The 144,179-nt window shown below is 41.1% G+C and overlaps 1 protein-coding gene across 1 annotated transcript; it reads right to left on the bottom strand.

Annotated features, from left to right (window-relative positions):
* Nucleotides 1-23,626: 23,626 nt before the first annotated feature.
* Nucleotides 23,627-101,987, bottom strand: bcl11ba (BCL11 transcription factor B a). Its single transcript, XM_033641798.2, has 3 exons — nt 100,912-101,987; nt 86,045-86,524; nt 23,627-29,484 (listed from the first exon to the last, which is right to left on the bottom strand). Exons 1-3 carry the CDS (start codon nt 100,964-100,966, stop codon nt 27,488-27,490), a joined length of 2,532 nt encoding a protein of 843 aa, XP_033497689.1. The 5' UTR covers nt 100,967-101,987; the 3' UTR covers nt 23,627-27,487.
* Nucleotides 101,988-144,179: the final 42,192 nt, after the last annotated feature.

The following is a 144,179-nucleotide window of genomic DNA, read 5'->3' as shown; positions in this document are numbered from 1 at the left end:
ACGAAAGTATTACTCACTTTAATCGCCTCCTCTCCCGCGACATGAAGAAATGTTGCACACTGCACCTTCTTGGATTTTTCCGCGATGCCGCTCGCAGTACAGAAGAGCTCGAAGCGCTGTATCCAGCTTCTACAATTTTTGGCAAGATTGCCTTGCAGACTCAGTTGCAGTGGAGGTTGAAACTGCGCCATACTCTTCTTCCGCTTTACCTTCTGACACCATGTTATATTGATGAGGCTTGACACCCGAGCTTCATTGTGAGCATAACTTTTACTGGCTCAGTCATAAACATACAGCCGCACGGTGACATGCCAGAACAACAACCACACGTTTCTACTTCCGTATTACATATATCAGCAGCTACGGATACCTGTAAGGCACAAACACCTATTACATTACACCCTCCATCTCTTGAACACCTGACTGAGGTTTACTCTTGTTTTTCCTCTTCTTTTACCACTCTCCTTTTTGCTCTTCTTTGCCTCCTCAGACAGAGGAGCTTGTTTTCTTTTGCAAGGCCGTTTTTCACTTGTTTCCAGACTTTGTCTGTCTGCCATTGTGCTCGTGACTCAACTATCTCATGCCCAACTCCTCATAAGGACCAGCTCCAGTCCCTGATTGGCTGACCAACCAACTTCGCAATACATGACACGTTTCCTGCTGTAAAGCAGATTTTTTCCGCGAAATTTCGCCCCCGATGGCAGAAGCTTATTGCAAAGATTGCAGAGCTACTAAGTAACCTATGTAAACGCTGATAGTCTGATTTTACTGTGGCCACTACCCTGTGCAACCCACATTATTTTCATAATGATATGTTAAGGAAAATATGCTATATGTTGCCTCTTTAAATAAATATTGTTGTTATCTACTCATTACTGTCTGTCCTGCATCTCTCTCTGTTGCTGTCTCATTTTGTCACATGGATAAATGTAAATTTATAATGTTGATCTGTTCTGTATGACTATTGCACATCTGTCCATCCTGGAAGAGGGATCCCTCCTCAGTTGCTCTTCCTGAGGTTTCTGCCATTTTTTCCCCCATTAAAGGATTTTTTTTGGGGGGGGGGTTTTTCCTTATCGGCTGTGAGGGTCCAAAGGACAGAGGGATGTCGTATGCTGTGAAGCCCTCAGAGGCAAATTGTGATTTGTGATATTGGGCTTTATAAATAAAACACTAGCATTAGCCCCAGTTAGCACAACCGATGTAGCTTGCTTTCCGGCCGGCATACTTGTCTGATTTACTAGCACCTAAACAATTCATGTTTACGTGTGTTTCTTGTCAGAGGAGATATGCCGCCGCAAGTGGAAGGGGCCGAGAGATACTTATTTGAAAGAAAAGAAAAAGGAAAGAGAAAGAGTGGATCGGCAGGGACAGGAGGAAAGCCGTGGAAGTACTCTGCGGTCCTCTCCTTCCTCGACCCCTTTGTCACCCCGAAAGAGACCAGTGGAAACATGCAGGTGGGGGTCGAGGAAGAACACCGGACCGCAGAGTACACACAAGATGAGGGGCCAGTGGAGGAACAGGGCTCAAATGCTGCAGCAGCAGAAGCAGCAGCAGAGCCATCCGATGTTGACATGGGAGGTTGGTTGACAAGACACACACAGCAAGGGAAACTCATGCAGAGAATTGTTTTTGTATAGATGGATAACTACTTTTTTTTATCTCACTGCATTAAAAAGTTGTGGGAAATTCAAAGGCTACATATTATAATGGCTGGAACTGTATGCTGTATTAATATGGTTGCATTTGGAAAATGGTTTGTGTGCTGTATATGTATATGACACTGAAAGCTAGACAGTTCATATCTCTGCTAAACAAAAAAAACAATGTGTCTTTGTTTTATTGTCACTACAGACATGCCTGATCATTCATCTGACAGCAGTGAAGCAGAGTCAGCTCCTGCTGCTGCTGCTGCTGCTGCTGCTGTTGCTGCTCCTGCTGCTGCTGCTGCTGCATCCACAGCAATCCAACCACCCAGAGGTATGTACATGGCAAAAGTTGGATTGCATTTTTTGTGGTCTGAGTGTAATTTATGCATGTATGTCATTAAGTATGACAACTATTGTATTTATTGCCCTTCATGTTGGAGATTTGAGATTTATTTTTTTTATTTTTTGTAAACTGGACAGTATATATTAATGTACATTTACAGGACTTGACTAACCCTATATTTCAATTTCCATTTTCATACAACGAGGAAGAGGACCAACAAGCGGAGTGACAGGATGGAAAGTGACAGGCGGCCAGAAATTGAGGCGCTTCTTGTTGCTGCTCTGAGGAGGCCGCAAGAACCTGCTTCACCTCCCCCTTCAGATGATGAGCTTTTCCTGAGAAGCCTGGTTCCTGCGCTGCAAAGATTGTCACCCCGGCAGAAGGAATTTGTAAAATTTCAAATACATAAACTTATTTATGAGTCAAGTACTCTTATCTTAAATTTGGAACCTGTTGAATAGGCTGCTGGGGTGACAATCTGACAATCTGGTGACAATCAAAGCCTATCACAGTGATGTCTGCTTTTATTGCAGTGTAGACATGCCAAATTAAAGCTGTATTACCACACATTAATAAAATATCATGGATAAAAACAAAAGCAGACACAGTGTTCTCTATTATATAAATAGATGACACAGACACAGGTACATATTTATTTTGGTGCTAATATTCAAAGCAGGAATTGTGCTCTTTAGTAATGTGTGGGTGGCTCTTAAAAGAGCTGTTTTATGTGCTTGTGCACTACACGGTGTCTTGCCATGGCACAGCTCCCTCTGCAGAGAAGAAGGATGTGATGTGTCTCCCTAACCCTGATGGCCTCTCTTGCTGAGTTGTTGGCAGCAATTCTGCCCAGACCTGGCAGTGGCTCCACTTCTCCGATGACTGGGATGCTTGCCCTCACTGCAGGTGTCTGGGTTGTCCTCCGCAGGAAGTTATGGAGAACGCAGGTAGCCTTCACACACTTCTCTGCCACATCTGGACTTTCCATGATAATAATTTATTTGAGGAATTTCAGTCAGGATTTAGAGTGCATCATAGCACTGAGACAGCACTAGTTAAAATTACAAATGACCTTCTGATTGCTTCAGACAAAGGACTCGTCTCTGTACTTGTTTTATTAGATCTTAGTGCGGCGTTTGACACAATTGACCATCAAATTCTACTGCAGAGACTGGATCACTTAATTGGCCTAAAAGGTTCTGCACTAAGCTGGTTTAAATCTTACATATCTGATCATTTTCAGTTTGTTGACGTTCATAATGAATCATCCTTACGTACTAAAGTTTGTTTTGGAGTTCCGCAAGGTTCTGTGCTCGGACCAATCCTATTTACTCTATATATGCTTCCTTTAGGTAACATCATTAGAAATCACTCTATAAATTTCCATTGTTATGCGGATGATACTCAGTTGTATTTATCGATGAAGCCAGAAGAAAGTAATCAATTAACTAAACTCCATAACTGCCTTAAAGACATAAAAACCTGGATGAGCACCAATTTCCTGATGTTAAATTCAGACAAAACTGAAGTTATTGTTCTTGGCCCCAAACAACTCAGAGACTCTTTATCTGATGGCATAGTTTCTTTAGATGGCATTGCTCTGGCCTCTAGCACTACCGTAAGAAACCTCGGAGTAATATTTGATCAAGATTTGTCTTTTAATTCTCATTTAAAACAAACCTCACGGACTGCATTTTTTCATCTGCGTAATATTGCGAAAATTAGGCCTATCCTGACCCAAAAAGATGCAGAAAAATTGGTCCACGCTTTTGTTACCTCAAGGCTGGATAACTGTAACTCTCTATTATCAGGTAGCTCTAGTAAGTCCTTAAAAACTCTCCAGCTAATTCAGAATGCAGCAGCATGTGTACTAACAGGAACTAAGAAACGAGATCATATTTTTCCTGTTTTAGCTTCTCTGCACTGGCTCCCTGTAAAATCCAGAATTGAATTTAAAATCCTACTGTTAACTTATAAAGCTCTAAATGGTCAAGCTCCATCATATCTTAGAGAGCTCATAGTGCCATATTACCCCACCAGAACACTGCGCTCTGAGAACGCAGGGTTACTCGTGGTCCCTAAAGTCTCCAAAAGTAGATCAGGAGCCAGAGCCTTCAGCTATCAGGCTCCTCTCCTGTGGAATCATCTTCCTGTTACGGTCCGGGAGGCAGACACCGTCTCCACATTTAAGACTAGACTTAAGACTTTCCTCTTTGATAAAGCTTATAGTTAGGGCTGGCTCAGGCTTGCCCTGTACCAGCCCCTAGTTAGGCTGACTTAGGCCTAGTCTGCCGGAGGACCCCACTATAATACACCGGGCACCTTCTCTCCCTCTCTCTCTCTCTCTCTCTCTCGTATTCTATTACTGCATCTTGCTAACTCGGCCATTCTGGATGTCACTAACTCGGCTTCTTCTCCGGAGCCTTTGTGCTCCACTGTCTCTCAGATTAATTCATATCACAGCGGTGCCTGGACAGCGTGACGTGTGTGGTTGTGCTGCTGCCGTGGTCCTGCCAGATGCCTCCTGCTGCTGCTGCCATCATTAGTCATTAGTCTTACTTCTACTGTTATTATACACATATGACTATTGTCACACATGTATACTGCCAGATATTAATACATACTTTCAACATATTGTACCACAGTAGCCAGAGCTATAACTATAATATTATTACTTTCAATAATGTTGTTGTAAGCTACTGTCATTACCTGCATATCTCTCTCTCTCTCTCTCTCTCTCTCTCTCTCTCTGTCTCATTGTGGCATACGGATTACTGTTAATTTATTATACTGATCTGTTCTGTACGACATCTATTGCACGTCTGTCCGTCCTGGAAGAGGGATCCCTCCTCAGTTGCTCTTCCTGAGGTTTCTACCATTTTTTTTCCCCATTAAAGGGTTTTTTTTGGGGAGTTTTTCCTTATCTGCTGTGAGCGTCATAAGGACAGAGGGATGTCGTATGCTGTAAAGCCCTGTGAGGCAAATTGTGATTTGTGATATTGGGCTTTATAAATAAAATTGATTGATTGATTGATTGACCTCAATGGGACGCCTGTATATGAAGCTTTATCCCTATCTTTATTCAAGAGAGTGGTCTATCAGTTTGAGAGCATTATTTATCAATTGCTTGCACTTGGATCTACTCTGTTTCTGCTCAAACTGTGTGCTCGCACTCAGATACCATGTTGCTTGCACTCAGATACCATGTTGCACGCACTCAGATACCATTTGCTCGCACAGATTTCCTGCTCAAGCTTCAGCTTTTCTCCTCACGCTCAAACTGTTTCTGTGCGCTTGTGGAATTTCTGCTCTCAGATTTCTGCCCTGCGCTTGGATTTTTTTGTGGAACGACCCTGTCAAAATCCCCCAACCAATAGAATGCCAGATTTACTGTTGACCAATGAAATGATCCCTGCCTCCTTGTGGGCGCGCTCGCCTTAGTTTTACGGCCGGGCGGGTACTCTTTAACCGGGTTCATCCACTCCCACCCTCCAGGGAAAGCCCTGTAAATTAAATGTTCTTCTCTTGCTTTCTTTACCACTTTTGGAATAAAGGGACTGTTCATTTACACACGTGCGCCATATATATATGATATCTTTAAATTTAATACTCTTTAGTCCCAGCTCATCAAACGTCTCTGTTACGTTGGCTTTGGGTCGGCCCAGTGCCGTAGAATATACCCGCCCACATACGGAAGTCACCACAGAAGGCAGAATTTCATCTCCGCGGACCGCGGTGTTTGTTTGGAACTGAGCTCGCAGGACACAGCATCTCATTGCAGTTGGTTTCAGGTAAGCTAACTGGAATAAGAAAAATAGCTTTGTTGTTTATTCTGTGACCGTTAAAAGAGGTTCCTGGTGAGTGGTGAGGCACGACTGAGTGTATATAGCACGGGTCCCCACCAGCTAATGTTATCTTTCGTTAGCTGTTAGCTAGTTTAGCTCATGTTAGCTAACAGGCTACAACTATGGTGTTTTCATTTTATTTTCCCTAGCTGACGTTATCCGCTCATCTGGTTATCGTGAGCACTCATTTTGGGTTCAAGTGGAAGTGCCCGGAGCTGCCACCCATGGTCCCAGGCAGGGCTGAAGACTTGGGATCCACTCACCTATGGTTCCCCCCGGGCCTGACCTCCGCGCCCCCCGGCCTGACCTTCGCGGCCTGGACGGATGCTCAAGTGCGGCTTAGAGGAGCGGAGAGGAGCGCGGAGGTCAGGCCGGGCGGCCCGACACTTTGTATCCTAGAACGGGTGCTCAATTGTGGGTGAGAGGAACGGAGAGGACCACGGAGGTCAAATAGTGAAATTTAAGGATGCCTTCGGTATGTTGTTAATGTGATTTTATGGGCAGTTTATCAGTTGAGGTCTCCTACTCTGCAAAGCAAACTGACCCGGTGGCTACAGGTAATAGCGCAGTTTTGAAACCACTGTTTTTCCGAGATGAAGGACTGATTGTTGAGCTGCTGTTAACAGTTAATGGAGTTAAAGCCGGATCCCGTTATTTAACCGTTTCAACAATAAATTAAGGAGAGTGACGGACCCAAAGCCTTCAATCTGGCTAAAATACAGCTGAAATGCTAAAAAAAACAAAAAAAAAACAAACTACAGCAGTGAAGTTGGGATTTGTTTCTTGAAGTTATGTGCTCATCATCTTTTCTGTGTCTTGCAGGCTGCCAGGAGAAGCGGACTGGCCATCAGACATTGTTTGTGGAAATTTGAAAATAAAGTTTGTTAAATTGACTTTTGTCTCTTCATTGTGCACACTTACACACGAAATATGGTAACAGTCAAGCTAGTTTTGAATGTTAGCATTGATTTCTCACATTGAATGGTGAAATAGCCTATTTGTAGTTTCAAAAGTCTGACCTAAATGAATAATGGTCGTAGATAACGAAGCATATGAATAGGTTTGAACTTCGCGTGGTGGTCATTTTCGATTAAAGGCCGACGTCTCAGCAACGTCTTGGCAATGAGCAAACGTTCTCCCTGCTATGTGTTAACAATCTAAACTTGATACATCGGGCCAACATCGGCCAGGTGTGCTATCTGGGGTGAGTGCTGATATAGAGTATAACATCACTGGGACTTGTAACAGTAAAATCACTCCGCTCACAGGTGTTATAAATATAAATACAACCGTTAATTAACCAACTGTCACACTCGCTACATTGACGCAAACTGACACTAGCGTTACATCAAGAAGATGGATATTTTCCCCAAAATTACATTTGAATTAAATTACGAGTGGTCGTCAGGAGAGGACGAGGAAAAGGAAAGCCAGGACTATTCTGTGCAGACCTCCAGGTGTGTTTGAATCCGGCCGTGCCAACATCCAGGTTTGCCAACGTTTCATCAGCCAAACTGGACGAAGTTACACAGTTGCAGATCAATGTAAATACAAAGTAGCTTGTGAGTTCCTGGCGTGTGTGCTGTGTTGCCTGGCAACAGACTGGGGGAAACTGTTTTTGTTTTTTGCTTTTTTCGCAGAGCTACATAACATAATTACATCATTTATTCCATCACCTTTTGTTAACATTTCCTTACTCAGCATTGCTGTTTAAGCTGTTGTTGAACTAGTCTGCGGCCTCGTGCCACAGTGCCCATGACCGAATCACAGCCGTGATGATATACAGTATCACTCCCTCTCGTGAGATATTGCTTAATTAAATATATATGTATATATATATATATATAGGATCTATATGTATATGTAAGGGATAATGGTGAGCTGGTGACTGTTAAAAAATAACTCCCGACAGGGGAAGAGGGTGGGAGTGGATGAACCCGGTTAAAGAGTACCCGCCCGGCCAGGACGCTGTAAAACTAAGACGAGCACGCCCACAAGGAGGCAGGGATCATTTCATTGGTCAACAGTAAATCTGGCATTCTATTGGTTGGGGGATTTTGACAGGGTTGTTCCACAAAAAAATCCAAGCGCAGGGCAGAAATCTGAGAGCAGAAATTCCACAAGCGCACAGAAACAGTTTGAGCATGAGGAGAAAAGCCGAAGCTCGAGCAGGAAATCTGTGCGAGCAAATGGTATCTGAGTGCATGCAACATGGTATCTGAGTGCAAGCAACATGGTATCTGAGTGCGAGCACACAGTTTGAGCAGAAACAGAGTAGATCCAAGTGCAAGCAGAGGCTATTTGAGTGTGAGGGCAGGGTTTTTGAACGTGAAATCAATAAATAATGCTCTCAAACTGATAGACCACTCTCTTGAATAAAGATAGGGATAAAGCTCCATACCTGTACATCCTCCACTGTGAAGAAAGGATCCCAAAGGCACACTCAACAACCGGCCGAGCTCGAGACAGACGGTAGTTGAAGATCCGTCGTTCTTTTGGAAGCATGCGCCAAGGGAATGCCCTCATGAGGTTCTTCCGGAGTGGAAAGGCCTCATCCCCGACAAACACATGAGGCTGTGGTCCTCGGTGGTCAGCTCCTGGAAGTGGCAGGTCAGCAGGCAGTTGCAGGGTGCCAGAATGAAGCGATTGACCAGAATCCCTCCATTGCTGGTTCTGCCGTAGCCTCCAACATCGATCACACGAAAGCAATACTGGGCATCCACAACTGCAAGAAGAACCACAGATAAAGTTCCCTTGTAATTGAAGTATTGCGATCCAGTGTTTGCAGGGGCTTTCAGTGTGACATGTTTCCCATCCAGCACTCCACAGCAGAGAGGGAAATTCCATTGCTCCTAAAACTTCTCTGCAATCAATCTCCACTCCTCTGTGGTGGGCACAGGCATGTATTCCTCCATGAGGCAGTTCCAAATGGCGGTGACCACATCTGGAACTATAGTGGAGACAGTGGAGACCCCGACCCTGAAGCTGTTGGCGATCGTCCTGAAGGAATCACCAGTAGCTAGGTATCTGCAACACAGAAAATATTTAATATAGCTGAGTTGTGGAGATTATTATTGATATGGCCAGTGGTCGAATTGAGGGGGGATGAGAGGGGATGCCATCCCCTTTGTTAGAAAATTGACCAAAAAGCATCCCCCTTGTTAATCTATAATCTGTGTGTGTGTAGGTACGGACGTAATTTGAGGGTGGGACACATGTCCCCCCACTTCCTGTATCTGTGCCCTCTGTCCCCCACACTTTTTTACAGATGTTACAACCGTTCAATTCATTTTTATCATGTGTTAACATGTTTTTCCGAGCCGTCTTTAAATGCACCATGAGTAGACTGTGCCAGGCGCATACACACGCTGTCATGTTGTGATCAGAATCACTCGCACACAGACAAGAGGTGGGCTGCTGACTGAGCAGTGCTGCTGTATGTTCAGCAAACCAGCCAGCAAAAAGCATGTAGATAATGTTAGCTAAATGATGACTAATTAATAGATGCCAATGTCTTCACAGGGTCTTCACAGGTGAGGAGAGATTATAACTGTCTGAGTGAAAATATCTAGAGCACAAAAGTGACTGTGCCATTAATTTCCACAGCTATGTCACCACTACTATTCCTAATTCTATTTATGAATTTTGCTTTGCACATTTATTATCTATGTTATTGCAATAGATAGAAGAGGGACAGGGAGAAACCAGGCAGGTATCAGGACAAGGACCTGACAGCAGCACCAATTATCAGCCCAAGGCTTCACAGGTAAGGAGAAATTATAACTGGCTAAGGAAATGTCTATAGGATAAGAGTGACTCTAAGATTAATTTTCACAGCTATTTCAGAACTACTTTTATTTATACTCTAAAATGTTTTTTTGTCTGTATTGCAATAGCAATACTACTGCATTATTTGTGTTTTAAAGGCAGCAGGTATAGGTCATGCCATTTTTCTTTATCGTGATTAATTTTGCACATCTGTGCTGTCATATTTGATGATGTGTGCATGCAAAAAAATCAAAGCTACACTGTATCCCCCTTGTTAAAAATTAACAATTCGACCACTGGATATGGCTGTCCTAGTGCTCACTGAGTGTTTATATTCAGGGTGTGAAATTAAATTTTCAAAATGTGTACATCCACCAGTCACTAACATATGAATGTTCACCAGCTACTCAATAGTAAATTAGTTATTTATTTTGTGTCTGCAATCTACCAGCAGCCGTCATATTTTACCACCCTTTTGCATGTTATTATTACTTCATTGCGGTGAATAAAAGAAGAGATCATCATGCTTTGATAGGCTACTTTTACTTTATTCATTAATTTCAAACCAAACCAAATAATACCAACAAGCAGATGATTGTGAATCAGCCAACTATAACTGAATCAATAACTTAATTTGGGATTCATGCCATTGTAGTAAACAACATTCATTCAGGCGACATGTGACTTGCCGGATACAGTGAACATTTATTGATTTTCACACGCCAAAAACTGCCACTGTCTCACTGTAGTAAACAACATTCATTCAGGCAACATGTGACTTGCCGGATACAGTGAATATTTATTGATTTTCACACGCAAAAAACTCACCGGAGACAGATGGACAGGCGCTCTGCAGCTGTGACGGACCGCCTGTAGTTGGTGTCCTGGCGGGAGATCCTGGCACCGATCCTACCCAACAGGTCATCGAACTGGGCCGTGGTCAGCCTGAAATAGCGCTGGAAGCGGCCGTCGTCCAGGCGCAGCTCCTGGAGAAGATGATGATATTCTCCCAGCTGTGTGCGTCTCCGGAGGATGCCGTGGACCCAGACACGTTGGCGCTTGGATTTCCGACGAATCTCGGACTGCCACAGCAGGTACAATGCAGAAATGGTAGTCACCTCAGTCATGGTCGATGAGAGAAAGAAATAGCGGGAATAATAATAATAATTTCATTTTATATATGGCGGTAGCCCCTCCTACGGAAGCCCAAAGGGCCATCTTCCATACCCTCCTCTTCTCTTTGGGCGAATATTGGCAAGTTGTGTACTCTATTACTCACGCAAATGACTCACGTGAATGTCACGAGTAAAAACAAATATTCCAGCGGTCAAACATGCATATCATATGAAAGCGCAGGACCAGAGCTTTCCAGTGATATCAAGCACATCATTGTGCTGTCATCCCATCATGCTATGAATACAGATCAATTGTCTACAAAATAAAAACCTGACAAATTTCTTTACAATCCATCATACAGATCTTCACTCCAACTCCAACTCACTTCATATAGTGAGGAATATCGTATCTTACCACGTCTTAGGCTTGCTTGTGTTTCTCCCTGTCTATCCACATTTGTAGTCCAGCTTTCAAGATGCAAATATCTCCACATTGTCCAATCTATGGTTGACACTCCATCAAACTTTGTATGACAAAGTATTTCTGCAATTTGCCTTTTGTTCCAATGACTGAAGCATTCATAAGAAGACCAGCGGACTTCAGCTTTGCGCACCCAGACAACTGTAGCCTAATTATGCACGCGTGAAGTAACCTCAGGTCACGTTCGGGACAGGTCAATTCAGGTCAGGTCAGGTCAAAGAGCAGCACAGAGCACAGAGAAGTCAAGATCATGTTGAAAAGAAAACATCCAGAATTTTTTTACTGCAAACGAAGTGGCAAATATTATCTTGGAGGACATCATTGCACTTGCTTAACTATTTTTCTATTATCTTAGATGTAAATACTGTATGTTTCAAATAAAACACATTTTTGACTTGTGAATGAGTCAATGGAATTTCTTGCAATAATGAAAAAACACTGGCAATTATGTCCACCTGGCACAAACCACATGTTTTGGACTACTGTGAAGTGACAGAATTTCCCACCATCATGGTTCTTATATTGCCAGATTCCAGAGAGTGTCCCTCTTCATATATGGCAGAATATACTTCCAGCTTGCTATGGTGAGATACATAATTACACAAATAGAATTTTGTAACACAGATTTTTTTTCCATTGATATAAAAATTACGGTAATATAAAATACAGGCACATATAGGACATGTAATGATGGCAAATCTGGATAGCTCAGATTGTCCTGAAAAACAAAACAAAACAAGATATAGCCTTTATAATGACTTTGATATGAGCTTAAAAGTAAAGGCAGTAAAAATACCCCAAAAAAGGCCTAGGGTCCAAAGGGTTAAGCAGAAAACAGGCCCTTGTCTTAGGCTGCTACCTTAGAAATATGCCTGTACTTGAAGAAAAATATTTTCTATTTTCTAAAAAGTGCCATTAAACAAATAAAGTTTGTTATTATTATTATTAATTTTACTCACTTGGTATTGTCCAACACTTTTCACCACTCATTTACCATAAAAGTAGATTTATCATTTTTAAATTCAGTGGTTCATAGGATCAAATGTAAGGACTTGTAACATCAGGGTTTCATGGTCTTTCCTGGAAGGCTTCATCTCCAGAATAACAGCCAGTGTGTGAAATGCAGGCTGTGAAACAAGGCTAGGGCAGAGTGATACTGTCATCTCATGTGTTACCTCCTCCTTACTATCTTATTTGGCCTATAATTTATGTTTTTCCCCCAGTAACCTCCTGTCTGTGTCAAAGCAAAAAAAAGAAATGCTGTCAGTGGTCAGTTCTATCTGATCCTATCTTTTTTTCTCATTGGCTTTAATGTAAACAGATTCCCAATCAGCCAGGATGAATCCAATCAAGGCGAAGGGGGAGGCGCAACAATCTAGTGCACTTTTCAGGGGAGGTTTAGAAAGCCAGAGTTTCTACCATGAAGAGGATATATAGACATAGGAAAGCGAATGTCCCTCCTCCTCCCCTATTTACTTCTTTTTTTTATTATTATTATTATTATTATTTCTAGCTTATGGACACCAACGTAGATGGGTGGGGGTACAGTGATTCTTCAAATCAGCACTACTGGTTGATTTATGCTCAAACTTTTCTTCATCCCTCCCTCTCTCCCTTCCATCTCTTCATCCCTCCACCACCAACGCCTGGTGACGGCTCTCTTTCCTCTCTTCTTTCTCCTGTTTCCAAAGCTTAACTTCATTGTCTCAAGCCGCACTCCGCTTTCATCTTAAGACAAAGATTTATGTAAATCTTTGGGCCAGGCATTAATGCGGAGCGCCGTGTGAGAAATAGCATCCCTAAATCGTGGCATTGTTGTTGAAAATGACAAGGCAGGCCCGTTAATCCTACAATGCGATCATCCAAATGTGTCATAATGCTGTGTGTAGGCAGGCAAATCTGAATATCAAAAAGACACCACGCACCTCTTATACGGTGCCTTCAGTACTTCCACAGCTAACACACTACTTCTCTCTATCTCCCTCTCTCTTTCTCTCTCTCTTTTTAAAGGACTCACCCTGCTTGTCACTTTGCTTGCCTTAAAAAAGGGAATAAAACACATAAGATGCCACAATCTCAAGTTTGTTGCAGAGCAGAAATCACTGTCGCATTTAACTTTCTCTTTATTCTTTTGCTTGTTTTCTCCCACATATGAAAGCTTTGATTCAATCAGATGATAACAAACCACATCTGTGTAATTGTCTAAGAGGCTGCGATTGTGAGTTGAAATAAATCGATGGCTTTGCTTTGTCAAAAAGATGTATTTATTTCAGAAACAGCAATACAAGGCTTTGTGATGGAACATTATGCAGATTCAAAGGTAAACAAAGGCCTGAGTGACATCACTACATGTATGGAGCATTTAACTAACAATAAGTTACCTTGTATTCCTTTATTTATGATCTGAAGAGGAGGCAGTGTTGGTTCTTCCTCTTATCTGTGTACAACGCTGCACTCTGGGATCAAACTGAGCCTAGTAAAAGTCGGATGATGATTCATTTGCTGGGGGAAATTGACAGTGGAAGTGAGGCAGAGACCAAGGAGCATGATAGCTGCTTTTTTGGAGGGAACCATGAAACAGGCCTGTCAATCAGTTGGACAGGGACAAGGGTGGTGAATGATAATGTTAATAACCAGCCACACGGTGGGACTCCTTCCTGATTGGCCATGAAACCGCTGTATTAATGAAACACGCCGGCACTAGGCTTTCTATCCCATTCCTCCCAGCTATACCTCCTGACATTGTGACACCTCCTCTTCTGACCCCTTCTCTCTTACTCTTCCAAACCCCCTTCAACTCCCTACCTCATTCCTCTGCCATCCAGTCAGGGAGGAGCCCCGGTGGGGGATTTTGTCAGGGAGAATAGCGGTGTTGATCTTGAAGGCTTAAGACCCTACTGTACCTGTCAACAGTGTGGCTTTGGCACTGACGACCAGCGGCTTAAGTCATTTGAAGTTGCTTCTCTTTTTAATGAGGAGGGGAGGAGGCGCAGTGAGTGGTGACAACCAGTCAGAGTCTTGAAATAATTCCATACGTCTGAGTAACCAGAGGTGTCTGTCTGACTTAATCCCCCCCCCCCTTCTCTCTCTCTCTCTCACACACACACACACACACACACACACACACACACACACACACACACTTTTAAGGTAGTGAAAATAAAAGCAGGTTGCAGGGCTAATACTGTAATGAGGAAGTGGTGGCAAAGAGGGGGATGTGCTCATCCCATCACAGTGCAGACGTCAGTTGTGCTGTAGCAGTGTGGAGTGAACCTTTGAGTCAAACAAACAAATATGCATCCTTAAATACAAATAAAAATGATTGCTACTCTGTCACTAAAAATTGTCATCTTTTATGGTAACATAATACTGAACATGACTGGGATCCAAAAGGACATACACAAGGGCTGATACTAACAATTATTTTATTTATTAATCTATGGATTAATTATTATCTTGATTAATCTGTCCATTCCAATGGACGTAACTTTTTTTTAGGATATCTAGATCTTTGATTTCTGTCACCTGACTACACACAAGTGCACAGAATTATTTGATGGGATGTCTGTAAACCAATCAGTGTTCCACATCATCTGAAGTGACCTGCAGAGCCACACCCACTTTTTTGAACAAGCATGGCCGACCGTGACGCAAAGACAAAGCACAAGGCACATTTCAGTCTATTAATCATATTGTTAAAGAACATGATTTTGTTTAAACTGTGTTTGAAGTAATCATGAGATGTTATATTACTTACACATGTCAAAATATCATATGAAAGATTAATAGCTTTTACTCAGGATCTTTTCAAAAATATCTGTCCATTGGAATGGATGGGGGATCTGAGTGTCACCGGAAAATGAATAGGGGAAATACTGTTTAAACAGGGAAATATTGTTCCGATTTGATTTTCCAATGACACAATTAGCTAATGCATTTCATTGATTATGTCCACAAAATTTTCATCTTCGGAGGTTTTCAACATACTGATTTCTGGAGATACTTCAGAAGTTAAAGAAATATTGAGAGGTGATGATAAATGCAATGCATATATATATATGTATACATATATATATGTATCTTCGGAGGTTTTCAACATACTGATTTCTGGAGATACTTCAGAAGTTAAAGAAATATTGAGAGGTGATGATAAATGCAATGCATATATATATATATATATATATATATATATATATATATATATATATATATATATATATATATATATATATATATATATTTTCAAAGTGTTTTAAAGCATCACTGTATTCATTGATATGAGTTGACAATTCATGAAAAATAAATAAACTCATGGTTTTTTGTTGTTGTTTATTGTCCTATTAGGTGTTTTCTGCATTAAGAATCTTCATCCCAAAATATCAAAAAAAATCAAGTTAAAGTATCTTAATCACTTTTTTGCAAAATATATCTGCATTTAGAGTAGAAATTTACCATTGCAGTATTTCTGTGTGTGTGTGTGTGTGTGTGTGTGTGTGTGTGTGTGTGTGTATTGGACCGAAAGCGTGGGTCTGTTGTTCAGGGCTCTGAATTTATACATTGACACCATCCAAATCAGATCTGATTTCAAAAGAAAAAAAGTGCCACTCAAAAGGTGGGTAGGTCCTAATGACAACAGGGATTACGATATTAAGAGGGTTCCCGCATATTTTCAATTGACAAACTTTCCAGACTTTTCCATGACGTTTCAAGGACCAATAATGAAGTTTTGTTTTTGTTTTTTTTTTTACTTGCAGCACTTGTCTGGTGTTTGTCAAACATCTCAGATTCGAACCTTATTCAAACATAATGTTAGCAAACTGGCATAAGTGGAGGGAGAGAGGAACCCAGGGCAAAGATGATGAAATGTAGCCTACAAGATGGTAAACAAAACAAACTATGTTAAGTCGACAGCTAGAGAAAATTAATTTGCCTTAATGTTACATTGTGTGTAGGTAGTATGTCCACAGAAGATTATTGTAACATTTTCATTATACACAATGAAATTCCATATCTTTTCCAATGACAACTTTAATGCCTTTTTTGATGGCTGGAAAACATAATTGTGAAATTCCATGACTTTTCTAGGTTTTCCATAACCGTGGGAACCCTGGATTTAAAAGAAGGAAGTTGCATGGAGCGAACTGATGCTGTTTTTCTAACTATTAGTCGTACTACTTCAGCACACACTGATATATATATATTTCCTCTTCCACATAAAACTGTCCCACAACTGATGGTGAAACTTTGAGGGATTCCTATTCCTGTTGAGGTGACTTCAGGAATCAGATGATACAATTATAGAATCACTATAACAATACAGTTTAAATTTACTGTATCACTTTTGAACAAATTGTAAGATATTTTAGTCTGAAAAATGCATAGGGATGTTGATTATTATAAATCTCAACAATAAAATCTGAGAATTATAAATTTTCCTCAGAAATCTAGTTAAAGTAGGGGCATCTCCTATGTATGAATATACATTTAACCCTCTCTAAACTAACTGATGTGATCATTTTAATTCACGTGTGTGTGTGTGTGTGTGTGTGTGTGTGCGCATGCATGTGTGTGTGTGTTTGGAACATAATGGAGTTTTGAACAGGTTAATCATTTGGTCTGAAAAATAATAATTAACTTTATTTATAATAATAAACTTTATTTATAAAGCACCTTTTATGCAAGAATGCAGCCCAAAATGCTTGAACCAAGCAAGTTAAAACAACATCAATTTGGGGGCGTCGTTGGCTTAGTGGTAGAGCAGGTGCCCCATGTACAAGGCTGTTGCAGCAGCAGCCCGGGTTCGACTCCAGCCTGTGGCCCTTTGCTGCATCTCACTCCCCCTCCCTCCTCCTCCTCACACTTGTCTGTCCTATCCATTAAAGGCTGAAAATTAAATTAATTAAATTAAAAAGATAGGTCTTTAATTTATTTTTAAAAATAGCTAGGGAGTCTGCCATTCTCAAAATGTCCAAGATAATGTCTTCAAATATCTCCTTTTGTCTAACCAACAATCTGAACCCCAGAGGGATTAAGTTTCATTACTATGAACGTTTAATTTGGAACCAAACCTGAAGATGTGACCACAGAAGTTTTGCCATTGTTGGTTTAAAAAAAAATTTCAAAATTATTAATCATTTTCAATCTGATTAATTTCCTTTTAGTAAACTAATCAATTGATTCACCAGTATTAACATCAATGCTTTACTGTGTGTTTCAAATCTCTGAGATTTGTGTTGGGATGTTGTTTTACCTGCAACATGGATCTGTCCATAATTTATCATTTGAGCTATTTTAAAACAAATTATTTGTGTATTCTTTTGATTTTTTTTCATTTTGTTTTTTTTTAGCAAGGCTTCACTGCTTGCTTTCTCAGTTTCTCCTCCTCTTATTGATTCTCATTACTTCAATCTCAGTTTCTTTCTCTTGGCTGGGATAATCCCCCCTGTAGGGGACTTCAAAGTGCAGGCCAGCCAGGGAAAAGCCTTAATTACCCATTTGCCTTGAAACTCAAGCCAAACACAACTCACCCTAGTCCGTCCGATTCCGCACTCCTGCCTGCCTGAGACCAAGTCTGGGTGTCTTTTTCTTTTTTCGTCCGCTGCGAAAATGTAACGATGAAATTAAATCAACATAAGAGAGAAAAATCTGAAATGTTAAAGAAGGTGATGAGAGAGATATTGACCTTATCTTAGGGTGCTAATTTGACTCCATGTGTATTTTGTTTTACAGCATGCAACACCTACACATGTGATACTAACTTCACTTTTCTGAATTTTTTCTAAAAATATTTTCTCACTCAAACTCAACCATACACCAATGCTCTGTGTATTCACACTCCATTTGGCATGTTTTCATACTAATGTAAAAAACAATTCAATTTAAATCCAAAACCAAAGAAAACATAACACAACATCATTGATAATTAGACTGAAATTAGTTACATTATGCTACATTTACATCTACAATGTAATATTAATAATAATAAATGCTTAAACTGCAGCCCATCCCAGGATGGTGTCAGTTTTCCTTCCACCTTACTCTATATTCCTTCACAATCACCAACTTTCACCTGAGAGGCCGGTGTGTTGGCAAAATGTAACCATGTGCATTGGTTATTGAAGGAAAAAAAAAAGTCAATTTGCAGTGTTTTACTGATGGAGTGTGTGTGTGTGTGTGTGTGTGTTTTAAGAGACTGCATGCAAACTGTACATTTCAGAAGTGTATTTTAAAAATATACTATGCATGTAACAGGCTGAAGTTGACACACCGTCCCACAACGTCAACAACCAACACACCCAGGGTACCTTGCACATCATATCCTACGATGTGGAAAGTCCACGACCAAATGTCCATAAGTGACGAGGTGGGAGTGAGAATGTGTTGGACATCACAGTCAGCCCTTTACACTCACATTCACACATATGGGTAGTTTAAAGTCACCAGTGAACCTAACCTGCGTGTCTTTGGACTGTGGGAGTCAGCTGGAGAACCTGGAGAAAACCCATGCTGACATAATAAGAACATGCAAACTCCACACAGAAAGTTGAGAAGGCATTCATGCTTTTGTATTTCCTCTCTTAGATTCTAGTTGTATTCAAGGTTAAACGAGAAAAGCATCTTGCACCTTCAGCTGGAACAAAAGGCAGCTGTAGGCAAATACTAGAAGATAAGATTACATTACTCCAGTTTCAGGTTGTCTTGACTGGTCACCAATAATTTTAGAATGATTTAAACATTTTACTGGTTGAAGCACTTCATGGTTTAGCTCCCAGTTATGTTGCTGACAGTCTGCGACCCCATGACCCAATGCGCAGGCATTAGATCCTCAGGCAGACATCTGCTGGCTGTTCCCACATCCTGGCTCAAGACTAAAGCTGAAGTATAAGATGTAAGGGGAAGTGACACTATTCTGGGATGGGTTGTAAAACACTCTGACTGGAAGAGAATGGTGAAATGCCACATTGCCCCTTCCATTTACAGAATATTCTGGATTTTAGCTCACCTGCCTTCTTTCCTCACCTGGCTCAAGACTTTCATTGAAGTTATCAAGGATTTCATTTCTTTGTAGTTGTACATGTCACAGAATTAACAAGTCCTCCAACCCATACAATCACTTCATATGTACCTATTGACGACAACCCACAGCAGTGTGTCCTTATTTAGCACCCCTACCAGTGAACACCAGAATAGCTCATAAATGATCGTTAAAAGTTGGAGATTTAAACATGTGCGTAATGTTGTGAAATTGTGGCAGTTGCTCCAAAACAGTATGGTTACAGTAGGTTTAGGCAACAAACTCCTTGATTAGGTATAGAAAAAACATCATGTTTTGGCTCACAATAAGTGTTTGTTACTAATGTAATATAATGTGATATATCTCACTTAACATATATCACCTAGATCGCATTACTTACTATTTCATACTATTAAAATAACTCATCATTGACACTGATAATTTTTGCTTGGGGGTGGCTGTGGTTGAGGGTGGCTGAGGCTCAGGAGGTGCAGCAGGTTGTTCGATCCCTGGCTCCTCCAGCCCACCTGCTGAAGCATCCCTTGGCAAGATACTGAGCCACAAATTGCTAACAATGGCTGTTCCATGGAGTGTGAGTGCATTTAAACTGAGTAGCAGGTGGCAACAGTGTGTGAATGTGACATGTAGCCTAATGTTAAAGTGCTTTGAGTGGTCAGAAGACTATAGAAGGGTGCTGTCCAGGTCCATCCCTTTAAAAAAGAGCTATGTGGACATATTTTGCAGGACAGCCTCAGCAGAATGTAACAAACTTCAGTTACCAGTTTTGGTCTGGATGAGTTTGAGTGAGAAATCAGTTTAGTAATTTTGAAAAGTGGTCATTAAATGGATTCTGTGTCAAAGCAATGAAAAGTTAAGTCCACACTTACCTCTGTTGTGCTGACTGTTTGAGGATATTGAGAAAAGTGTGCTATGCTGTAAAAAAAAACTGCAGCCCCACTTCAGCTGACTGAGGACTTATTCTATTTCTTCTGAACCACACTTAATGTTCATAACTTGTCATTTAGTAACTGTGGCCACTGAAAAATATTAAGTCACGCTGATTGATAGCAAGGTTCAACATTTTAATAAGTAGCAGCCCCACTTCTCAATCAGTGCAACCAACAAGAGAAAAGACAGCTATTATGCTTGTTACGTGTGTTTGCAGTGATTTATATTAGCTGAATAACCAAAGGGTTAGAAATGTTTTCAATGAAGGCATCAGAAGTAGTTCTATACAACCCAGAAAAATATACTTACAGTAGACCTATACCCACATATATATTACCTATGTATATCCATGTATATTCACTCAGCGTACCCATTAACAAGATAACAATAAACTGTGATTTGTTGACGGTCACTGGTCCTAACAATGAAATAAATAAGCTGTGTTGTGACAGAATTTTTCAGGTATTGTTAATCCAAAATAAGATAGATATACTTACAATGTATATTAGTATCCTGATAGTGGTGTCATGTCATAAATTATCAGATAAACTAGAAGATGATTAAGATGTCTTCAGTGAGGGTTTTGGATTAAATTGTAATGGAAATTGAAATATACTGATATTTGAGATGTGTTGAGTAAACTTTGCCTGGTTTAAACAGGGCAAACCACAGGTGGACTGGCCATCTAGCACATCAGGCAGTTTCCCTTTTGTGCTGACACACCTGTCTGTTTTTTCATTTTTGTCTTACCAGCCACTAATACAGATAGTCTGACCCACTGGTATATTTTCTTAATTGACACTGGACTGGCCCAATCATGTCTTTAAACCTCTCCCCCTTTGGGCTTAGTGCCATCATTAAACAGCATCTACAACAAAAAGTGTGCCGAAAAGGAATAATATTAAATTGCAGGTCAGAAAAATACTTGTAACGCGAACTTTTTACACCCTTTTAGCACTTTGCTGGCTGCTCAGAGTAACTCAGTCTTGTCTCTCCCTCTCCTCTCTTGCTGTGAGCAGGCAGGCAGGAGAGAGTTACTATGGTTACGCAAATCGGCATTGCCAGGTCATTTTATCATGAGCCTATGAAAATGTAAGCCTATGTGAATTTCAACAAAAACATCTTTGTAACACAGATGTTGTCATGCCTCTTGAAATAAATGCAGATCTCTGTATGTCTGTGTATATATATATACGTATATATACATATATACCCCCTCAAATGTTTAAAGAAAGCTACACCTGTTATTGATTGTGGTGGGCTGGTCTGGGACAAAATGCCAGGGCCAACTTTTTGCTGCAGTCCACCCCTGGGGCAAACATATCCAACGAATAAACTGAAGAGCTGGGATTTGGGATTTTTTTTGGGGATTTTTCACTGAGGGTTTCATTGTTAAATAAGATAAATTGTATGTTTAAAAGGAATTATATCATACTTACAATAAAAACAAATTACCGTTTTAATTGTTAATAAAAGGATAACAATAATCTCTATTATGCAGTAGAGTCAGTAAAGGAATAACAGTGCATTATGTTGTGTCTAAGTGTACTATCTGATCAATAAAGTGGAGGTTTTAGATTTAATTATAGAAACACCCAAGGAAGTAAAATGTACTGACAGTATTGTGTTAGTATGTACCCTGCCAAGTGAATGTGATGTGCTGATTTGTACTATAAACACTGTAAATGGTCAAAACCATTTTCAAATAAATATTTCTGATTGAATTTTAGAGTGAACTACATATACTTACAGTGCATGTATATAGGTTTTCTGGTAATCACTGTACCATTCAGAAAATGCAGTGTAGTCAAACAGGGTAACAATAAACTGGGATGTATAAAGTGACTTAGACTGGTCAAAACTATCTGAAATATTCAATGGACTCTTTTGCTCTGGATTTAAGTGTTTATTTCAGTGCATTTATGTGCTTTCCACGTGCTGCTAAAGCACCAACATGTCATGGTGCGTTGCAATTAAAAAAAAAAGAAGTAGACAGTGGGAGGCTCAATGTCATGTTTACTATAACCAGCCAATGGTGTCCACTGGCCGCATCTCAGTGACATCATAGAGAACATAAGCCGCAGCCCATAAGAGTCAGTTCATGTATTTAAATAAAGTGACATCACAAACAGCATTACATCTCTACTCCAAAAGCCCCTCCCTTCAGCATTACTGAACAGTACATATCAAAAATGACTTTTTCTCAACTTTAACTAAACGTGGAATTTATTATTATTATTATTATTATTATTTTATTTTTTATACAAACATGAAAATCTAAAGTTAGCTGACAATATGGAAAGTAGACTCAATTTGATTTTGACTGGAGGACCTCGTGGGAAAGCCAATAAAATCAGGTTAAAATTAACTATCAGGAAGTGGCTGACAGTAGAGATGCAAACTTGCTTCTTTTAGAGAGGTGCTGCTGATGGGAACTTCAGTAGCTTTCAGGGTTTTGTTGAAGCACCACCCATCCTCTATGCATTTTTTTTTTAAAAAAAAGCACTAAAAGAATGGAATATGGTCAATATGGTCTTTGATTTGCAGCTGTTCATATGATAGTGGGGTTTGTGGTCAGTGTCAGCAGGAGTAAATGTGTTTGGAGTTAATATGTTTTCAGGATTCTACTAAAATATGCATAAACTTCAAGCAGAAATTCAAAGTTTGTGAACAATATTTCACATTAATGTCCATCAGTGTGTTTCCACGGTCCCTCTCTGTTCAGTTGTAACAGCTTGTATTTGTGCTCTGTTCTCATGCCGAGAATTATCAAGGGAGGAGGCATGTGCTTGAAAACTGACATGGAGGTCACAAAGGTCACCCCCCCCCCCCAGACACAGGAGGTCGCCACCAGTGCCAGTTAAAAATCACAAACAAACAAAAAGAAAAAAAAAAGAAACTGTCAACAAAATGAAAACAGTGTATTCATAGAAAACTATGTACAACCAATGGAGCGGCAAAAAAAAACACTGACTTGTGTTTTTGTCATTAAAAGGTCATCACACAACCTTTTGATCCCCTTCTGTACAATGTGACTCATTACAACAGTACAAATTCATCAGGTTATGTCTCCTGCCCAATGAGAGGACAAATAGCTTGTGACAGCCTGTGAGTTGTATCTTGTCACTGACATGAAGTCACCCTCCCCCCTGCACCTGATATAAGAGCAAGATGTCCCGAGGTACTCAGAGTACTCTATTCACAAAAGGATGCACATAGCCTAGAAGTTAAAAAAGACAAGCTCCTTAGGAAAGACAGTAAGTGCCTACACATGTATTTCAAACCATCCATAATCGATTCCAGAAGAAGAAAAATAGATAAAAGTCAGGATTCTCAGTGTGTTTTTCTTGAAAAGCAGAACTAATGTCCTGTCATTTCTACGGGAGAAAACTCATCCACCCACCCCTACCCCAACCCCAACAGCCATCCCACCACCAAATCCAAGTTTGTTACAGCTCAGTCATTTTTTAATTTGTTTATTTTTTATTTCATTACACCCAAGGCAGAATAAAAGTTACTAAAACTCAAGACTTTTACAGTTACAGTGACAAAAACAGTTTAAGAGACCCACAATTTAAATTGGACTGCAAAATAAAAAATAAAAAACAATCTTTTTTCTATTTTTGTAAAATGCCCAGGCATTCTCCAATATTACAAATACTGGTATACTTTTACAGTAAACAAGAAAAATGTAATATATATTCATGTATATTTATATATTTACTAAAACCCCGTCACCAAAAAAAGAAGAAAAAAAAAAACAAAAAAAAAACAACCCAATATACACATTGCCACTACGGCATTCAGAGAAACTTTAGAAGCAAACCTGGAAAAAAAAATACTCGTTTGTTTAAAACACACATACACACAAATATTACCCTTGTACTTGTTTCAATACTGTAAACTTATTTTAAGACAGAGTGCACTAAATTCTTTTTTAGTTTCTGCATTTCCTGATTTTTGTTGAGTCTCTTCCTTGACTATTTGTGTGGCTTTTGTCCACTCCTGAAATTTTCTGTTGTGGGACAGATTCTTGTCCTCATGAATGGAATTTGATATATATCTATATATAGGTTTGTGCCTTTATATGTACATATGCATACATATATACACACACAGACACACTGATATTGTGCTGGGTACTCCTAAACCTAAACTCAGCATTGTTTCATTTGTACTGATTTATATAGTTCTGTTGAAATGTCAAATTTCAAGTTTAAGATAACACAATTTTACATTTTTTTCTTGTTCAATTTGATCCTTCATAAAACGTGTTGCATTTGTCTGAGACATTAAATAGGAAGATCATTATTCAAGGCACACTCATATCAAATTGAATGGCAGTACAAAAACTGTCACAAATAAATATAATTTTTCTCAATATTTTTCAGTTTATAGTGCCAGCATTGGGAAAGCCTAGCCTAATAACCCTGGGCACTTCAGCGTCAGGAGATCCCAAGCTCTAGACCCTATAGTACCTTTTTTGTCCAGCTCTGTGTGTGTGTGTGTGTGTGTGTGTGTGTGTGTGTGTGTGTGTGTGTTGGACGGAAAAATCATAAAATGCGGGTCTGTTGTTCAGAGCTCTGAATTTATACATTGACAGCATCCAAATCTGATCTGATTTCAAAAGAAAAAAAGTGCCACTCTAAAGGTGGGTGGGGCCTAATGAAAACAGGGATTATGATATTTACAGGGTTCCCACATATTTTCAATTGACAACCTTTCCAGACTTTTCCATGATGTTTCAAGAACCCATAATAAAGTTGTTGTTTTTTTTACTTGCCTCACTTGTCTGGTGTTTTTCAAACATATCAGATTTGAACCTTATTCAAACATAATGTTAGCAAACTGGCATAAGTGGAGGGAGAGAGGAACCCAGGGCAAAGATGATGAAACGTACAAGATGGTAAACAAAACAAACTATGTTAAGTTAATGTTACATTGTGTGGAGGTAGTATATCCACAAAAGATTATTGTAACATTTTCATTATACACAATGAAATTCCATAACTTTTCCAATGACTACTTTAATGCCTTTTTCAATGACTGGAAAACATAATTGTGAAATTCCATGACTTTTCTAGGTTTTCCATAACCGTGGGAACCCTGGATTTAAAAGAAGGAAGGGGCATGGAATGAACTGATGCTGCTTTTCTAACTATTAGTCCTACTACTTCAGCACACACTGATATATATATATATATTTCCTCTTCCACATAAAACTGTCCCACAACTGATAGTGAAACTTTGAGGGATCCCTATTCCTGTTGAGGTGACTTCAGGAATCAGATGATACAATTATAGAATCACTATAACAATACAATTTAAATTTACTGTATCACTTTTGAACAAATTGTAAGATATTTTAGCCCGAAAAATGCATAGGGATGTTGATTATTATAAATCTCAACAATAAAATCTGAGAATTATAAATTTTCCTCAGAAATCTAGTTCTGCGTCTGCTATGTATGCATATACATTTAACCCTCTCTAAACTAAATGATGTGATCATTTTAATTCAAATATAAACAAGTCTTATCACTTTGAAATGAAGATAAAGTTTGGGCATGAGCTTGGTAGGGGGAACCAACACATTCTCATTCCAACCTTGTCACATATCGACATATGGTCACGGACTTTCCACATCGACATATGACATGCAAGGTACCGTGGGTGCATTGGTTGTTGACTTTCTGGGATGTCAGGTCAAATTCATGCCTGTTACATGCATTGTCTGTTTTTAAAATACACTTCCATTTTCACAGGAAATGAACAGTTTGCATACAGTCTCTTTCAAAATGAACGCACTACGTCGGTACAACACCTGAAATTAATGTTGTTGTTTTTTTTAAACAACAAATGCACATGGTTACATTAAGCCAACACACACGTGGTTGGGTTTAGGAAAAAGGAACATGGTTTGGCTTTTCAATCTTACAGGAAGTGAACACCGGCCTCCTGGGTGAAAGTCAGTGGTTGTTGGACCCATCTACCACACCTACCACCTGCCCTACTTGGACTTCTGCTGCCTTAACTTTCATTGCTGTCCTGCCACATTTTCCCCGACTCCACCAGGCACCATTTAACAATAACAGCGACCAGCCGCATATCATGCCAATGTGAAATGATGGCTTTTTTAGTCTGTGTCTGACACCAGAAGTCACTGACCAAGCGCCGGTATTTGACAACTTCAGAGTGAGACTGGGTTGGGGGGGACAGAGGGCAGCACAGGATGCTGTAGAGGACACAACTGTCCCTAATTATTTAAACCTGATAAAATGGAAAAGCTTCTGGAGGCAAAGGAATTAATGGGTAAATCAAAAAAGCAGTACAGTTTACCCTGAGATGCCCCTGTGCTAACTCTTTCTCATTCTTCTATTTATCTTTACGTATACTCATATTGCATGGCTTCATGCTCAGTTTACTCCAAATAAATAATATAGCCTAGATCATATGGCTGCATGCAAAAATATAATACATGGAAGTATGAATGTAGGTAAGATGGGGATGGGGGACAGTAAATGAGGGATGGTTGTCGTAGCGTAGTCAGGGCTTGGTACAAACCAGTCAGCAGCTGCCTTATCTAAAATCTGTTTCTTCTGACTGGAATGATGGATTCAGGAGGAGACAGGGTTTTTGAACCTTGGGATCCTCCTAGATTTTAGATTTACTGTCAAATATGACGCTCAGTGCTACATATTCAATTATATTGACATGTTTTAAACTTAGTTCATGCTACAATGCCAAAGGATTGTTGTCCGCGTATCATCATCACACAAAATAGACTAATTCTAGCATTCTCAGTTTCAAATTGAAGATTGAATTCAGCTTCTCTTCAAGAAATCACACATTTAGCTTAATATACAATTTCCTACAAGCAGCGGCCAAAAAAGATTACTTAAAATGGACTTTTGCCTTCTAAAAAAAACTCTCAGGATATCATGTGGGTTTTTTTAAAAAAAAAACAGCTTAAAAGTATGTAAAGTAAAACAAATTTTAAAAAAAAAAGCCTAAATAATAATGTACCTGCACATGCCAAAATACAAAATACAATAAATAGAGAAATTATTGCACAGTTAAAGGCTCCACATATGTCATAACTCAACTGGCTGATTGTTTAAAAAGGAACCCCAAATGAGGCAGTTGAGACAGCTTCAATTGGTGTTAGGATCAATGTTTTCACTTTTTTTCCTCAGTTGGCAGTTTCTTAAAAACACTAATATAACCCAAAATTAACATTTCAGAAAAAGAGTATCCAGCTACCCCGTTTTGTTTATTTTTTAAGTCAAAGTGTGTTGCAGAGTTTGGGAACAGAGAACCTGGTTTAGGTTCTCTCTGCTTGTTCAATTTTGACCTCACTGGTCATCAAATGTTCTCCATGCCACTTTTTCATGTGTTTCTCCAGAGTGCTGTACACGCTGAAGGGCATTTGGCAAATGTCACAGCGGTAGACCTCCTTACCAAGCTGGCCATGTGTCTTCATGTGGCGCGTGAGCTTGGAGCTCTGGGCGCAGGCATAGTTGCACAGCTCACACTTGTAGGGCCTCTCACCAGTGTGACTGCGCCGGTGCACTGTCAGGTTGCTACAGTTCTTGAACACCTTGCCGCAGTATTCACAGGTGTCACACCTTCTGCCATCCTTGGAGCTAGGCCGACCTGGGCCTCCACCCAGATGAGGCGTGCTGCCTCCACTCGCGGTGCCGCTGCGGCCTGACAGGCCTCCATCCAGCAGGTCACCCGGAGGTGTTGAGAACCTTAGGCTGCCATTCTCGGATGAGTGCTCAGAGGAGGTTGCGAAGGGAGATTGTCTGGAGTCAGTGAAGCCTAGGAAAGGGTCTTTGATGAAGTGGCGGGACGCAGCATAGCCCACCAACCACTGAGAGTATACATTCTCAGAGGGAATGTGGGGTGCTGGGGGAATGTCCAAGTCCTTTTCAATCTTGATGCGTTTATTTGAGGAGTTGGATAGGCTGGGGCTGGTGATAGGGGTTGGCTTACGGGGAAACAGGCCTGAGAAAGAGTCGCCGGAGCCACAGTTCCGGCCGTTAATGGTTGTCCTCTCTTCCTGCTGGTGGTGGTCCATCTCCCCAGCCACTGAATCCTCATCACCAGTGTCCCGCTGGCCATCCGAGCCCCTCTTGGAGAAGGGCATCCTTTTACGATTGTCAACTATCAAATTATTGTACTGCTGTATAGAGTTGAGCCCCCCACCTTCAACCATCTTCTCAAGAGTTATTGACGACTTCTCCTCTGAGGGTGGTTTAGAACCATTTTCCCTGTTACGGTAGAACTCAGACTCCATGCTGAAGTTGGATTCTGGTCGACTCTCATTCTCCAGTTCCTCTTCTTCCTCCTCTTCATCTTCCTCCTCATTGCCTTCCCCCTGGAAGTCCCCATCACGATTCTTCATGCCCTCACCTGTGCCATCACTGGTGCCTGGCTCTGGGGAGCTTGTGGTGGACAGTCCGTCATCTGAGCGCCCTGTCAGGGATCCAGCCTTGTGCATGTGGGTCTTCATGTGGCGCTTCAGCTTACTTGCCTGAGAGCAAGCATGGTCACACAGCTGGCACTTGTATGGTTTTTCTCCAGTATGGCTGCGCCGATGCACCACCAAGTTGCTCTGGAACTTAAAGGTTTTACCGCAGAACTCACAGGATTTGACCTTATTCTGTGTCTGAGGAGGGGTGGTGCTGTTTGGTGGCATCGGCGGTAAGGGAGGGGTACTCAGAAAGGGTGATTTTGGACCGGGCTGGAAGGGGTTGGGGTTAAGCAGTCGGTGCATAGGATTGGCCCTGCTGGGTGACAGTGGTGGTGTGGTGCTGTTGTTGTTCCCTGCCAACTCACGCAACCGCCTGGAGAAGTCCATTGACTGGGACTCCATGGCCATGGGCGTTAGCCGCATCACTCTCTCAAAGGCACTCGGGTGCTGTGAGATGAGGCCCATTTCCTCTGCGCTAAGACGTTCCAGCCGATGGGGGTCAAGGTGGTGACGGGGAGGCGGGCTGACAAATGGAGGTGTGTTGGGGAGGCGGTTTTCCATAAAGCCTGGGGGAGGCTCCCGGAGCAGGGGGCCCGCCATCCTCAGCAGGTGGAAGGGGTTGTTGTCCCCGAGAAAGTTGGTGAGGGGGGACTGTGGGATGGAGTCATTGCCCATAGGTGGAGGCATAGTGATGCGTGGGGTGAGGGCTGTGCTGGAGGGGTTGGACTCCAGGTATATGCGAATGCCGTGGGTGTTCTGGGCATGCTGCAGCAGGAACCAGGCGCTGGGGAAGGGCTGCTTACATGAGGTACATATATAACTGGAAGGCTCATCCCTGCCACCTGCAACACACAGAGAGGGAAATACATGATATATTTCAGCTGACAACCGACTCATTTTACTACTCTCTTAAAACTTTAGTCGGCAATGAAAAAGCTCATCTAAAAATGACAAGCATTCTCAAGTCCAAACTGACACATGAATTCCTTTTTAAAGATTATTAGGTCAAAGTAAAATCTACGTAATTCCTGAATCAAATGAATCATCAACAATGCTACTTTTAAAATAACAGCTTATTTGCAGTGTGTTAACTTTTCTTGGCCAAAAAGCAGTGAGATACGCATGTATGCTTTACAGTTGGATATTCTGTCTAATACTCCTTGGCCTATCATGTTGTCACATAAATACTACATACTTATCACACTTTTGACAAATGCAAAAGCTGGGAACCCCTCCAAGCAAAAAGTCTGAAATGTTTGCAGAGTTAGAGATGCCAAACACATATTGGTGAAGACCAGGGCCGGACTGGTTTTCCTGGTGGACTGGCCTGGCCTGGCCTGCTAAATGGCCCTCAGGCTGTAGAACAGGCCTGGACTGCACATAGGGAAAACCGGGACTATTCCCGAAGCACTGGCCTGTGATTGGTCTGCTTGTCATTTTTTTCCCAACAGGCAGGCCAGATCAGAGCAATCACAGCAGCGCAGTGATGCGAGGAGAGGGGTGAGGTGTGTGAGGTTGAGTCACTTGTCAGTTGTGAAAAGACAAGATGTGATTGGTTTGTTTCGGTTTACACCGCCCCAACAGTTCTACGTTGTAAACACAGCCAGCCAGATGCTTCTGCAAGTAAGTTACCTAAAAAACACTGGTTCTTCTCAGCATGAGATCCGGGGACCCCCAAGGGTCCTTAAGGCCAGATAAATGATTGATAAATGGACCCTATAGTACATTTGGTAAGGCTCCATTTGTACGTTCTCAGAGAGAGTTAAATTGACACTGAGGATTGGACTTTTACAATTACAGTATAGAAATGTAGGCCCTTGAAATTCAAAAGTTTGAAAACCACTGACCTACTAGCCACATTTTCACTACTTTTGAGATGATTTATTTGTGCAACAAATGGGATATGATCATTTCATTATCCTATATGAATACAAGGGCAAATCAAGTAAGAAATTCACTGTTATACTGTATAAAGTATAAACTATAGTCTATGCAAAACAACTATAATTCTATGTTTGCTATGTAAAGGTGGAGGTGATGTTGGTACCAGTCCTGCTGATGCGTCAGAAGGAGAGGCCAGTGCAGGGCAATTGGCAGAAGGTACAGAAAAATGTCTGCAGTAGGGCATGTCATTGGTGGTACATAAGAATGAGTTATTTGCATATTCCTTGGGATTACATTACAAGAATGCTATTTATTCGTTTTTAGCTAGAGCTAGAGCATTCATTCTTTTTGCAACAGAAAGCTAAGACTTCCATCTTTCCAACCATCACAAATGAATGCTCTAGCTCTTGTAGTTTTTTATTTTAGAAAAATTTTAAAAGGGATCATGAAAACAATAACCCCAAGCAGCAGCCCGCAGGACCTCTGTTTTCAGAGGGTTAACGACAGCAAATGCATTTTCACTCAATAATGAGGTGGAATTACAGAGAAAGACAGGTAACCCAATACTTAAAGTTGCTTTTGATAAGATATTGGGAGACCAAGCCTTGCTCTCTTTTTTTTTTACCTTTATTAACTAATAAATGAAATTACTTTTATGTATTACACACAGGTTTTCACTATTCAGAAGGGACTTGTTACCACCACAGCACAACCAAACAGGCTGAGGAGCACTCCTAGAGGAATTATATGCAGACACCCCCTCCACACACACACACTCACGCCCACAGATAACGGTAATTGTGCTCTTGTTCTTGCTCTCGTATTTATTAAATGAAAGCTTGTTGTCTTGACCTAGTACACTAATTTCAGATACTCAGTGAAACATATGCTAATTGTTTTACTTATTTGTGTGTGTATATGTGTACATGGTTGTGGCTATTTCTGGCAGCCACACACACACACACAAACGCATGCATGCACACATAAATACAGAAATGTATGCTGTAAACAAACACTGTTTTCATTGTGTTTGTAGATCTGTTTCTGACAGAATGCACTACTGTGGGAAAAAAATGTAATTCTGTTGAGGCACACATCTAAGTTGTCACTTTTCTTTCCTTAGGTGCCTGCCTGGAAATGCATGCTTGAAAAAATACACTGATATTTAGTGCATAATACAAAATACAAATCAAATCAATTAATCATGCAGTTATTCAGGATGTATGCACTTTAATTAAATCCCACATGTTTGAATTCTTAAACACCTTCCAACCATGTTTAACAAGATCATTTTGTTTAAATATACGTGAAAAGCCCAATAAATGATCTATTAAACAATAATAACCAATCAGTAATATTTCATCTATTTTTCAAAAATCTGCAGAAAAAAACCCAACCATTAATAATTCAAAGCGCAGTAATTCATTTTTTTTTCTGACTCTGACTCTGTGTGTGTGTGTGTGTGTGTGTGTGTGTGTGTGTGTGTGTGTGTGTTTGTTAAGAAGGACAGGCGAGAGGCAGAACAGCTGTTCACCTCCAAAGTCCTTTTGAGCCTTTTGACTTAATTATAGTGGACAACACATTCACACGTGCACCCTCACACACACACACACACACACACACACACACAGACAGTGTAAATAATAGCTCCCCATGCCTCAGCTTTGGTCTGCACCTTCCTCTCTCCATGCTTTCACACACACACACACACACACACACACACAAACAAGCTGTTTTAATGCTGAATCTTGAGTCCCTGAATACATCCACCCTCGTTCCCTCTCTGTTTGCTCCACCCATTGATCCATAAGTAAAAACTGGGGGGGGGGGCATTGGGGCCGAACAAATAAGAGCAGAGGGGTCTGTGTGAGTATGAGAGTAAGATTTAGATAATGTGTGTTTCTGCACTGAAAAGCCATTTCTCTCCAGCCACAGTGGAAGGAGCAGGTCGTGGTTTTGGTTTGGAGGGAAGTGTGTGTGTGTGTGTGTGTGTGTGTGTGTGTAGGCCTCTATGGGTGTGTATGTTTGTGTGTGTGTGCACCCTCCCAGGGGAAGGGAGTCCAACGCAGATGGCAAATAAAGTATGCAGCCCGAGGCGAGCACATTATGCTAATTCTAATGTCAGCTGTACTTTAATATACGACTCTATTTAATCACCCCATTATTTCCTATTTCCATATGAAAAAACGGGGGGGGGGGGGGGGGGCTGCTCATCACTTGATTTGGTAGAATGAACAGACCCATGTTTTATGGAGTGCTGCGTGTGTGTGTGTGTGTGTGTGTGTGTGTGTGTGTGTGTGTTGGGGGGTAACAAATGAGAAAACACACTCCCTCCTTAGCATCCACATTCTGCATAGTTATTTTCTTCCTCGCTCTCCTCTCTCTGTTTGTGTTTTACAAGCACACGTGCACAGTTTGAATCATGACCTATTGTATGTGTATTTATAGTAAGTCTGTAGCTTTGTGTGAGTGTGTGTCTGTGTGTGAGAGGGTTGAGGCCCTTCCTGTAAAGGTTATACCAGTTCACTATGTGTTCCTCACGTCTAGCTCTCTCTCTTCAGAGATATCAGTGATTTCCCTTACAGACATACAGTAATTCGGTAATTTGTGGGCGGCTGTGGCTCAGAAGTAGAGCGGGTCGTCCACCAATCGAAAGATCAGCGGTTCGATCCCGGGCTCCTCCAGGCTGCATGTCAAAGTATCCTTGAGCAAGATACTGAACCCCAAATTGCTCCCGATGGCTGTTCCATCGGTGTGTGAGTGTGTTAAAACTGAGTAGCAGGTGGCACCTTGTATGGTAGCCTCTGCCACCAGTGTATGAATGTGTGTGAATGGGTGAATGTGACTCGTAGTGTAAAAAGCGCTTTGAGTGGTCACTAGATGACTAGAAAGGCGCTATACAAATGCAGGTCCATTTACCATTTAATTCCAACGAGTGGAAACAAATTACTAGTAAACATTTTTACCTGCTAACAGGTAACATCTTTTGTGTTCTGTAAAAATCCTGTCCTCACTCAACTCTGCCAGTCAAAGTCGACTTGTCTGAAACTAATTTGTCAAATAAATTAAGTTTAGCGTGATGTGATGTACACTGTAAACCCCAATTCACTCACTTAACTAATAATGTTTTTGGAAACTACTTGCACTCACAGTCAGCATACACAATACTGTAACATAAAAGTTTTGAGTACACCAGGCACAAAATAAATGTGTCGCATGACCCTTGTCTGACAGAATTTTATGTCAGTTTACAGAATGTTTTGCTGTTGTTAACCTTTTAAATTCATTGTCATATCAACAGAAAAACAATGAGTACACATTTTATTTTTATATAATTGTACTTTGAATAGAACTACATGCGTGTCCACATGACCATAGCTGTCCATGAACATTTGATGCTGAAAGTATGTCAGAGCTTGACTAGTTTAATCTGACACATAATAGCAATGATGGCTTAATGAAAGAGGGAAAAGCATAAAAAAGAGAACCTGGAGCTGCACCCAAAAAGAAGGGAGGAAAAGGGAAACACCTCAGCATCCAGACCTCTGACGCTGACACCGGTAAGGAATATACCTAGTAAAGCCTAGTAAAATTAATATTTTATTCAAATCAGTTTTTCAGCATTGGTGAATGTTACATTTTCATGTTCAGACTGTAATTGGTCATCATTAGCTGTTACTTAAGCAGACTGATTATCTAACTTATAAATAATGACACACTGCACTCCCCTACCTACAAAACTTTACATTTTTAATAATTCAAAGTATTCTATCAGTATCGATATTGGTGATTCTGGCCCTGCATTACTTGGTATCATATTGAAACCAAATTTTGTGGTGTTGCCCAACCCAACTTGTCATAGCAGATAAAGCACAGGTGAAAATCATAACAGTAGTGATGGCTTGTTGCCCCAGAACACCATGCTGCTAAGACATCACAATAAAGGTTATGACTAAGGGTGCAACGGTATGAGATTTCCACAGTACAATAACCGTCTCAGAAAATATTGTGGTTTCACGGTATCACAGTATCACAGTATTACAAAATTATTACGTATTATCAGTCCGAATAACCCTTGAAGGAATGAAAACAGAAGGGTTATATTTGGCTGAACAAACATTTTATTACTATAATTGGAACTTGAAATCATTATTTTAAATGGATGTATGTGTAAAAAGTTTCCCTTTTGAAAATGACTAAAATATAGTTGAAATTCTCCTTCAAATTGTTGTTGTTTTTTTTTTTGTTTTTTTGCTTTTTTATATTGTAGATAAGCAAATGGACATGGTATGATGATCGTCAATTTTCATATCACAGCATACATTAAAACTGGTATACCGCTGCAACTCTATTCACGACTCCTAAGTTCTAGTAATAATTTGAATAGAAAGCAAGACGGATACAAAATGAAAATAAATATATCAGACAAAGAAGAAGTGGAACACAACAATGCTAACACAACACACAGCGGCCCGCAGCAAGCTAGCTAGCCAGCACAGCTAACATTACAGTTATGAGAAGCTATTACTGCTTAAATATTTCAAAACATTTTGCTAAAGTATAGATTATACACGTCATGTTAAATAAAGTTGGTTGTAAGCTTTTCTCTTTGAAGATGTTAAAATCAGCAACTATTTTACTAACAAGTCTTGGTGGTTGATTTCTATACAATCCCTTTTTTTTCCTTCTTTTGCAGTAACATATAGTATGTGTTTCAATTTTCAATTCAATTTTATTTATAAAGCCCAATATCACAAATCACAATTTGCCTCACAGGGCTTTACAGCATACGACATCCCTCTGTCCTTAAGACCCTCACAGCGGATAAGGAAAAACTCCCCAAAAAAAAACCCCTTTAACGGGGAAAAAAAACGGTAGAAACCTCAGGAAGAGCAACTGAGGAGGGATCCCTCTTCCAGGACGGACAGACGTGCAATAGATGTCGTACAGAACAGATCAGCATAATAAATTAACAGTAATCCATATGACACAATGAGACAGAGAGAGAGAGAGAGAGAGAGAGAGAGAGAGAGAGAGAGAGAGAGAGAGAGAGAGAGATGCAGGTAATGACAGTAGCTTACAACAACATTAATGAAAGTAAGTAAGTGTTCTGTGCCAATATAGTGAAATTGTATCTTATCATCTACTGAGTGTGAGATTACATGGAAATCTGATATCCAATCCTAATTTAGCCTGTGGATTCGGGGATTAGGGTGAAAGCACTAAATACACCTCTACTCATGGTAATTTCTACACTATTTGTTGTGTACAATTTGTGAAATGTGTTAATTTCAAACACAATATTGTATGCTCTGTCTGACTCTTTCCATCTAATATGAATAAAAGTACTGGAAATACAAGAACTTTTACTGTTCTAAAATTGGTTAATTGCACAAATCCATTATAAAATTGCAAGCTATTAGTTTTAAATTGCCAAATCAGTTATTTGACATGAGTGGTACAGTAAACTCACACACATTAATGCTCACACAAGTTTGAATTTTCAGTGAGGTAAGCAATGTCACAGAAATCAAACTCATCTCAACCCTCAAATTAAAAAAAAGAAGAAAAATATACAGGAGCTGACAAAATTAAGTAGCAAACATCAGTGTGTCAGTGGGAGACTCCATTCTCACTGACTCTGCTGCTTCAAGCCTGGCCCTTTGCCTGTGTTTTGTTTGGCTCATGTTCTTACACACACACACACACATACACACTTGGCAGCACAACCTGTATCAGAGAAGAAGAAAATGTGTGCTGTCTTGGATATTAAAAGTTGTTCTCCTTTATCGCAATTTTAAAAAACAGTTGATAATTTTATGGACACACACACGCGCGCACACACACACACACACACGGATATGCACACACACACACACCCACACACACACACATACACACACACACACACACACACTTTGCCAGCTGAAGTCATGTAACTGCTGGGAAGGAAATGTGACAACATGTAGTCAGGGTTTAGGGATCTGACATACTACACAATACTACCGTAGCATTCGGATTTGTGTGTGTGTGTGTGTCCTTCAGCAGCAGCCATATGGAGAACAAACATCCAAACAGAAACAATTACACTGCCTTCTTTCCCTCAGTCGCACTTGTTTCTCGCTATTCTGTCCTCTGTGTTGCTCCTTCCTGGTTTTGGTTTCATACTGTATAAAACTCTCATTATTGACTGATTCCAGTTTTCACTATGATTCAATTTGCCATAATTACTGTGGCTGCGGCTAATAAAAAAGGGAAGAGAGGGAATGGCTAGAAATTGGTGCGAAGGTCAACTGGCAGTTAGCGGCGTTCATTTTCATCTCAGTGTATTCATCTGGGGCGGCTAATGGCCCAATTCCCCTCCCCCCTCTCCTCAATAAATATTGCTGGAATTACAGGTTAAATAGCTAAATTAAATCACAGCTATTACAGATGAAGGAGGGAGGAAGAGAGAGACAGAGAGAGAGGATTAGAGAGGGAGTCTAATCTGTGCAATTACAGAGGAAGCGCAGATCGCCACAAAGTGTGCAAATGATGTAGCAAGTGTCAGAGGAGCACTGTCAATTTATTGTGTCAAATTATTGCATACATCATTTTTCTCAGTGCCGTCAGCCGACATGAAGAAAAACAGAGAGCGGACTGTGAAAAGCCAGAGCAGAGTTAAACACTCATCTTTAATTTTTGACTCTGCTTTAACATTCAATTTACAGTTTTACTCTTCCCTTCTTTCCAGTCTTCTTTTTGTATCCTCTTAAACTGGAGTTGTTTTCATGTTTAATTCAAGGTCTATTGTTTTTAATCATACCGACAAACTGCACACTGAATTTCATCACATGCATAATAATAACAATAACACATCTGACTTTGAGTCACTCATCAGGATTGGGAAATTAATTCACCACTCTTCTCCTGCTGACTCTGTGGCCTGGCTAGTTGAAGTTTTCAAATATAAACAGCGGAGGAAGAATTAAGGAAAAAAGGTGGCAAGGATGGGAACCAACCACGACCCGCGTTATCTCATGATGGAATTAAACACCAGCCCAGGCCACACGAATCTTCTCTGCCAAGAATCCTGCTAGCCAACGTATAGGCGTTGGATAATAAATGCCTGTATCAGTTTCCAACTAATCTCTCAAGACAGATTCTGCGATTTACATTGTAGAATCTGTCGGCAGCCCTGTGTGAAAGACGACTACAGAGGGGGGCAAGGGTGGGGCTTTGAGTTTGAACGATGCTGCACTTTAGCCAATCACAATGGAGGGGGCGGGGCTGAGACATGCAGGTGTCCCCAGGAAATGTGTACCTACAGAAACAGCAAGCTCCGCGTCCATGGCGACCGCTCCACCCAAAACACTCTCGTCAACATGAAAAAAATATTTTTTCCAGCGGATGTCTTAGTTACAACATGATTGAGCTAACTGGAGTAATTTCATGTTGTATCCGACAACAGGAGGCTTTTAACAGATGACGTCCTGATGTTAGCTTTGCTGCTGCTGTTAGCTGTCCCTGTCAGCTGCAGCCACTGATGCTTTTTTAGACATCGATTTGATTTCCCAAAACTGAATAAATACCACACATAGCAACACAAAACTGCTTTGCTAGCTCAATCATGTTGTAACTAAGATATCCGCTGGAAAAAGTATTTTTTTTCACGGACTGTTTATTGAGTTACTGAGTTACTACAGACACCGCTAACGGGACTAACAGCTAATGGTTAGCCCAGCTAATCTACGATAACCATGTTATTAATTACAAAATGTGCACACAGAAATAGTAGCGTTTGTTCAATCATTGTGTTTATAGACTTTACAAACATCAGATTAGTCTAAACGGTGATATAGTGATGTGAAAAATGTGATATATATATATACATATATATATATATATATATATATATATATAGCTAAACTCTGCTGGTTTTCTACCTGGCAGTATTTGTAAACAACAAGGCGATTCCCTGGCAGCACCGCCTGAAGTGAAGGGGTTGAGCGATCCCCGAGGCCCCTGCACTTCCATTAGTCGAAAAACTACAGGCAGTGCCTCCAGAGGTAAAGGAAGAAAAAAAAAAAATCTTTTTTTTTTTTTTTTTTTACCGTTGGATTTCCAGATTGGTTTCCAACAGGATATCAGGGACCATACTATACTTTGTTTTACCAAAACTTAGTTGAATCCTGGAATAGCAGACAGCACCATTCAACCGGGTGACTCTCTATATACCGATTTGACATACATCCTCACTTCAACCTCGTCACATATCGACATTTGGTCATGGACTTTCCATGTTGAGATGTTACATGCAAGGTACCCTGGGCGCATTGGTTGTTGACATTCTGGGACACCGTGTCAACTTCAGCCTATTACATGCATTGGCCGTGTTTCCCAGATCCAGTTAAGAAGATCTTAGCGCAAGAGCTTCTTAAGAACACTCTTAAGTCTTCTGCGAAAGAAAAACACATTTCCCAGATTCGCACTTAGCTTAAGAAGATCTTTCACTAAGAGGCAGTTGTAAGATCTAGCTGACCCACTCTTAACAGTCTTCTTAGCGACCAAATGCTCACAGATCCAGCCGCGTCAGGCAAATTAATATTACACTAAGCAAGGAGATATTAAAACAGTGCGCACCATATTTTGATCTATTTTATACTTCAGATTTATATTGTTTAGCATTAATTGGTGCAGGGGCGGCTGGCCAATAGAGGGCGATAGGGCGCCGCCCCTCCTTGAGCCACAAAAGAAAAGAAAGATGATGATAATAAATGTATGATTATCATCATTACTGTCATATATACATACAATATATTAATTATTCTGATCATTTTCACTTGAAACAGCTCGTCCTGCCTCTGAATATCCAGTTAGGTGCAGTGTGAAGTTGCGTTCTGACCCTTTGGGGCGATATCAGCCTGGCTGGAAATCGCCCCGATTCACTCTCATAGACTTTCATGTAAAAGGCTTTTTTTTCTAAGTGCAGGAACTCCAATGCAATCTCTATGGGGTCCGGGAGGGCTTGCCCCAACGTGTTTTTGTCATACGTAAACCACCAAGTATCATTCAAGTGCTCCTCGGATGGTCCGATTTCCCATGTCGGGAAGTCGTTCTTACTTCATTGTGTGTTCATGAGCGTTTAAGTCGTAATGTGGAGACATCATGGACATTACAAAGAAGGTGTGTTGTATTTTATCACTCAAAATGTTTAAAAAACAAGTCGTCAACCGTTTCCACTGAAATATTGCTTTACGGTCGGAAACTCATTTTTCCAATTATTCTGACATCACATGAGGCAGCGCCGCTGCGCAGCAGTCACATTCAAGATCAACATGGCTAACGTTTCCAACTGACCCAAGAGGCTTTTTAACCATATATAGGTTAAAAAGAAACGACGCATAGTGCATCCAAATTCACACCCGTTCTTCTCTGTGGATTTTCTCCGGGACCGTGCACCATAGCGAGAAGCCACGCATATCACGTGAAACAGTGGGACCACAGCTTTCCAACAAGACCAAGCACTTGTCGGTAGTCCAGTGTTTTGTTATGTATAACAAAGCTTTCATACAGCTTTGCACACACATTACTGTTGGATGGATTACTCGCGAATGCAGGCTCGCACAGAAATGCCAGGCATATCACATGCTATAAATACAGATCAATTGTCTACAAAATGAAAACCTGACAAATTTCTTTACAATCCATTATACAGATCTTGTTATCAGTCACTTCATATAGTGAGGAATATCGTATCTTACCACGTCTTAGGCTTGTGTGTTTCTTCCTGTCTATCCACATTTGCAGTCTGGCTTTCAAGATGCAAATATCTCCATATTGTCCAGTTGACACTCCATCAAACTTTGTATGACAAGTTTAAGTTTAAGTTTAAGTTTAAGTTCATTTACTTTATTAAGCCCCTGAGGAGAAATTCAATGTTTTCACTCTTGCTTGTCAATGACACACAGGTCCGAAAGACACACACATGCACAAACAGGACCTATACATGCACAAAGTGGAGAGATGTCAGAGTGAGGGGGCTGCCCTTGGTGAGGCGCCCCAAGCGGTTGGGGAGTCCAGTGCCTTGCTCAAGGGCTCCTCGGCAGTGCCCAGGAGGTGAACTGGCCTCTCTCCAGCCACCAGTCCACGCTCCATATTTTGGTCCGGACAGGGACTCGAACAGGCGACCCTCCGGTTCCCAACCCAAGTCCCTGACTGACTGAGCTACTGCCACCCCCAAGACCAGCACACTGCACCTTTGCACACCCAGACAACTGAGGCCTAATTATGTATGTGTGACAGGGCAGTAGTCACCATATACACTGAGCCCCCCCCCCGTGCCCAAAATGTCCCCCAAATATATCACTGAAACTGAAAAACAACAACAAAAAAACGTTCAGGTCAGGTCAAAGAGCAGTGATACTATGTGATGTGCAATGTATTAAGTTGTAGGGTATGCCTGCATTTATTTCTTTCAGAACACAAAATGAATTTCCACTTAGCTATAATAAAATGTTTTCTGATTAATACTGACAATGACTCAGTGAATACCTTACTCAATTTTATTTGATTTGATTTATTTGATTATTTGAACAGTGGATTGTTCAGTCATCGTAGAGCCAAATTAATTCAAATTTACCCGTTGAACGGGTCACCTCAGCCATCATCACAACAATTGCCCCCCCCCCCCCGGGAAACACTCTTATCTTAGTGAACTTCTTAGCTAAGACATTCTTAACTGTGCTCTTAAGTCTTAAGATCGATCTTAACTGGGAAACGCGGCCATTGTCTCTTTTTAAAATACACTTCTGTTTTCACAGGAAATATACAATTTACATACAGTCTCTTTCAAAATAACTGTCAATACAACACCACAACACAGGCACATGGTTCGGTTTAAGAAAAAAGAACAGGGTTTGGCTGTACACTTTCATGGGAAGTGAACAACAGCCTCCTGGGTGAAAGTCGCTGGTTGCTCGACCTATCCAACCCCCCTCCTGCCCTCTCTACTCAGACTTCTGCCACCTTAAGTTTTGTTGTTGACGCGGCCGAGCACCAGTAAACAATAGCCCCTTTTCCACCAACATTTCCAGAACTTTTTGCAACATTTTAAAAGTTTGCTTAAAATTTGTTTTACAGTTGAACAGAAATACAACTTATGTTTGTGATTTAATTATCCCAGCTGTCACATATTAAACAGGGTCAGTTAACACACAAGCTTTAGACAACTGTGGCCCCACATAGAACTGATTACTGTAAACCGCTCCTCTATAAAGGCTCCAGTTTAACAGGTAACCTTGAGACTATAATGTTTTTTTTCACTTAGTAAGGTGATTTTAATACAGTGAACACAGCTGTAATCTTGATTTATCTAGCATTTCCTTACACTCTCTCATTCATCCATCTGTTAGTGTAGTAGTGTAGTCTCCTCCACTGGTGTCCCTTCATCTTGATCTCTCAGTCCCAGAGGCTTACGAACACTGTGCCGTACAGTAGCCCCCACTTCCTCTGTCCAATCAAAAGTGGTGTGCAAACAGGAAGTGCAGCAGCAGAGCAGGTTTTGATGTAAGAGGGGCAATGTAAGCGCTGAGGCATTTACATACAGAACAAGGATGACAAGAGCCAAGAGTACAGCGGCTGTGTGTGTGTGTGTGTGTTCCCCTCTTGGCCTTTCGTCATGGTTGTAAAAAGTTTCCTGACATTTTTTTTCTACATGATTAAGCCAGCAGTCATTAACATGTGTATGATCTGCAGGTGCTCCACACCCCCTTCAGATACACACACATATACACATGCACCAAGGAATAAATTCTCATCTTGCTTGGCTAATGTCTTGTTTATCATCATAGCACGGCAACAAACACATGCAAATCATATGTGTGTATGTTTCCATTTCTGCAGACACAGTACACAGTCTTACATGTGCATACACTGTACATCCACCAATGCTACAGCAAGAACTAGAGGAATAGTTTTCTTTTATGCTTGTGGACTTAAAGAGTAACTAAACCCTAAAACCATTTTTTTCAGCTGATAATCATTGTTTCTGGTAGTATAGTAGTGTTACTGACTGATCCTGCTCAAAATCTTGACAGTTTAGAGGGACTGTTGAAAATCTACATTTTATTTAAATAATGTGCTATGGAGTGCCTTCTGCAGCTTGAAACCTGGTTACTACATTTGAATTTACATTACATTACATTGGAGGCGAATAAGTCTTTTTCGGGGCGAATGACGTCACTAACCGTCCATGCTACAGCCTGCCCTCCTCCCTTTACTCCTCCTCCCCTTACTATAAAACCATTCTGTCCGCAGTTATCAAACTGATAGCAAGTAGGTTGGATCAGAGCAGAGAGAGTAGTAGAGCAGAGAGAATAGCTAGTAATTTGTTGAATTGTATTGTTAGCATAGTGTATTTTAGTGTAGGTTTACAGTTAGTAGTGTGTTTATAGTATTTAGGTTAGGTGGTCAAGGAGAGGCGCCAAGGCTCGGGAGTATATGTGCGGGGTGGCGAGAGAGGGATGTGGAGGGCCACTGCGCAGTGAGAGAGAGCCAAGCCTCAGAGGTATATGTGCGGGGCCGTGAGGGAGGGAAGGGTGGATGGATGCGGTGGGCTGCTGCGCAGTGAGCCCAGGCTCTCAGAGAGGGAGAAATAGAACCAAGTGGGATAAAATAAGTCAAAGTGTGGAGAAGGGGACCGGCTGAGCTCCGGCTGCCTTCCTGTGACACAGTTAGGGGGGGTTTTCCAAGCCACCATCGGCACAATGAAAATAAGTCTAAGTGTGGAGGAGAGGGACTGGGTAAAGAGGCCTGACCTCTGGGGAAGCCCTCTCTCCTCTCCCCGCAGCGAGGGTAAATCTTCACTCCACCCCCTTCCTCAGCCGCTTGCCTGTCTTTTCTGAATTTTTTTAAATCAAGCTGTGGGCGGAGTAATGCCCAGAGAGGGGGGTTAAGTTCCCCTTTAAGAAGTGTTTATTAAGTGCATGTGTCTCCTCCTAATGAGATCATTTCAAAAGCAGAGCTCATTTGGCGTTGGGTTCCCAGTATTCTTTAAGCAGTCTGTTAGTTTTGAATGAAGTGGTTTGAGAGCAGGGTTTAACGTCATCCAACAGGCATTTTAAATTGGCTTTAATAGCTTGCGACTAAAATCGCCACAGGACCACACAGCGGCAGCTTTAATTAAATCGCCGTAACAGTACGACAATGAAAATCTTGCACTTTTCCTCCAACAGCAACGTTAGTATAGGCTTTATCTGCTTCTGAGTCACTGATTCACTACCACTACTTCACAGATCCCGTAGCCTTGGTCAGCCAGACTAAAACTCCTTTTGGGGAAACTGACTCATCTCTGAGCCCAGCTCAACACAGATGCTGTTGGCTTTACACCAAGAGGCAAACCCCAAACTCTTGCTGCTCTACAGGCTGTTACTGTAAGCATTCATGCCCAAGCTGGGTTCCCATCCAAGTTTTTTGATTTAGATATTTCTTGTGAATTAACAATGTGCTAAAAGTGAAAAGCTGAATGGAAAATTCAGAACTTAAAAAATATTATTCTCATTCAAAATATATATATATTTATTTCAATTAAGGAATCTGGGAGAAATAGATTTTTTTTTCCAGTACAAATCTCCCTGACATTAACACTAAACAGACAGCCAAAATGAACCTAGAACGTCTCTGTTCTAGAGGGAAGACACTTAATTTATACCCTAATCACATTTAGATTTGGAACAATATAAAGCACAAAAGTGCAATGACTGCCTCACAGCTGTATGCCTCCTCGCACTAGTGATGTTTCTCTTACAGTTTACATTCCTGTCTGTGAAAACATGAATGCTTTACACACATCTTTCTCCTGGCTGCACAGAAGATCTATACAATTAGTACAGTTTCAAGATTAGTGTCACCAATTCAGTGTGTGACAGTTGTCTCCCCCTCTGTTCCTGAGATATGATGGTGAGTAATAGATAGAAGTGTTTGACCTTTATGATATAAAATGTCATCAGCTCATCATTATATCCTATTAGATATTTTGTCATTATTAGTGTATGACTTTTTAAGTGATGGCCAAAAACATGTTTTGTGACCTTGACCTTTGACTTTCAACCACCAAATTCTTATCAGTTCATTCTTCAGTTCAAATGGACATTTGTGTCAAATTTGAAGAAATTCCCTCAGCATTCTTGAGATATCATGTTCACAAGAAAGAGATGGATGCAAGGTCACAGTGACTTTGACCTTTGACCACCCAAATCTAATCAGTTCATCAGTGAGTCCATGAGGACATTTTGTGCCAAACTTCCCTCAAGGCATTCTTGAGATATTGGCCTCTAGTTTCCTGGCGCGGCGCAGGGTGGGGCAGGGTGGCAAACCCCATGCAGAGCTAGTTTCAAGCAGCGCAATCCTTACGTACTAAAGTTTGTTTTGGAGTTCCGCAAGGTTCTGTGCTCGGACCAATCCTATTTACTCTATATATGCTTCCTTTAGGTAACATCATTAGAAATCACTCTGTAAATTTCCATTGTTATGCGGATGATACACAGTTGTATTTATCGATGAAGCCAGAAGAAAGTAATCAATTAACTAAACTTCATAATTGCCTTAAAGACATAAAAACCTGGATGAGCACCAATTTCCTGATGTTAAATTCAGACAAAACTGAAGTTATTATTCTTGGCCCCAAACAACTCAGAGACTCTTTATCTGATGACATAGTTTCTCTAGATGGCATTGCTCTGGCCTCTAGCACTACCGTAAGAAACCTCGGAGTAACATTTGATCAAGATTTGTCTTTTAATTCTCATTTAAAACCTCACGGACTGCATTTGTTCATCTGCATAGTATTGCGAAAATTAGGCCTATCCTGACCTGAAAAGATGCAGAAAAATTGGTCCACGCTTTTGTTACCTCAAGGCTGGGTTACTGTAACTCTCTATTATCAGGTAGCTCTAGTAAGTCCTCAAAAACTCTCCAGCTAATTCAGAATGCAGCGGCATGTGTACTAACAGGAACTAAGAAATGAGATCATATTTCTCCTGTTTTAGCTTCTCTGCACTGGCTCCCTGTAAAATCCAGAATTGAATTTAAAATCCTACTGTTAACTTATAAAGCTCTAAATGGTCAAGCTCCGTCATATCTTAGAGAGCTCATAGTGCCATATAATCCCACCAGAACACTGCGCTCGGAGAATGCAGGGTTACTCGTGGTCCCTAAAGTCTCCAAAAGTAGATCAGGAGTGAGAGCCTTCAGCTATCAGGCTCCTCTCCTGTGGAATCATCTTCCTATTATGGTCCGGGAGGCAGACACCATCTCCACATTTAAGACTAGACTTAAGACTTTCCTCTTTGATAAAGCTTATAGTTAGGGCTGGCTCAGGCTTGCCTTGTACCAGCCCCTAGTTAGGCTGACTTAGGCCTAGTCCGCCGGAGGACCCCCTATAATACACCGGGCACCTTCTCTCCTCCTCTCACTCTCTATCTCGTGTCCTATTACTGCATCTTGCTAACTCGGCCATTCTGGATGTCACTAACTCGGCTTCTTCTCCGGAGCCTTTGTGCTCCACTGTCTCTCAGGTTAACTCGTACTGCAGCGGTGCCTGGATAGTGTGACGTGCTGCCGTGGTCCTGCCAGATGCCTCCTGCTGCTGCTGTTATCATTAGTCATACTCCTCCTGTTATTATACAGATATGATGATTGTCACATATGTATACTATCAGATATTAATATATACTTTCAACATATTGTACCACAGTATCCAGAACTATAATTATAATATTATTACTTTCATTAATGTTGTTGTAAGCTACTGTCATTACTGTCTGTCCTGCATCTCTCTCCGTCTCTGCACGTCTGTCCGTCCTGGAAGAGGGATCCCTCCTCACTTGTTCTTCCTGAGGTTTCTACCGTTTTTTCCCCCCGTTAAAGGGTTTTTTTTGGGGAGTTTTTCCTTATCCGCTGTGAGGGTCCTAAGGACAGAGGGATGTCGTATGCTGTAAAGCCCTGTGAGGCAAATTGTGATTTGTGATATTGGGCTTTATAAATAAAATTGATTGATTGATTGATTGATTAAACCCGAGGCGCGCTCAGTTTGGTAGTTTGGCAGACTGAGGTGCGCTGAGATGGGTGTGGTGGCTCAGCAGGGGGAGGTGTCAACAGATCCAGCTTGGCACAGTGACATTTTCGTGCCAAAAGGCTTCGCCGAAGGTGCGCTAAAAGCTCGCCAGCTGAAACCAGGTCTACTGTCAGGGCACGCGGAGCATAGCCGGTGTAGAGGAAGTTTGGCTGACCAGCAGACAGTGCGCACACATCACCAAAACCTCACAGGCAGGTTTCTAGAATGTCAGGCACATTAACGATGCAATAAATAGCCAAAAAACCACTATTCAATGCAACTATCTGCAATCAGCACATAAATGTATTGCTATATCGACTGTCCCGTCACATCTGATGTCAGATCAAAGGGGATTCACACCGTTTGGCATGTTTGGCACGTGTAATGGAAACCCAACCTGATTTGATTAACACAGCTGCAAACTAATGAGTTCACATCTCTCTCAGCCAACCACAAACAGCCACAGCATCAGATAGGGAGTATATATTCAGCATCTGTCATCTTAGAAAAGTCAAAAGAAAAGAAACAGAGTGAGACTGCGAGAGAGAAAGGGAGAGCCCGCGCACGAGAGAACCACAACATTGATTTACAATTGTGGTGACCTCCTCCCAGGCTACCTTTGCATCATCAGCCCGTGGAGGTCTGCTCGCAGTTCCATATATTCGGACACTGCGAGCTTAGACCAAAACATCAGTTTCCTCCTGGGAGAAGTTTGGCCGTCTGACGCTGCTGCTCTCCTCTGCCATGGCGAATTGAGTAAACTCTCACTTTGATTGTAAAGGGTTAAAAAAGTAAATATGGCCTTCTGTTCAGAGGTCTAGAAAATCATATCATGGTAGTATTGGTAGCAGTTAGATTCTGGGAAAAAATTCCCCAGGAATGTCTTTCTTTCAGCAGAGCTGACTGACACCCACTTAACTCACATTTTAATTTTAGCAGCATCTCAAAAGTTGCTGCTAAAACTGACTCAACGGGTAGAAACAAAGCAAGTGTTGGTATCCAGCAGAGGGGATTGATCTCACCAGGACTAACTCAGATAAAAAGGTTAACAGGTAGCATCTAAAGCATGCATTTATTTTTATTTTCCCTCACTCTGTCCTTTACTCATTCTTTTTCGTAGTCCACGCTACCTTCTTTCATTCCAGCATGGGTTGAACTTTAGTATTACCACATCTTCTCTGCATGTTGCCAAGTCAACAAAGGATTATCATTGTGCAAGGTGTGTGTGTGTTTGTATGTGTGTGTGTGTGTGTGTGTGTGTGTGTGTGTACATATAAAAGCCCTGAGAGTCAAGGCAAGAAAAGAAAAAGAGGGAGGTAGGAAGAGAAGGTTGGGGTTTGATGTTCTTATGTTATGAATTTTAAAGGAAGGTTTAGCTGATCGTAGCCAAATTAGAATGCTCATCAGAGGAATGGAAGAGCAGCACGAAGAAGAAGAGGTACTCCATCTCACACAACACGACAAACGAGAAGTCCTTAGTGCTGCAGTCAAAATTAGCGATTGAGATGCAATCCAAAACAAACTGCAACAGCGTGCGTGTGTGTGTGTGTGTGTGTGTGTGTGTGTGTGTGTGTGTGTGTGTGCATGCATTCGTGTGTGTCTATGTCTGTGCCCTGTTCACAAATTAGAGGGATTACGAGAAGAGAGTGCCAGAGCATACCAGCTAATCCCACACACTGGCCTGCACCACTGCACCTCGGGAGTCTGTGTGTGGAACTGTGTGTGTTCATGTATGTGTGTATGTGAGGGGTGTGGTGGCAGGAAGGACACTGTAGGGGCTTCGTCCTCCCCCAAACACACCCCCTAATCCTGGACACACAGACGCACACACACTAGGCAGGATGCACCTGATACATGTCAGTGTGTGTGTTTTGAAGGGGGTGACAATATTACCAGAATGTTTGTATGTTTTCCTAAGAAAACTAAAGCACCCAAAATTCATGAAAGGCTGCGATCACAATGACAGGAGTAAACAAGGCAGCAGTCCTAAGCACTCCTGTAAGGAGGCAGATTGGAGTGGTGGATGGATCACAAACACAAGACCTTTCCCCAAACTTTCCCTGGAGTCTCATGTTCTTAACCATGTGAACTTTAAGTGAGTCATTTTAAGGTAGGTTTCTCTTTCTAAACCTAGCCTCAGTAACTTTACTTGCCTAAAGCTAACCTCTGTAACTTCACCTTAATTACATAACTGTATGTTAAGTATGTAACGTTATCTGTAGGGCATTAATTTGTAGCCTATCATGCAAACTGTTGTGTCTGCATTTTCGTAGGATGTCTTCCAACCTGTTCTATGAGGATACGTCGATATTACAGCTACAGGGGCCTTTGATTCATCTTGATGCATCTTGCCAAATAAGAAATCCTTTTTTTTTTCAGCAAATGTGATTCAAATTAACAGCTTACAAGGTGTAACCACTTCAAGTATGTATGGAACGTAACAACAGATGTCAGAGGCTGAGGTCTATTCTGAATGGACCGCAAGTGACTTGCAACCATGTCAAGTTTTTGAGAAAAAAAAACACACACACTTTCTTTTGAAGCACAGCGAATTTACGGCACAGAGCTTTTGTTTTTAAGTACTATTTCCTGCTTTAGAATGAGTGACCTAAGCCCCATTTCCACTAAGCAGTCCAGTACGATTCAGTTCAGTTTGGTCCACATTTTTCTGTTATCACGGTTAAAAGTTGTGGATGGTACCAATGGAACTGTTCCTTACCAGAGTTGGGTATAACTTGTTACAAAGTACTTTGATTAGTTTTTGCAGTAATGAGTAACCTAACGCGTTAGTTTGCTGTTTGAGTAATCAAATACTTAAGTACATTTTCAAACAAGACATCAGTTACTTCCGTTACTTTTAGAATGCTGGTCCTTCAGCTCCGAAACAGCAACGGCTGTCGTTTGGTTCTAATAACGGAGATAACATTAAACCTATCAGTCTGAAAGAAGCCACGGAGCTTGTGGCTCGCTACGTGGTAGGAGAAATGCTGCCATTGTCTACAGTGGAGTCTAAATAGGTGGAGCAGGACTCGCTGACAGACATACGGTCCGGGAGGCAGACACCGTCTCCACATTTAAGACTAGACTTAAGACTTTCCTCTTTGATAAAGCTTATTAGTTAGGCTTATAAGCTTATAAGCTAGTTAGGGCTGGCTCAGGCTTGCCCTGTACCAGCCCCTAGTTAGGCTGACTTAGGCCTAGTCTGCCGGAGGACCCCCCTGTAATACACCGGGCACCTTCTCTCCTTCTCTCTCTCTTTCTCTCTCTCTCTCTCGTATTCTATTACTGCATCTTGCTAACTCAGCCATTCTAGATGTCACTAACTCGGCTTCTTCTCCGGAGCCTTTGTGCTCCACTGTTCCTCAGATTAACTCATATCGCAGCGGTGCCTGGACAGCGTGACGTGTGTGGTTGTGCTGCTGCCGTGGTCCTGCCAGATGCCTCCTGCTGCTGCTGCTACCATCATTAGTCATTAGTCATACTTCTACTGTTATTATACACATATGACTATTGTCACACATGTATACTGCCAGATATTAATACATACTTTCAACATATTGTACCACAGTAGCCAGAACTATAACTATAATATTATTACTTTCAATAATGTTGTAAGATACTGTCATTACCTGCATCTCTCTCTCTCTCTCTCTCTCTCTCTCTCTCTCTCTCTCTCTCTCTCTCTCTCTCTCTCTCTGTCTCTCTCTCTGTCTCATTGTGTCATACGGATTACTGTTAATTTATTATGCTGATCTGTTCTGTACGACATCTATTGCACGTCTGTCCGTCCTGGAAGAGGGATCCCTCCTCAGTTGCTCTTCCTGAGGTTTCTACCGTTTTTTTTTCCCCGTTAAAGGGGTTTTTTTGGGGAGTTTTTCCTTATCCGCTGCGAGGGTCATAAGGACAGAGGGATGTCGTATGCTGTAAAGCCCTGTGAGGCAAATTGTGATTTGTGATATTGGGCTTTATATATAAAATTGATTGATTGATTGATTGATATTTCAGACTCGGGACTTGCATTATGCCTGGTACACACCACACGCTGGTACTCACCAATTATCCCCGGTCGTCTTTCACGGCGTGTTATTCTTGTCCTGTTTTCATTACTTTGACCATTATTTGAGTCACTGCCAGAACTGTGTCTGTTCCATAGACTGTATAAAAATATGTGCCAGCTGACATGTTGTTGTAGTCACCTAAAAGCGTCAGCAGATGGCAGGAGCTACATTTGAAGCGCCATATGTAAACTATCAAGCTACTGTATCTTCCACAGGAAGTTCTGACAAATGTTTCAGAATAAAAGCCTATCTCTAGCCGAGGTTATAAGGGGCTTTTAATTTGAAACAAGTGTTGAGTTTGAAATGACGGTGCGATATGTTAACTTTACAAAGACAACGGAGTGGATAAAAAGTAAATATATAAACACACAGAGGGATTAATAAATAACGGACCGTCTATAATGTAGTTTGTTTCAAGTGAAGCTGGGAGCCTCTGCAGTTGTGGTGAGTAAAAGCCCCACTGCTATTTGTTAATGTTATTACTTTATGTCCGACCGTGAGGACGTACCATTGTTTGCTAGCTTGATGCTAATGACAGTAACGTTAACTCAGCGGGTTGACAAAGTGCCTCTGCTGTTTCACACCATCATTTCCCCTTTTACTCTGTGTGGTAACATCCCTAGAGGAAATATTAAAAACGCTGGGGTGTTGTTGTCATACAGTTGTCTACGGCAGCAGATCGTTCTGTGTTTCTACTGGTCAAAGTGATGGCTGTGATGGGAGAATTGGATCTCAGTGAAGGGCGAGTGGTCCATAACTTTAATTTTGGAGACAAAAAAATGTAGGCTTAGTGCCCTGTGGTCCATTGCCCAGTAAGAAATGTAGAATATTCAAAAGTACTTTTAAAGTAACTGAGTTACTTTACTCAGGGAGTAACGTTGGAATTACTTTTAAAGTAACTGAGTTACTTTACTCAGGGAGTAACGCAGTAAAGTAACTGGTTACTTTTTTAAAAAGTAACACAGTAATGTACTTTGATTACTTTTAAAGTAACCCTTACCCAACACTGTTCCTTACCATCCCCATTTTTGGTCACCCCTCTGTTGGGGTACCTAGCACACAGATCTGTACTAAAAGGTGGAGCTGTGAACACTTTTAAAGCCTATGTAACCACTGTGGCAAGTTCTACATACCTTAGTAAATTATAACTATAAAATCAAAGGATGTTTTGCTGCCTCTCGCAGCAGCTGTAGACTAAGAAAAATTTACTTTGATTGTTAATCAATGCATGAGTTGATGACATGAATCCAACAGCACACCTTAAATTTCAATATGACAACTTTGACCATTCCATGAGTTTTTATTGTGTCTCTTGGACTACAGACACTTTTAGTAATGAGTGGATCTTCAATTAATATATAAATATTAATTCTGACCGAATTATGTGAATTGCATATATTTTAATCCTCACTTAAGAAAAGTAACTGTAAAGCATCTTTCCTTTGGGCTACAGCAACATTTAAACCCTGTGCTTGCCTGAGCTACTAAATGCACAAACCCGCTATCCCATGGAGAGAGACACTACAGCCTGTTCTAATTTGTGCTGAAAATATTGGTGTGCAACCTCGTTCTTTGGACAACAATTGAGATGCAGATATCCCTCTGTGTCACCGGTGATGAGGAAATACAGCAAGTGCTGGATGGAGCAGTGAGTGACAACAACCCCGCCCACATTTAGGAGTACTGTTTGTGGTGGAAACTCTAAATGGACCTAGGGTCTAGGTACCATGTCTGAAGGGTTACTTTTGGTTCCAAAGGTACCATACTGAAAGTGTTTGGTGGAAATAGGGCTTAATGGACAGCTATTTGACAGAGACAATAAACTAGCTCAACGACATGGCCAAACACTAGTATGATGCTGAATGTATTAAACTGTGTAGACCTTGAACTAATGACTAAGGAGAAATCTGAACCCTGTGGCTGGACCACTTGGGAACCACTGGTCTCAATAAATGCAATAGTGAGAAGTCATATTTTTATTTTTAAAAAAAATAAAATAAAAAATAGAACTAAACACACAGCCCGTGTTGATGAAGTCAGCATGGATGAAAACATGTAATTTCTGTTAATGGCAGAATGTATAAGAAGATCCATCCCTTACTGGGCGTCCTGAGGCAGATCTCCAGTGTTCAGTATCCTGCAAGGACAGCTCCTCTGTGGAGACTCAAAGTGTTTTTGTCTTTTGAGGTTTAGTCATTGACATCTTGTCAGGTTGAGAGTTGGCTTGGTCTCTGTAGCCACAATAGAGAAACTCTGCCATGAGCCTGATTTGAGCAGGACAGTGCTCCAACACATTTTTGGATCCCCTTCTCTCTCCTCTACATCGCCCTGTCGCCTGTCCCATCCAAATCCTCTCCCTCCTTCCCTCCCCTTATATAAAGCTTGTCCAAATTGCACACTGCCAAGTAGGAGTCTTCTGGAACACACCACACACTCACATACATGCCAGAGCCCCATCCCAGACTATGATGTAGCAGTGCCCCTCCTGTCTGAAAAAGACATACAGTATCACAGCGCTGCCTGACACCAATATTCAGGAGTAAAGATGTCTCTCTTTTTTATTCTCCCTCGCTGTTCCTGCACCTGTCTCACTCCACCATTGAGGCAGACAGGGTTAAGTGTAATTCCGAGTTTGTTAATACAACATTATGCCTTCTAACCAGCTTCACCTTTATAACTTTCAGAGCAAAGTAGAGATCTTTACTTGTAAACGTAACCTTTAGCAGCTATTTAAATACCTTCCTGCCTATAAGACCACAAAATAAAAGAAGACATATCGGAGTTGACTAACTTCACCTGTGGAGACAGAAGTAGAAAGAAACAGTTTGCTTAGATGAAAAAAGAGGTGAAGCAGAGAGGGGAGAGTGGGGAGATAATGAAGGAGTGTATTCTGGGGTCTGAGTGTTATGGTCAGACTCCACTTGTTTATACAGAAATGGCAGCGAGAAGTAAGAGCAGGGAAGGAGTGTGGGGTGGAGGGGGGCAGGTCGGTGAAGAGATCCAGACCAGATGGAGGTTAGAGGAGGGCATGGATGGAGGGATGGTTGGAGGGAGAGATGAGGGGACAGGTCTGTGCTGGAGGTCCTTATAAGGCCTGGATGAGTAGAGCTCTGGAAAGGCAGCAGAGCCAAAGCAAAAATATCTACCTGCAGGGACAGGGGGAGGCCACCCTAGGTTAGTTCAATTTACATTTAAATTTGAGTTTACCACCTTTTTTAAAATCATATAATTGTGCATAATACTGTTGGGCCTTTGATAATAATGCATTCTTGACAACTGGGACAAAACCATATTTTGGGGTTTCTGATATTTACTCTTCAATTAGGCTGTGAAAATATAGAAGACTTGTACTCCTGACCATAAAACCTTGTAATGGCCAACCTCCCGGTGATTTATTTTTTTTTAATTTTAAATAGCATGCATAATGGGTGTAAAAGGTGAGATCTGATGGAGCTGATGTCTTACGGAGTTGTTAAAAGATATATATTTATTAATATCACAGCGGTCGCGGTGATTAGCCATTTTATTTTTCAAAGTTGCTAAGAATTTTGCTAATGCTAATTAAAATACTTGTTTTTAAACCATAATTCTCATTTAGTTTTGATTTAGAGGGGCTACAGAGATGACCTGTTATGGTTGATACACACCCGATAGCAATATTATTTAATACATTTATTAAAAAATAGAAATCTTACCAGTACCTGACCAGCATTCCTGCCTTTTTGGAAACCAGGAAGTGGGACAGGAGATCTTGTGATATAGCTAACCCCCTTTCTGCCTGATTCAATCCTGATTTTGTAGAAATCTGACCGAGTTGACATATGTGACAAATCTTGGACACAGCTTTAAAAGCTTTATTAAAAAAATGAAATAAAATAAATTAAAGGAAAGATGATTATAACAGTACCTTTTTGCACCGATGTTATCAGTATGTACTGTTAGTTTTAGATTTTGAAGGCTTTTAACATAATTTGTAATTGTTTGATTTTATGCATTCTTGTCTGGGACAAAGATCTTTTCTGGCAGAAAAAATTTATAAGTTAACAAAAATGAAAGAAACAAAAAAATAAATCATATTTTTATAAATCAAATCATATGTATAAATTCTTTAAAAATAATGTTTCACCCCAAAAACAGTATGTGTTTTTAAGTTATAATTTCAACGTTTCTTTGTAGGACATGATTTGTCCCACTTCTGAAGAATACGTAGGTGTGATATTATTATAAACCAACTTATTTGATGGTGAAGTGCACCAAAAAGGGCATAGGCATTAATGTCTCACTGTACAAGAAAACTGTGTGTGCACAACTATAGTAAGCTCAGTGTAGGGTTTCAATGGGGATTTTTTGAGATTTGAGATTTTTTACGGCACAATAACCAAAACAAATTAAAGCTGCAAGAAGCGTTGGGCAGGACCTTGGACTCCCGCCATTTCCGGCCTCCAGCTCACGTAGACAGTTAAAGACTAACGTTTTAGACGATTTTAGACCCCTCTCCACTCACAGCTGACAATTTCTCTGCATTCTCATGTTACTTTCAGAGGCACTAGCTCACTTCCTGTTGGATTTAGGTCAGGGGTGTCAGCGTGTGATTTGTAGGTCTTGATGAGATGCCAAGCCAGTTATGGTTTGAACTTTCTACGACATTCCTACGGGCCGCAGTGGCCATTTTAGTGCGCCTAGGTGACGCTAGAGAGCCCATTTTGGCACTTTAGGGGTTAATTTTTTCATTTTATCAAATTTTCCGCCAGTCCTGACATGCGTGCCAATTTTGGTGAGTTGTTGAGCATGTTTAGGGGGTCAAATTTGGGTTTTAGGAGACGGCGGGAGAAAGCCGAGGTCCCTAAATATTGCAGTTTCATGGCATCACGGTATTACAGAATTTCTATTATTATCTGTCAGAATGACCCTTAAAGGAATGAAAACAGAAGGGTTATTTTTGATTAAACAAACGTTTTATTCCTATAACTGAAACTTGAGACCATTTCTTAAAATGGAAGTTTGTGTAAAAAGTCTTTCCTTATGAATACAACAAACAAAGTTGAGATTCTCTGTCCAGTTGCATTTTTTTCAAAATCGTAGATAAGCAAATGTACATGGTATGATGATCGTCAACTTTAATATCATGGTATACCTTAAAACCGGTATACAACTGCAACCCTCTAATGGAGAATATCTTTTAGAAATTGTTTCAGTTGAGGTAACAATATCATCACTAGAAACAGATATAGTTTTCCCAGTTATTTATTTCTCCTGAGATCCTGGCGGCTGAAGCCCTGATTATGCTTGAGGACTTATATTAGTGGTCATTCCCAAAGTTACAGTCACTGATTGTAGCCATATACACTGCCTGTAAAAACCAACATGAGTGACCTGTTTCAGTCTATAGTTTTGAGTACAGTGCAGGGAGTAGGATTGTTGTGAAAGGTCTTTAGACACTCTGTCTTCCAGCATGTTAATCAGGTGTTCTCACACATGCAACTTTTTATAGTCAGTCCGACAGTCTGAACAGTCTGCACAGTCAGTTATCTGTCCACTGTCAACAAATCTGAACAGTAGAGGAGCTGACATTATGTGCAGAGTTAACAGTGGTCAGCAGCTGTATGTTAACATTAACAGATTCAAAGCACAGTAGCTTGTTGGTTATAGTGTTTTGGAGCAGGGAAAAGCATCTACCACAATAAGTTTGATTACTAGAATGACTTAGAGCCAAACCACATTCATTTTTTCAGGTTTCTGTTTTTATAGTCTATAGTTGCAGTTATGCAGTTATGCAGTTATATTCTGTATTTATATTCATTTGGGTACAGTTTATTTTCCTAATTATTCTGAGGCATTGTTGGTAGATGGAATATTCTGGACAAAACGTAAAAGCCTTTACTTTTTTTCTCCTTAGAGGAGAAGAGAGGGAAGTAGAGGTGCTCCTTAGTCCTCTTGCTGTCTCCACACTAACTGGAAGCAGGCCTGCTCCCATAACCACTACAATCTGTTTTCATTTGCCGAGCCTCATGCCATCACACACACATGCACACACACACACACACACACAGTCTGAAGCATAGTCTAGCAAGGTTGCCCCATCTCTTAAAGGAGAAATGCACTGGTTTTATTTGTTTGAAACAACATCTCCATTGTCAAGTAAATCAAACAATAAAGCATGCAGTATATCACCCATGCCAAAGTCTGAGGAAGATTACAGATACAGATTACAGGTTATATAGAGTACCAGGATACAGTGCACATAGTAACACATCCTGCAGCTGTGTTACATGGCAACATGCAGTCATATCCTGCTAAATGCTCAAGTGGCCACAATCTCTGACATTCTGGGACACGCTACACCTAGATGTGACAAGGGCCAATGCTGCACCACATGCTAAGATAAGTCAGAGCATGCTGCAGCGTCCTACAGTATGACACACTGTAACACACTACAGTGGCTCCTGTTCTACAAAAGTAGATTGTACTAGTACAAGAGCCATTGTTCTATTCATATACTTCCAACATATTGTATCACAATAGCCGTAATTATTATTATAATATTATCACTTAAATTAATGTTGTTTTAAGCTACCCTCATTACTGTCTGTCCTGCATCTCTCTCTGCCTCTCTCTGTCTCTATTTATGTATCATTTTGTCGTATGGATTACTGTCAGTTGCTCTTCCTGAGGTTTCTACCGTTTTTTTTTCCCCGTTAAAAGGGTTTTTTTGGGGAGTTTTTCCTTATCCGCTGTGAGGGTCCTAAGGACAGAGGGATGTTGTATGCTGTAAAGCCCTGTGAGGCAAATTGTGATTTGTGATATTGGGCTTTATAAATAAAATTGATTGAAATTGATTGATTGTAAATTTATTATGTTGATATGTTCTGTACAACATCTTTTGCAAGTCTGTCCATCCTGGAAGAGGGATCCCTCCTCACTTGCTCTTCCTGAGGTTTCTACCATTTTTTTCCCCATCAAAGGGTTTTTTTGGGCAGTTTTTCCTTATCCGCTACGAGGGTCCAAAGGACAAAGGGATGTCGTATGCTGTAAAGCCCTCTGAGGCAAATTGTGATTTGTGATATTGAGCTTTATAAATAAAACTGATTGACTGATGATTGATTGACAACACGGTGTGTCACACGAGCCGTTACGGTTGCAAAAGGGAAGGAGTAAAGTGTTGGACAAAGAGGAACTGTAAAAATTGGAAAAACCTCTTTGTCATTTGAGGACATGACTCCCCGAAATGCCTGGAAGGAGAGAGCGTGTCAGTCTCAGTCAGCTCAGTGGTCAAACAGCAGCCAAACACAACAAAGATGTGAATAGAAAGACCGGAAAGACAGATGATGAGTAAGTGTGGGGAAAGAATGCTTTTAACTCATCTCTTAGACATAAGTTGACAACAGAGTATTTTGGCACAAAGAAATGAAGCCTGACTGGTCTGTGGGTTCTTCTTTAACAGCCAGGTTTCACTACAAGAACTTTTTTAGAAGCTGAGGAACTTTGTCTGTATTTCAGCTAGGTGTTACACAGTGTTCAGGCATACAGTGATTACATTTCTTTGCCACCACCCCCACCATCATTGCTTTTTTAATCAATTAGTCAGACGACGGACATTTAAGTGTCTGCTCAGTACAGCAGCAGCAGAGTCACTGCACTTATCACATGACAAGAATTAGTAGAGTTGACAGACAAGACAATGGCAAAGGATTTGGTGTCTATTTGTCAATATTTCTGATTTGAACATAATGCTAGAAAGCAACCTGGTAACATTAGTGAGGGAAAGGAGTTGGTTATATGGCTAAGAAGTTGGAGGTGTGCAGCCTGTTGCCTGAAGCTCAGTTCACTGTGGCTGCTCCTGACTGTTCCATGGCTCCCTCCAATATTTCAAACTGATCCGCTATCAACAAAAGCTGAAAATTACCGTTGTCTTCTTTCGTCAAAATATTCTCACTTCCAACTCTCACTTCCTATCGGTGCTTGGTCAGTGGACTTTAATGGCTACACATGACATGTTAGGTATCCTGAGTGCGACTGTTGTTGATGTTCCAGGATGGCGTGTCAAATTGCGCCTGTTACATGCATTGTGTCTTTTCAAAATAGCCTACACAGGAAATGTAGTTTTTGCTCCTCACATGCATACAGTATTTTTCAAAATAAACTTACGTCAGGAAAACACCTGAGACATGTATAGCTGTAGACACATTCCATTTATAGCCTACACGGCACGCCCCTACAAACTGCGCCCACCACTAGTACAAGATAAACCCACCCATGCCATGGCTATCTTAACCTTGCTACCAGGGGCGTTGCCAGATATGGGCTTTCAGGGCTTTAGCCCCAAACGTTTTTTCCCTAGCCCCAAACGTCAAAAAGCCCCTCTTTTTCTTTTTTTCCCCTCCCCTGACTTCGCTGTGCCCAGAGGCTGTGCCTACACAGCAGCCTCTCAGTGACTAGTGGAGCATACCATTCACAGCCGGTCCCCCCCTTTCCTCTTCGCGTTCGTATCTTCCTAGAGCTTGTTTACATCCATGCTTCATGCCTGCTGCATCGGTCGGACAGAGTGTGTAACGGTACCCTGTGTGTTTACTGGCCAGCGGAGTAACATTATAAAAGCAAATGTGTTGATTGCAACGATATAAACCCTTAACATTAGATTTAGTTTTAGTTTATTTATTTAGTTGCAGGTTGCTAACTTTGTTTTGTAAGGTAAGGTAACATTAGCTATCTTGGTAATTACAGTATGCTAGCTATCTCTATGACTGGCTGGCTCGACAATGTTAGCTAGTCATTCATTCACAATATTAGGAGAGCTGTTTGAGTCTTATGGCATCATGCGTAGCAGCTTAAAGGTTTTTTTGTCATTTTTTCTCCCTCAAAGTATTGCTCATTAACTGTAGTACTGTTGAATCTGATCGTTTTACCACCACTGTTATAATGTTAGTTAGCAAAACACTGGATTTTATTTGTTTTCTGCAGGCAACAATCATGCAGAGGAGCATACGTTATTTTTTTAAGCCCAAAGTCCCACAACCTGCCCCTTTTCCTGACTCCAGCCAGGAGGGAAGTGATGGAAGAGGTACAGTATAGTTGGTATAACATCCATCCTTATATGGATGATAGGCTATTTGTTAATGGAAATCAATATTTTAATTGTGGCAGTGTCATCATATCTCTGTAGTTCATATAAAGAAGGTGAGATTATTTCCTGAGATTAATGGGCCATGATGCTGCAACTATAGTCATAAGATCATTTTAGCTTCTGTGATGATATTGGATTGATGAACATGGATGCATGTTAGCACATGTAACATATGTTCCTAGTGAAAGCTTAAAGTTTGTTTCATTTTATTTTTCCTCATCAGCATAGCCTAAAAAAGACCAAAACCTACACTGCAGCATTAACTCAGCAAATACAGCTCACAATTTTTTCTAGTTCTAAGTTATATCACGACAAAGATTGCATTGTTATTACAAAATTTACCTTAAAATAATGATAAAAAGTAAGCTAGATCTGAGTTTCTGAGCATTAAGTCAAGGGAAAATCAGAAAGGACAAGTCCACTGCAATAATGTAATTTTACTTATCCAAAAATATGTGACTTGTTTTAATACCAAGGGAGTTCTGAGACTTCTGGATATGAGATATGCCATCTTGTGTTGACTGCATGGACCATACTTGTAATGAGAAATAGCAGGTTTTGGTCTTTTAGTAGGCTATGCTGACAATATGAAAAAAATAAAGCTACAGCGGCTGTTTGTTTCTGAATTCAGATGAGGCAGGAAGGATAGAAGAGGGAGAGAGAGGAGATGAGAGAGAGCTAATAGAGGAAAGTGATATCAGAGAGGGAGGAGCCAGGAGAGATGAGGAGGCATCGGGTGCAGAATCTGTTACACAGGCAGAAGATGAGGGAGAGAAGAACCTGAAGGCCTCAAATGCAAAGACAAGTGTACCTGTAGCTGAAGCCCTTGACTTAGGGACAGTCCAGACAGGACGAATGCAGGTGAAAAATTACTGTTTCCCACACAGTAAATTTGGCAAACAAAACCGAGCGTTCCAACAGAGCTGGTTTAAAACCATTGATTGGTTGGAATAGTCTGTCCAGAAAGATGCTGCATTCTGCTTGGCATGCCGAAGCTTTGCAAAAAAAGAAGTAAGAGATATAAGAGATTCCCTCATGGGTAGTGGTTATAGCAACTGGAAAAGAGCCCTAGATTCCTTCAGAAAGCATGAAGCTACCAATCTACATAAGGTCTCAATGACATGCTGGAAAAGTTAGCAGTAGCAGATACCAATGAGATCGCCGAACAAAAGGAATACCTTCATCGCATAGTGGCGGTGACTGCCTTTCTTGGCAAACAGGGAGTTGCTTTTCGCAGTCACTATGAGGGACAAGATAGTGACAATCAGGGAAACTTAAGGGAGTGCATGGAGCTACTTAAAAGATTTGATGCATTCTTAAAAAGGTACAATCCAATACTACATACCTGTCACCATCATCTCAAAATGAGATGAATGAGAGCTGGTCTGATGCCATCACAGCAAAGATCATCTCAGAGATGAATGCAGCACAAATGTATTCCATAATGATTGATGAAGCCAGGGATGGACATACTGAGCAACTTGCTCTATGCATTTGTTATGTCACGCCGCAAGACAGAGTAACAGAGCGATTCCTTGAATTTTGTAAGCTGGACACATTTGATGCAAAAACCATTAAAGACACAATGGAGGAACAACTCGTAAAACATGGAATAGAACATCTCCAATGTGTTGCTCAGGCTTGTGATGGTGCCTCAGTTATGAATGGGTCAGTAGGAGGTGTCCAGGCGCTCTTTAGAGAAAACCACCCTGAAGCCATCTATGTTCACTGCTACACGCACAATCTAAATCTGGTCCTCTTTCAGATGTAGATCAATCCCTGAAGCTTGTGAGTTCTTTGTCACTCTGGAGAGTGTCGACTCCTTCAGCACCTCTCTAGTCAACCATGATAAGTTTAAATCTGTGAAGATCAGCTTGGCTTAGGAGAGGGAGAGCTGGTCCGGTTGTCGAGTACACGCTGGGCATGTCAAGTGGAATCCTTGAAAGCCATCAAGGAAAACCTCCCCACTGTGATTCAGACCCTGACGTCCATCACAACACCATTTGCAGAGGGACTAAAGAACAAACTATGTGCTGACTTGGCCCAAGTAGTGCATTTCAAAACTGCAGTGCATGACACACTCAAAAGTTATCACACTTCAGAAAAGGCAGTGGACATATATGACAGGGCACAGGCCATATACGATGGTCTTGGGATTGAGGAAGACACTACCAATCAAAGAAGAAAGCAGAGAAAGATGGGTGGCTATGTAGTTATGTCATCTTGTGGAAAAAGATCAGACCTCAGCTCAAGAGTTCATCTCAGGCAGAGATTATTCTTTCCAGTCCTCGACCTGAATGCTGGAAGAGCTTGGGAGCAGGTTCTCAGGAGTTGGAGAACAACTCATGAGGGCTATACGGGCATGTCACCCTGTCTCAGACTAGTTCCTCTCGGTGGAATTGCTGCAACCCCTAGCCACACATTACAACATCCAACTATCACCGGAGGAGCTCAAGTGTCAAATGTTTCCTTGCCAGGAAAGACAAAAAAGAAATCCCCAGTATCACAATTGTCTTCTCCCTCCTGAACAAAGATATGTTCCCCACAATCAAGGCTGTCTTTCAGGTGGCACTGACAATCCCTGTCAGCAGCTGCAGCTGTGAAAGATCTTTCAGTGCCTTATGACGCCTGCATACTTGGCTCAGACATACAATGGGTCAGGAACGGCTCAGTAACTTGGCTGTAATGTCCATTGAAAAGGCGCTACTAAATGGTCTGGACCATGGATCAATCATTGATCAGTTTGCTCAACAGAAATCAAGATGTTACACTCTGATGCTACCCCATTCACACAAAGTTAAGCAGAAGGAGAGAGAGGAGGAGGTGAGGAGAGAAGCAGACACATAAACGCGCACAACCCAACCCCTGATGTTCTGTCCTTAGCCCCTGATCTTTCCAAATCCTAAAAACACCCCTGCTTGCTACAGTGCTACACTGTAGTGAACAAACATGAGACCAAATGTAGCAATAATCCACTTTATAATTCATAGTACATGAAGACGTGTTCACTTATAAGTTAATAAGTGGCCTTGTGTAACATCTTGGCCAAGGGACTACAGATGATAATAGCCTTTGGCTAATTCTGTCATTTTTATATCATGTGTATATATATGTATTCATTATTTGGTACCTATGACGTAGGCTCTGCGTTGATGCCATACCTCCACCCTAGCCCACACTGTAGCCTGATGTGCACCTCTCCAAAAATGTAACTACACGTCGCAGCAGTAAGCTCAAAACCATTTCCCTCAGTGGAAACAAAGCTCCTATTTATTTTCATTTCACAGATAAGAAACCATAAATTGTGAAGACAATAAAGCCCCCCCACAAAATAGCATTTTAAGTCCTGTGTGTAATTTATCCTAGCTTCATATGAGTAGAGGAAATCCCCGCTAGTTGCAAGCAGTGTTGGGTAATGGTTACTTTAAAAGTAATCAAAGTACGTTACTGCGTTACTTTCTAAAAAAGTAACCAGTTACTTTACTGCGTTACTCCCTGAGTAAAGTAACTCAATTACTTTAAAAGTACTTCCAACATTACTCCCTGAGAAAACTAACTCAAGCACTTTTAAAGTACTTTTGAGTATTCTACATTTCCTATTGGGCAATGGACCACAGGCCGCTAAGCCTACATTTTTTTGTCTCCAAAATTAAAGTTATGGACCACTCGCCCTTCAATGAGATCCAATTCTCCCATCACAGCCGTCACTTTGACCATTAGAAACACAGAACGATCTGCCGTCATAGACAACTGTATGACAACAACACCCCAGCATTTTTAATATTTCCTCTAGGGATGTTACCACACAGAGTAAAAGGGGAAATGATGGTGTGAAACAGCAGAGGCACTTTGTCAAGTTAGATTGGCGGGGGCAGCGGCTAGCACACCTAATGGCTGACGGCGCCCCAGACTAACGTCCAAGAACACAAAATTGAAAACACAAAATATCTCCAATATGCTCATCCATAGTGATCTAAGTGTCCTGAAGCCCTGACATAAAAAGTTGTTTCGAAAAACGTCATTTGAACTCTGTTTGTAGCCTCACTGTAGCCTGTAGCTCTGACTGCTTCTGTGTGCTCCGCGCTCACGTGTGCGTGCTCAGGGTGATCGGTGATGCACGGTCTCTGAAGAGCAGCAGTCATGTCAGTACTGATGTCCAGATTCTCAAGTGCAGCCATCACCAATTCCTAGTCTGAGCAGCAAAGACTTTCCTCATCCGTTGGCACTGCTTTGCATTTGACACAACTACACCACCAGGTTTCCAGTGCCCGACTCCGGTATTCTGCGGCTGGCTGAGGCTCATGAGCTGCGGCGGCTGCTTCGTCCAGTAGCCTGAGTTCTGTGTCCGTATACTCGGGCTAAACAAATACGGCTCAACAAAGAAATGCTGTTCCTCCTCAATTTCAAAGTCTTCAGACATGTTGGGCTGTCCTTTGCTAAAAGACCGTAGTGCAAATTAATGTTTTAGCTACTGTGGTTACTGTTGTCTCCCCCTGCGGTGCACGTGTCACGTGATGTAAACACGGGTAAGCAAAGCTCATGTTTTCTTTGGTCTCGCACAAGCGCGCACACGTGAGCGCGGAGCACACAGAAGCAGTCAGAGCTACAGGCTACAGTGAGGCTAAAAACAGAGTTCAAATGACGTTTTTCGAAACAACTTTTTATGTCAGGGCTTCAGGACACTTGGATCACTACGGATGAGCATGTTGGAGATATTTTGTGTTTTCAATTTTGTGTTCTTGGACGTTAGTCTGGGGCGCCGTCAGCCATTAGGTGTGCTAGCCGCTGCCCCCGCCGATCTCCACGAGGGATGTGAGGACTCTAAAACTTCACCAGGGCCTCCGTCGGCATATGGGTGAGTAGATAATGGCTGAATTTTCATTTTTGGGTGCACTATCCCTTTAACATTTAAATCACTTAGTCTAAAAATACGTACCGTAACAGGAGAAAAACTACAAAAGAACCCAACCTGAAACCTAGACTTAACTGCTAATTGATTTAATGAGCCTATGTAGGCTGCCAAAGAAGGGGGTAAAAAATAACAGACACGATTCAGCAGATCATCACTACTTTGGAAACAAGCTTCAAGACTTGCATATTGTATTTCTGCTGTTGTCACATTATTTCCACCTCTGCACATCATTTTTATTAAAACACCACAACAGAAACGTACAAAGAAAACAACACAACATTTCTGTTGTTAAGTGAAGTAGCTTTAAATCCCTATTCAATCTACATTACCTTCAAATTGTGATTCCTTAGGAATAAAAGCAACTTGTAGTACATGAGTTTGTTTTCTGGGGCTCCCTGGTGCTTTGGACTATTTGTTTGAGGTGTGTGTTTGTATTGTGGGTAATGGAGGGAGAGGGATAGACTGTAAAAGCAGCATTTCAAACCCCTATATGTCACACAAACACACACATAAACACACATACACACACACAGTGTGGCTAGTGCTAGTGTTGGTCAGAGCTCAGATCCCAGCCTGCTCCACTGCTCAATAGACTCAAGTACTGACCATTTGGGCATTCACTACTGGCTCTGCTCTACTTGTCTGAGTGTTTCTGTGTGTGAGTCCTTTGTCTAGCTGTTGCAGTCAGGCTCACATCAAGCTACCCTGGATGCACTGATCTGATTTCCCTTGCTAGCAAGACTTTTCACTAGACAGGCAGATGGCGTTGCTGTGCTGGCAGCCATGACGGGAGGCCTGCCGAGGGCCGAGGCCTGCTGGCTACTGGTCACACTTTATCCACTGACCAATCGCAGGCAGAGGGAAAAAACATTTCAGATCCCACAGTTGTTGTGAATGCCTTCATGGGTGGCCGCGTACTGCAGTTTACCTAAGCATCTTGATGACATAATAATGTACTGCTGGGCAGGGGGAGCAAAAACAATGGAGAAACCCTCTGGTGATTAAGCAGCCTTAGACAGGGAGAGAGAAAACATGCGTGCCCGCCAACCTGCAATTTCCTCCCAGGTACGCTTTTTATCTACACGCCTTCAAATGGTGCCAAAGGGGCAGTTAAGGGATCTTGTGGTTGGCCAGGAGTGTAGCTACATGGGCCAAAAATTTAGCTGTGTCAAGCACAAGCAAAAATGTGTGTGCAGACAAGCATTCCTAGTCATAGATAAGGCAATGCATGTGAAGATGTTTGTGGAATTAACAATCACTGTAAGCCTATACTCAGTGTTCACCAGTGCAACACAGGTTAAGCTCTTGCTTCATCTTTCCCAGTGCATTAAGTAGAGCAAAAGGAAGAGAGAGGATCTGCCTGTTTCTAATCACAGGGGTTGTACTGCCAGTTGTTGGCCCTCAGCCAGCAACGTTTACCCCCAACCTCGCTCTGAATGGCAAATTATCCCAGCGATGGGCAATTGTAGCCTAACCAACAGGTAGAAAATACTGTTCCCACATGGCAAGGCCCCTGATCTACAGACACATGCTCTAACTACCTAAATAACAAAGTAGATATAATTTAAATGCATTATTTGCTTTCCTGGGAAACAGGAAACAGGTTGCTTTCTCAGGACAAAAAGTGCGCATGTTATTGATTTATTTACAGATGGAAAAAAAGAGATGGCAGCAGCCCAGCTCCTCTCCAACGGCCCTCTTTTTGTTATCTGTGATGTTGCACAGAGAAATCAATAGAACAACTGTAGCTAGCAAGCTTTGTTTATCTTTTCCTCTAAGTGAATAATTCAGGGGTGTCAGCGGGGGTGAGGCAAAGCTTTGATACAAACGAAAGGGTTTGGTGTTCAGGGGGGAAATCTAACCCCCTCCTTATCTTGCTCTTCTTCCCTCAAAAGTCTTGAGGAGATGAGAGATGCTAAAAACAGCTACAAATCGGGTTCTGGGTGAAAAGCGGAGAGACTGCTGCTCTGGTTTTACTGCACAACCACCAAGAATGTCCCTCACACCAAATAAATAGATAAATATGAGCACTGAAGATAGCAACATCTGCTAAATATTGGGTTAAGGGAAAAACCAGTAAAAGTTGGTCGGGCTGCAGTGGTGAAAGGGGTGGTGTTTAATGGTTTAAAGAGGTGGTAAAGGGCTTTGAGCAGTGCGATGAGATGCTACAGGATTTCAAGGGGCAGCAAAGGCATCTACTGTGTGCTACAACTTTGTTTTGAGGACGCTAAGGGGTATGCTTGAAACAGACTAGTATGTGTTAAGTGTCTTCTGAACATGTCTAGGCTAGAGGTGTCTATAGTTGTCTCCATTAATCACACTCAGAGGATGCAAAAACCCTGCCATCACTGGGGGGAGTGTGACTCAATAACCATTCAGTTTGTACAGAAAACACAGACAGCGATGACAGTAGTTAGGTAAAGAATGAAATAAGTGGGTGCACTTGTTTTGAAAAGTTGCAAAAGGTCCCCTAGCTGCCATGTCTGAAATGTGTCAGTGGAGGGGGTATTTCAAAACTATTAGCCAATACAAAATACACCGCACTTAAGGCATACTGACTTCTGAGTCTGAGGGGTTTGCAAAGGCTGCTACAGTTGTCTAAGGGCGTTAAATTGGGTGTCCTATGGGCTTTTTAAGGTTAAAGAGAAAGTTCACCCCCCAGATCAAAATTGCATTTTTTTCCTCTTACCTGTAATGCTAATTACCAATCTAGATTGTTTTGGTGTGAGTTGCAGAGTGTTGGAGATGTTGGCCATAGAGGTGTCTGCCTTCTCCCCAGTGTAATGGAACTAGATGGCACCTTGTGGTGCTCAAAGTGTCAAAAAAATACATTTGAAGAACTCAACAGCAATGTCTCTTTCCAGAAATCCACATACCTTGTTGGAGGCAGTATCATGTAGGAACTATTTTCTTTCTACCGAACTACACCAAACAGCCATGTCACCATGCTGAAGGAAGCGTGCTTCTACTCAGGGATGAGAGACTCATGCTCGTGACAGTGTGGGATGTAAACATTAATGGCATCCTCCTCAGATGAGCTGTGATTTTAGCTAGCTCAGTAGTGCACATCTAGCAGTAGATGCACACTTCCTCCTGCGCTGTGATACGGTTGGCAGGTTTAGTCTGGTGGAAAGAAAATAGTCCCTACATGAAACTGCTCACCGCAAGATTATCTTGTGGATTACCTTGACAAACAGGGTCATGATTTCTGCAGAGACATTGCTGTTGAGTTTTTCAAATGTATTTTTTGGTGCTTTGAGCACCACAAGCTGAGTGCCATCTAATTCCATTATATTGGTAGACACCTCTATGACTGATATCTCCAACATTTGATTACTCACACTAAAACAATATACTGAAAAATAAGAAAGGTAAGAGGGTTTTGATTTGAGGATGTTTTGTTTTGCTTGGTTTTTTTTGTTTTGTTTTGTTTATTTCTCAACAGAAGCCATAGTTTTTTTAAAATATAGCCCTCTACTAAACGGTTGAGATGTTACTTCATGGTAATTGTAAAACAGAAAGAAAAAATCTAAATTACAAACCAGATACTGTTATAATGCTTGTAATATGTTAGTATACCAACATATATCAATTTGTGAATTAGCAGTATTGCCAGGACTAGTATTGTTTCCTCGTATTTATTTTAGATATTTACCATGACAGTGATATAAGAACATCTCAGAAATTGTGAAAAAAAAAAAAAAATCATCAAATATATAATGGAATAACATTAAATACATGGTATTAATATCAGTGAACATTCATCCTTTTTATTTGAAGAAAATTGTAAATTTACTATCTTAGCATCACTACTTTTACCATAAAAGGATAATTCAACTGTTTGGTTGAGCATGGCTTCAGACAGTAAAAAATCATGGTCATGAAATTATTTCAGCGTATGTAAAATGGAGTATATTAAATGTATCATTTAACAGTAATGAATGATCAGAGGAATTTTTTTATTTTATTTCTTAGCAAACAGTCAATTTTAATGATATTAGCTCAGCTTCACTACCTTTTCCATAAAGGGACAAATTAAGCATTTGTTAGAGCATGTGTTTCTTCAATTATTTGGCCTTTTTTAGACTTTTAGTTTTTATATTAAGTCACCAAAAATCTGTTCAGTAAGACCTCTGGAACTTTAACATGTTAAAAAATATGCCTACCTTTGAAAATCCCACCACAGTAGACCTTCATGTCTGTGACTACTGTGTTACTAACTTGCTGTTAAGGCAGACTATTTAAAGACAGAGCAACATCTAGTGGATTGTTTTAGCACAACATACCTTAACTGAATGGTAGCAATAGCTCAGTCAGGTTGACTCAAAATGTGCTCTACCCTGGTTACAGGATTTTTAAGGTGTTTTAAGAGATGAGAGCCAAAGCATCCAGACAATGAATTACCAAACCATCTGCTGTTTCCATGACATGACACAAACAGGACAGGTTTAAATTGCTGTTGTGTCATAAGCTTTGACTGTGAGCCGTCCCTCTTGGTGTGCAGCCTGAGTGGTGTTAGTATGTGAAACTGGGGAGACTTAAACCCACCTAAACAAGGGGATCAACATGTATTTGTCAGGCTATGCCACCCTCGGCTGCATGCACATACTTACACACATACCCACAAACGTCAACGACAGGGCAGCAAACGTTTCCAGCAAAGTCGCTAAACCTCGGTGTCCCACCTTCGCCACGGACATACAAAAGCCCTGAGTCCCTTGTAATTGAGGTTTAAATCCTTTTCTAACATCTTTCCATTCCTCGCTCTTCACCAAACATGGATTGCACCATCACAGGGCCCCTAATCCTTCCCAGTTTAACCAAGTGAGAAATTAGCTTTTGTTAAGTGGTGATTTGGCCGGTGCTAAATGCCAACAGCCCATTGTAGAGGAGAGGGGCAGTAATGAGTCCCCCCTACACAGCAAAAGACCGTGGTTATCCCATCCTGTCCGTGAGGCTGCGCTGGAGCTGATGCTGCCTGCTGTTGTGCAGTGACAATATTGTTAAGTTATTTTTGGTCAAGAGCTCTGTTTAGAGGCATCAACATGTCAGCTTTGCAACAGAGGCCTACTGTATGTACGACTTTTTTTGCAGTGTTGTGTGTGTTTTGCAGCATCTAATAGGCAGCCCCCACCCGCCATCTCCAATTCTACAAAATCAAATCTTCAAAGCAGAGTTGAAGTGTAGGCCTTCAGTGTCAGGTTGATAGATGACAAAAGGAACGGCTGCGGATTCAGATCCTGAAAGACGGTGAGAAAGAGCAGGCTGCTCTGGCAGGAGGAGCAAGACAAAGCACAGCGTCTCTGAGACTCAGTGGGGAGAACTCTGTCATAGAAAATCCCTGCGACTCGGTCTCAGTCCGAGCACAATTCAGGAGTTAATTCAGATGAGTCTGCAATAGCAGGATGTGACTCTGGTGGGCAGGAGATATTTTCAGTCGATAGCATAAAGCAGAAGAAGACCAAAATGCTGTGAGACAGAGAGCTGGCGATTCCCAGCGTACCAAACATTTTTTATAACCAAACCCGCGCCAGATGACTGTCACGTTTATTCCCCTACTTTGGGGGATACCACAGTTGTACTGAGCATAGAGTTAGACACAGGGAGTTTGATGTCTTTATGTGGAACACTGTAACTCTTTGCAGCCTAATTCATACAGGACACAGTGTGTAGTCAAGTTCACATTTGTACAAATAGAAAAGCAATGCAATTCAAGATTTATTCCATTTTTTGTCTCCATTTTTGCTGCACCACTTGATCAGTGGACACTGGATATACTGTATCCCATGCTAACCACCCAGTTCTCCTGTTATTTATTCCATTATAAGTGGAACTAATAATAAAATACGCATTCACATAGGTGGGCATGTGTCATAAGTATTAGAGATAAAAAGCAGTAAAACATACATTTATTCACTGTATATGTAAATATTGTGAAATATTACTTTAACTGCACATGGTATATTTTCTAGATATGTTAGGATGTGACACCCACCTTTGTTCTGTTGCTAAATATAAAATACAGAGTATGTTGGAGAAGGCAAGTTGTAGGTTCACTTGGTAAATATGTGGGGTTACTGTAAGAACTTATCGAATGGAGCTCAGACAAGGTGTCTTAGCCTGGTAAGACCAGTCTCTATATCAGTCTGGACTTGGTGCACTTTCAGTGTGTAGGAGTACTTACCCTGACAGACAAACTCTTTCAGCCAATTAGCGTAACAAAACACTGGGCAACATCTTCTTCATCACCAATGAAGCCAGTTGATAAATTGAGCTTCACCAAATCCTTATTATTAATATTGCTGCAGTAACTTCACTTATCGCTGTGTTTAGTCTACTAACGTTAGAGTTAGTGCTTGTTGCTTCAGGAGCCACCATTACTTATTTTTTTAAGATATTTTTGGGGGAATTTTTGTCTTTAATTGATAGGAAAGCTAAGCATGAAGGCGGAGAGAGAGAGGGAATGACATGCAGCAAAGGGCCACGGGCTGTAGTCGAACCCAGGCCACTGCGGCAACAGCCTTCTACATGGGGGCGCCCGCTCTATCCACTAAGCCACCAACACCCCTAGGAACCACCATTACTGTTCTGCAAGCTGCGGCCTGCATTTTACATCATCTACTATAATGCAGTCCCTGATTGGCTGCTTACCTTAACAACTACAGTGCAGATCCCTGATTGTCCTCAATTTTATTTTGATTTCTGAAAAGTTCAGACTGATACAAAAAGCAAAACAGAATGTTGAGCTCATGTCATCAGGATGGTCTTTTACCAGGCTAGAGGTGTCTGTAATTATTCAAAATACTGCATTAGTCTGCAAACACAAAGCTAGATATGCCTCTGAAGACATTTTAACAAATGACCCCCTTCTTTAATTTAAAGATTATTTTTGGGGCTTTTGTTGATGGGACAGTAGTAGCGTGAAAGGGGTAAAGAGAGGAGATTACATGCAGCATAGGGCTGAACGTTGGAATCGAACAGGTGAGCTACTCAGTGCCCCAATGACCCCACTTCTTACATAAAAACACTGCATCTTTACAAACACAAATTGCAATGTAAACACACATACGCCCGGAAACAATACAACATAAACACATATTTTACAAATTTGCTTAGAGAAAACTTGCACTGTAAACACAGACATGCACATTTTCCAAATTGACACAAAAATACAGTTAACACACAGAACTCATGCACACGCACACACACACACACACACACACACACACACACACACACACACACACACACACACACAGCTTTAAGGTGATTATCAGACAGAAAAAGAGAATAATTAAAAATATTTTAAAAATATGCGATATGCAGAATAATTAAACAACTAATGAAAAATAAAACATTTTCAAGAGGGCATACTTGAGTCTTATGTAAACATTATGCACATGGACACACACATACACACACACACACACACACACACACACACACACACGCACACATCTTCAATAAATAATGGTTGAGCACAGTGGCAATTCCCTAAAATATTTAACATATGCTTATTTATCTTCTAAATGAAACTGCACAAAGACTTAACAAAGAGCCGCAGCACACTGTCTGTGGAATTGTGTGTGAATGTGTGTGTGTTTGATATAACAGCCTGTACTTTACAGGCATTACGGTGCCCGCTGCTCTTGTTTTTTTGCGTTGTTTCAATAAAGCTGGGAGGCCTCTCGGATGGAGCGCCGGCCTTTTTGAAGTGGTAATTACTCTGGTTTGTACTGCTGCTTGCTCTCTCTCCCTGTTTCTCTGTACCTTGCCCACCCTCTGTATCCTGTGTGCTTTTGGCTAGTTTTGGTATGGGTATTTGTGTGTGTCTGTTTTCACACAGTACAGTTGATGCTTTTTTAAAAGGCCTGAATGGATGTGGATGGACACACGCACACACAGATACATTAGGCAGTGAGGAAACTATAGACTACCTGCTGTACTAGTCTTGAACAGTGTTAATTTTTTTACTCACTAATAAGTAAAAAAGAAATTGGATTATTTTATTCATTGCTCTACAGCATCTTTTCAGATTCATAGCCTCATTCATTCATATTAATAGTTCATATTAAACAAAAAAAAGTATTGTTCATGTCAGTTCCAGCGTGTCGCCATTTCCTTCCACTGGAAAAATGAAGCCAGATATTCTGAATACAACTGCTGCCATATTGCGCTGGTGATGCCATTTGGAGCCAGAGTCTGTGCAGCACCGGTCTCCACAGTATCTAGTTTCAGCATCTACTCTTGTTCTACCAATAGGGAGCAGCCCTTTTGATAAGGAGCACACCAATTAGCACACATAGCTATCAGTCATGACCTCAAACCCCCTTTTTATGGCATCAAATAACTAATTTAAATCAATTTTATCAGGAAAGCCAATGAAGCCAATTTTCGTAGCAGCTGCACAATTTTTATATGCTGCAGCTGAACCATTTTGGCTTCATGCACCACTAAGCAACTTTCATAGGAATGAACGGGGCCCCACGATCCGTGCTGTATCCAATTAAGCCCTGTACATACTCCGCAAGAACAGAGAAATTTGTTCTTTTTCTTGAGGTGGCAAGAACAAAAACAAAGTTCTTTCTAGCCAGAACATTTCATATTTCATGGGAAACTCAAGTGCAGAACTCCTGGGAAGTCCTCATAGGCCCCTCCCACTGCAGCATACTTGACATGCGCTTTTCTGCATTAACCATGCCCACTTTGAATTTCTGACTAATCACACAATAGTTCTTGGACACCACACAAGAAAAAAGTTCTGCCCAGATGATGTGTCGAGAACAAGCTGCAAGAATTCCCAAACCAGGGCTGCAAGAAAAGAATGACTTTTCTTGCAGCCCTGTGAGAGAGAACAAATTTCTCTGTTCTTGCGGAGTGTGTAAAGGCATTTATCCTAATACATTCATGGTCCCACCCCAGCTAACATGTTGAGCTCACACAATCTTCCACTTCTGAAATGCATGCTTACCAGTAGCTAGCTAATGTGTAAATGAGACACATTTGGAGTTATGGAAGATATATTCCTTCTTTTGGTAAAGGCTTGCTGCTTCCTTACACCTCCAGCAACTGTGTCAAACTAATGTCGATCTGAAACCAGTCTGGCCACTGAGCACACTGAGACAAAACCTGTAACCACCCCCGTCCCGTACGTTGTTAAAGATTACACTACTGATAATAGTCATCACACGTTTCTAATCATCCCTTGTGAAACTCACTGTGCATTCCCACCAAAAGCTTCATGAGCGTCATAAGCAGCTGGCAGCCATTCATTGTCAATGCACTCTGGCGACGAAGGGCGTCAGGGGCGTCGGCTGCAGCGAGCGGTGCGATGCCAGTGACCAGAGCGTCAAGTTGAAGTTGAAAGAAGCTGAACTTTATGCAAATGAGCAGCGCCTCCACCGAAGCAGCAGCCAGTTGCAGACTGGGATTCTCAAGCCTAGATGGGCACATCTGCAGTGTCCGGCCCCGCCCCTTTGGCTGCTACAAGCGCCTGCTGGAGCTGGCAGTGTGAGCGATGTCAGCGACCATAGCGCCCACAGGCGACCATGAAGCTTTTGGTGGGAATGCAAAGTCAGACCTGCGCTGTGTGTGCTGAATACACATGTGTGAATATGTTTGTACCTCATTTTGTCCTTCCTCTCATCCCTTCATACACTTCTTCTAAAATAAACCTCTACCTCTCCTCTGTAAATCCAGCATCCTGGACATAAACCAGACATTTGGAGCAAGACAACCGAGACATAAAGGTTGGAAAAAGACACCAGAAAGAGCGGGGTAGAGACATACAGAGACACAAGGAGAGAGAGAGAGAGAGAGAGAGAGCGAGAGAGAGAGAGTTTTTGCCAGTAATAGCACATACAAAGGCAAATCGGCATCTGATGTGCTTCTGAGTATTTTCAAAATCCCTTTTTGCGATTTTCGCCTCGTCGCCTCTCTGCTGCGTTAATCACTTTGCATGCACTCATTTAAATATTAAAATTGTCTTTAATCATCAAAGCCAGTGAACATCATGCATATTCATATCATCTTGCCCCCCCCATCCCTCCATCCCCTGGATCTCAGGTTCATTACTCTGCCGCGCAGCCATTAGCCACATCCCTAATCACACAGTTTATACACACAGACTAGCCCATGTATGCACGCACACACACACACACACACACACACACACACACACACACACACAGCTAGCCACCAGCGCTAACCAGTGCTAATCTGCTAACTAGACTAAAACACACAGGCATCCCTCCAGTCTAAACTGAGAGAACAGACTTGTCATCCATCCCGGCTGCTAGATGGCGGGAGCTGGGAGTATTTGTCAAGAGGCTCGATGAAACCCTCATTTGCATAATAACTTTGTAGTTCTGCATTAATAAAATTTGCATATGAAGCCGTGTTAATTACTCCTGATCAGCCTTTTTTGCATTCATGCATGGTAATTTTCAACGACTTGCGAAAATTGATGTCCTGGCGTCAGGGATGAGATTGGTGGAAGAGGCCCTATGTATGTGTGTGAATGAGGATGAAGACAGGGCGGAGATGATGAAGACAGGGTGGTGGGGGGCGCAGATTGCGGTGGATTGTTTTTCAAACCACAGACAATTACTGTGTCTGTCCATAACTTTTATAACATCTCTTGTTGAAAGTAAAAGGAAAGGCTTTTTAGTAAAATCCCTTCCTAATTTTGTTATACAACACACACACACACACACACACACACACTCACAGAGGCTGGCTGCCAGCCATTTGTGAATCTATTGTTTACCCTCATTATTCATTTCAAACAGTAGAGACTTTATTTTGCTCTTAGCTCCCTTAAACTGTGCCGGGTTTGATCAAGACTGTATAACATTCACAGCATTTTATAAATTAATTGTGTTTTTTGATAAAAAATATGTTTTCTTCTTTGAAGAATGAAAATAAATTGATTCATACTGGGAGGTTTTAATGGAGGGTAATGAGAGTGTACATTTTTTGAAACATTAGTTAGAAAAAAGGGTCATCTTTGCAGATTTTGAAACTATTTCAGATCTTTTTCCACATCTTGCCAGCGTATCTGTAAGCCTGTCACATGTGGTCAAACTGTCCCAGTTTCAGTATTGCTTGACTGCTGCTGACAGATGTTAGATGAATGTGAGTTCGAGTCACAAAACTAGGCCTATCACACTTTAAATGTCCTTGTCCCAGAATAACTAATAATAATTCATGTTGATGCAAAATGAATTATGTTGAATTTGTATTTCTTAATTTATGGACTATTTATGGGATTTTCGATGTAATGGTTTAGAACAATGGTGCATTTAAATACTGATTTGGACATTGATTACAGATGCAACAATTCAAGCTTCAAAACTTTGAAGCAGTGAATCCGGGGTCTGGGCTGAGCCCCAAATGTACTCAAATCCTAAAAACACCCATTGCACACCTGACATGTATGGGGCTGCTGCAAGTGGATCTGCCTTGTTTAGGCCTATTGAGTTTATCTGATAAATATTACTAACATTTGTTCATTCACTGGCCCCTGGCCTCCTGTCACTTTGTAAAAGTGGCACCCAGGCAAGCAAGTTGAGGATCCATGTCCTAGCCCTAACCAATCTTACTTCTCATGCTGAACCAAACCAACCCAACCAACAAAGAAATGGATATTAGCCAATCAGAGGCAGAGTAGGGCAGGTCATGCCTTTATCATGGTAAAAAAATAAAAAAATAAAAATTGGTTTCCTGGACCCTTTTTTAAAAACCACTTGGTTTAGCAGCTACTGAGATATGATGTCTACTTTTCTGTTCATTTTTAATAGCTTTGGAAAATCAGCTTTTTTGTTTGATAAAAATGGCATCTAAGTGATAGAAGGTTGATTTTAGAAGCTTTCCGTTTACTTAAAGCTTTTCCCTCAAGGACTAGCTCATTTGAATTCCCCACAGGAATGATCAGGTTTAACAAACCTCCTGCTAATCCCAGTTAGAAAGTTTCTTCATGGTCCCTCTGGAGTTCAGGCATTTATTAATATAATTGTTTGGCCTTTTGCTTGAGGTTTTGGCACAGGGCTTTTGAATGTATGTGTCATGTGTTTCTCTTAGATTCACAAAAATCCAAAGTGGAGAGCTCTGGTGAAAAGGAGAGAAAATATGTGTATTTCTCTTGGTGGTCTCAAATTCATTTGAACACAGCAACAGAAGCCAAAAGCTATTAGCAGCATGGAGAGTCCGGGGTGCCGGCCAAGGCAAAGACATTTCCAACAGGACGGACATGAATCACAGTCACGGCTAAAGGTTTTAAAGTGGTAATACTGAAAATTCCTCTTTTTGGTTTGTTTTCTCTCCATTTTTAGTGGTGAAAGCTCATGAGAGGTTTCTGTTCTGTTCTTCATGTCCCATTGATCAGCTGTGAGTGAAGTGTTTCCCCTGAAGGCTCTGTAGGTGGCACTTGTTTTTCACCAGGTCAGCAATGGTAGTCCTCACTGTTCATGCTAACCACCTCGTTCTTTCTCCTCTTTCAACTTAAAAAATGTAAAACATCTCTGTCTGTGCTTACTGTGGTACAGAGTTGGTAAAATGTATGCAAAATAAGATTTTTTGAGTTTTGACAGTTTGTGAGCTGTCATGCACTATTTTGATTTGGAAGTATAGAGCACCAATGTCCTGGCGTCACCCACAAGCTAGCCGCTGTCTCCATCAGGTTTTCTGAAGAAATTAAACATTTTCTTGGGGTTAATTATTCACATCCCACACAGAATTTGTTTGTTGTTCTTCTGTTTTTGATAACCAATTTGTTAGCATACACACAAACTAAGCCCCCATAGATTTACCAGTGTGTTGGCATAAAATATGTTATTGTAACTGTTTACTTTCCAAATATTCATAATATACACCCACACTCGCTGCTAATGTCATTGTCCCATCTTTTTCCACAATAACTCTGCTATTATTGTCATTTTAGGACTCAAGCGGCCTATTCTGCCCCGCAAATGTTTAACCTGTGAAGGGGGCTTGTTGGAAAAGATGTTAATTAAAGGCTGGTGTGCACATAGTGTTTTTCTGCAAGGTGTTGGTGAGTGCTCCATCTCAGTGCTTCATAAAACAGCACATTTTTTAGTTACCACTGCCCCAGTGGGGGTGGTGTATCTTATGTACATATACATATATTTACATATGACCTTATCAATGCATATGAGTGACATGCTGTTGAACAAGTGTGTTTCAAAGCTAGATTTTCAGTAATGTATTGTTACATACTATATGTCAGAATATTGCTATTGCTTGTATTGTAGTTTTTAGGAACAGTGAACACCTAAAAAAAATCACTTTGTTGTGTCATTTTTAAAAGCAGAAATAAATCTACAGACCTTCTATTAAAAAGACTTATAAGAGAAGGAAACACTTAAAACATTACTGAATAAAATTAAATCAGTCTAGTTAAAGAACTTGCAAAAACTGGCATGTCCTCACAGGAGAATATCAACAACATTAACTTCAAGTGTCATCAGAGCCTTAAGGGTGGTACTGAGGGAAGTGTAATCTCTGAATGAACTATAGGTTCCCTGGTGAATAATCCCTTTGTGGATGGGAGAGACTGTCATATAGCCTGCTAGCTTTCGTTACTCAGAGAGATCAGATCAGCGATAAAGTGATAGGTGTACTTTGTTTCCTATTGTGTTCCTGGAGCTGTAGTAGCAGGTAGTATGTGAAAGTGCATAGAGAGAGGAGAAAGGCTAAAGGAGGCTCATTGGTAAGCTTTGTGGAAGTGACAATGGCTGGATGCAAAGCTACACTTCCCTCTGCAGAGGGAAGTGTAGCTTTGCATCCAGCAATTGTAAATTCCATTCATATGGATTCACCACTGATACTATTTCAGGATGCAGGCCCTCCAGGAGAGGCTGCACCCCACATTCTGAATGGAGCATGTGTTTGCAGAGAAAATGTGTCTGCTGCATTCCAGTGTCCTGTGTGTGTGTGTGTGTGTGTGTGTGTGGTGTGTGTGTGTGTGTGTGTGTGTGTGAGAGAGAGCGAGAGAGAGGGACAGAGAGAGGGTGAGATAGGAAAAGGGGAGAGCTCCTTGTCTGTGTGTACAAGCTACCATCTGTGTGTGAAAGACAGAGAGTGAGACAGAGAATGAACTGGAAAACAAAAAAAGTCAGTTGGAGAAAAAAAAAAAGCAGTTGTGAAAGCAGAGGTAGAGCTAGACAGCTGGCACACACACACACACACACTCAGCCTGTTAAATGACTCTGTCAGATTAAGAAGGTGTCATCATATTTGAGTTTGTCAAAACTTCACACCCCTTTGTACGTGTGTGTGTGCAGTCACGTGTGCGCATGTGTGTGTGTGTGTGTGTGCATGCACATGTGTGTTTGTTCCTCTCCACTCCAACTACACTTAGTTAAATGTCTGAAATAAACCCTAGTTGACAAGGCTTTAAGGGCTGCACAGCCCTGTGTCAGGTGGTGTTAGACACTCCTCTGTGAATATGAATACACTACGTGGCTGTGTGTGTGTGTGTGTGTGTGTGTGTGTGTGCCTTAAAGGGACATTGTATAACATTTTCAGTTGTTTATTGGCAAAAATCAATGCCTGCATTCATAAATATGTCATCATTGGTGTATTATTACCTCCACCAATAATCTGACTTATTCTCGTAAAAGGAGAATTTCGGATTTGTTTGTACATTGTGTTGGTAAGTCATCTGGGGGGTTCCATAACGTTTTGTCATCTTGAGAATACATCTGCCAGCACGGGACATACAGCCCCGCCTTCAGTGTTTTCGTTGTCTGGAGACAGGAGAGGAGCAAGAGGCGCTTTGCTGCTACCCCGGGAAATTTGAAAAAAAATCCCACTCTTTGAGCATAATGCAGGATCATGCACATGCAGCATCATGGGAGACGGAATCCTCGTCGCCAAGAAAGCTCAAAAAGGAATCAAAAAGGCAATGAGACCGGCAAATTCAAAAAACGAGGGTCAACATCGGTGTAGCCTTTCCCAGCTGGAAAGAGCTGCTGAAGGAGAAAGGTAACGTAATCATGGCTAACAGCTAACAGCTAACAGCGGCACTAACAGTGGCTAAAAGCGGCGCTGGCTGATAGCAGCTGTTAGCCACTGTTAGCTGTTAGCGCTGTTAGCAGCGCTGGTCGCTAACAGCTGTTAGCCGCACAGTGGTGCGAGGAGAGGGACGAGGTGTGTGAGGTTAAGCCACTTGTCAGCTGTCAAAAGACAAGACGTGATTTGTTTGTTTTGATTTACACCCGCCCCAACAGTCCTACGTTGTAAACACAGCCAGCATGGTGAGGAGGGGGTTCGTCAACTCGCGTTGCATGTGTCTGTGTAGGAGCCTAAATGAATACTCCATGAAGTATCGGATGACATGGTTTCATCAATGTGTAGCTTTTTGGTACACAGCAGCTATCATTGTTGCAATATGCGTTTGAAACAGTGGGGCGCTAGAGTGTGCTATCCATTTGAATGCAATATATGCATTCAGCGTTAGATGGGAGAAATTCCTATACACTGTGGCTTTAAAGTAAAAATGATATGTTTCCTTCTCTCTTCTCTAATCCAAGTTGTCAGAATTTCACCTCTGTGGAGTTCTATCTAACCTGAGTGACAGTCACCTGGGTGTTGTGACGGGGGTGTGTGACCAGAGGGTTGCCTATTGAAATCCCCAGAGCCGAAGACAAGGTGCACTTGAGCACAGGGAACTTGACCCTACTGACTTGTAGAAAACGGTGGTTGGAGCCTACTGGGTCATGTGTGGATCTGTTTGAATGTAAAGTGTTGATAGAAAAGAACACAAAGCTCTGGTAGCTTACATTAAGGGAAGTGTTACTATGACTTTCTAGTACTGACTAAGATATACTGTCCTTCCACTAAACACCAGTTTACATGTTTCACGTAATGCTGAATTTGGAGTTGAAAGCTTTGACTATAGGATCGCTTCTTAAAAATGAGTCCCCATGCGACAGATTATTTTCTCAAAGCTGGCTTACCAGTCTTTCTGAAGCATGATATTTCTGTCCATGCTAAGGTAAATTTGCATTTGTCTTTGCTAAAATGAGTGGAACTCTCTGTCATTACATAAAAGATTCCCAATATTTTCTTATCATTTGACAACTTCAGCTCCTATGAGTATGCGTAGTATCAAAACAGGTGGAAGACCTTATTTAAGTTCATATTTGAGCAAATGAACTGAAACAAAAAGACATGGATGGTTTTTGTTATGTTTTTGGCAAGAAACAGATTCCACCAGTGGTACAGGGTAGGCATGCATGATATTGGATTTTTGCCGATATCCAGTATGCCAATACATTCCAACTCATTCTGACTGATTGCCGATGCTGATACTAATATATGCACATGTGTTTTTCCAGCCAATTGCAGAGAACAATAAGTGTCTCCTGGGAGGAGCTAAGTTCCAAAAAGGGGCTGACTTGTATGGTGTTGTTAGGCCTGGGTGTCCCTGATGTTTTATGAACATCCCTGGACTTTTCAGACCCTTTTAGTGACTTGCTGCTCGAAGTACAGTCAATCGGCAGCTCTTCTGGCAGCAGCACAGTGTCTTTCTCCCTCCTCTCCTCAATCGCCGAAGCCTACGGACGCAGGAATCAGTGTTGCCAGGTCATTCTGTCATAAGTCTGTTGTAATGTAAGCCTATGTGAAGCTCAGCAAAAAATGGAATATGTGTGAAAGTGTGCAGTCATTGTAGCTAACATAAAATCCTGTCGAAAGTGTGTGTGTGTGTGTGTGTGTGTGTGTGTGTGCGTGCGTGCGTGTGTCTGTGTGTCTGTAGCTACATTACCACAGGAGGGGATGCAACATGGAGAATATCTCAAAGCACCAAGGGTGGGTGATATGTCGTTAAAATAATATCACCATATTTCAAGATAAATACAGAATAAGTGTTACATGTTAGTGTTATTTGTCAGCATAAATGTGATGTTCAAATATTTAATAAAAGCTAAAGAAAAATGATCTCTCAGATCTTAAGTTTGTAAACAATATCAGCAATTTAAAGTCAGATTCTGTATGAAATGTAAGAAGAACGACAAAATAAAATCAACCATAAATAAGTGCACATCTAAACAGTTGCCTGTATATAAAATAATTATTTTTTCTCCACCTGGACCTGTACATTGCCATTTCTCTGCTCCTGTAACTTGTGTCACTCAGCACTGACAATCAGATTCCCCCCTGCACACACGCACATACACACACACACACACACACACACACACACACACACACAGTGGCCTACTGATGAAAGTGATGGCTATCCTTTATGTTCAGGAGACGGGATCACAAGTGAGGGATGAGGAGGAGAGTGTTGACCATTGTTAGAACAAAATCACACATTTGTAGCACTTCAACTTCACTCAATAATATCAGATGAAATAGTACAACATCATGAAAGAAAATCAAAAAAAGGTCTTGGACCAGCATTTACAAAGTGAGTTCAGAATACATTGCTTCAAGTCCAGGCTAAATCCAAATAATAATAATAATAATAATAAATAAAATAATAATAATATATCTACATTTGTAAAATATTACAACCTAAACAGTGACAAGGTTTTGGTAAATGGCACTATTCTATATTTCTATTACTATTCTATTTGGCCATATATTTCCTAACTGTATCATCATGCAAAGAACATTTAGTCACTGTATCAAAGACATAAACTGGTTTATTAAAGATGTATAGGCCTTGCCTACAGGTGTACTGATGCTTTTGAATTTGTCTAAATCAGAATAACTCCTTCCTTAAACTGTCCCTGTGTGTAAAAAATCTGTGCTCCATTTCACATGGAGAACAAATGGAAGTGAAGGGTTGAAAAGAAGAAGTCTGACTCGTTGGGAGCAAGTTACGAAGGGTCGTCACCAGTTGTATTCCAAGCTGACAGTCCAACTCCCTCATCTCTTTTTCCCTCACTCTCGCTCATCCTGCTTTCTTGCTCCCTCCACTATGTCTCTCTCCCTTTCCCCCCTCCTCACCAGCCACTGAGAGGTGTAGAAATCTATTGAAGGAAGAGCTCGGTCTGACTTACAAAGAGAAAATTCCACCTGCTATATTTCAATCTCCCATCGATTATGAGCAGGGCTGAGTGTGTTCTCTTCAAATTAAACTGTGGCTGGATTAATAAACCCTTCTGTCCTTCCCTCGTGTTAATAAGGTGCAAGTTGGCCATATTTCATGTGGAAATTGTGAAAAACGGAGGGTAATTTTGAAACATAAAATGTTATTGCAGCAATATAGTTAACAGTTGCCGCAGCGCACGTCCAATTGAGCTGCTAATATGTTTTTGCTTTAATGTGAAAATTATTGCACGTTCCGTTATGAAGAAATATTGTGCAATTACAATTTCAAGCCTTCCAACACTGCACATGTGGAGTTGATTTCACAGGAGGACTACAGTTAGATGTATTGCAAGCATTTAAACACCGAGAAAAAATATACTTATGCACATAAATATAAATAATGACAACCTAATAATGTGACCAATGCAATCAATTAGTGCACACGCTTGAGTGCAACTCTGCACACACGCTGGGCTGTTAAATGTATGTGTATTAAATGTAAAGCCATAGCGCAGTTACAGACCTAAGTGCCATGCTTACAGAGGTTCAGGTGGCTGTGCTGTCAACAGCAGCCCTGTGCAGATGCCTAGCAGAGTTGTAACTGCCTGGTAAAATATTGATGAAGTTCAAGCCAAAACACATTGTTTTACAGCACAGGCCACACCGCAGGCTGACACGTTCAGAGGAGCTCTGTCCCAGTCTGACGCACTAAATGGAGAAACAGAGTCAAGAGTGTTACCTGTGAGTGCTCTGGGCCAACATTTTCCTTTAAGTTCAGTCTGCTGCTGATGATGAATTGATTCGTGTCATGCATACAAATAGTCTTAATTATGGTAATGATGAGTACTGGCCGAGCTGGAGTGCTAAAAGATATTTAATACATATATTTGCGTATTTATGGAACAAAATGCTGTGCATCTGGAGACAGATTTTGGTGAAAATTTTAGAATATTCAAAGCCTTGAAATATTTAAAGCTTTTATTAAGTCAGTCATGTCACATCATTTACATCATGACTTCTTTATCATAAGTGTCTTAATTCATCTTTAAATGAAAACAAAAAAAAAACAAAATACCAAATTCCCACTCTCACAAAAATACTCATGACAACTCATTACCATTATTCTGTCTTAGATAGTCACAGTTCCTTTACAGGGCTGCTGTTTCAATGCAGTTCTCACATGATGAAAATGACCTGTCACGGATTTTAAAATATTAATAATTGTTCATAAAACATGGTGTTTTATGGATGAAATACACTGGTCTGCTTATTGGTTCGGAGAGTTCAAATAAAACATGGTAAAGCAGCCTTTGGTTTTCCACATGGCTGAAATGAAACTGCTGTATGAGGCCTACACCAAAGCAAACCATCTTCAAGCCAACCAGCCATCATTTTTCTTAAATTTGTGGCCATTTACTCAGAAGACAGTGTAACTGCACTAAAATTTGTATTTTTTTGTGTATTAGTGTTTTGTACACTATATTGCTACAACTATTCTCTATACCTGGAAGTAGTGAGTCAAAGGCAATTGGATTTGAAGCTATGAGTATTAGTAAATGTAGGCTGGTGATTTAAAAAATTGGGGAGGACAGGAGGAAAACCAACCCACGGCATCATTCTCCTTTATCCTAGTTTGCTACGCAGCTATACTTTCTTATGTTCAGCAAAAATATGAAGCAGTAAAATAGGCTTAAAAGAGTTCTTTAAAATGATCAACACTGGATCTGGATGGGAATGAGCTTCATATGTGTGTAATGTGTCACCGCAGCCCGTGCAGTAAACCGCCACCCTTACCCCAGTCCCAGGTGAACGGAGTGCAGCAGCATGCTGAGCCACTGCACAGTCCCGCTGTGGGATGCCAGCAGAGCTAAGCTTTCCACCCACTCCCCAGCAGCGTCCCGCCCCTGCCCAACCCTGGTCCAAATCCCATGTCGCCATTAGCTTAACAATCTTTCAAGTAACTATTATCACTGCTGGGGCCAGTGTGACGTCTATATTGTATTTCCAGTCCTGATTGGTTAGGGAGGACGTCCTCCTATGGAGCATCATTTTACATGTTTTGGCCAATCACAGATTAGCATAAAAAAAAACCACAATACATTAAACTGATATGAGATCAAGCTCTACAGAGGACAACAGGAGCACCTCCTCCTCTGCCCCCCTCACTCCAATGTCCCCATCACCTCTTCACACACACTGCCCTTTGCCTGCCTGCCCTGCAGGAGTCACTGTGCAAAGATTTTAATCAGAATTAATCATAAGAGAGAAAAAAATATTTCATAAATAATACTGAGATTTTGTTGTGGTTTATTCAATCTCCTACGCCTCAATGAACCAACCTCCTCCAGTATGATTGGTAACCATCAAGATTCACTGTGTGCCATCATATCCAGACAGCTGAACTAGCTTACAATGCGTTAACAGTTTTTATTTCAGTTGCATCATGTGTCAGCCCAGAGTGATGCTCTTTTTCTATATGCTTTCATCTTTGAGAAGTTTGTATAGCTGTTGACTCATGGGTCATTTTAGCACCTGCTGGTTGTTGGTGTGGAGTACTGAGCTGTACATTTCTGGTTCTACAAACAGTGACCTCTAAGATGGCAGGGCAGCTGAGAGGAGTTCTTGTTGCAGACTGGGATATTCTGCTCTTCCCCTCTGGCTCTTTCAGCATCTTGACTGGTTTGAGAGATAACTGCTGGTGCTCTTCCCCCCACAGCTGCTCTCCTGCTAAACGTCTTCTTTACCCTTCTGAATGGGGGAGAAACTAGCCTCTTTTTAATCCCTCTTTCTGTTTTTTTCCTTCTCCTTCTCCCCTCGTCATGTTTTTTCCTCCTTTGCTTATTTGAATTTTAATGAGCTTTTCACCTTTTTAAGCAGATGGCTTAGGCTGGATTTCTCCATGAAAGTCGGGGTGAGTCTCTCTGTCACGTTTTGCACAATTTGTTTCAACTAGTTCAGTCCTTGAGGGGGTTTAGGGCTTTAAGTAGGTAATGTGCCTGTCTCTTCCCTCTTTCTCTTCACTCCCTCTCTCTGTTGTCCTCTCATTTTAATGAAATGAACATCTCTCTCTCTCTCTCTCTCTCTCTCTCTCTCTCTCTTGCTGGAGAGGATGGGGTAAGTCTTAAAGGGATGCCTCAACAAAAGCTAAAAAGGTAAATTTATGTGTGTGTATGTGCAATTGGATATTTGGTCAGGAAAAGTTGTATGTATTTAGGGTGATAAAAAAAGTGAATTATTTCTTTAAAGGGTGTGTGTTCGTCATGCCTACCTGCTGGTGTGTTCTCCTGCTTGGGGCAAATTCCTTTGATGGGTGTCCTCTCTCCCCTCTCACCTCTTCCTGCCTCCTCTTCCTCCTCCGGTGTCACCTGGATGCCGATTTCCACAGGCTCAACCACTTTCCTCAGCTCCCCCTGCTGTGTGTGCTGATGAAGGCTCTGTAGAGTTGGGCTCCCCCCCCCTCCTCCTCCCCTATCAGTCATCTTATCGTAGCAGCCATTGGCCAGCAACGGTGTTTGGCACTGCTTCTTTTTGTGCTCAATGAAGAGGAGGATGTCACCCAGTGGGAAGGTCATCTGGCACTGGCCACAGGTCAACAGGTCGTGGTCTGCGTGGAGGCCGGGTGGTAGGGCATGGGCCAGACTAGGGTCCAACGAGTGGGGAGGTAGACCAAGTGTGTGAGAGGGCAGGCGGAGTGGGTGTAGGGATAGAGAGTCGGAGAGCAGGCTGCCATCTGGATGCTCAACCTCCGCTGTCCAACAAGAAAAATAGAAAAAGCAGATGTCAGATTATGTAACACCTGGACATTTACAAATTGGACTTATGTTTCACTTTTACATTGTTTTGTGGGATCTCTAGAAATGCGACAGGGAAAAAAAACAGGTTTGTATTCCTTGAACAGACCAAAGTATGAGTAGGAAATGACACAGATATCGGCTTTTGAGCAACTCAGTGAAGGAGAAGCAGGATCCATTGCTATACTTTCTTGCTGGCAAGTGTCCTAAGTACCAGGAGCATCTATCAAAGAGCCTCAGTATGCTTGAAATTGGTTGTCTAAAAACATCTGGAAACCCCCCTTCTGTCGTCAGAATCTGAGGAGGAATGCATCCATCAATTTTCAGAACTTTTGTAAGTTTTATTTAAATTAATTGTCAGTATATTTTTCCAAGGGAAAAGAGAAGAATTCCAGAAAAGATTATGTGAAAGAAATTAATGTTTTCATGTCAGTGTTCCCCCACCATCTTAGCTCAAAACTAAGAACCCAGCTGACCACCAACATCTTTTGATGTTGATATTTGGTTGAATTTAGGTTGTGATGTCAGGTGACCAAAATCTAATGCCAATGTCAAATTGACACAGAATACTGACAACAGATGGTGGTTTGGGTGGTTTGGATGATGGTTTTAGGTTATGTTGTTAAATAACCAAATGTCTCCATGTCATCTTGACACAGAATAACATTACAACCAAAGTTTAACATTCGTCCGACGCAAGAGTCCACCATCTTTCTGATGTCACATTGACGTGTCCTGAGCAAAATTTTGGGAACCACTAATCCATGTGTTCCAGGAAAATTGTTGATAGAGCTACAGTAGTCCATATTTATTATTTAGCAAAAACTAGTTAAGTTGATCTGAATACTGATGAAACACTGAGACAGTGATGACAAAAATTCAAGCAACTTTTTTTTTTGAGCAGGTTTGGGTTAGGGTGCCACATGCAAATTAATAGGGGGCAGCATTTCACCTCCAAGCCAACTATTAACAGCAGGGCAAGGGTATGCAAAATTTGGCCAAACTGCTGAAACTCTCTTACCTTGCACAGCAGCTGGATTCACGCAATATCACGAGATATCAGGAGAATCACAGGATCACAAGATCAAAGGAAATACCATCTTGTCAGGCTTCAAGTAATACATTTGTGTCTGGACCAGTCAGCATCCTGTGAGGAGCTACGGCAGCTACCACCATGTTTTACATGTGTGTGACTACTTGGCGAGGCAACTGTTCATTCAAAACATCACTAGCCGTTAAAGGGTTTTTTTTGGGGAGTTTGTGAGGGTCCTAAGGATGGTGGGATGTCATATGCTGTAAAGCCGTGTGAGGCAAATTGTGATTTGTGATATTGGGCTTTATGAATAAAATTGATTGACTGATTGACTAGCAGCTCTTTAAACGGTGAGCATGGATGCTGCAGTCGCATCAGCTATATCAGAACTAGAGCTTATGTCTTCACTGAAAGCTGAGCAAAGAATGGTACGTAAGGGTTTTCTTGACTGAAAAGATGTTTTTGCTCTGCAGTGATGGTAACGGTGATAGACAGATGGTTCATCCTATTGCCTGCCAAGTACTTTTGAAAGTGCCCCTTTTCAAACAGTTTCCAATGACGGCTTCTCAGATGGTTCTGTGTGACAACCATCTGGCGCATCAGGTTATAAACTCTGAGAGAGTTTAAAATAACACTGCAATCTTAAAATCTTCATGTGTGGCAGGTTAAGCAAGACTAGGGCTGGGCAATATATCAATATTATATTGTATTATATTATATATACTATATTATTGTGATACGAGACTACATATTGTCTTAAATTTCAAATATCCTGTCATAAGTGTTGTCTTTTTCTGGTTTAAAATGCTGCATTACAGTAAAGAGGTGAGCTTATCTGATTGTTCTATCAGTTTTATTATTTGCCTTTACCCACTTTGTCATCATATCCACATTACTGATAATTATTTTTCAGGAATCATTGTGTAACTCTTTTGAATGTTGATATCGTATTTGGTAAAAAATATCATATTTGATTTTCTCCATATCACCCAGCCCTAAACAAGACCATAGTAGCTAGAAGACAGCTACAATAAAACCATATATCAACACCATTTGGAATGCTGTTCAGTATAATTTGTGTTGTCATTAGTTGCACTGTCTCTTTTTCATGTGTCTTTCAGCATTTCAACAGTCTGCCTAAAACAATAGATTTTAGACTTCAGGTTTTGGAACTTGGATTATCTGGCTCTGCACAAATTTTGGTAGTTAAGTAGTTAAGGTATATTAGTTGGGCTGTATCCCGGCCTAAAGTGGCTGACCTGACCAGACCTATATCATGGATTTTGGACCTGGAATTGTCTGGTTGTTGTATTGTCAATTACAGAAGTGGAAGTTGAGGGCATAAAAAGTTTGAGGAAAGGAAAAAAATCACTGAACTTTATGTCGCAGGTATCTCAAAACAACAAAAACTCATACTAGACTTGATTTCTTTGTTCTCTCATGTTGGACACTGAACAGACTGGACTCTACAGCGACTGGTATAACAAGACAGGATGAGCCGGGGCTAGCTGGTTAGCATGCACATTTCAGTAGATATCTTTGCAACACAATATGTCAGTGTCTTCTACATAACATCAAAACCGTTACTGCTCCACAGTCTGTTAACAATGTTGATTTTTTTTTAGGGCTGTGGTGACGTGTCAATGTCGTCGACATCATCAACTATGGTTCAAACAAAAAAATGGTGGTGTGCAGCAGCAGCAGCAGTGCCTGTTCAAGTGCTGGAATTTGTTATTTACATGACAACGCCTGAACGCAACACAGGCTCCACTCCAATAGTGCCATGCTGCAGATTCGGGCCGGGCTCAGTTATAATTGTCTCACTCGAGTCGGGTTCAGTCAGGAAAATGCAGCCCGAACCACGCTCTAGTGTACTCTCCTGTGTGTGTGTGAGTGTGTGCACACACGTGTTTGTGTGTGTTTGTGCGTGCATCGGGGCCAAACGCGTGTTACAGAGAGCAGAGGAGAACTGTAAATGTGCGACCATGTGGAGACAGAAATGACATAAGATAAATAACATAAGGCTATTTACTTTGTTTAATAAAAGGGCAAGGTAGCCTGAGTGTCAGACTGAAGCTCCCAGAACCTTCAGTCTGACATGGCTTCCACTGAAGGCGATTTACAAGGGGGAGGGAATTTGATTTTTTCCCTAACCAATCAGTAGAGATCAACGACTCACCCAGAATCTGACGTCATTAGTATCCATGCCTCGGGGGTGCCGAAAACAAGCAAGCATTGCCCGTTTAAAATGTCTCCGTCGTCGTGCATGCCCAGCTGCATCGCCTTTAAATCCAGTTTAGCAGCTTCCTTAATTTGGTCCTCCATTAACATGAGTAGTGGCGAAATACCTCGAGAGCATCGTTAATGTGGTCTGTAGGATCTGTAGCGGTCGCCATTGTTGCTATCCTCACCAGTTACCCACCAGCGTACAGCTTGACATCAGCGTGGCGCTGATTGGCTAATCGCTAGACCCGCCCCCACCCCCGGCGTTCATTGGTCCGTCCAGCGTTTGGACGAGATAAATCGCAAATTCATTGAAGTATGCCAGACCAGAGATGCAAGCCTACTCAGTTGAGTGGGCGGGGTCTATGGTCTGGAACCAGGCTAAGGGCAAGGTATATACTTGTGCTATAGGAAAGGTAACCTTAAATGACTTCTGTTGTGATCTGAAATTTGGGATAATTTGGGATAGCAAACACAGATTAAGGCTCCAAAAAGAGCAGCCCAACTCACAACAGACCTGTTCTAGGTCTGCTTTGAAAACACACATGTGAACCATTCTATACAATCCAATACAGTGGCATTTGTAGGTGGAAAAAAATCATAGGACAACAATTACTTTGGAGGGATTCAAATGGAAATTGCACAATTTTACAGTTTGACGTTATGCAATTTTTCACATTTCGCATCTTGTCTGATGAGCTAGCAGTTAGCTATGTTTCCCTTGAGAACCACTGCACGTTAAATCTTAAATGATTTTTAACACAGGTTTGGTTTATAACAACGTCTTGTGGGTACAGAGGTATATAATGTCAAGTTTTTCTTCAAAAGGCAGACGTTCAGATTTTACTGTAGAAAATAATCCACTTCATTTATGGTGACAGCGGTTACTATCTTCGTTAAACGAAATATTAACTTCTGCCAGCTACGAGGTAATGACCACAGTTGTACTTGGCAAATAGCCAATAAAATTGCAGAGGAGCAACATACAATCAGCCCATACTGCATGAAATTTGTGCCATTAGCTTTCACTGCCAAAGGCTTCAGGCATACATATTGCTGTTTTCCCACATTGGACTACTCTTGAGCCAAGCACAATTATTTTAAAATTATTCTATCATCCACCGACCTTAAATTGTAGAATCATTATAATAACCAGCAACAACCAAGGATTTTTTATGACGTATTAATCCAGCTGCTGCCAGCAGGTAGACCTCTACAAATATATATGCTGACCTTTTTGGCTGGTGACCCCTTGAAATAAAGCAATGCCTTTGTGTGCAAACACATAGCAGATTACAGCCTTAATTTGGATCTGAGCAGTTAGACCAAAGTTATTTTCTGAGAAAAAAAACAAAGAAAAGGTTGAGAAAATGTATTATAATCAATTTAAAAAGCACACAACTTGCAATAAGTGTGACTCTGCTAGAGGTACCAAAATTAAATATTGATTTAAAAAGAGATAGGGCACACACACACACACACACACACACACACACACACATACATATATATATATATATATATATATATACATATATACACATACATATGTATATATTTGTTTGTTAGGCGAGCTTAAGAGTGAAAGGTGGAGAGATGACATGGGTGCAGCAAAGGGTCAGGGATTATGCACAGTGCACAGGGTGCACACTCTACTGGGTGCCAGTTATAGGAATTTTTTTAAAGAAAAAAGTAAGGAAAAAAAAGAAAGTCTAATATACAATAAATTGTATCATTCTTGCGCGCATTATCACAAATAGATAGATAGATAGATGAGTAGTATGGAGTAGTAGTATAAAAGTAGGCTACTTTGGTTAAAGCTTACTATTCCATTACTATCATTTTTTTTTTTCTGCTACGACTACAGGAAGCAGGTGTGTGTGTGTGTGTGTGTGTGTGTGTGCGCGTGTGCGCGCAAGCAGGTGTACAGTGTCTGAGCGTTGTCAGCCCACATCTCCACACACCAACTGCATTGCTCCTTCTGCATGTGTGTATGTGTTACATGTTTTTACTACATTCATCGTCTGTTATATCATGTTTGTACGTGCATGTATACATCCAGGGCACACACACACAATGTGTGTGCCCTGGATGTATACATGCACGTACAAACATGCACACACACACAATGTGTGTGTGTGTGTGTGTGTGTGTGTGTGTGTGTGCGCGCGCGTGTGCGTGCGTGTGCATGTGCGTGCGCGTGCGTATGTGCATGTGTGTGTGTATGTGGTTGGCCCGCAGGCTGTAGCCATCTGTCCTACGCTACTGCACTGAACAGCCATTTACAGCAGTGTGTATTTCTCTAGTAATAAACATAAGAGGGAATAAAGCCAGTTAGCTGACCTGGAACAAACACACTCGACAGTTACACTGACCCATGCAAACTTGACTTCATCACAGAGATAAATGAATATCAAAATATGATAAAAGAAATGATAGCCAAACCTCAAACATAAAGCTGACTCCCTGTGTGTGTAAAGACGCACTGATCAACTCCAACAGGGTCTGATTCTTTTGAAACTACAGACATATAATTAGATTGACACTCAAATGCAGAGATGTATATGTGATTATTTCTTATAAATATACTGTAAATACCTACAATATACTTTCACAGCCAGAGCCAGTTTCAGGAGATATTCAAAGACTGCGTCAAAAAACTAAATGTGCATTTGGTTGTGGTTTCTTCATGCCGATGACACTGTCGACACTGTGTATGCAAATGACAAATGCAAAGGAAGAAGCCTCACTTTGGCCTGATTTACCTAATAAGGCACAGGCGAGGCAGGCAAGAGCGCTAATAGGATTTCAGAACAGAAAAATCAAAGGAAGTGGAATGTCTAAAAATTAACAGCTCAAAAATAACACAAACCATCTACAGTATCACAAACCATCTACAGTATCTGCAGTAAGGGGAGTTCAACAGGTATTTGGAGGGCTAAAATATGATGTTTGACTCGTGCTGAGGCTATAAAGGTGCTGCTTTGAATTGCTGTCGTCAGGGATAAGTTTTCTGTGCGCAGGCTACCGTCTCTTGGGTTTGGCTTCCTCTAGTCACCACTTATCACTATAAATGTGCTGTTAATCCATCTAGACCCTTAACACTCTCCACACAACCATCAGATAATATTCACACACACAAATGGGATAGCATATTAGCGGCAAGCTGCTTCTCAAGTATTTGTTTTCCCCTCTCCTCACCAGATTTTTTTAATGATCTTACTTTTTTTTACTAGCATGACTTTCCACATTTCATGTGATGAAAGCCTGTAGATTTCTCCCAGAATGAAAAAGGTTCCGCCAGCAAGGACCAATGACAGCGATGTGTGTGTCTGTGTGTGTGAGAGAGTGGACGGAGTCTGGACTAAAATAAAAGATTTGATAGAAACTATAAAAACTACACTTTACTGCTACTTTTTTAATGCTGTTTCCTCAAAGTTTTTTTTTGTGGCTGACACTGCACAGCACATTCACACACACATCAGAATTGTTGCAAGCTCTCAGCACACACACACAGACGTAACACCAGTCATTCATCACCCCCCAAGCCACAACCACTCCTCAACATTTCCTCAACTGATGGCTACTACATATGCACACAGACATACACATATACTTACAGTAAGTATGTAAGTCATATAAAAATTATTTTGATTTAAAGGTAAGCACAGCAATAATTACAGTACACAAATCCAAAGTTTGGTGGCAGAGGTGAACTGGCCATCTAGCAGTTTCCCGGTGGGCTGATACAGCTGTCTGTTATTTTTTTATTATTATTTTTTTATCTGATGAGCCAGTAATTCAGGTAGTCCAGCCTATTGGTATATTTTCTTAATTGACGGTGGGCTGGCCCAATCACGTTTTTAAGCCCCTCCTCCTTTGGGCTCAGTGCCATCATTAAACAGCATCTGCAACAAAAATGTGCCAAAATGAACAATACAAAATACAATAGAGGCGCAGAGAAATTGCAGGTCAGAAAAATACTTTTAACCTGGATTTTTCACACCCTTTTAGCAAGTTGCCGGCTCAGAGTAATTCTCTCTCTCTCTCTCTCTCTCTCTCTCTCTCTCTCTCTCTCTTGCCGTGAGCAGGTGGAGCAGGCAAGAGAGAGTTACTATGGTCGCAAATTGGCATCAGTATGTAAGCCTATGTGAAGTTCGACAAAAAAACATGATAGTCTTTGTAACATGGATGTTGTCATGCCTGTTAATAAATGCAGGTCTGTGTGTGTATGTGTGTTAGGAGGCTGAGTGACACATGTTACAGCAGGAAGAGAACAGAGTATACATAGTTTGTTTTTTTGTTTTTTTCATAAGAAAATTAAGTGTCTAAAAAGAGCCCCAGAACTCCTCTTTAATATGTGTCCCTTCAAATGTTTAAGGAAACCTACACCTTGTTATCATATAATATACATATAGGACTTATGATTGTGTGATTGAAAGTGGTGGGCCGGTCTGATGCAGGGCCATCTTTTTGTCCCAGTCCGCCCCTGTTTGGCGTTACATCTGCATTTACTGATTTACTGCTGTTGCCAGGCAGCCTACTTTTCCATTAGCATTGTTCTGGTAACACTTTTTGACTTTGTGCTTCCCCACAGGATATTTTGTTTGTACACCACCTGGCGTTTCAGAGTATGTTGCAACGAACAAGCATAAAGCATAAATGCCTCTCTGCATGCTTGAAGCTCGCACACCATCTATGTTGGCCCACACAACAGTGTCGTGCACTAGTATATACAGAGCTTTACCACCTGAGATTTGCAGGTGAAAATTGCTCTCTGTTTTTGGCAAATATAACTTTTATATTTAGAATTTGAATGCTTTATCATAGTAATTTCTTGGTTTCCAATGGTCTACTGAAATCCTCCAAATGCTTCAAAATAAAACTGCTCACATACAGTATGATGCCGTGCATACATGAGGATAATATTAGAAGAACAGGAAAAACTCTAAACTCAAGCTGATCTGCCACGACAGAGACTGTTAAAGACGTGACTTCAGAACACTTTCAGTATAACTGTTCACTGTCTCAACAGGAAGTAGCTTTTTTATCCAAAGTCAGTTTTGATAATCTCAGAGTTAAGACTGAGAAATTACAAATGCTCTGGTCACTGTACTGAGTGGTGTTTTGGTGATATTGATTGAGATTATTTGAAAATTTTTAATTTTGCTTTTGGAGCCATTAGTCAGTGTTCCCTTTTATAAAAAAAATATGCGAAACCTACAACATTTGCTAAAATGTGTTACTTTCGTAACTCATACTTTTCATATGTATGTAAGTACATAATATAGGGACATTGTGTTGGTGTCAGTATTTAAGGCACTACCCTGTAATGGCAGCATCGCCATTTTGAGTCTTTGTTTTGCATTGTCTCTTCACTTTCTCTTATTTCCTGTCACCTCGCTATTGTCAATTTAAAAATAAAGGAAAAAACACCTGAAAGAGTACTCAGTACATTATTACACAGAAATTTTACTACTTCTATAGTATCATTCATTGTACTAGAACAGAAGATTTTTGGTGTTCTAGCCACTAAAAAGCCCTAACATTCAAGCAGAAATAGTTGTTACATTTGAGAATAAATGCTCCATCGTTATGACAGCCTCCTACTTTCAGATTTGACCTCATTTCAAATGAGAACCTGTTTACCTCAAACTAATTCAAGTTCATCACGAGGTAAATCCCCCACTCTTATTGAAGTCAGGATTACTGTGTCAGCCAATCAGATGTGGATCAGAGACAAATATGGATATGTTTTTTTTCTAAACAATTGTTTCAGTATTTTGTTTTAGTATTAGTTGGATTCACATGAGGTGATACAGGTCAGACCAGTGAAGGGAGGACTGAGCACAGAGCCACCTGCCTGAGAGGTGCTGTGGTGGGAATGAAGTGCTGGATAGAAATACAGACCCCCATCACCCCCCCCCCCCCCCCCCCCCCCCCAAAAAAAAAAAAAAAAAAAACTCCACTCCTGAATTCTAAATGTATGTTAAGTCATTTTTCAGTTGTATAAAAGATTTGGCTCAGTAATAAACATCTGACAAATGGATAATAGGTTAATTTATCTGGAGATCACCTGCAGACAATATTATCAAAGCAGTTTACAAAATGTAATTAAACTACAAGAAAAAATTTGATATCTTCAAACCAAACTGATATATGTAAAAAGCAAAATATACACACAATATCTGACAAAAAATAATATAATATATAATATATACAGGAAAAAATGCAGTTCAGTGATATAGCTAGAACTCCACTATGTCAATACACTACAGTGTATACACACACAAACACACACACGCATGCACGCACGCACGCATACACACACACACATACTGAATGCTATAGATGTCAGCCACTGTGATGAAATTAAAGTCCATGGTGTAAATAAAAAGTGTGACAGAGACAGTGAAGTGCAGAGTGTGCAGGTGTTGACAGTTAAGAGGTGAATGTGGTCTTTCAGTGCTGATGTCATCTGATTAACACACACACACACACACACACACACACACACACACACACACACACATACGTTGATACTCTGCTACCCTTCTCATTGGCAGAACCAGCACAGCACTGACAGCCTGAGAGCTCCCCCTAGCAGGAAGAGAGAGAGAGAGACATAGAGACAGACTGAAGGGGAAAGAGAGTGAAGAGGAAATAGAGAGGCATAGGAAAATGCAGAAGGGTGGGGGGGGGGGGCAAGCGTCGACAGACAGACAGCAAACCAACACTCTGGTATGCAGGCTATAGCAGTGTGTGTGTGTGTGTGTGTGTGTGTGTGTGTGTTTACAGCCTGCTGATCACAAAATGGGTTTAGGCATGCTCTTTGGGAACTGGAAGCCATCGTCCCGTGCACACTCATTTACTACCATATTTTCTTAAAAAACCTATAAAATCAATCAGCGCTTTGTCTTCTTTGTGCAGCACTTTGCATCAAGCACTTTGACTGGCTGTTAAACAGCACAGGAAACAGTAATGTCACAGATAAAATAAGACAACAAATTACTTTCCCTGATGCAGCCATACATATAAATAAAACTGACACAGTAAAATTGGAATCAGGCGTCTTCTAAAAATCTGATTTTTACAGTTGAGCCCTTAGGCATTTGAAATGATTTAGATTCTTCATCGCTGGTTAAGAAAAACAAACAAACAAACCCTGAAGAGTTCAGTGGAGGTAATTACAAATTAAATCTGTAGTGCCCACAGCATTTAAAAATGATACTGAACATTTTTACAACAGTGTGTCTTTGCAGAAACAGTGTCCTGGTTACACTGTATAATACACAGATCTCTACGACAAAAGTTTGAATACGGACTATTCGTTTAGTTTGAATGAAAACTGTCCACAACAAAAAGTGTATTTTTTATTTGGGTGAGCTGATCCTTTAAAGCGTTACCAGTGTTGTCTCTAAAACCATAAAGGGCATATATTGAAGATAATAAATAATATGACTATTAGGAATATCATTATGTCTTCATTACAATCAGCTGTGACACTTCATAAGACTCATTTATGACTTTTTTAAAGCACCTAATTTACAGAATGCTTCAGTTCATATAAAAGACAGAGTTACTAGGTTCTCTTTCTCTTTGTGTTTCTCTCTGTAACAAAGACTTAGCCCCAGCAGGGTGCATGGCTATTTGACAAGCCAAAGGGAAACATGCATCTCAAGTGGGCGACTGCAATTTACACGCAGCTCTCTCTCTTCTTGTGTGTGTGTGTGTGTGTGTGTGTGTGTGTGCAAATGTGTGAGTGTGTTTGCAGCTACAATGGGAGCTCTCGTCCTGTTTGCGTCTCTTCACACTAAATCAGCCTCGGAGGAAAGCTGGGGTTATTTGCAGTGAATGAGAAGCAGAAGGCACGTCTGCACTTTCGGGTGTAAACTGTCTCGGTGTGGTGACACCAAAACACACAACAAATCTGCCTGACAAACAAAAAATATATACATTTTCCCCAATTAATCTTTCCCTCATGTGTCTCCGAGGACAGGTTGTTTCATTACATTTATTGAGTACACTGAACAGTTGATTCCAGGTCAGAACCATGAACCTTTTTTATTTCTCTTTTCACATCTGTTCTAATGAAAACAAAGTGAAGCAGATGCATTAGAGAATAATCTGGTAATTGTGCAAAATGGGGATTCAATAGTCCTAATATTTTATTTTTATTTTATTTATTTATTTATTTTATATACTTTATTAATCCCCCTGAGGGGAAATTCAATTTTTTCGCTCTTGCTGTCAATTACACACAGGTCCGAAAGACACACACATGCACAAACAGGACCTATACATGCACAAAGTACACTAAGCACTAAGCACTAAGTGTAAGAATGTTGCATTATGACGGAGGCCTTGCCAAACTGTATTTTAAAAAATAAGCGATTTAACCTCCAGAAAATCTGTCTCACCTTTCCTAATGCTTCTTGTCTGGAAGATATTGAACGACAAAAGAGGTGGAGCAACTCTTGTTCTTCTTCCTCTGAAAACTATAATTCATACACAGTGTAATATTTTGGACTGTGTGATCTATCGTGTTGTGAAATTCAAATTAAAAAATGCTCCAATTAAAACACAGGTCAGATGGATTTTATCACCTGACAGCTTGAGAAGAATTATGTGTATTTTGGTGAGGGGGATTCATGTGCATTTGCATATGTGTGTGTGTGTGTGTGTGTGTGTGTACTAAAGCATGTTAAATCAGCAAGCAATTCTTACACATAAATTATGGAATGTACAGCACCATGCTGTAGCCTGAATAGTAATAAATCAGTCAGTCAGACAGACAGACAGACAGACAGGTCAGACCTACTCTGTGGACACAACTACCAAACTACATTTTATACTTCAGACACACACATGAGCACACACAAAGTAAGTTTAAAGCAGCTTGATTACAATACAGACATGAAGCTCCTTATTAGCCTTCAATGTGGAAAGATGAGAGGGTTCTCATCTTTCCACATTGCTAGACTATCTGTTATCCATCTGTCTGTCTCTTAGAATATATATACTGGGCTCTATGCTGCAGAAGCTGATGTCACAGCAAAGCATGCAGCGTGCACAATATGACCCATTTCTAAAGGTAACCAAATACACATTGCAGGCCTATGTACGAGCTGCCACACACAAGTTGTAGTTGTGTTAAGCAATCAAATCTCTACTTGTCAGGAGATGATTTGACATCTAAGCCACATACATTGTCTTTAGGTGTGTGTGCCTCTGTTTATGGCTGTGTGGGTTGGCGGTGCGATGCTGGAAGGCCAGGCCTCACAGCAGAGGAGGGAACCAGGCAGCATGGCCCAGAACCTGAGTAAGGACGCTCAGCGTGCTAAGTCTCTACTGTAAATATGGGTGTTATACGCAACAAGCACTGAAGTGCACAGCGATACACTGTAGTGTAAGAGATCTGATGGAAGGCTTCATACAACTCTCCCCAAATAACCTCAAGCTAGAGGAAAGAAACTAGTAATATTCACCAATGTAACATTGTGATACTGAGCAGCATCTTAAAAGAACTTTATCTCCACTTTCTCGTGTCCTTTATCTCCACTTCCTCCTTAGACTCATTCATGCAAATCTGTCGATCAGTAACAGTTGCTTTTAGTTGGATTTAGCTCACTAAGTGTCCCTCTCTGATATTTTGTGCTAACAGCAGATAAAGTAGTGCATTAAAGTCTGCTGCTCCTGTCAGGACACATCAGCCTGCACGCTGCAGCCACATCAGCTGAATAACTGATACGAGGCCAGAAAAACATTTCGCTGCCTATAAGTTTAGCGGCCAAAGTGACAGCGCCAAAAGATAAAATCTTTGCGTAAAGTAAAGAGGAAGAGCGATGCGTTTCCTCTTCGAGCCATTTGTGTAATTTAAGTTGGACAAAAAAGTGGATCTTATCTTTCTGAAACATCACATTTCCTCACTTCACCTTCCCACAAATAAACGCATTTAAGATCGTATTCATCTTCCACATAAATAGAACGACTTCGTTTTAACGTGTTTTGCCTTTAAACACCGTCACTTAGGCTGCTGTATTCTGCATAAAAGTGCAGTGGGGGAAACCCTGGAATTTTTCGCTGCCAAGGCGTGCAGGGTATTAAATAATCCAAACCGAGCATTAATATTACAAAGTATACGCTTTGCATCCGTGCAGCAGAAAAACATCATGAGCGAGACTAACTAATTAAAGTGAATACAGAGAGACTGGCACGATGCAGTAATGTGTCTATCAAAGATTCAATAACCTGCAGAGAAAGAAAATAAAGTGGACGTGTTAAAGCGGAGGCACTCTCTGGCGTCGGTAAGGTGAGAAGAGAGAACAATATGATCTGCTTGATTTCTCTGATTTCAACATTTTCTTGTTCGACAGCTGTCTACAATAATTCACTTTAATAGATGTCTGTTAGGTTAAAATTAAGGCATCAACGATTTTCTCAAAGAAAAAAGATGAAAAGAATTTGTTAGAATGAAATACTCCAAATCATAACTGACTTATTTGTGTGTGTCCATCTAATATGAATGTAAGAGAGTTGGTGGTTATGTTATGCGGAAACGATATCCGCTTATGAAAGTGCCTAAAGAAAGTATTAAATTGCTGAAGTTACAAGTGTGTTTTTATTGCCAATTAAAAATTAAGTGTAATTTTGTCCTTAATGACAGCGCTGCTTATAATCTAATTAAAACAAAAAGCGGAAAAATAAAGAAGTCGTGTCTCAATTAACTATAGGACGGATCTCTGACTTCTCCGTGAGGAAAAGTCAAACACGCAGCCAAAGACTTTTCTACTCTCTCTGCTCGATGTGTAAATTTGCTCTTATAATAACTTGCTATTTATAGACTGTAATAATCAGTTAAGTAAACTAGGGCCTTTATCTAGCCTATTTTAGTCAGTAAACCAGTAGAGGAAAGAATTGGCTTTTGGGACGCACTTCGAAAAACTTTAAGCTCCAAGTCTGAAAATGTTCATTTTTACGCACCGATCATCCATGTGGAAAAAAATCCACTCAACTTCTTAGAATGACAACGGAGAGGAAAAAGGGTGAAGCTAACTCTATGCTGTGAATTTTTGCAGGTATACTTACATGTTATTTCTCTCTGGGACAGGTGCTGTGGGTTCCCTTGCTTGCGTCGGGACATCGCCGTGGCATTTACAGTGGCATTGCCCGGAGAGCGGTGTTGGAAGGGTCGGCTCTCCTCCTGCTGCTCCTGTATACCGGCCGCAAACTGCCCCCAAAACCGACCGCACGCCTGCCACCCCAAACTGATCGCTCTGCACCGGCCCCAGATGTGGCCCTCGAACTGACCCCTGTGCAATGGATCTCCCTCCAGCGAACAGCGGCTCCTGTGCTCTGCGGTGACCGACCAGGCGCAGCGCTGGGCGGCCGGGCGGTCGGTCGGTCGGAGTTCGGTGCCAAAGTGGTTGCGCGCCTCCCTTCTGGTGATGAGGGCGGAGGTTAGTCCGGCTCTGCCTTTCACACCATCTGTCAGAGGACAGCGGAGAACGGAGTGGAGTGAAGTGGAGTGGAGGAGAGACGCGGCAAGATGCGAGAGGTCGGCGTTCACCTCCTGATGGACAGTCACTACCTGTGTCCACTCTCCGGCCACCCTGGACACCGCACGTCCCTGTCCGGAGAACGCAGGTGAAATGACGCCAATTAACGTCTGAAAGTGTGTAAAATAGGAATCCAATTTCCTTCTCGGTACTTCTCGGTGTGTCGCTAAGTGGTGGGCACTTCTTCTGTTGCACTGGCAGTGCCAGTTAGGCGGGCAGGTTAGACTTTAACTCTTTAAGTCAAAGCCCAGTGCTGGTTTGAGGACAGACTGCCACCCTCCTTTCTCTTTGTGCTGTCTGCAGAGTCCCGCATCCCCGGACTGTGTGCGGCTCTGTGCGGCTCTGTGCGGCTCTCTGGCTTCTACAATGGGAGAAAACTCAAGTTCAAGTGCGGACGTGACGTTCAATCTGCGGTGAGAAGGGAGAGTGGAGACTGAAGAGCACTGGGGGCGACTAGTGGTGGCTTTCACACACACTGACACACGCACGCACACACACACACACACACACACACACACACACATACGGACATGTGGCGCGCACGGCGGCAGTGGTCAGAGTCGCTCAAGTCATCTCCCGGTGTCCCATGAGTATTGGAACGGGATGCATTTCTGTTCAATTCTGACCCGAGGGACCTCCGTACCTCGTCCACAGGATGCTGGACATTTTGCACGAGCCTGCATTCATATTTAAAATGCACGCAGGCTTGTGGTGTGAAATTACCGTTCTTCGTTACTTTTCCCATTTACTGGATAGCGTGCTAAATTTCTATTGTTTTAACCCCAAATTTGATGAACATTTGACCCTTTTTAAATCACTGTGGTATATGTGCGTTTGCAGACACCTTTTAAACAATAAAGACCTGTCATATCATACACTACCTTTATAATTCATTTCGTATTTTTGTCATTTAAATGCGCACAGCATAAATAATCCTAAATTATTTTATGATTTTGATTGACCAACTGATTAAATCCACATCTATGAATATAGATGCTCCTTCATCTTTGTAGCTGGCTATATTTTTGTCGGACAGATTCTCACTACTACGTGTTGGTGGCCTGGATTTGCGAACAAACTTATGGATCACATATACATTTCACCCATATTCACTCATATTCAAATATATTAATAATAACCTGTATGTGTGGAGATAGTTTATGAATACACACATAATCCTATCTGAATTATCATATTAGTTAGTAATTGTCATGGCTGTCAGAGAATTATTAATGAATTTAGGTGGTTGTTGAAAGACTGCTGAGTTTTTCATAGGGCAGGTTTATGACCTTGTGGTGACCTTAAGAGTAAGTGGAAGATGAAAATGGGAATTAAGACTTAACAGTGATTTCCAGTTCCAAACATGTGACATTCTACTGTCCAAGGGAGTTTCAAAATGAAATTAAAACAGAGCAGGAGAGGAAACTGTGCTACACATGAACACCATCGCACAACGCATCCTGGTTGGCACAGAGTGTGTGTGTGTGTGTGTGTGTGTGTGTGTGTGTGTGTGTGTGTGCGCACACATGCTTTTACAGTAAGTGTGTGTTAGTTTGATGATGGATAACGGGTTTGGTGGCAGAAAGCAGAGTCTGTGCATGCTGCTGCTGACTGCCTCCCCAGTAGCACCTACTCTTTAAAAGAAAGGCAAGTACAGTGGGCTACGTCTGATTTTCATCCTCATACATCCCTTTGGGAGAGGAGAAGGAGACTCAACAGCAAAAGTAAAATTTTGAGACTCAGAGAAACATGTAGGGGTGTGTGTGTGTGTGTGTGTGTGTGTGTGTGTGTGTGTGTGTGTGTGTTGGGGGGTAGTAGGCCTCAGGGTTTTTTTTATCCCTCCCTACCTTGCATCTAGACAAGTCTAGTTTGTACCTGAGCCAGGTGTTGTCAGAGCAGCAGATCATCTGGCGAGAACGCCTTTTCCCCATCCCTCATTTGCCCAGCTTTGTGTTTGGACTTTTCGCTACTTTCCCTGCATTGCCTAGAGGGCTGCCGCTTCTCTCCTCTGTCCTTCTTTTTTTCCATTTCTTTCTTTCTATATATCTTCACAGGGGCTCATCTCAGCTGCTCAGGCTGTCTCCCAGTAAGCCAAAAGCCTCTCCTTATTTCAGCAGTATACTGTGGGAGGACATAAATAGATTTCCCATGCTCATTTACAAGAAAAAGGAGAGGATGGCAGGTTCGTCCAAATGTCTTTGTCGCACGCATAACAGAACACCCACTTTCATTTGGGAGGCATACATGCAGCACTTTGTCACAATAACAGCCGACAGAGAGCATTATGTTGAAATGTAAATCATTGTCATTTTTAAGGCACGACTCAGTGCCAGTGTTTTTTTTGTTTTGTTTTGTTTTGTTTTTCATGAAGATATGAGATTAAAGCTGCTTTCAGCGACTCCGACGGACGGAGGAAGAGAAGAAGAACTCATATTCAGTCCACACACATAAATCAGGGATGCCTGGAAACACACAATTTCAGGTTCTCACCGTTATCAGTTTGAACCCTGCTAATGTTACAGCAAGTTGTAAATCATTTCTTATTGATGGTTTTATGTTTTTTAAGATGTACTGTTGCCTTTTCGGAGCATTTTTATATCATCGCAGGCTCCTTAATCCTAACTGTGGTGGAACCATGAGTGTACTCTGTGCCAAGTGACACTCCAGGCCAACTACCCGGATGTGCTCCTTGTCCTTGCAAGCTGATTGGCTCATTAGTCAGATGGGCGACAGGTGCATCTTTCCTACTTTCTTATTGGACATTTTTCGAAGGCGATTTCTCACTTAAAGGCCATCAGTGTGAGTTATGGCGGATGGCTCCCGGCATCCTGCCTTTGCCCTTCCTTCATTTGCATATATATATGTGGCTGTTTGTTTTTATGTTAATGCTAAACAACCCCCCACCCCCCATCGCAAATCGTCTGGCTGGGCGGCAAAGTTTTAATTAGAGGGATATGGAGGTGTCCTCCAGAGTTTTAAGATCACTTTCCCAACAACTGTTCACCACTAAACTGCTAATATTGATGTTTATGAGTTCAGACGCATGCTGGGAAATAAAGCAGGATGTGAGGAAAAAATACATCTGCACAATAAGTTCGCTACTTTAAAGAGAAGCATTTCGTAGTTTCTCTTTAAAGTAGCGAACTTATTTTGCAGCCAGGCTGTCAGCCAAAAACAAAATGGTGTTCTGATGCATCTGATAAATACTCCTTTAATTCATTTAGCTATTTTTTTTTTTTTTTTTTTTTTTTTTTCAGAATTGAGCAAATCTCATATGCTGATGAAGACTGTGAAATGCATCTAAAATCTCTGGAAAATAAAGCAAATAAGTAAAACTTATTTTGTCAAATCGGGAAGAATAGTAATTGAGGTTCAAAGATTATTCTACACTCTAAAAAATTATTCATGGGGTTTGTTGATCATTCTTAAAGACGTTTTTCAGCATTAAAAAAATGTTACATTAAAGTGTTTTAAGAAGTTGTCAAATTATTTTTAAGAAATAAATCAAAATCACAAACATTTTTTGACATTTTTGAATAGAACGAAATTCAAATAAATTAGTTAGAATATCTTTAACAAAATAATTTGAGGACTAAACATCGCCACAACTTATGGATAAATATTAAGTTGGTTCAACTTCATTTTCAAGGTCAAAGTAAATCATGTTGGTTGTACTAAACTAATCGAGTTTGACAGATTATAAAAGACTCTGGATTTACTCAATAATGCCAGACTTGGAACTACCTAAAAAAAAGCAAGCAAATTGTTACCGTAATTTTTATTTCTTTTTTTTTTTTTTAAATTGAACCAGTGGATTTTTTTTTTTTTTACAGTAGACCTTGGAAACAGCACTCCAAGGTCTTTTTAGTTTGCTGTTCCAGGGCTTTTGTTCGTATCACAGGATCCTCATCAGCAGATAGAGCTTGCCCTGTTGTCATGGAATTGGTGTTCAGATGTATTTTTTTATGGGAACTTTAAGGACTTCTCCTCTCAGAGTTCATTCTTGACCTTGAAAACAGCATTTAGTATCTAATTGAACTCATGTGATATGGTGGAAAGCTCCAGAACAACTATAAAGTGGACCTTGTGGTGAGATTGTTCTCTCTAAACATAGAACTGAGTTTTTGCCTTCAGTAAAAGTATGTTTAAAACAGAACAACATGCAAAACATACTTTAGCTGGAACATTATATTTGAAAGTTGTATTGTTGTTTCAAGATGGATCAAAGCTAAAGATATTTGTTCAAGCTTTACCAGCTCCCTTACATTTAAAACACCCTTATTTATTAATAAGCATCTGACAAGTCCTCTTTAATAGCAACCATCAAGTCTGAAGGTCAGCATCATCCATTAAAGGGCTGATTTTATTTTGTATTCACTCATCTGTTATGAAAACCAGAAAACCAGGAGAAAGCAGGTGTTGATGTGATGGGCTCTGCGCTAACTCCCAGCTCAAGTGGTGACCCTCTGTACTCAGACCTGCAATGCAACACCACCCTCTATTGGTTAGCCACTGCCACATGCAAATAACAAGCCCCTCTGTGTCACTGAGTATGTTCCACTGTGTGTGTATGCATGCACCCCTGCATTATTCTATGTGCATGTAGATAAGTGGATTAGCAGACTTTTCTATTCATGGATTCTGAGTCTGTTTGAATGTGTGTGTTACATATGATTGATCACTCCCAGTGTCTTCTCTGCTGCTGTGTGTATCTGTACACACTGCTCCATGCTGTACAGGCTGATTTCAACACTTTACATACCTGGAATACACTTCTCTTTGGGTGTTGTAATGGTTTATGAAAAATAGTATTCAGTGAGGCTTATTATTACAGGTTCTGAATGAAGTGTTAAGTGAATAAAATGCTGCTGTGATAGTCTCTGCATGGGTTGAAGAGCAAGCGTTTGAGGGCTAGAGAAGCGCAGAAGCCCTTAAGCACAATTATGGATATCAAAGTTGAAATTATTCCTTTTAAAGGGAAAATGCTAATCATGGATTTATTTAGAGCAAGTTAGCAGCAGCACTGAGCTCTCATTACCAACACACACACACACACACACACACACACACACACAAACATGTGTGCACTCTCACTTCAAGACCTTTTACTCTCTCACACTCTCTTTTTTCTTCCTCTTCTCTTTTCAAAGAGATTTATTTTCAGAATAATTAATTCCTCCACAACTATAGTGGTGGTTAATGTATATGTTGGTCATTATTCAGAGTTTCATATAATGAGGCAGAGAGGAGAAACAAGAAAGGAGGATGTGTTCTCAACTCAAAGTGTAGTGTCCTAATTAGCTTTGCCTTCAGTTACAGACGATATAAGCAGACCAGCCCTGATACCTTCATGATAGTTTTTATACACTGAGTGAAACCTGGAACCACATTTACAAAATGGAACTGCTAAAAAAAAAAAAAAAAAAGGTATTTTGAGACTTAAATTTTAAGGGACAAAGGCCAGTGGAAAAGTGCACAAGTTTGTTCTGAAGACATCAAATCTAATTACATTTGTAAAAGCAAAGTAAGCAAACTTGAGCTTTGAATCTTTTGTAAGACAGCCTAATGTGTGTTAATGTCTGGTAAAGGTGGTAAAATAATTTGCATTTACTTTTACTTTTACGTTTAAACTTTTTAAAGAGAATGTGAAGTAGATGTCACGCCATTTTAACTGTTTTGGATAGAGGCAGCATCTTGAGAGGTACAGCTGTGTTACGTGTGCCTGCTGCAGTGGTCGGGTGGTCAAACAGTATTTTGGCACAACCTTTACTCACATACACTGACATTGTAAACTCTTGTCTTTGGACTGAGTGCATACACTTTGTAACAGAGATAACAGGGCGTGTACCTCACAAGATGGTGACCCCGGCCCACAAGGATTGATGTACCTTTACATTCTGTATGAATTCTTATTTTCATTAAATGCAACACAAAACCAAAGACAATTTGAAAAAAAGCAAACAGAACATTAAGTTTAGAAAGATTTAAAGGGAGGGAGAGTAAAGACAAAAACATCACAGGTCAAAGCCATGATTACTACTACTATTACTACAAACTCAGAATGTCTGATTACAATATTTCAAATGTGGGGGGAAAAGAGAATCAGAGCAGACACCATCCACAAGTCTAAAAAGACCAAATCATGACCTGCTGAAACTCTATGTCCATCCAACAATTAAAATAGCTTATTTTAATATGAACCCTTTGAACTCTGCAAGTAATATGGTCCTGCAGTGCTTACACTGGTATTTTTTGCTTATTGCGATGTCAGTTTTTGGAGTATCTTGAAATACTACATAGCTCAAAAATATTTACATCCTAACCCATAAGGTTATGTAAGTCAATAAACCATAATAATTGATAAAATAATTGAAACTGTGAATTAAAAAATACAAAAATCTTTCTTTTCTTTAGATTTTACAAAATAAAAATGCAAAACATATTGATCCAAAAGATTTTTTAATGTAGAAACAGTATGAAATGATTTATTAACAATCCATTAAGTTATTTTAACTATTTACATGATTTAGTTTTTGAGTTATGCTCATTTTTATGAGCAGAGTAAAAAGGCTTTGTGACAGATTCATCATTCATTCCTCTGGCACCACCACATGTTTTTGCACCACACATAACATAGCAAAATGACATCATTACATACATACATCATGATGGTTATTGAAGCAAATCGTGACCAATATTTCAATTAAAATGCATTTGCAGAAATGCTTTTTCATTTTAAGAATGTGGCTGCATTATTTGACTCATAAATAAAATTAATCATCAGTCATCCTATTTGCATTTTAATTTTCTTCTTCAAGACTGCACATTCTTTCACTTAATTAAAATGAAAAAGAAAAAGACATTTGAGATTTAATTTTCAAAATATGCCCCAGCAAATAGATACCAAAATTCAATTTGAAATGTAAAATTTGAAAATTAAAATGCATTTGCAGAAATGCTTTTTTCATTTTAAGAATGTGGCTGCATTATTTGACTGATAAATAAAATGAATAATCAATCAACCTATTTGCATTTGCATTTTCTTCTTCAAGACTGCTCATTTTATGCCATAATCAAAAAGAAAACAAAGAGACATTGCTATTTCATTTTCGTGGTCTGTCCCTCAAAATAGTGCCCATAATTCGAAAATGAGTTGGCAATCTGAGCAGCGCAGGAGAGTGACGTCAGTAGCCGCTCTTCTTCAGCTCCGTGCTGACCGTGCTACCCATCTAATACGGTAGGGGGCGGTGTGCACATTTGATATATAGATGCATCACAGATCATGGCGCTCCCTGAGATTGTGCTTTCTAAACATCGTAATTTCCTAAAACTTAATAAATACCACACATAGCGGACCATAGTGGACTGTTCATTGAGTTACGGACTTAATACGTCTGCTGACTTGACAGTCATTTAAGCTAGTAGGAGCTTATACTTGTACTTATAGTTTAAACTTTGTAGACATTGTGATTTCCCAAAACTGAATAAATACCACATAGTCCAGCAACTTTTCCGGGGGAAACCCTGTGACATTGACACGTTAAATAATTTTCATACATACAAAGCTGCCTAATATAATTTAGATCTGCCCTGTAAAAGTGTGTGTATAGTGCACTGAATGAGTGTTTGGTGCGAAGAGGACCTTACAAGTGTTCTTATGACAAGTGGTAATAACATCTTCGCACAAAACACTCGCTATACACACACTTTTACAGGGCAGATCTAAATTATATTAGCCTAAATATTTAAGATGATTACTTATGTATGCAATGATTTATTGATATTAAATTGTGTTAATATTTAGATGCCTCCTGCTGCTGCTGCCGCCATCATTAGTCATTAGTCATACTTATACTGTTAATATACACATATGATTTTTATCACACATGTATACTGCCAGATACTAATATATACTTTCAACATATTGTACCACAGTAGCCAGAACTATAACAATAATATTATTACTTTCATTAATGTTGTTGTAAGCTACTGTCATTACCGTCTGTCCTGCATCTCTCTCTCTCTCTCTCTCTCTCTTTTTCTGTCTCATTGTGTCATACGGATTACTTTTAATTTATTATGTTGATCTGTTCTGTACGACATCGATTGCACGTCTGTCCGTCCTGGAAGAGGGATCCCTCCTCAGTTGCTCTTCCTGAGGTTTCTACCGTTTTTTTTTTCCCCATTAAAGGGTTTTTTTGGGGGAGTTTTTCCTTATCCGCTGTGAGGGTCCACAGGACAGAGGGATGTTGTATGCTGTAAAGCCCTGTGAGGCAAATTGTGATTTGTGATATTGGGCTTTATAAATAAAATTGATTGATTGATTGATTGATAAATATATAGATAATATAGATAAACATACAGTCCAACAATTCCTTTGATCAATGGATATTTTTTTTGCTTAAAAATTGAATGTAGAACAGAAAGATGGCATGATGCAATTTAATTTCTATCATGATCAAGATCATGCTGAATTAATAGTAGTGTAAATTGAAACGTATACAAGTTTACAAGGGTCTTTGTTGACTGCAGCTTGTTAGCTATGGCCTCCAGGCTTATTACACACTGATGTCAATAGGTACTCCATATCATATCAGTTAATCTTAGCTGTGCATAATTTATTAATTTCACGATGCAGCAGATTCAATATCTGACAACCATATTTTATTGGTTAGAATCAAACCAAGGCAGCTTTGTATGTATGAAAATTATTTAATGTGTCAATGTCACAGGGTTTCCCCCGGAAAAGTTGCTGGACTGTATGGTATAAGCTGAAGCTGAGTGTATCGGCAATCCAACTACAAAAAATGCCAGTTGAGGGAATCCGAAGCCATTTTTAACTCATGTTGGTGTGCAAAAATGAGGTCCTCCATGGTACGCTTTGAACACTTACAAAAACGTTAATGACACCTACAAAAAGCCGAGTGTAAAAACGACTTAAAACGAGCTTATGCAAAAGGACAAAAATACTACGATTATAACGAAAACCCATTCACTCGACACACACACAGACACAGTTGAAAAACTGTGTGGCCTCCCCTGATTTTCATTCCCTGACACTGATCAGCTGTGACTCCCCTATCTAACCTACATGTGACTGATCACCACCTACGCCCACAGCTGTGCAGGTAATCCGTAGCAACCATAGTGCCTACCATAAACACACCCACATTCACACACACAAACATACATAAATCTAAATTGGCTGCAACACTGAGAGACACGGCACCTGCTACTAGCTTAAATGACTGTCAAGTCAGCAGACGTATTAAGTCCGTAACTCAATCATCAGTCCATTAAAAATGTATTTTTTCCAGCAGATATCTTAGTTACAACATGATTGAGCTAGCAAAGCAGTTTTGTGTTGCTATGTGTGGTATTTATTCAGTTTTGGGAAATTACGATGTTTAGAAAGCACAATCTCAGGGAGCGCCATGATCTGTGATGCATCTATATATCAAATGTGCACACCACCCCCTACCGTATTAGATGGGTAGCACGGTCAGCACGGAGCTGAAGAAGAGCAGCTACTGACGTCACTCTCCTGCGCCGCTCAGATTGCCAACTCATTTTCGAATTATGGGCACTATTTTGCGGGACAGACCACGAAAATGAAATAGCAATGTCCTCTTTGTTTTCTTTTTGATTATGGCATAAAATGAGCAGTCTTGAAGAAGAAAATGCAAATGCAAATAGGTTGATTGATTATTCATTTTATTTATGAGCCAAATAATGCAGCCACATTCTTAAAATGAAAAAGCATTTCTGCAAATGCATTTTAATTTTCAAATTTTACATTTCAAATTGAATTTTGGTATCTATTTGCTGGGGCATATTTTAAAAATTAAATCTCAAATGTCTTTTTCTTTTTCATTTTAATTAAGTGAAAGAATGTGCAGTCTTGAAGAAGAAAATTAAAATGCAAATAGGATGACTGATGATTAATTTTATTTATGAGTCAAATAATGCAGCCACATTCTTAAAATGAAAAAGCATTTCTGCAAATGCATTTTAATTGAAATATTGGTCACGATTCGCTTCGATAGATGGTATGGAAGACAGAAGTCTTAGCTTTCTGCTGCAAAAAGAAGGAATATTCCAGCTATTGAGGTTTTTATTTTACATCTTTATATACAGGATTATGTCCTGTACAAGGATCTCCCGTTGCCGTCTGCGGGAGTTCAGTTTTTAAAGGCTTAATTTTTATCTTTAGCATACTGTTGTTAGCTTACGTTATCACTACTTTATTTCATGTGTCAAACATGAAAATATCCAACTACTCTTGCAGTTAACAGATTCTTGGCCAAAACGTTGTGATAGATGTCTGACCATAGTCTGCTTAAAGCTGCACTAATCAGTAGGCTACAAGACAAATGAGCAACCAGCTGGGAGCTAAAGAGAGATATTTCTGTCAGGAGTCAGAGGAGACCAAACCAGAACTTAAAAGAGAGTGAATATTGGACTTACATTAATCAGATGGACAGAAAAACGACTCTTAAGTGAATGCTAATGTTGCGCTGTATGACTGGATTGGATGTTAATCACAGCAACTTTATAAGATTATAATATGTCAGTGTTGTTTTTTTGGGGGTTGTGTGATGAAAAAAATAATTTATGTATTTCAGAGTTATAAAGCAGAAAAAGAAACCACAAGTCATGTGTCAAGTCAAGTCAAGCTTTTAACTCAAAAAGTCAGTGGGAGTAGATTTAAGTTCAAACAAAAAAAGCTGTAGAGAACAGAGTGCAGCCCATTCTTATTTCAAACATATCATGTACCGTCGCTTTGTCAGTGATTTTGACGCCACACACAGCCCCAAAGCCACCTTTCACGGTGTTATGATACGCCACTGGTCAGCCGGAAAGCACCTGTCGCCGCAGTATGATAAGCAGACAAGCAGCGTCAGTTCATAACGCAGCTGGACGGCACCTGTAGCAGCGGTGTTATACACCGCTGGACAGTGTTAGGTTGAAGTGCTGCTGGTAACAGTGTAACTTTAAGGAGCTGAAAAGTCCCTACAGGGCAGGCAGGAGGGAAGATGGATGGGTCCAGCAAACACTGGACTTTCATGTGAGAGCCTACTGTTGACTTCCCATATGAATGTAGAACCATAATATTTTTTTCTAAATCTAACCACATACTTTGTTGCACAAGGTAAATACATACAATACATAAATACAAGGTGTTTTACGGATTTTGCAAGTTTATTTTGAAAAAGATTGCAGAACTAGTACATTTCCTGTGAAAACAGAAGCGTATTTTGAAAAGACACAGTGCATGTAACAGGCATAAGTTAACACGCCCTCCCAAAATGTCAACAACAAACACAGGAAGATACCTAGTGTGTCATATGTAGGGTCCATGTCATTGGTCCGACAGCCCATTGGTCCGACATCCCATTAGTCCGACGTCCCGTTGTTTCGATATGTGATTATACTAGGCTATACTGTATTTGTGTACCATAGAGGATCAGCAAACGCAACAAAAGTAGGCTACTGGTCGAGATACAAGTGTCAGAGAGAGGAATGAAACACCATAACCTCCTGTTATTAACTCTGGGGTCCGGGTTGTGTGGGGTGCTGAACGGCTCCCGGCGGGCGTATTTCTGCCTTGATGGTGTGCCGCGACCAGCTCTGGGTCAGCTGGGAAAGGCTTGAGGCGAAGCAGGCTCACGGCGTATGTGTTTGCCACTTTCTTTTTCATTGTAACCCACCCCATGATCTTTTCCTAACCCTAACCAGGTGTTTTTTGTGCCTAAACCTAGCCAGACCTTAACCACAGGGCATCATGATGATTTCGGAACAATGGGACTTCGGAACAATGGGTTTAATATGGTCGGAACAATGGGATGTCGGACCAATGGGTTGTCGGAATAATGGGCAGACCCCGCATATGTAGACATAAACGGCACTGACCAAGCGGCAATCTGTGACGAGTTGGGATGTGTACAGGTTGAGTAAAATGCTCATAAACCCTACAGATCAAGTTTAACAGATTTTATATCCTCATAATCTGATTGCACATTAACTTCAGGGTATTTTTCTTGACATTAACAGCAGAAAAATCTGAACTTTGAATTGAAAGCTACATTAGACACATTTAAAAACATACACAGACAGCTGAAACACTGTTGAGCCCTACTGTGGGAAGCGTTGTGTCACCTGCAAGCTAAATGAGATTGTCCACCTGGACCAGTTTATGACCCCTGAGCCCAGAGACCACCGGCCACCGACCACTGGGCCAAACACAATTGTTGTGTTTAAGAAAAATGGCAGCCGAGTACGGCTAAATCAGGTTATCTTGGCAGCTGGATGGTAGGCCTATTTCCATCAGAATCCCTGGAGGAACAGGGAGAGTGAGCAACAAACGAGTGAGGGAATGCATGGCCCAGAACACACACACACACACACACACACACATGCAAATGCTGGCATCTGAAAGAGGAATCCAGCGCTGCCAAAGCTCTGTATTCACCACAATTAGCTCCGTCCTCAGACGCTCATCCTAAACCCAGTAGCGGTGAGCCAAGTCCAAGCTTTTGTTTTAAAGAAGCTCTCATGTCCTTTTTCTTTTCCAGTGCTGACATGACTTTTGGCTGTCTCATCCCACACTTTCTCCTTTTGTGAACAAAACACAATACACTGAATATCTGGGGCCAAATCACACAAACAAGTCTAATCCTATTTTCTGGAAGAGGAGGCTTAATGAGGTTGATTGATGAAAGATGATAGCAGGATTTGATTTGGCTGTCAAAGTGTTATTCCAGGCTATGAGCAGGCCCAAACACAATACATAACTCATAAAAGCTTTTTCTTTTGAGTCAGAAGATCATGGTGGAACAACAACGATGCACAAGCTCACAGGGATGACAGATTTTCAGGAAATACCCACAGATTTTATTTAGGCGAGGAAAGCAGCACAGTTTAAAGCCTTGCATATGCACTGCAAAGTTTTGGGATTCAATTAACAAAAATAGGCTTTCAGCATCACAACAATATTTTATCAGCAAATAAGCAAAGCACACATTTTAACACAGTGGTGTGACAAAGTCAAGGTGAGAGACACAATAAGAGCTTAAGTGATCAATGCTGAATAAAGGCGTAATCAACATGTTGGACAACACACACACACACACACACGCACAGCTACTGGTGTTCAGGTGTTATAAGGTGAACTGAAACTGACTCCTAGGCCGAACCCATCCATCACTCTCTCTCCCTCTCTCTCAGTGCATGCTGGGAGTGAGCGTGTTAAGTGCTGCTGTGTGTGTCAGAGGATGCAAGTTTTTATGGACTTGGACAAACTGACATGGTGGTATGCAGTGAAGTCTGCCCTGGCAATCTGTTGTGCAGAGAGGAATGGCTGGTGAAATTGTTAGCTATGATAGAGAAATGTGCCTTTAGGATGAACATTGCTGTTGTAATCTTTTTGTAATGTGTAGAAAAAGTAAATCTGCTGCTCAAAAATGTGAGAATGTAATGATTCACTCTCATGTTGTTGCCAGTGAATCCAGCAAAAAAAGAAGTTAGCATTTCTACTGTGCCCCGTTAATGTACCCTTTGAACTCTGCAATAGAAATGGTCCTCCAGGGCCCACATTGGTATTTTTGCTTATTGTGATGTCATTTCTTGGAGAATCTTCTAATGCTTCATATCCCTAAAATCTGTATAACGTAGGCTAAAAGAGCATGTAAGTCAATAAATCATAGTAACTGATAAAAGTATTGAAACTGTCATTTAAATAAAAAAATGCAAAACATAAAAATGCAAAACTTGTTTTGACATGTTTTTTTCATCAGAGTTAAAGATAAAAACAAGAAACTGATCCTAAAGATTTTTAAATGTAGAAACATAAACAAAATATTTCTTCACAGTCCAAAAGTTATCTGAACTATGTACCTTATTTAGTTTTTGAGATATGCACTTTTTTATGAGCAGTGTGAAAAGGCAGTGTGATAGATTAATCATTCATTCATCTAACACCAGAGAGTGTTTTCGCATGGTTTTGCCCCACACACAGCGTAGTGTAATGACGTCAGTATAAGCATACAACATGATGACATGAAAGACAGAAGCCTTAGCTTTCAGCTGCAAAAACAATGGATGCTCTATCTATCATGATTTTTATTTTAGACTGATAGACATACATACATAGCTATGTGTCAATACATAAAGGATTATGCAGATGCTGTCCTATGGCCATCTGCAGGATGTCCATTTTTAAAAAACATTTACAGTTAAAAAACAATATGGGTCCTACTAGAAAAACAACAGGCCAAACATGCATGCCTCTTAGCTTTAACTCTCTTCACTTCAAAATAAGTCATGACCTTCAGAGGACAAGTTTCTCTGATCTAAAAAAAAGAGCAAAGAGTGTTTTGGGTGTGGAGCGGCAGTGCATTTAGTTTAACTGTGCCTACAGGAGGCCAGGTGAAGGCCAGTCAGCAGAGTCTACACTACATTAAAGCCACTGTCTGTCAGGGCTGACAGTGGGTCTTCATCCTTAACTGTTACACAGAATGACACAAAGCCAGATGAGATTACACAAAACTCACCTGAGGCAAACAGAGCAGAGAGCCAACAAGAACATGATGATGTGGGAAGTCTCAGATTAGCAGGATGAGCAGGAAGAGCAGGCTGAGTTAAAGTAACACATTGGACAGAAAGTAATAACAGTAACAGAATTAGTGATCAATGATGAAGAGGACATTATGATTGATGATGATGAAAATTATCAATCAAAAGAGAAAGCACAGCAAGTAAGCCTAAAATATCAAAAGAAAGAATTAAGAAAAACTCTTCTTCCTCGCAGTTAGAGGAAGTATCAACACATTCTAACTTCCTACTTGTCAGATACTGATGCTGGGTCACTGTCAGTTTTGGGCACTCAGGCACAGGGTTTATTTAGATTTTAGGTTTACTTTGTTAGGTTTCGGCAGTTAAAGCACTTAGGTTTAAATTGGATTAAATTGAGTACATTTGTTACAAGTCCTTCAACTCATACGACCACATAGGTTGTATGTTCCTACCCACCTGCCCACAGGAGTGTTTCCGAAATTAGCACCCCTACCAGTGAATGACTGAATAGCTTGTATATGACTGTTAAGGTGGCACTTTTAAATACAATGTTAATGCTGTGAAACAACAGCAGTTGCCCCAGAACTACATGGTAAGATTTAGGGGAACAACTTCTTGGTAAGGTTTTGAAAAAAGATTATGGTTTGGCTTAAAGGTAACATAATGTCTCACCTGACATATGGCACATATGTTATACACTACATTACATCCTGCCAGGAGTGGGATCCAGGAGGATGGATAGGAGTAGGTAGGGGGTTATTAGTCAGGTTCACAATGTCCTGATTTTAACCTTCGCTCAAAATCTTTGGGGAGTTTATTATCTATATATTTTTGAAAAGTTTAAATTCCAAAACCAATGTTTCCATTTTTTCAAAGTCTCTGTGGCTGCCATCTTGGACTCTCAAAATGGCGACCACCCATAACCTGTTTTAAGCTGTGACATGATAAATCAAATTGGTTCTGAGTTTCGGTGTTAATTTTCATATTTTTCAAGCCAAGGGAACAAATGAAACCATTTCCAATACATTAAAAATAGAATCTGATGCTGCACATGCCTGTAATGTTTTTTGTATCAGCTAAATAATTGCTGTATCTTTATTACTACACTTGACAACTAACTACGTAGCGTAAGCAGTTAGCTTTAGAAAAACAACCGCAAAGATTAGCTGAGTGGCTATTGTTAACCACTGGTTGACATACCTAGCTAATATTAAACACAATAAGTTATTTAGCAGGCATCAGTTGAGAACTTGTTTCAAAGCTGAGACATGGACAGGCAGCGTCATTCAGCCAGGTGACTCTTTCTATTGATCTGACACAGGCGAAAACTCTAGTGAGAGAAAGGGAGGAGGTGTGTGCTTAATGATAAATAAGGACTGGTGCGACAATATGAATGTGAGGTGCTGTCCTGTTCCTGTTCGCCTTGTGCCACAAGGAGAATATACACTCTGGATCACTGCCATACGCCATTCAGAGGTGGTTGTAGAACAGCACTCCCTGTGTATGGGAGAAGCGACCATGTGTCTTTTTGGGGTTGAGATATGAAAACATACTTCAACGCATCCCCTTGTGACGTGAGCGATAGAGCCAATCACAGGATAGGGCATGTTCCAGGACACCTCTGTCAATGTTTTTTTCCCCCGTTAAACGTTTTTTTGGGGGGGAGTTTTTCCTTACCCGCTGCGAGGGTCCTAAGGACAGAGGGATGTCGTATGCTGTAAAGCCCTGTGAGGCAAATTGTGATTTGTGATATTGGGCTTTATAAATAAAATTGACTAAATTGAAAATTGAATGTCATCAATTAATTCAATGAGTCTGTGGTGGATTTCAATAGTAAAACAACAGCAGCCACTGTACCCAAAACTACAGTTAAATCATTCCACAACCAGAAGCCATGGATTAACAGAACCATCCCGGATGCCATAAACACACACACTGCAGCCAGTCATTAAACATGGGCAATTTTAAAGCAGCAACCGAAGTGAAAGAATATGTAACTTAATGGACTCTGTGCACCAGCTCCACTACTTCCTGAAAGTAAGTATGCATGAGTATTTCCTGTCCTATACTATTGGATTAAGTGATTAATCAGGTGTGTGCTGGGTGTGCCGCACAGCTGATTAATCACTTAATCCAATAGTATAGGACAGGAAATACTCATGCATACTTCCTTTCAGGAAGTAGTGGAGCTGGTGCACAGAGCCTGATAGGATCACATTTCAATTGACCCATGGCTAAGCCCCGCACTCAAACACGATGAGCCAATCACAGTGCGTATAGCCATTCCCATATACTCGGACATTCTCTGCCTAGCTGTTCATTGAAATGCATTACAGAAAGTCAGTTTTGTTCAGTTTTATGAGCTTTTTTTGGAGATTTGGAGTTTAAAAACGGCATGCATGGGGTACATGCAACTCCGACACAAGGTATTCTGAGAGGCTGGGTGACGAGGTGTATTTTTTACCCTTTCCTAAACCACACCTCAACCGAGAAAAGTGTCTCTTTTGGATAAAGTTGTGTGGTAATGTTAGACCACAACATCAACTCAACGTGAATAAGATTAACAATGATGTCTGCATCTGTTCTAAGGCAAGTCAACATCGTGTTTGAGGCAACCTATTGTCACTTTGCTGGAAAGAAATATAAAGTTATCTTTAACATCTCTAGCTAACGTTAGCTAAAGTTAGCCTAACATTAGCTCCTAGCTGCATTGTTCATCATGTCAGCTTGTTTGCTGGGAGTTCATTAGCCTATTTTGTTCTAGTTTTGTACTTTGGTGATTGTACATGATTGTTATCTGTTGTCCAAAGGGCTCTAGATAAGCTAACGTTAACTTCTGGAGCTTGGCTTCATTAATTTATCTGTAATCGCAGAGATAACAAAGGTTGACTAACGTTATGCTGAATGATTCAATGTAAATACTGTAGCACCAAACTAACGGAGAGACACTCTTGGTAAAGATGGTAAAAAGGTCGTTATCCTTTCCTCATATTCTGAGCCAAAAACCGTAACTTAAGTGGCACTTAAATCAATTTCAATCAATTCAATTCAATTCAATTTTTTTATTTATAAAGCCCAATATCACAAATCACAATTTGCCTCACAGGGCTTTACAGCATACGACATCCCTCTGTCCTTATGACCCTCGCAGCGGATAAGGAAAAACTCCCCAAAAAAAACCCTTTAACAGGGAAAAAAAACGGTAGAAACCTCAGGAAGAGCAACTGAGGAGGGATCCCTCTTCCTGGACGGACAGACGTGCAATAGATGTCGTACAGAACAGATCAGCATAATAAATTAACAGTAATCCGCATGACACAATGAGACAGAAAGAGAGACAGAGAGAGGGAGAGAGAGAGAGAGAGAGAGAGAGAGAGAGAGAGAGATGCAGATAATGACAGTAGCTTACAACAACATTATTGAAAGTAATAATATTATAGTTATAGTTCTGGCTACTGTGGTACAATATGTTGAAAGTATGTATTAATATCTGGCAGTATACATGTGTGATAATAGTCATATGTGTATAATAACAGTAGAAGTATGTGTTGTCTTTGATGGCGACAGCAACGAGATGCGGTTCACAAGCGTACACTGTGACCTGTAAATTTTGGCTTGTAATTTAAGCTTTTCATCAACATTCTCAACAATAAAATGATTAATATATCCCTCCAATGCATAGTTTAGGCCCTTTTGGTTACTTCTCAATTACATCTGATCGTTATGTCCCCAAAAAACATCAATAGCCTCCTGCGAAATGCCGTGTACTGTGACATCTGCCATAGCGCCCCATTCACTGAATGTTGATAGTTTGTCCAAGTGAGTGGAGGGGGGCATGGCTTAGCCATAGGTCAATTGAACCATACCTAATATAATTTCATGTGACAAATAAATTATTGATTTAAGTTAATTCTTTGGCTAAGTTAAAACTGAAATACAACCAAATTTCCCCTAAGTTGGTCACATCACCTCAGCATCTAGTCGCACAAAGAGCAGCATAGATGTTGGAAGCTTCAGCAAAAATGGCAATGAGGATGTTGACACCTTAAAGGGAAATTTCGGTTTATTTCAACGTATCTCCTATCGTCCTAAATTTGTTTCAAGTGACTAGTGACATAAAAATAATAGCATGTTAGCCGTTAGCCTAGATCCAGCCGGAGCGCATAGTAGCGTCAGACCTGTTAAAACGTAAGTGAAAGGGCGTACTTCAAGTGCAAAGTTAGTCCACTAAACAAGCTTGTTTTTTCCACAAAGACCGCCTCATATCATCAAGATAAATGTCAGAGAACATATAGAAAACTACATGTAAACATGTTGTCTTACCTTACTGGTGTGGTGCCATGTTTGTTTACCATTTAGCTCTGCTTTCCAAAGTGCGGCCAAAATATCGTGAGAACAAGCAGTGATCTCATACCGTGCCGTACCGTTAAGAAAAAACGTTTTATTTTCTTCAGTTAGTAGTGGTGTGACAGGGACAGGCAAAGCGAAGGCCTGGAGGGAGGTAACAGATGCTGTTAATGTTGTCTCTGTAGTACAAAGAACCATGTCAGAGGTGATGTGTAAATGGTTTGATATGAAACTGGAGGCAAAGAAACTCATAAGCACACACAAAAAAAATACAGTGGTCACCAAACAAACAGAAGATTCATTTGTGGGGTTTTGAATGAAGTGGGAACAGGAAACCAGAGATGTTTTGTGCATAATGGATAAATTCTAAATCAGTGATGGCTGTCGGAATGTAGAGCTATTTAACATTTATTTTAACAAATGATACGGATAACATAAAGCCTACAACAGTTTTGTATGCATCGTCTTCAAATTATTTCAATCTTAATAGCCTAAAGCTCTGTTTTATACAACATATTTTTTTCAGATCAGATTTATTCATTCAAATGATCAAAAAGCCACAAAAAAAAAAAAAAAAAACGTGTTGTCTCAAATAATTCTTTCAGCTGCCACGTGCTCCTTTATGGCTCCACCACCTGCTGCTCCTGCTGCCCCTGCTGAACCCAGGCACCGAGGCCGAAGAGCATATTTTTATTATCATCATTCAACATGTAGAAAGAACGTGTAATCTATTGAGTCGATTTACATAGATAATTCATGAATCTAATCTGGATCTTAAACCTGCTAATTGCCAACTAATTTAACTAAATGTGTTATATTTTTAATATTTTTGTCATGTTTAGATTACGTGTTTCAAAGGCATTTGTGTATTGTGTACACAACAGAGCGCAATACGAATTAAAATTGTAATTTCCAATAGTGACAAGCAATATTTATGTGCTTTACTAAATTTACACAAGCACTGCGAGTGGTCAGGAGCAGGAGTAGATTTTGTTAGTAGCTACGAAAAGATCGGAGCTACTAAAATATTGATGAATGCGGACATGCACGTAAATTTCCGTCTGGGAACAGTTTACACACAAATTCCTTATGCTCACGTTTCATGAATGAGACCCACTGAGTGCACTCTCTGTTGTTGACAATACTGTCGGTTGCAAGAGTTGGTTTAAGCTCAGTTCACATTACAGGACTTTCAAAATACTTTCCACACTACACAACTTGTCTTGTAATCTGGAGTCTTGAAGTCATTGTGGTATTCACACTACATGACTGACAAGCAACAAAGGGGTCACACACTATAAGATCCTACACCAGGAGGAATCTCCCATGAATAGGCCCATGTCTTGTGATGCGCGTGTCAACTAGTAGTGCTTACAAATATCATAGGTTATTAAACTTACAGAAACATGACAGATTATTATATATTGTATGCAATAGTCCACCTTCTCTGTCCCTCTCTCTGTCGCTCTTTCCAAAGATACCCTATAACAAAAGATACCACATTACAAGCTCTGCCAACGGTATGAATTGGTATATACTTCCAGTCTTCTAAGTCTGTGTGGGCGTCTCTCCACCGCATACCACCCGCTCATTATGAAGTGTAGTGATGTCGTCCGGATGGATAAAAGCAGATTGAAAAATTACAACCCAAAATACATAAAAAATTTGTCCCTTAATTTGCTGCTCATTTTATCTGCTTGCTTAATGTCTGATATTAACCCAGGAAGAGATCATGTCAGTTGCTGCCAGATCTCTGGAAAGTGTGTTGCTAAAGGAGAGACATGTCTCGATCAAATTTTCTCCCTATCTATCAGTCTGAAAATGTCATTTTACTGTCAGTATGCTTTGAACAGGTGGGGCTTGTGAAAAATGGGTCCAGTATTTACTTCAGTGACTATGAAATGAAAGAATTGGTCCTAAGCTGTACTCATGTTTACTTTTCCCATTGGAATGAATAGACTCAGGACTGCCGCTAGTCTCCTAAAGGGGCGGAGCATTGGTGAAACCCACGTAACACAGATATACTCATGGACTCAGCATGTTAGATATCTGGAGTGCGTAGCTGGCAACTTCTCGCCTCACATTTTTGAACAGTTAGCGTTCAACCATCAATTTTGTGAGTGTGGAGCCAACACTGATTTACATCTTATCTGAGGCCTCTGGTGGGGAGATCAAAAAAATATTTTAAATTATTTTAAATTAGCAAAAAATCAGGGCTTAAGTCATGTAGTGTTAACTAGGCATAACGCAACATGGTTCAAGATCTTTGTCAAAGCTGAGGATGACATTGTTGAAGCTTTGAGGATGCTTTCAGATAATTTTAGTAACAGAGGAACAACAGAAATGCTTGACTAGGATTGTTTGTGCTTCCTATTACTCAGAAGGAATTGCAATAAGAAACATTCCAGAGCTGAGATAGCACATTTTGACAAATACAAGGCTGAGAGTAACAAGCTACCACCTACAGAGGATGCGTTGAAACAGCTTAATGATAGGGGAACTACATATGCAAGCTCGAGTTTGGGGTGTGACGGTCTTCAGTTAAATAAGTATGTTTTGCCTTTAACTGCGTTCGCTCATGCTTGATTGTCACAGCTATAAGAGCCAGGTCGTGACAGGTGGGGGCTCGTCTCTTTGTTTGAACCCGTTAGGTGGTAATTTTTGGTAGTTTGGTGTTCCATACAGTGTAGTTGGCATGTTTGATGCAGGTCTGAATTTGTGAGTGAAGCTGATGTCATAGCCTATAAGTTGCTTGGAGAGGGTTTCCCCAGGGGATTCCCTGTAGTGCGGTCCTGCTTGCGTAAATTCCTTTGTGTCTAGCAGCGGGAAATAGCGCTTTTGTTAGAGGGACACAGTGATTGGTTGTGCTTTGTTGACTAGTTTGTGCATTTTGGGGAGGTTTTTTCTCTTGGCTCTGTGTGTAGTTGGGATCAATGTATGGTACGTGTTATCTGGCTGGTGCGCTTAAGCCGGTTTTTGTGTTTTGAATGGGTGTTCCCCTGCCAGGTGTAGCGACATTACTCCTTTTGAGTTTCGTTTCGTGTGTTGTTTTTGGTAGTGCTGCGGAGACCGTGGTTGGAGCTTTTCTCGGGAGCACGTCCGCGGCTCAGGGGGGGGTCGCCAGTTTCTGGTTGCTTTCCCTCGCCGCTGGTTTACAGTGCATAAATACCCGCCGCCAGTACCTGCATGAAGACTAGGGTTGAGCTTAGTCAGGTAGACCTGGGTAGGTAGTCAGCTAGTGGGACACAATTGTTTGTTTGTACCAGTTTGTGCACCAGTTTAGTTTTCACTGCTTGCGTTGGTTTCACGCACAGGCTAAGTATGGTGACTGTGGAGGAATTTTTGGCTTCTCCTTCAGAGGAGCTTTTGGATTTGTGCACGAGAGAGCAGTTGATTAAAATAGCGGAGTCATATGGTATTGATGTGGGTGATAAGCGCCAGAAAGAGAGGGTTAAGGTTGTTTTGAGATCGGCTTTGTTGGATGAGAAAGTTTTGACTGAGTGTCCGCCGGTTGTTGCTTCTCCTCCTGTTGCGTCTCCTCCAGTTAACCTGCCATTTCCGCCTGGAGTGACAGCAGGGTTAACTTTTCAGCAGCAGAAGGAGTTGCTCATGTTGCAACTAGACCATGATAAGTTTAAGTTAAAGGTAGAGCTGGAGAAGGAGTTGGCTTTGGAAAAGTTGCACCAGCAGACAGAGCAGGCCTAGTTAGAAATGGAGCAGTCTAAACTTGCGCTAATTAAGGCAGGTAAGCTTCCAGCTGTCAGTGAGTTAAACAGATCAGCTCGTCTCTCCGAGCATGACTCAGGTGAGTGATGTTCTGGGGAACTTGCAGCTGCTGCCTAAGTTTTTCGAGAGAGAGCCTGAGGTATTTTTTTCATTGTTTGAGCGCGTTAGAACTCGGAAAAAAAGGTGAAAAGCAGTCCCACCTTAAGTTTGCTTGTGATTTGAACACCCATTTCAATCGGTGTTCTGCTGCAGAGGTGGATGACTTTGAGGGTTTGTGTGACCTAATTGTGCTGGAGCAATTTAAAAATTCTGTTCCTATGAGCAGAAGGCAGAAACCGCGGCTGAGGCGGCAGCTTTGGCCGATGATTATGAGTTGACGCAGCGGGTCAGTTTTGGTGAGCCCTGGGCAGGTTATGGGAACAGGGACAGTGTTGCTGCCGGTGGTATGGAGTCAATGTGGTAGGACTTTTTCTGGGGAAGGTAGAGGTGGCAGTAATTTGCGTGATCCAGGAATAGTTCTACCAACTAAGCTCAGACAGTCAGTGTTACAGGTTGCTCATGATGAGTCTGGTCATTCTGGTGTGAGTAAGATGTATGGTCAGCTGTTGAGACATTTTTTCTGGCCTCGTATGAAGAGGGATGTGTTGGCATTTATTAAAACTTGTCATACACTTGTCATACATAGGTCCCCTGGCTGCCTCCTGTAAATTTGATTGATTATGTCAATGGTTTTCGACACAGACTTTATGCAGCTGGAGAGTTGGCTAAAGACAATTTGGCTTCCACGCAGGTTAAAATGAAGCAGTTGTATTACCATCAGGCTGAGCACTGTGTTTTTAGTCCTGGTGACCAAGTGTTGGCTTTGCTCCCTGTTGTAACTTCACCTTTCCTGGCTAAATTCACTGGCCTGCATACAGTGCTCAAAAAGGTCTCAGAGAAGAATTACATCATTTCGACACCTCAGCGTAGGAAGTCTAATCAGCTGTGCCATGTGAACTTGCTCAAACCGTATTACGCACTTACTTCTAAGGGGCCAGGTAGTGCATGGCCAGATGTTGTCCAGGCCCATGCATCCTATGTAGCTGGACCAGGGTTGGTTGAGCCTCCTAACTCACTGGGGTTGGAGGAGGACGGGTTAGAAACAGCCGAACAGGCGTTGTTGCACGGCTGCTTGAAAAACTCTGAAGCGCTTGGTAACTTGAATAAATTGTTGGAGCACTTGTCTGTGGCACAACGAGCGGAGTTGGCACCGCTGATTCAGGATTTTCCCTGTCTGTTTGGTGATATGCCTAGCCAGACCCACCTGCTTGAACATGACATTGACGTTGGGGATGCTAAGCTGATAAAGCAAAGGTTTTACTGTGTTAATGCTGACAGACGCATCTGGATGCAGAAGTGAAATACATGTTAGACAATGGCTTTACAGAGCCTTGTGCTTCCAGTTGGTCTTCTCCGTGCTTGCTGGTTCCAAAATCAGACGGTACCCCACATTTCTGTTCTGATTTTCATAAACTGAATAATGTCACTAACCCCGATTCTTTTCCTCTCCCCAGGATTGATGACTGTATTGACCAGGTGGGCGTGGTGAAATTTGTGAGCAAATTCAACCTGTTGTAAGGGTATTGGCAGGATCCTCTGTCCCAGCAAGCGTGTGAGCTAGCAGCCTTCATCACACCAACCGGTCTTCATATACAGTTATGCCGTTTGGCCTTTGAAACGCACTGGCCACGTTCCAGCGCCTTATGAACTATGTTGTCTGTGGTATGCAGGGCTGTGCAGTGTATTTGGATGACGTGGTAATTTACTCTGACACTTGGGAGGATCACTTAATCCATATCTGGGAGCTGTTCACCTGTTTGGCGGAGGCAAGGCTGGTGGTGGGGCAGGGCCAAGTGCGTCCCGTCAATGCCAAAGTGCAGGCTCTCCAGAAATATCCTGTTCCAACAACCAAAAAAGAGTTGATGCGCTTCCTTGGCCTGGTGGGTTATTACAGGGGGTTTTGCCGGAACTTTTCCACTGTTGTAGCACCACTTACTGACCTGCTCAAGGGGAAAGCTACATTTATTTGGTCCCCCGTCTGCCAGAAAGCTTTTGAAAATGTAAAAACACTGTTGTGCTTGTGCCTGTCCTGGCTGCTCCGTGCTTTGGTCGCCCGTTTAAACTGTATGTTGACGCCAGCTATGTAGGTGCCGGGTTTGTCCTCATGCAGGCTGATGACCTGGGGATAGATAAGCCCATTAGCTTCTTTTCCAAAAAGTTTAACTCATATCAACTTAACTATTCTGTCATTGAGAAAGAGGCTTTGGCGTTGATTATGTCTTTGAAACACAACGTGTACGTTGGTGGCAGCAGCGCACCTATGGTTGTGTTCACTGATCATAATCCGCTGACCTTCCTTAACTCGCTGCAGTGTCTTAACCAGAGACTCATCTGGTGGTCACTGTTTTTGCAAGCATACTGCCTGGATATCCGTTATGTTAAGGGTTCTGACAATGTCGTAGCGGACATGTTGTCTAGAGTCCCTTGAAATGTTAAACTGTGATTTGTGTTTTGTAACGGTGTTTCTCTCCATGGCTCTCTTCTCGCATCTTTCTCTGGCCTCTTAGACTGCTTCCCAGGTGCACCGGTTGCTGGGATAAGATCATGGTGTGAGGGATGGTGGACCAATCGGAGGAACACAGGCTCACCTGACTGAGTATATGGTTTTAGGGGTGTAGTTTAAAAACAAAACAAAAAAAAAAAAAAAAAGAAAACAATTTGAGGGTAAAAGTAAAATGTAGCCATTTCAATTCTTTGTGGGTAGCCCATTTGTTCTTCTTCTTTTTGTTGGGTTAAAGTTAATTCAAAGATTATAATTTGGACATTTCTTATACTGTAGGATTTGGTTAGGTCTATTTCTCTTTTGGGTTGTAGATGTTATATTTTGGGGTACCGGGGTGCCTTGAAGGACCCCATTCTTAAGGAGGGGGTGTGACGGTACCCTGGTCCGTCTCCAGCTTCTGTGTATTTCTGTGTCATTCATTATTGTTGTTCAATCTGATTGCAGGTAACTGGTGGGCGGAGTTGTAACCCAATCGAGTAGTTGGAAGCACTTGGGCCCAGTGCTCCCTGCTACTATAAAGCCCCGACTTCCTTCCCCAGAAGCTCTCTCTCTTTTCCTTTTTCCCCAGCGTATTTTGTGATTTGATTTCATTCATCCAACACCCTTCACACACACATAGCCTTTCACTCACCCATGCACACACCCCAACTATTGACTTTACTGATGCTCCCACATCATTGTTTCTTTTGTTGTTGATGAGTTGATTTTGTCTTCATTTGAATAAATTAAGTATGTTTCACCTATAACTGCATTCACTCATGCTTGATTGTCACGGCTATAAGAGCCAGGTCGTGACAGGGGCCAGACAAGCGTTCCTCTGCAAAATGTGCACATGGATGATAAAGGCCAGTTGAGACCCACCGCCACTGATGTACTACCAGCTCTTCAGGCCATCATTGAAATGGTGACATGCCACTGCAAAGGAGATTGTTCAACACTATGTTCCTGTAGGTCAGTAAACAATGTAAGAACGATGAGGACTCAAGATTTAAAAACCAGGATTAAGATCAAAGTGATACTGAAGATTAGGAATGACATTTTAAGTTGACAAGCAGTCACTAAAACTATAATTACCGCCCCATGGTTGTATGACTCCGCCCACCAGTCCAGTTGCTCTTACAGTTTCTAACCATGTCTGTTAAAACATGGATGCTTCACACACAGAAGATCTACACTATCAGCACAGTTTGAAGATTAGAGTCACTAATTCAGTATCTGACCAAATGTCTCCCCTTCTGTTCCTGAGATATGACACTGAATAATGGGCAGAAAAGTGATTTATGCAGAACATTCATTTTATATACTTTATTAATCCCCCTGAGGTGAAATTTAATTTTTTCACTCTGTTGTAATTAACACACAGGTCCGAAATACACACACATGCACAAACAGGACCTACACATGCACTAAGTGGAGAGATGTCAGAGTGAGGGGGCTGCCATGGACAGGTGCCCCGAGTGGTTGGGGGGTTCAGTGCCTTGCTCATGGGCACCTCAGCAGTGCCCAGGAGGTGAACTGGCTCTTTTCCAGCCACCAGTCCATGCTCCATATTTGATCCGGACGGGGACTTGAACAGGTGACCCTCCGGTTCCCAACCCAAGTCCCTATGGACTGCCGCCCCATTATGATGTCACAGTGAAGTTGACCTTTGACCTTTTGGATACAAAATGATCCTACTTCATCATTTTATCCTATTAGACATTTGTGTAAAATGTTAGCATATGGATTCTTGGTTTTGGCCAAAAACATGTTTTATGAAGTCAAAGTGACCTTGACCTTTGACCTTCGACCATCAAATTCAATTAGTGCATATCCAAGTGACTGTTCTTAGTTTATGTGAATATCTGAGTAAACAAAATGTACATTTAGCCATGAATGTAAACACCTGCAAGGCTTGGAACCTGACTTTTTTTTTTTTAAATCACCATTTTTAAAATCCAAAATGGCCACCATAGAGAGTTTGAAAAAAAGGACACATAAGTTTCCATTTTCTTCATGTTCTAACGATTCCAAAAATGTAGTTTGTCAACTCCCCAAAAATGTTGTCAGGGTAATCTCCAGTAAGTGTAATGTTAGCTAAGGCTAAATAGCTTCTTTGTTTTGTCTTTACCTGAGGGTCTTCTGTTGCCTGTGACCATTATTTCCCTGTGATTATGGAGCAACTTTTTATCCACCACATATCCAGCCACAATCGTCATCAGTACTTTTCTTGTCTGTTGCTGTCCAGGATTAAAATCCAATTGTGGTTGTTTTACCAGTGTAGTGCTACAGTGCTACGACCTCCGAGGTTGAGGAGGGCTCTCCTTTGGTAGGGTGTATTTCACCCTGAATTTTGTCACGTGACACGCAGGGTTATGTAGTATAAATAACTCACCGTTGACTTTTGATTTCACATGGGACATGCACATCAGTCTCCTGAGTGAAAGTCCTGTATTTGACCCACTAGTCCACCTCGACTTCCTCCACATGGGGAATTTCTTGCTTTTCATACTATGTCAGTTACTCTGAACATCTATGAAATGAGCGGCCTGGTGTGTCTCATAGACACTAAGGTTACCTCAGTGCGTGGGTCAGACGCCGAGGGCCACTGACCAAGTTTCAGTATCTGTTGAGTGGAAGTAAGAGCAGGATGACTAAACAGCTCTAGAAAGTGCTTATTCCTTCACCAGAGATTTCTAAGCCACAAAAGCAGTCATGGGTGAGTTATGATTATGTTTTTTAGAGACTAGTGAATGCAGCAATAGAAACCACCAGGAAACCACAGGACACTTCCAAGAGTTGTTTAATCAAATTATTGAAGGACACTTGATAGCATCTTCATCTAACCTAGCTTCAGTACACCTAACTCCTGCTCACTCCAAAGAAAACTAATCTTTGGCTGGACACAATAAATGTACTGTTTCAAGCATCAGTTAAATTCAGTTAAAAACTGTTAAACACCCAGTTGGATCAGATCAAGTCTTTATTCTCAGAGAGGACATATTGAAGTCCTCCTCTGCTCAAGGTTCTCTGGTTCATCCTCACTTTCAAAATGACGCTAAAATGGGTGCTCCCTCTTAGTTTTTTTGGGTTGTGAGTGCAATAATGGGCAGAGAAGGCTCATGCAGTCGCTGTGATTTGCCAGCGGACAACTGCTGCAAGAGCCTACAGAGATTTGTTAGTGTACAGTTGCTTTCCACGAGAAGCTGTTCAAGAATTCATGAGTTTTGAGTGTCCCTGTGGAGGCAAATGCAGAGCTGGAGATGGCAGATTAATGCTGAGGAGCTGCTGCCTGGAGGGGCAAGGCACCAGGGATACACAGCCTACCTGCAGACTTTTGGAAAGCTTTCTGGCCCATAACTGGTGAGGACATATTAACCAATCTCAGAGACAGTCTGAGTGAGGTGCAGCTGGTTCTGAGCTGCAGGAGGGCAGTCCCACTGTTTGTCACAGTGTGGCTTTATTAAGCAGCTCTGCTTCGTTAACTGTCCTCCACTGCCCTCTTCTGGTCACTGTCAGCTAATGGTACAGGATTTGGTACTTCAGTGCGGCTGATGCTTGGAGGCTATTTCCCATTATGTTCCATTACTGTGATTTATCATTATTATTTGTAATTATTACATTTAATATCAGTTTCATACAATATTTTACATGAATTACTTCACATTCCATGGAATATTGATAGTTTGTAGTAGTGCTGTTTTTATAGTTTTTTTCTTACACTACACTTATTTTACTTTTTTTTTATATAATTGTATTTTTAATTGATTTTAGGGCTTTCAACAACAACAACAAAAACAAAAACAAAACATATACCCACAACAGAACAGTCCCACTCCAAATCAACAACAGATGCTTCAATACATAAAAAATAAAGAAAGAAAGAAAGAAAGAAAGAAAGAAAGAAAAAACCAGGGATATGACATGAAATAAATAAATAGCATAGCACATACATATTGAACAAAAAGCCTTTACCGATCAGGGACAAACCAGTCAATGTCTCTGTAAGAAGGGATGCAAGGGTTTCTAGTATTGTCTGATTTATGATTGAGATTATCAGTCAGTTTCTCCAGAGGGACAACAGCTGATATCTTTGATATCCACATGCTGACCATAACCACCCTAACAGGATACACTTTTTCGTCAGAAATAATAGGATTATCAAGTCTAGAGATTTGGTATCCGTGTCAAAAAGGTTTTTCGAAGTTTAGTTTAACAGGTAAAATGAGGGGAAAACTGTCAACTGTTTACCTGTAACCCCCTGAATCACATGAACCTCTTTTCAAAATGTCTGGATGTGATCACTTGAACAAAACAAATGGATAAATGTACCTTTGTTCAATTCACATTTATAAAAGAGGTTTGAGGTGTTGGGGAACAATTTATGGAGGCATACTGATGTAAAATATGTCCAGTAGAAAAATAAAAAATTTTGTCCAAATCCAAAATCATTTCAGAAAGTTTACACTGCACATCTTAAGGCCAGTTCACACCAAAGATTCCAGATGCAACGAAGTGGCTGTTGCACACACACAGTGGTAGTAGTTGTAGCTATCACAGTCAGACATTTCAAAGACAATGCAATACAACGCAAATAAAAGTTAATGTTAGGGCAGGCCTATTCAATTAGCTGCCCGCAGACCACATGCAGCCCAGAAGCAACCCATGAGTGGCCCAGGCAGGGATTGGTACCATGATCCGGTATTAAATGGCCCAAGGAAAATTTAATCAAGACCACAATAACAATAATAATAATAATAATAATCTCCACCGTAATTGGCTCTTATCGTTACTTACAAAGTTTTGGTTTCATGTATCATCATAAAGCAGCCTCTCTCCTTCTCTCTGCATGTCAGAGCTGACCTCCTCCTCACAGCACACACACACACACACACACACACAGACACACACACACACACACACACACACACACGCACACACAAAAACACAAACACAATAGAGTGAAGTCAGACAGTGTAACTTCAAGATTATTGTAGTTGACAACAACTGCGCTTGTTACTGTGAGTAAGTGCAATAAAACCTCTGCCAATAAAAAGCCAATACTTTATCAATACCTGTGTTCAGCATGTAGAAAGCCATATGTCAATCCGCTTTGTCTGCAGTCTCTCATTCACCGCTATTGTGGTTTACAATCGCAGTCTACATAAGCACATTGCACTCGCAGGGCTAACTAAAATGAAAGCTGTCTGTATGTAGTCTAACACTTTATCTGAAAATGTACGTGAGGTAGCTGACCTACAAACAGTGAGTGTCCTCAGTAGAGGGGGGACAGAGAGCAGGATGATTGACTGATACCGATGTCTGTGTTCGTCATGCTTAGATAACGTTACGTTTTTCACTCATTTTTGTGATGTCAGGAGCAATATCTATTTTATTGACGTTAGATTTGTTTCCATTGAGTTGATATGGTGCATTTGTTGTTGAAAACATGACTGTTGCTGCCATGAACTGTATAAAACTATATCCTGTGTATCTGACCTTTGAGGAAAACGTCAGCAGGTGAGGTGTATGCATGTGTGTGTGGAGAAGAGGGGGAAGAGGGAGAGAGGGAGATGCAGGTAGAGAGACAGAGTGTGTTATTTGTTACTCTTTATGCCACTTACTATGTTTCTGTGCATTGATAGCTCTTTTTTATTCTGTTTCTGCATTATGTTGAGGGGGGCCATGAATATATATATATATATATATATATATATATATATATATATATATACTGTATATACAGTACAGGCCAAAAGTTTGGACACACCTTCTCATTCAATGCGTTTTCTTTATTTTCATGACTATTTACATTGTAGATTCTCACTGAAGGCATCAAAACTATGAATGAACACATGTGGAGTTATGTACTTAACAAAAAAAGGTGAAATAACTGACAACATGTTTTATATTCTAGTTTCTTCAAAATAGCCACCCTTTGCTCTGATTACTGCTTTGCACACTCTTGGCATTCTCTCCATGAGCTTCAAGAGGTAGTCACCTGAAATGGTTTCCACTTCACAGGTGTGCCTTATCAGGGTTAATTAGTGGAATTTCTTGCTTTATCAATGAGGTTGGGACCATCAGTTGTGTTGTGCAGAAGTCAGGTTAATACACAGCCGACAGCCCTATTGGACAACTGTTAAAATTCATATTATGGCAAGAACCAATCAGCTAACTAAAGAAAAACGAGTGGCCATCATTACTTTAAGAAATGAAGGTCAGTCAGTCCGGAAAATTGCAAAAACTTTAAATGTGTCCCCAAGTGGAATCGCAAAAACCATCAAGCGCTACAACGAAACTGGCACACATGAGGACCGACCCAGGAAAGGAAGACCAAGAGTCACCTCTGCTTCTGAGGATAAGTTCATCCGAGTCACCAGCCTCAGAAATTGCAAGTTAACAGCAGCTCAGATCAGAGACCAGATGAATGCCACACAGAGTTCTAGCAGCAGACCCATCTCTAGAACAACTGTTAAGAGGAGACTGTGCGAATCAGGCCTTCATGGTCAAATAGCTGCTAGGAAACCACTGCTAAGGAGAGGCAACAAGCAGAAGAGATTTGTTTGGGCCAAGAAACACAAGGAATGGACATTAGACCAGTGGAAATCTGTGCTTTGGTCTGATGAGTCCAAATTTGAGATCTTTGGTTCCAACCGCCGTGTCTTTGTGAGACGCAGAAAAGGTGAACGGATGGATTCCACATGCCTGGTTCCCACTGTGAAGCATGGAGGAGGAGGTGTGATGGTGTGGGGGTGTTTTGCTGGTGACACTGTTGGGGATTTATTCAAAATTGAAGGCACACTGAACCAGCATGGCTACCACAGCATCCTGCAGCGACATGCCATCCCATCCGCTTTGCGTTTAGTTGGACGATCATTTATTTTTCAACAGGACAATGACCCCAAACACACCTCCAGGCTGTGTAAGGGCTATTTGACCAAGAAGGAGAGTGATGGAGTGCTGCGGCAGATGACCTGGCCTCCACAGTCACCGGACCTGAACCCAATCGAGATGGTTTGGGGTGAGCTGGACCGCAGAGTGAAGGCAAAGGGGCCAACAAGTGCTAAACACCTCTGGGAACTCCTTCAAGACTGTTGGAAAACCATTTCAGGTGACTACCTCTTGAAGCTCATGGAGAGAATGCCAAGAGTGTGCAAAGCAGTAATCAGAGCAAAGGGTGGCTATTTTGAAGAAACTAGAATATAAAACATGTTTTCAGTTATTTCACCTTTTTTGTTAAGTACATAACTCCACATGTGTTCATTCATAGTTTTGATGCCTTCAGTGAGAATCTACAATGTAAATAGTCATGAAAATAAAGAAAACGCATTGAATGAGAAGGTGTGTCCAAACTTTTGGCCTGTACTGTATATATGTATTTATATGTATGTATATGTACACACGCTGAAAATGTGGCCCATTGACATTTTCTAAAATCCAGCCCAGTTGCATTTGTAATTGAGTAACCCTGTGTTAGGGTATCTAACCACAGACACTTGCGTACAAGAAGAGTTGAGGGCTCTGCTGATGCATCCATGTGCTCTCTGGGGTTTGTTGTGCTGTTCAGCTTTACGTTACATCGTAACGTACCCGTTGCTGTAGAAACGACAGCGGTTTACATGATGTCGCAAGAGCCAGTCACAGCTCAGTGCCTCGGTGTGAACTGTACTGTTTTGCAAGGCCATTTAGTTGCAAATGGGTGCACGTAATTGCAAGCTGCAAGTCATTGCAAGGGGAATCTTTGGTCTGAAGCAGCCTTTAGACCACTCTGCGAGAGGGCCAATGTAGGCTGGGCGGACCGGCTGGTTAGCAGTAGAGGTTCACTTGGCGTGCTCTCCCCCCTACACTAGATCACATTTAGAGCAGACTCCAAATGGCATAAATGGTATAAATGGCAAAGGTAGTGAAGTAAAAGGTAGATTACTGGCTTGTTTTTACATGCTGATAGTCTGCAGTGGAACTGTCAGATAACCAATCACGCTCCATCTCCTGTATGCCTGCTTATTCTATCAAAGCAGCTATGATCAATGTTTTTTATAAAAACAATTTATCAAATGTTGATGTGAAAACAATATTTGTTGTGTCTCTGGTAGTGATGAACCCCAGAAGAACTATTAGCCGAATCTGTAGTAATCTCTGCTTTAAAGAGCCTAAAATTGTCATTCAGCATATTGTTTAGCTGTCCAGCTAACTACTTACCAGAGACATGTCTAGGATTTGAGAACATTGGAGGCTTAGCCCAGACCTCTTTTGATGAACAAGCTCTATTTTGATTCTTTTTAATGCATCCTAGCACCTTATTTACCTTTAATAACTTTTGTCAACTTTCTAGTTTAATTATGAATTGTGACATAAAAAATATCAGTAGTTCATAGTAATTAGTATTTAGTAGAAACAGAATACGTTACAACTGCTATCAATAAAATTTAATTGACAAGAGCTGGGAAAATAGTTAATTATATGCATTTAAACAGTGGTGGAGCTAAGTACATTTATTCAAGTATTAATGGAATGACAGATTATTGGATCCAGGGCTTTTTATTATTAGTAGGCCTGTTCTTTTTAAACAAATATATAGTATAGCCTACAAAATTTAAATCAGGGGCTATTTGTGAATCATTCGGGGCTGAAGCTTCAGATGCCCCAGACTACCAATGCCACTGCTACTTACTCCTGGGCTACCTGCCTGAAGGTGTGTATAACTGATGTCAGCTTGTCTTGAGTAATGACATTTAAAAGCAGAGCGCTGATCCACAGCTAAGTTCACCTTTTATTTTTGCTGTATATGTTTTTCCACAGGAGGACAGGTAAAAGAAGTTTACCTGTTGGAGGTGAGCTGTTAGCAGAGGTGCAGTCAGAGCCTGGTGTCTGCAGCTCTTCATCTTACAGTTCACTGTGGCTGTTTCTGCTTTTATTCTTTCCCCCTGTGGTATTATTAGACTTGTCTTTATTGAAGAGAAGCCGCTAACAAAGTTTTGCTGATTCAGTAATAAACACAATTATTTTCCTATAATTCTTCACAATAAAAATCCCCCATTATTTTGTTATGTAAAAACTTTTATTGTGAAACATAAAACAAAGGAAATGTTGAGTTTTCGAGCAGCAACTGCACACAACTTCTAATACGGCTGTTAGCAAACATGAAACCGTAAAATAAAGCAGAAATCTAAAGTAAAAACAGGATGCAGGAGAGAAACGAAACTCCAAACCACAGAGATTCAGTTAGAAGCTACAAAAGTTCTGAGAGCTGAACACACAGAGACTTTAAAAAATGCCTTTCTCTCTGGCTCTCCTGCAAGCAGGGGTGAGTCTCGCAAAACACACGCAATTAATAGATTGCAATATATCGCAATATATTTTATTACAATACTCAGCATATTACAGTATCACAGTAATATTGTATCATGACCTAAGTATTGTGATGAACTGTGTTGTGGGTCCCCTGGCGATTCCCACCCCTACTTTCTACTATGGTGATCATTTGGAAGATAAAGCTTGCATGCTGTCATTCATTTTTCCCCCAAATGCCTGTTTCACAGATGTGATGTTTTTTGTTCCAACTTGTATGTGTGTTTCGTTATTGGTAGTATGTGAGGTGTGTCATGGCAGATATCCATTCACACTGATGTCAGATGTGGGTCACTTCAAACATGAATGTGAACAGTTTTGGCAGAAAGATTGGATGCAGGGGAAATAATCAAAACTGCACATCAAGTCCTGTAATGTAAACGTAGGATTAGAGGCACACTCTCGCCCTTTTTACAGATGCACAACACACGATAGGACTGCTACAAAGTCCCTTCATAAGGCCAATTTTGGTTTTTATACAGAAAAAGAGAAAATTAATTAGCCGATGCCCAAAAAATACCAAAAATGCAAAGGAGCAAAAACTTCACAGGAGGACTGTTAATGACAGATTTAAGCTGGGACACATGGAAAGTCGGGTGAATCCTCATTGAACTGGGGATCCCCAGCTTGACAACAGTTGGATTGATAACTTTTCAATGGAAAATGGACCCGGGTCTCTTTCATGAAATGTCCTTGGATAATAACCAAACTGTCTGACCTTGTTTATATTGTGGAGATGATGTTCGGTGCTGGTCCGCCATACGTTTGTTGTTGCCGGAGGTCCGAAGAAGTGCTGCACTGGTGTCTTTCCAGACCTTACAGCACCGTTGCACTGACAGAACAGCCAACTCACACTCTTGGGAAGGGAACAGAGGAGGTTGATAACCAAGAGGGGTTTCAAAGGGCGACATACATGTGACAGCACTGAACAATGAATTGTGTGCATACTCAGTCCAGGCTAAGTGGGTGCTCTAGTCAGCGGGGTTACAGATGCAGCAACACAGCGTAGCGTCGACTCCAGATCTTGGTTAGCCCTCTCATTTTGACCATTTGTTTGAGGGTGGAGGCCAAAGGAGAGGCTAACCTCTCTCTCCAAGGGCTTGACAGAAAGCTCTCAATACCTGAGAGATAGCCTCAATCAAACATGACCTCAACCGGGATAACATGGACACAGAAAACATGATTAACCATAAGTTCAGCAGTTTCTTTGGCAGAAGGAAGTTTAGGCAAGGCAACAAAATAAATGGCTTTGGAGAAACAGTCAACTATCGTAAGTATAGTGGTATTACAGCTGGAGGGAGTTAACCTGGTGATGAAATCCAAGGCAATGTGTGACCAAGGGCAACTTAGAACAGGTAGAGGACAGAGCAGGCCAGCTGATGGGCGACAATTACATTTCCCTTGAGCACAAACAATACAAGCTGCAATGTAGGACCGGGTATCTGAGTCCATAGTGGGCCACGGGAAATATCGTTTGAGCAGCGTGAGAGTTTGATTCATCCCAGGATGGCAGGAGAACCGTGAAGCATGAATCGTTACAGGACCTATGAACGGACAGAGTCTGGCAAAAACAGACAGTTAGGGGGACCATTTCCTGGATCAGGCTGATCTTTCTGAGCCTCTCTTACAACTGACTCAATCTCCAAAGATATGGCCCTACAACACAAGCAGCAGGGAATATAGTGTCTGGACTGGGGTTGGTGTCTTCCACAGTGTGTTGGTATGAGAGGGCATCTGGTTTCACATTATGGGAGCTAGGGCAATAGGTAAGCTTGAAATTGAACCTACTGAAAAACAGGGCCCAGCAAGCTTGGCGAAAGTTCAGTCACTTAGCACATTGATGGTAGGCAAGATTTTAATGGTAAACCTCCTGTAGAAATTTGTGAAGCCAAAGAATCTCTGAAGCTGTTCCCTGGTGGCGAGTTGTGGCCAATCTGCTACTGCTCTGACTTTTTCCAGGTCCATCTTCACGTGCCCGCTCAATAATGTACCCAAGAAAACTTGCGGTGCTGGAGTACAATTTGCACTTTTCTGCTTTGACAAACAGTTTATTCTCCAGAAGTTGCTACAGAACCTGACAGATATGGGAGACGTGTTCAGACTGGGTCCTGGAAAAAAATCAGAATGTCATCAAGATAGACAAAGACAAAATGATTGAGAAAATGTCAATGCAGGGGCATATGGTCTTGTCCGTCTTAGCCACGCAGAAGAAACTGGCACCAAGAAGGGATGAGGACGGGTGGATTATGCCAGCTGCCAGAGAATCCTTGATATACTTCTCCATGGACTCTCTTTTGGGCCGACACAGGTTATACATCCAATTAAAGCTGCAAGCAGCTGTGACCGGGCCCTCGCTCTCCCGCGTCTACGCGGGGGGGCAGCAGCGCGCATCACTGAAGCGGTTATGTGAAAAATCAGAGTAAGTTAACCCTGACGTGGTGTGACGTTTCATCTTCCTACTCCAAAAAATCCCCTATGGGAAGGGTATGTTGAAAATTTCAAGGGGGCGCTATAGAGGCATTTTGTCCCCCCCATGGGCGACGCCCCTATCAGATGTATAAGCTCGCCATTTTTGACCTGTGTATCAATTTCATGTGAATATGATGTCGCTGAAGCCATCAAAAAGCCAAACATATTTGGTGGCTGTTGAGCAACCAGGGGCTGCGGGGAGACCCAGAGCAGGCATGGATTGGTGGTGTAAATGTGGGGCTTACTGGCCACTTTATTAGGTACACTTGTGCAATCTAATACAAGTCAATACAACAGCTCTGCCACACATTCTACGTTTACAAAGCTTTTACTTTTGCAGCTTTTGTCAGAAAGGTGATTATTCTACTTTATTATTGAGGTCATAGTGGGTGGTGTTGGTGTACTGGAGTGCAATATATTTAAAAGTGTTCCTAATATTTTGTCCTCCTCAATTAGACAAAATTAGGAGGCCATCTCAGTACACCACCACCATTCACTATGACCTCAATAATAAACAAAGTAGAGTCACCACTTTCTAGACGATGCCAACAATAACCGAAAATTTATTAGCTTCAGGGAAAAAATCATGGTATAGTCGTTTTACTGGATTGCATTAGATTACACAGGTGTACACAAAGTGGCCAGTGACTGTATGTTACATACATACAGATTTCCTCAAATAGTACTATTAACAAAATAATAGTTTGGGACCAGGCTACAAATAGAGGCAGGCTACTATTTGAAGGAGGCTTTCAATTAAAAAAATTAAAAAAAGAAAATCACAGCCAAATTTGAAAATACAAATACTGTATTTTTTTAATTTAAACAGCAGAAATATTTATGTAAACCTGTCTTTACAGTAAAAACTAATATTTTCTATATAGTATTACAAAGAAAGTACTGTATTATTTATAGTAACAACGTTTACATTAACAGTAAAAATAGTTTTTGGTGTTTTTGTAAATCACCAATATTTACTATTGACTACACCACAGTGTACTAGTTGTCCTGCCTTGAAACAGCGAATCATCTCATCCTCTGTCCCATCTGCAGCCACCGTGATGCCACACACCTTACAAGAACATGCCACAAATTAATTTTAAAACTAGGCTACATTCGTAATAATGACTTTTTATCTCACAATTTTGATTAGGAATAGCAATTTCTTTTTTTCCATTACTGGCGAAAATGGGCTTCCATAGATAAAGATGGTTACACACCCTAAGCAGGCGTCATATGCCAGCTGTTTCCACTTGCCACACAATAAATAGAACATAAGTCTTTAAGCTGGTTAATATTTTCTCCATCAGCTATCATTCTAAACAAGACTGTTGCCATACATATAACATGGATCTACCTACACATTATTTACATATTTAACAATGTCAAACACAACACAGAAGACCCAAAGTAACCACACTGACTACATCTCCCAGAAAGCCCAGCGCTCTGGGAGCATGCGCGAAGCAGTCTCGAGACGGCAGCGCGGACATGTGAAGACATGGCCTGTGTTTACATACTGCACTAGCCTTGGACTAATACGTTCATTGCATGAACGTCTTGAAAACGAACCCCGTTTTTCGTTTGGGGGTTCCCGGTCTCGACCGATTCACGTCTCCATAAACGTTCAAATCAAACATGTAATGTACTAACTGCATAGTCACAGATTTCACACTTACTACCAATGTGCAATACACCTCCCAACCGCTAAAGTGGCGCTGTGGCGCAGTAGAAAGCCGGTGCACTCATTCATTGCAGGACGAAGAAGGGGTGAAGAAAATTTCAAGACATCCCGAGATAACGCCGTTAACGTTACCTAACACAAAGAGAAATGTTAGCGGCTCGTTTCTCCTCTGACATGCCACATACCTGTGTTCCGCCAAGGCTCGGTTGTCCAGGTACTGGGCAGTCATGACACCAACCAAAGAGGAAATTACTGGACCTGGAGACGGTAAGCCGTTATCTTGCGTTTGTCAGGTGCTCTCATGTTCCCTCCTTTTGTGAAGGTCTTGTTGCCGTCCTCTGCATACCAGGCGTCATATGCTCCGTGGCATATTCCCCCGACATTTGTTTGGAATATTTCAAAACGTCTAGCTTTAAATGAACACTGAAGTTGCGTCTTGTTGCCATCTTATCTGTTTACAATCAGCTGAGAGTGCGCAACTGCGCATGTGCGGTCTCTTGTTTTTATGACGGTAGCGTCAGGAGCAGCCAAAGATCACCTGGTGGCAAGATAGTTATCTACCAGTTTTGATAAACAAAAGAATATTGGTCATGGCTGAAATAAAGATAAAGATAGAGTATGTACAGTTAATGCGTTCAAGGTCTTCTGACTCTTTAAAAGTTGACATGGTGTCTCTCGCTCAAAGTATGAGGGACAAGAAGAGGTTGAAAGCTGATGAGTTTTGAAGAGGATTTGAAGATTTTCCAATTTACTTCCATTCACACTAATTAGACTGCCACCAGAGTGCCACCTATTGGCCGATTTGCACTGAATTTTGCACAAATCCTCATCGGGCCATGGAACACAATTAGCAAAAGTGTTGTAGTAATCCGACTGTATTTGCTCAAGATATGAAAGACTGTCTGTTTTGAAAACAATATGCAGGAATTTGTTGTTTCATATTTTGGCGTTTTTGGGCGTTTTTGGACAAACAAAATTCTTTTAATAAATTTTTGTCAGGAGGGTTGACAGACGCTTCATGCAAAGTTTGGTGCAAATCAGTCAAATTGCCTAGGAGGAGTTAAAAAAAGTAGGTTTCTCATTGTTTGCAATTTTGCAAATGGAAATTTAATTCAAAAGTGGGCGTGCCTTACATCACACAATTCAGCTGAATTCAGGGAACACTGAGATATAAAGTTTCAAAACGTGCGACATGTTATGTGGGAGTTGTGGGCCAAAAATGCTTTTGCATTGAAAATAGTGCCACCTGCTGGTCATTTTTGGTGTGTGAGTTACAGGGGCCAGTCTATACCACCCCTATCAATTTTATTTCCATGAGTGTTATGGTGTTGGCACAGTGCCAAATATTAAATTAGACGGCCACCAGAGCGCCACCTAGTGGCGGATTGGTAAGTCCTTCATCAGATATCCTCAGGAGGGCATTGACAATAATTATACCAAGTTTCATGTTAATCCACCCAACCGATGTTGAGATATAAAATACTTCAATTTCAAGAGCGCCACCTTGTGGTCATCATCTGAAATTTTGCATTGAGCCTCAGGGGCTCATCACGAAGTTTCATGTCATTCAGACACACCAATGTGGAGATATGCAACACTTCCTGTTTTGTACTAAATCTGCAGGAAGTTGCTATGTAATAACTTAAGTATTCTTTGGAATATCAAAATTCTTTTAATAGCTTTTTGTCAGGAGACTCCACAGATGCTGTGTGCAAAGTTTCGTGCAAATCGGTGAAATTGCCTAGGAGGAGTTCGAAAAAGTGGGTTTGCGACATTTTGCGAATTTGCGAAAAAAAACGGAGGCGAAAATGGGTGTGGCCTATATCAAGAGATTCAGCACAATTGACTGAACGCGTGCAATACAAGGTTTTTGAATGTGCCACAAAGTATATGGGAGTTATGACCCAAAACGCACTTTCCTTGATTATAGCGCCACCTAGTGGTGACCATGTGCAACCACCCAAAAATATCGAATTTCGGATGTGGCCGGATGAATGTGGAGAGTTAGAAGCATTTTCAAATTTGGGAAAGGGCCAAAATTGGGACACGAAATGTCGCAAGAATAATAATAATAATTAAAGCTGCAAGCAGCTGTGATCGGGCCCTCGCTCCCCCATGTAACTGCGGGGGCCTGAGGCACGTGGGGGCTGTGGCGCGAAGCGAGAAGGGAGAAAAAACCTGGCAGGAGCGAAAAAACGCAATGTTTCGTTCATCCACCAGGTGGCGCTACAAGCGTAACCAGATGTGGCCAGGTGCGTTCAGGGGTGGACCGTCATCACACGTGAAGTTTCGAGCAAATCTGACAATGTCAATGTATAATAGGGCATTTCCTGTTTCCACAAGGGGGCGGCATGAGCGAAACCAGATGTGGGCAGGTGCGTTCAGGGGTGCACCCTCATCACACATGTGAAATTTCGAGAAAATTGGACAATACATGAAGGATTTATATCAAGTTGATGTTCCGTGGCGAAGGATGAAAAGTCGCCACTGCTGCGTCCTGCAACATGACAGGACACGTGTGTCACTGTGGAGATTCATCAACTTGATCATCATGTGACCACAAAATGTAGTTGATCAGGTCAGGAGCTTGAGGTTGGTGTTTGTCAGTGTAAAAGATGGCATTTCCTGTTTCTACAAGGGGGCGCCATGAGCAAGATTGCCTTTAAGCATATGGAGATGTTGAGGGCGGGGTTCTTATCATGTACAGAAATTTTGAAGCAGTTTGGATGAATTATGTGGGAGAGAGAGCTGCTTGAATATGCATGGCGATGGGTCAAAAATGGCAGCACCATAGCAGCCATGCCCTTTGACCTACAGACATGCAGAGCACAACTTTTGATCAGCATGGTGCCTGGATGATCTGTAAAAAATTTGAAGTCGATTGGATGAAATCCCTAGGACTAGTTCGTTAAAATACAACATGTGGAAATCATGTCAAAATGACAAGTCAAAATCAAAATGGCCGACTTCCTGTTTGGAGTAGACCATTGGTGCCAGAGACTTTTATGTGCGTCTGGAAAACATACACATGTGTACCAATTTTCATGTTCCAACTCCAAAAAAAATCCTATGGGGAGGGTTTTTCGAAAATTTCAAGGGGGCGCTATAGAGGCATTTTGTCCCCCTCATGGGTGACGCCCCTATCAGATGCAAGAGCTTGCCATTCTTGACCTGTGTGTCAATTTTCATGAGGATATGGGGACGGTGAAGCCATCAAAAAGCCAAACGTATTTGGTGTAGAGGGAGGCACCATAGCGGCCACGCCCCTTGACATAGAGGAAAGCTTTTAATAACTTTTCATCAGCATGGTCTCTGGATGATCTGTAAAAAAATTGAAGTCGATTGGATGAAATCCCTAGGACGAGTTCGTTAAAATACAACATGTGGAAATCACGCCAAAATGACAAGTCAAAATCAAAATGGCCGACTTCCTGTTTGGAGTAGACCATTGGTGCCAGAGACTTTTATGTGCGTCTGGACAATATACACATGTGTACCAATTTTCATGTTCCAACTCCAAAAAAACCCTTATGGGGAGGGGTTTTTGAAAATTTCAAGGGGGCGCTATAGAGGCATTTTGTCCCCCCTATGGGCGACGCCCCTATCAGATGCAAGAGCTTGCCATTCTTGACCTGCGTATCCATTTTCATGAGGAGATGAGGTCGCTGAAGCCATCAAAATGCCAAACGTATTTAGTGGCGAGGGATTGATAGTCACCACGCCGCCATATGGACACCATTAGACGTAGCTTCACAGCGTTCATAAGGTGGTTTTACCAATTTGTTCTGCATGCATTAGAAGTGGAATGAAGTTGATACGCTCAAGTTTGTGGCATTAGTACATGTTAAAGTAAAAACTGGTCACTTCCTGTTACCACCGGGGGGCGCTATGAGTAAGGTGGGATATTAACATATCGGGGCGTTCGGGGCAGAGCCATCATCATGTCCAGCAAGTTTGAAGCTGCTGAGATCAAGTATGTGGGCAGGAGAGCCGTTCGAAATTCGATGGCAAGAAAACGAAAAGTCGCCAAAATTTGTCACGTCCTAGCGGCCACGTCCCTTGACAT

This window comes from Epinephelus lanceolatus, chromosome 15, assembly GCF_041903045.1.
Source record: "Epinephelus lanceolatus isolate andai-2023 chromosome 15, ASM4190304v1, whole genome shotgun sequence".
Lineage (NCBI taxonomy): Eukaryota > Metazoa > Chordata > Actinopteri > Perciformes > Serranidae > Epinephelus > Epinephelus lanceolatus.
The sequence above is the reverse complement of the archived record's forward strand: the minus strand, read 5'-3'. Positions and strand labels throughout refer to the sequence as shown.

Excerpts from the sequence above, each read along its gene's own strand:
- bcl11ba (XM_033641798.2), bottom strand. The coding sequence starts at position 100,966 with ATGTCCCGACGCAAGCAAGGGAACCCACAGCACCTGTCCCAGAGAGAA. Across the intron at positions 86,525-100,911 it reads GTCCCAGAGAGAAATAACAT|CGGAGGTTGAGCATCCAGAT; the intron begins GTAAGTATACCT and ends CTTGTTGGACAG. Across the intron at positions 29,485-86,044 it reads GCAGGAGAACACACCAGCAG|GTGGCAGGGATGAGCCTTCC; the intron begins GTAGGCATGACG and ends TGTGTGTTGCAG.